The sequence below is a fragment of the Amblyomma americanum genome, chromosome 3 (assembly GCF_052857255.1).
Source record: "Amblyomma americanum isolate KBUSLIRL-KWMA chromosome 3, ASM5285725v1, whole genome shotgun sequence".
NCBI classification, from domain to species: Eukaryota; Metazoa; Arthropoda; class Arachnida; order Ixodida; family Ixodidae; genus Amblyomma; species Amblyomma americanum.
In genome coordinates, this window is record NC_135499.1 from 62,483,747 (window position 1) to 62,627,925 (window position 144,179).

General features: G+C 46.1%; 2 protein-coding genes and 1 pseudogene across 3 annotated transcripts in view; all 3 read right to left on the minus strand.

The window, feature by feature from the left end:
* Positions 1–15,692: 15,692 nt before the first annotated feature.
* LOC144123773 (uncharacterized) lies at positions 15,693–23,503 on the minus strand. Its single transcript, XM_077656530.1, has 4 exons — positions 23,419–23,503; positions 21,154–21,260; positions 20,079–20,144; positions 15,693–15,800 (listed from the first exon to the last, which is right to left on the minus strand). Exons 1-4 carry the CDS (start codon positions 23,501–23,503, stop codon positions 15,693–15,695), a joined length of 366 nt encoding a protein of 121 aa, XP_077512656.1.
* A 30,444-nt stretch (positions 23,504–53,947) lies between these two features.
* LOC144123775 (neprilysin-1-like) lies at positions 53,948–114,392 on the minus strand (annotated as a pseudogene). Its single transcript, XR_013313138.1, has 9 exons — positions 114,195–114,392; positions 112,386–112,706; positions 104,341–104,519; positions 102,116–102,344; positions 88,930–89,240; positions 84,527–84,766; positions 82,272–82,457; positions 74,665–74,955; positions 53,948–54,495 (listed from the first exon to the last, which is right to left on the minus strand). The product of XR_013313138.1 is annotated as a neprilysin-1-like (transcript).
* A 16,613-nt stretch (positions 114,393–131,005) lies between these two features.
* The window catches only part of LOC144123776 (uncharacterized), a 71,004-nt gene continuing 57,830 nt past the window's right edge, over positions 131,006–144,179 (minus strand). The window contains exon 3 of the mRNA XM_077656531.1: positions 131,006–131,248. Coding sequence (XP_077512657.1) covers positions 131,006–131,248 — 243 coding nt within the window. The remainder of the gene's footprint in view (positions 131,249–144,179) is intronic.

The window sequence follows — 144,179 nt, forward strand, 5'->3', positions numbered from 1 at the left end:
AACTATATCAGGCCCGGAAGGTGCCATGGTGTCATAGATACAGATCATTGTAAAATGTGGCTAATTTTATTTACTGGCACGTCAAACATGCTGTTTTGTAGTACGGAGCGTCTGGGCACACGATGGTGAAAGATGCTAGGTGCATTCATGCCGATGGGGCTCTCAGGAAGATGCAGCGCCCAGCACATATCCAAAATGTTTCACGCCGCGCACGGAGCTGAATCTTCGCCACTTCATGTAGGCGTGCACAGGAACACCGGACTCAAGAAGAAGACGGCTACTGGGCGCAGATTTTGCAATAAAGATACGCAGCTTTTGTCCACCGTAGCCCACGCAGCTTTGTCTTCTTTACAGGTAGCTAGCAGACCAGCTTCAATAGGACATAGATAGACCATTGAACTATTTTTTACAAGAAGGATGCAGTCGTCTACTACATTAAAGGCCTAGCTGCAATCAGAATAAACAGCTCAAACTGCTCTTGTCAAGAGACTGAAGGAGCAAAACTAATAAAGCTGACAAAGCTAGTTTCAACACAACTACCTTTAGAATGCCATGCTGATGGTCAGGTGGGTGGTTTTTGGAAATAAATGACAGTTTTTAGCTATTGCAAACACCTTAGCAGCGGTAGGCAGAAGAGAGATGGGCCTGTAGTGGCCGGGACTGTGCGCACTCCGCCCTTGAAAACTGGGACGACCGCTTCTTTGCAAGTGGTGGTGAAAGTTCACGTGCTAAGACAAGACTTGAATATTTCCAGTAGAGGCGGGGCAATGACGCCTCAACGACCCTTAACGATGAAAGGAGGGGCGCCATTGGCGTCTGATTTGCGGCTAAATAAAAAGAAACGGGATGTGTTTCTGCGTTTGTCTTATTGAGCCGCGAGTACTGTGAGAGCTGCTGTGCGGTCTGCCATACGGTCCCTTGCCCTCATTCTCAAGTTTGTTTAGAGGGTGGGGATTATACCTCATAGCTCATTCTCTGTCTTTATAGTGAGAGAACTGAATCATTGTAAACCCGCCCTTGTAAAGAAATCCATCTAAAAAAGTGTTGGTGAAATAAACCTTAAAAACGAATAGCCACATTTTCGGCAACGCTATGCTTACTTATGCGACAGATCAATTAATAAATGTTCGCGAAAGATTCCTCGAAAACAGCAAACTGGGTCTTACAAGCCCCACCGATGGCAACACCTGCCATTACAGGGCAGTGGTGCATCACGTAACCAAAGCACTACTGTGTCAGGAGTGGTATGAGGGCTCTCAGGGATCTGTAAATTTAATCCATGCATGTAATGCAATTTCGTACCAAAGGGCACTCACCCATTATTGCTATTCAAACAACTTGCGTCCGTAAACATTGGATCGACCACCGGAACGGAAGTGAAAACGGAACTGCTAGCGCGCCTAATTCGCGTCTGGCTTAAATACACAAATCGACCGCCAGTTTTTCTGCTCAAATCGACCCCGAGCATATTGGATTGTGTGAAAAACCAAATCCGCAATTCAAGAACACTGTATTTTTCTCATTTGCATTATTTTGTTACCAGTCAGAATGAGAGGATTTTTAACAGTGGATTGAGTAGGTTGTGATGAGGCTGAAGGGAATTTAATTGATATTGACTCTTCACAGCGGTTTATCCCCTTCTAGGGAACAGATATCAACTCCCTCTCCTCATAAGTTGTGTGCTGCGAGAGTGTCAGCCATTGAGGGCAATCAACTTGTCACCATAGGCACCCATATAGACCAATAGCAACGTCTCGTAGGTGTCACTTGTACTTCAACAGCGCGATGCCGCTGTTCTGCACACACCAACTAAGCTTCGCATGTGCACACCAATCAGCGCATTTCTGCCATACGGGCTTTCCACTGGAGGTTGTAGTGTGCGCCGCGTGAGCACTTTGACAAACATTTCGACCCACGCAAGGAGGGCCCAGTGAGCGTCGACAAATTGCTCACTGAACTGCTCTTTCTTTATGCGGAAAGCAGAGGATAATCTTCAGTGCTCTCAACGTGTTCGCAGTAGGCGAAAGAGCATGCGCTTTATCTTCTCGAGGTACCCGCCATGGCAGCACGGGGTTGATGATGTCCGGGTGCTGAGCGCGATGATGCGGTATTTAATGCCATCCGAAGCGCTCGCATTACAGTGAAATGCAAAATATGCCCGTGATCTGTGCGCTTTCAGTGCGCAAAAAAGTTAACAACTGATTTACTTCGTTAAAGTAAAGGCGACGTAGTGGCGGTAGCATAATAAGTATGGACCCTTCTTATATGTCACGGATGACGCTTTTACACGAAATGAAAGAGGCAGCAGGATTGACACGGTTTCTGCCTTCTCACTTGGCTGTAGCTTACTGTTATACATACAGTGAGGTGGCGCAGTCAATCTTGCGCATTGTTGTGCTCGCGCTTACTTCCTGCTGTGGAATTCGGCGAAGTTGGGCATGGGGAGGTTTCCGTGAAGACCACCGCGAGGGTGGGTGAGCCCTCTTGGGGAGACGTGACTGCAGGACTGCCGGAGGCAACGACGACAATTGCGTCCCCATCTGTTCGAACAGGAATGCCGGAAGCAGCGACGCCAATAGCGTCCCCATGTTTTCAACAGAAATGCCAGGGACTACCATAAACGTATTCGTTCCGGTCCTCGCCACGACGAAGTGCGGGATCAGTGTGGTCCCCTTCAGTCACGCTGGATTTGAACAATTGCCCGAGTGCCGCACCTTCGACAGAGCTTCCGCGTTCCGGTCACCAGTACCAGATCTTTCGACACCTGCTGGGAGACAGCCTGCATTCCTGTGTCATGCAGGTGCCCTCCGGGTCAACATGGGCGCGGTCCGGACGCACGTGCGCGGCCACCTGGAGGCCGCGGGGACGACAACATGACCGGGTCCTGTTCCCTTTCCCTCGACTGAGCTGCGAAGAAACATCAAGACCACCCTGCCGTGGGCGGTACCATCAGTGCCATCGTGTGATTGAACATCATTATTCGAACTTTCTTCCCCAGCTAGAGATCTACGGAATATGAAGAGTATTTAAGGAGCTGCTGGTTTGATACCAGAGAAGAGCCCCCTTATTGAGAGGTATCAGAGACTTCCGACTCCTAAGAAGCTCTTTTTACTGAGAAGCACTCTCTGCTGCCCGTATTTGTACATAATGTAAATAGTCCTTTTCTAAAGTTTTCCAAGTTTTCTTCCTCCGATCGTCCTCGTCTCTTCGGCACAGTCACGCTACCTGAATCCCAACAACTGGATGGCAGCTGTGGGACGTCCGCGTGAAGTTACCGGCTCCAACGGACCTCGGCAGCTACGGGACTGACAGGCGTCAGCTATACCTTGGCAGGGTGAGTGCTGAATGTTTTCCGTTCATTTCGCCGGACCGTACTAGCACAGGCAGATGCTAGGTGCGGATTCCTGTTTTCTAGGAAATTGATTTATGAAAACTATTTTTTCCACTTCAAGCTAGGGCTTTTGTTTTAGTGGGCTTGCTAACGCATGTTGGAACTCATGATGGAGAAGTTAAAAGTGCAGGACCTGCTCGAAATTTGCCAGGAGATGGGGATTTCGCTACATTCTGCAAAAAGAAAAAAGATATTGTCGAGGTTATGCGGCAGGAGGAGGTGACTACTGAGGATGTCGACGAGGCTTTGGAAACGATTGTTGGACGCAAGAAAGAAAAAGAAGAGCATCGGTTGGCTCAAGGAAGACGGGAATTGTGCGAGCAGAAAGAAAAAGAAGAGCTTCGGTTCGCTCAAGAAGACGGGAGGTCCGTGAGGCAGAGGAAAAAGCGAGAGAACATGCTCGAAAAATGAAGGAGCTTGAAATCGCGTCGAACAGATGGAATATGGCGCGTCTTAGCCCTGTAGCTTCGGTAGAGGAGCAAGGAAGGCAGATATTGCAGGATCTCGTCTCACCATACCGCGTGGGAGGCGATATTGCACTCTTTTTTGTAAATTTCGAACGCACATGCGGGAAGGTGCACATCGACAAGCGCGCTTGGTCTGAGAAGTTACTTCCTGTCCTTCCGTGCGAGGCGGCCGAAGTGGTGGCTCGCTTCTCACGGGAAGAGTGTGATGACTACAAGAAGGTAAAGAGCGCACTGCTTAGAAAGTACCGGCTTTCTGCTGAAGCCTTTAGGCAGCAATTCAGGCAGGCAAAGAAAGGCGGAGAGTCGCATACTGATTTCGCGTAGCGGCTTAAAGTCAACTTAAACGAGTGGCTTAAGACCGCTGAGGTGCACGGAAGTCGTGACAAGGTACTGGAGTGCCTCGCACTAGAGCAGTACTATAGCGTGATTCCAGAAGATCTGAGGATGTGGCTGCAAGACAGGCTAACAGATACAGACCTAGACAAAGCAGCACAGCTCGCAGACGAGTATTACGTTCGCTGAAACCTCCAAAGCAAGGCAGAGTACGATAACAGGTTAGGAATGGGAGAAACCTATTTAAAGAGAATCCCCGACCGAAGGGTGCCACCAGCACGCTGAGATCGCCGAACAGAGGAAGCGGGATCAAAAGGAGGAGGTAGCGAAAACAAGATGGAGTCACCGAAATCTGCCGATTCGCCGAAACAGTAGGCACCTGGAGCTCGCGCGTTTGAAGCGCGAAACTCCATTGTCTGCTATAATTGCAAAAAGGAGGGTCACATCTCAGTGAACTGCAAACAGCAAAATATGGCGTTCGCGTGCATGCGAGGGTCGGAGGAAAACCTTAAATTGCTGGAGCCATACATGCGGGACGTGGTTATAAATGGCAAAAAATTCAGGGCACTGCGGGATTCAGCGGCTACCTTGGATGTTGCTCACCCGTCCTGTGTTTCCTTCAAAGACTACACCGGCGAATGCGCATATATTAAGCAGGTCGCCGAAGAACAAATTGCATGCTTGCCTATAGCGAAGGTGACCCTAGAGGGGACTTTTGGCAGGCTAGACACAGAAGCGGCAGTTAGCGCAAACTTGCCGACACACTTGCCCTACCTGTTTTCGAAACAATCCGAGCAGCTGCTGAAAGAGAAAGGTCTCTTTTTCACCTCGGGCTTGGCTTGCATGGCGCTAACATGTTCTCGAGCGCGAAAGCTCGCAAAGAAACTCGACTGCGTTCCGACAAAAGAGCAGGCACGGAACCATTCTCCCGACCAGCCGGGGGATTCTTGCAGGAAAACAGATCCGTCTAAACCGCATGAGCATGGCCATGAAGGTGTTCCCCAACCAGCGATAGCTTATGAAATCCAAGGAATTGCCGATTCCGTACAGAATGGAGCAACAGGAACCAACGCGAAGGGTTCGACATTAACACCTGCTTCGACTTGTTGGGAGGAGTTGACTAAGGTTGATAGGAAAGCACTTATTGCAGAGCAGAAAAACAAAGCATAGTTAAGAGCTCTAAGCAATAAGGTGAGCGATAGAGTCACCAGAAAGAACATCAGCTTTAATGAGAAATCAGGCCTTCAGTACCGGAAATACTGCGACTCAAAGCGACGCGCATATGAGCAACTCCTAGTGCCTGAGAAGCACCGGCGGACGCTTCTAGAGCTCGCACACGGAAATGCATGGGCGGGCCACCTGGGCATAAAGAAAACAAAGGCTAGATTAGCCCTCGAATATTACTGGCCTCGCTGCTGGAAAGATGTGGAACCGCTTGTTATATCTTGCGACACCTGCCAGCGGGTTGGCAAGTCGACGGATAAATGGAAAGCACCCATGACATTAGTTCCCATAATTGCAGAGCCCTTTCGGCGTCTTGTAATAGATACTCTCGGCCCACTGCCAGCGTCCAACTCCGGCTTTCGCTACATTCTGACCGAACTATGCGTGGCAACCAAATTTCCCGAGGCCATTCCCTTGAAGGAGCAATGTTCCGCATGTGTTGTAGACGCCATTTTGTCAATTTTCTCTCGCGTGGGGTTCCATTCAGAGCTGCAAAGCGATAACGGGAGCGTGTTCACAAGCTGCTTGACAACAACGTTCCTTGAACGGTGTGGGATTAAAATAATCCGCAGTTCCATTCACCACCCTCAGTCAAATCCAGTCGAGCGTATGCACTCAGTGCTAAAGCGGATACTTAGGTCTCTGTGTTTTGAGCATAAGGGAGATTGGGAAGGCTGCATTCCAGCAGCACTCTTTGCAATGTTATCCGTCCCCCACGCAAGCACAGGATTTAGCCCCACTCAACTAGTCTACGGGAGTGACTTGAGGGCCCCATTGCGCATGCTAAGGGAGTCATGGGGGGGTTAAGGAGATAATCCTTGTGTAGTGGAATACGTCCTGAAACTACTGGACAGACTTGCGAAAACAAGAGACCTCGTGGAAGCAAATGTCAGAGCAGCGCAGTCACTGTCTAAAGTGTACTACGACAAATCGGCACGCAAGCGCACCTTTCGACCTGGTGACCAGGTGATGTTGCTGCGTCCATCAAAGAGGAACAAACTTGGGGTGCAATAGGAAGGGCCAGCTAAAGCGGTGTCCAAGCTTTCGGACACCAACTATGAGGTCAAGTTTAAGAACAAGCACAATCGAATAATCCGCAGTAATTTGATGAAGCCTTATGTGCAGCGTCAGGCCATGGTTAACATGGCGCTGAACATGCCAGAGGAAGAGATCTCAGAAATAACTTACGTCCCTCGTGAGGACGGGCAAGCAGTGAATGAGCTGCGAAATTCAATCACCAGAGAGCCACGTTTGTCGGAATATCAACGAGGAGACATGAAAAACGTCGTCCGCGACTTTGAGGCGGTGTTTTCAAACAAGCGATGAAAAATAACCCTCCTCGAACACGACATTCAGCAGTCCAGCGAAGAGCCAATCAGGAGCAAACCGTACCGTGTCTCTCCAAGATAAAAAGAAATCATTGAGACGGAGATCCGACGTCTGTGCGAAGTTAGCGTCATAGTGTCCTGTGAAAGCGATTATACGTCACCAATCACCGAGGAACGAGAGGTTCCTTGCCTGGAACCTCTACAATAATGTAGAGGTTCCAGGCAAGGATCCGAGACCTTGCGTGGACTACCGGAGACTGAATTCAATCACAGTGGACCAGACCTACCCCATTCCGAACATCGAGGAGAGGGTTGAAACAGTCGCTAAATCAGAATATACATCTACACTGGATTTAGTTCGTTATTACTGGAAGGTGCCACTCACTTAGCGCGCCAACAGGTACACAGCATTCGTGTCCCCCGCGGGCACGTTTCGCCCTGTAATGTTGAGCTTCGGCTTGAAAAATGTTTCGTACTGTTTTTCAAAGTTAATGGACCAAGTGCTGCGGGGACTTGCCGATTTCGCTCTCCCCTACCTTGACGACGTGGGCATTTTCTCACAAAACTGGGAGGAGCACATTGAACACCTGCGCATTGTGTTGAGCCGACTGCTTGAGGCTGGTTTAACGATAAGGGCGAGAAAATGCCACCTGGGGTGCGCCGAAGTGAACTATCTTGGGCACGTGGTTGGACGAGGCCAACGCAGACCTGCAGAAATTAAAGTGGCTGCCGTGGTGGAGTACTGTCGCCCAACCACAAATTCGGAACTCAAGGCTTTTCTTGGTCTAACAGGCTATTATCAGCATTACCTAAAGGGCTACTCTGATTTAGCCTGCAGTCTAACCGACGCGCTGAGAAAAAGTGAGCCTGCCAATCTTTCTTGGGACCAAAAGAAAGAGAAGGCATTTAAGAGTCTGAAAACGGCCCTAAGCGAGCGCCCAGTACTGGCCGCGCCAGATTTCTCTAAACCCTTTATCATACAATGTGATGCTAGCGACCGCGGGTTAGGCGCTATTCTTTGCTAGGAAAGCGATGGGAGGCACACACGGCCTGTTCTTTACTTGAGCCGCAAGCTCAGCACGCGGGAAGAGGCGTATAGTACGTCTGAAAAAGAATGCGCATGCCTCGTTTGGTCGATAGACAATCTGGCATGCTACGTCTCCGGGTCCCGTTTCACAGTAGAAACGGACCATTGCCCTTTGACTTGGCTGCACAATATGTCGCCCAAAAATGGTCGTCTACTGAGGTGGAGCCTGGCACTCCAGCACCAGAGCTTCGGGGTTCGCTACATGAAACGCAAGCTCCACACAAATGCCGACGAGCTAAGCCGAGCATTTTAGCTAGTAAAGATTTTACAAAAGGGGATGTACCCCAAATTTGTAGTTTTGGATGTTTGTTTCATATTCTCTTGCTAATGGAGAGCGCATATCTCCCACTTTCTTCGCAGTAATGTCGTACATATTCAGGTAACATACCTAGGAGTACGTTTCCTTATTTCGGCCAAGGATAAGTAAGAGCGAGTGGTGTAACGTACCTTGACTCTAGCTATTGGGGCGTGCAAAATTGAACGCCACGTCGGCCAAATCAAGTCACCTATTCCCGTACCGCGTGCACTCTAAGCTCTAACCTGATTTCATTTAGCGAATTTTTTTTACTATCCAAGTTCGCCTCGAGCGGGAGCACCCGCCTTGGACAGATGCCCTGTCAATACTACTCATCGGCAGACACCATGTGTTCATTCAGGCAAAACATTTGATCTCATCAAGTTTTAGTGGAAGTTTTTTGCTAAGTGCAGTTTTTGCCCTGAGTTTTGGTCTGGCGGGATGAGTGGGTTCTGAGGGCACGTGCTTTTGTCGGGTGTGGTTTGGCGTCTGTGAACCCTTTTGGCTAGCATTGCAGAGAATTTCCCCAAACGGCCATCTGACGAGGGGATGCGATGCCGAGCTTCGGCACTGAAGGTCATCCGAAGACTCCCAAAGAGTATCTGGTTCCTGGCATGCCCCGTCAGCCGAGCTACGTGCGAGCAGTTCATCTTCCGGGCGCAATATCTGGCAGCGGGGGTGCTGTTGTGCTCGCGCTTCCTTCCTGCTGTGGAATTCGGCGAAGTTGGGCATGGGAAGGATTACCTGAAGACCTCCGCGAGGGTGGGTGAGCCCTTTGGGGGAGACATGACTGCAGGACTGCCGGAGGCAACGACGACAATAGCGTGACCACGTGTTCGAACAGGAATGCCAGCGACGATTATAAGCGTATTCGTTCCGGTCCTCGCCACGACGAGGTGCGGTATCAGTGTGGTCCCCTTCAGTCACGCTGGATTTGAACAATTGCCTGAGTGCCGCACCTTCGACAGAGCTTCCGCGTTCCGGTCACCAGTACAAGATCTTTCGAGACCTGCTGGGAGACAGCCTGCATTCCTGTGTCATGCAGGTGCCCTCCGGGTCAACATAGGCGTGGTCCGGACGCACGTGCGCTGCCATCTGGAAGCCGCGGGGACGACAACGTGACCGGGTTCTGTTCCCTTTCTCTCGACCGAGCTGCGAAGAAACATCAGGACCGCCCTGCCTTGGGTGGTACCATCAGTGCCATCGTGTGATTGGACATCATTCTTCAAACTGTATTCCCCAGCTAGGGATCTGCGGAATACGAAGAGTATTTAGGGAGCTGCTGGTTTGATACCAGAGAAGAGCCCCCTTCTTTAGAGGTATCAGACTCTCCCGACTCCTAAGAAGCTGTCTTTACTGAGAAGCACTCTCAGTTGCCCGTACTTGTACATAATGTAAATAGTCCTTGTATAATGTTTTCCAAGTTTTCTCCCTCCGATCGTCCTCGTCTCTTCTCCGGCCAAGTCACGCTACCTGAACCCCAACAGCATCCATACCTGCTTATAAGCAGAGTATGTGCGCAGTCGATACAAGAAAGTAGCTCTGTCGTGCGACAAGCATCGCGGCATTCAAGAGAAGTGGAGAGGCGGCCGAAGGAAAAAAAGTGTTGCCCCACTACCTGCCTTGCGAAATTCCGGTCCTTTGGTAGAGCCGCTAAAGACGGATAAAACAGCGCTTTTGAGCAAGAAGGTCTGCTGCCGTGTTAACAGCGACTCCAACATGAGATGGTAGCCACTGGATGAAAACTGGCCATCCTTTAAACTGCAGCTTCCTCAGCCAGGTGAGAAACCAGAGGCAAAATTTACCATTGGGAGTCCCTCGTTGCAGGCGCTTTAGTACAGGCTCTCAGTGAGACAGAATGACGACTCTCTGCTGTTTTATAAAAAAGCAGAAGTTTAAGCGGCCTTGCAATGGTCAATGATTCAGCCTAATTGAACGACGTCACTCTTTGCAGGCGCACAACGATAATTCAATGTCAACCATACAAGTGCTGCTGAGCAGCACTACCAATTCTTGTTCATAGAGCCATCAGTGTACTTGCAGATGGCCCACGTAGCCGCTGTGCAGATGTTCAAGAAAAAGGGTGTTACTTTCACCAGAGGTTTCGATCTTTCTGTGCGTAAGCCAGGGATATCGAGGCGGCAATGTATGTATTCTTAAAACCATCGCGGGTTTTGCTGACACTTGTTCACCGTGTGTGATATACTAGGGTGTAAAGGGTGCAAAGAATAGGGTGTGAAGAAGTGAGCTTGCGTTTTAGGTTGTAGTCGACAAAGCAGGACCCTCCATCTCCGCATGACTCCAAGGCGAGTTAATTGTGGAAGCAGTTTTATAGAGGCCTGCAGACATAACGGAAAGAAAAGGGCTTATAGAAAGACGTTCCTAGAAGAAGCCTGTAGTGGAACTCCCAGCGCAGTCTTCAGGCCTTTCCTGTTGGTGATCTCAAGGCGCTTATATTGGCTGATGGCGACAGAACAGTCAGTGAGTAAAGAATGCTGCTGTCCCAATACCCCAGTGCAGGTTTAACACTGTTGAAGGACAACTGTCCGACGTCACGCCTGCTGAACTTTTCAGTACGTTTAGCCTCAGCCATGGCAGCGAGGAGCATTCGAGACGTCAGTTTCGAATGACACACATGAACCTCACGTGAAATGCTTGACGATCTAGATACGTTGAATTCCTATGTCTAAGCGTATGCATCCAATTCTTGCGCTTGGGAACAGAAGAACATCCGATTTCTCTGCGGGTAGACAGAGACCCAACGTGGCCAAATGTGTGTATCGCAGAATGAGCCCACTTCGCTACAATTTTTAGACGCTTATATCCAAGTACCCACACGCAGAGTTCATCAGCGTAAATCGACATTCGCAGTGGTGTACAGCCGCATGGTAGGGGATCTGGCGGAGCTGACGTAACAATGTTAAACAGCAACGGTGAAAGCGCACTTCTTGGAGCATTCCTCGAGACATGAAAGCACGAACTGTTGGGCGAATTGGTTTTGGATGATGGACGGGAAATAATGCAACGGCATACGGCCCAGGAATATATAAGAGGGAAGAGAATAAATTGACACAATGCTGTGCTGTGTCCGTTTAACGTCTTCCGTCTGCTTTACTCCTGGGCTGTGTGCCATTGCGCAGTTGCACTTGCGTCCCCGAGACAGTGTCCTCATGCAGTTAAATGTCTTTCTAAGGCACTTTTGCATCCTATGGTCGCTGAGAAATTTTGAACAAAGCTTAGAACGCGCGCTGTCTCCTTCATGCAACGTAGCTGAAATGAAGAGGGAGAAAAAATGTGTTCTAGGCCAGCAGTGCTTTATATTAACAATATTCAATGTTATTAAACTTACCATCAAGGTTTTGCTTAGAACTTTATTTAACGCGAAGCATTTATTAAGTAACACTACGGGCCAGTAACAGGCTACGGCCGCTGATCATCTGCCGAGCCCCAGTGAAGCAAAGCACTCCAAGGAGGGATACGGTAAGGGAAAGAAGGATAAGTAATGGCAGTGCTGCATAAGTACAGAATGTGTTCTGTGTCTGCCCTGATCTATGGAAAGTTGAGAGAGTGAGCTGTGACGATCTGAAGTTGTAGAGCATTAGTGGTGTTATACATGTCCTGTCTCTGCGGCGATGATTTGCATGTCCTTGATGTCCATCTTTATAGAGGTGCGGCAACATGTTTTTTGGTATGCTTGGAAGTGCGATGTTGCGCGGTAGTTGAGTGCCTTGGTTAACTGTTGTCAGGTCGATCGCGGTGTTTGCAGCTCGGTTAAGGATGTCGCATCTCTGCTCCGTACAAGGCAAGCGCGCTCCATGCTGTGTTAACTGGGTGCGAGTCAGAAAGAGGACAGTGTGTTGAAGTCGCTGATTTGAGGGGGAGATAGGTAGACCCAGAGCGGCCTTCTAAAAAGTGTTGAGTGAAGATTAGAGTGTTGTAGTTTTCGTTTGTGCTACCGTTATTTATGGGTCTGTGTACAGGACTCTGCTTTGCACGAGTGCAGTGACGAGCTGCGTTGCTTGTTCTTCTCTAAGCACGTGTTTTTGCTAAGGATCCGTCGGATTGGGTGTGTGATATTGGGTCCTGTTTTTAAATTGTACAGCGTTAGAGTTCGCGGTTTTGAGAGAATGGCTTCGCGTAGGACAGAGTCAAAAGCACAGTCAACAGGCTGCGCAGGACGCACAACGACTTTTTCGCTAAAGGAAAGGGGGACTTTTCCTCTGTCAGCTTTGCCACCTGTAACTAGTCACGTGTCTCTCTCTCCGTCTTCATTCTCTCACTTTAATTTTCCTCTACTCTGAAAGTGGAAGGGGGTTTTACCTTTCTACTTCGCCACCTGGCGACCGCAGCAGGTGCAGGTGGCTCCTGCCACCTTCAATTTTTCCACGGCTCAGTGGTTAGGGCGCTCGGCTACTGATCCGGAGTACTCGGGTTCGAGCCCGACTGCGGCGGCCGCTTTTCAGGGGAGGCGAAACGCAAAGGCGCCCGCGTGCTGTGCGATGTCAGTGCACGTTAAAGATTCCCAGGTGGTCGAAATTATTCCGGAGCCCTCCACTACGGCAACTCTTTCTTCATTCCTCCTCTCAGTTCCTCCTTTATCTGTATACCCTTGCGGCGCGGTACAGGTGTCCGCCGAGATGTGAGACAGATAATGCGCCATTTTCTTTCCCCAACAACCAACCAGCCAACTATTTTAGCTTCCATGCATAACCGTGTCATACCAAAGTCATTATACCAAGCCGGAGACCGCACTCGACATGTGCATCTGATTCTACTTGGCCTTTTATTGACTTTCTTGTGGAAAACATAGCTTAACTCACATGATGAATTAGATCACTAATTTGTATTTTTGGCAAGAAGATTTCGGACTTTGTTGTAGACGAAGACCCTTTTTATCCAGTTTTCTATCGGTGGACCAACCATCCGGAAAGGAAATGTTCTGCCTTAATCGTGAAAGGCTCACTTGCTGGCTATCGTTTCCTTCAGCTGATGCGTTTTTTTGTGTGCAGCTTAGCAGAGAAATGTGCCCGGTGTTTGATAATGGCAGAAACTTGGCTTACCCTTCCGTCAATGAGAAAACCGGTTGCATCCTGAAGATCCTTTGCTTCATAACCCTGAATAAAACGGCAAAGTTAATCTAGTATAAACTCTTTGTAGTAAAATACACAGTGGATAAGTGAATATAATCATTCACAAAGTTTGTCAGGAGATATCAGGCCGCAGGTTCTGCTTTTAGGCCATCTAGCGGGCTTTTACTACACCTGAGAAGTTCAGTATATCCGCACCGGGTAGGAGGATCTGTATTCTGACGTTTTTGAAGCATTTTTAGATTCACAGAATGGTCGAGCATAATGCCCCGAAGCAAACCCTGTGGCCCAGGAACTTTTGACCACCTTTGTATGTGATGACTGTGTCCGTGTCAAATCTCTCACAAAGATTGAGGTGAATTTGGTAATACGCGTTCTCGCAGCGCCACAAACATATTTCAGGGTATATAATGCCTCTTCACTTCTGCTGAGTGCAAAAATGCTGCGTTTTGGCCTTTCACTCTATTCTACACGTCTTTTACATGACGCCCGAAGATGAGTCATTTTACTTTCGTGGAAACACTGGGAACGCAAACTGTGTTCCAGCGTAGTTGCACGTTTCATTAGATAGACGAAGTATTGCGTTGAACTTATAGCACCGAAAGTGCATGTTGTAATTACCCATAGCTGGGCTAAGTGGATTTCAGCACTGTCTAGAGCTCTCAAGTCGCACAGAGAGAGCTCCTGACGTGTCTAATGCCTTGAGTTTACTTCCAAACTCAGAATAAACTTTGAAGCTCTCGCTCTCGAGTTGAGAAGCCTATTGAATATTACAACGCCGCGGTGGCTCAGTGGTTAGGGCGCTCGACTACTGATCCGGAGTTCCCGGTTTCGAACCCGACCGCGGCGGCTGCGTTTTTATGGAGGAAAAACGCTAAGGCGCCCGTGTGCTGTGCGATATCAGTGCTTGTTAAAGATCCCCAGGTGGTCGACATTATTCCGGAGCCCTCCACTACGGCGCCCCTTTCTTCCTTTCTTCTTTCACTCCCTCCTTTATCCCTTCCCTTACGGCGCGGTTCAGGTGTCCAACGATATATATGAGACAGATACTGCGCCATTTTTTCCCCCAAAACCAATTATTATTATTATTATTATTATTAATATTACAAGCTGGCACGAAACTTTGAGGGCAATGTGAACACGAGCCGAGCAATAACTTTAGCGGGTGTCCGTTCTAGGCAGCTTTTTAAGTGATAACCATCATTCAACCCAAACGGTTCAAAAATATGCATCACAAGCAAGGAATTTCAAAGCAAACTCGCAAACACGTGGCGCTGAGGTCCCGTCGCCCACCAGTCGCTCTTATAACGACTGAAGGCATGCCGCACCCTGCTTATATTGGGCCGTACCTGCAATTTTAAGAACATTAGTGAAAAAACACGGACGCTTCTGTTTGCTGTAAAAAATGAGAGGACGATCATGACACCTGACGCAAAAATCTGTGAGAGTGGCTGGATTTAAGCTCGGTGATTACTTTGATGCTTTCCTTTAACTCTCCTTTAAGGCTTCACACAAGTGACGGAATTTTTCTGGGTGGGGGGAGAAGATGTTGGAGGGAGGGGCTTCTGGTGGACAGTCAGTTTTGCCACTTAGTCTTCAAATTCGATTTTGCCATAGATTTTTACTTCCCCTGCTGCCTGGACTTGTAGTGAGTGAAAACCTTGCGCAGGGTTTCTCTCCTGGCTGTAGACATGACGGGGGCTGGATGGCATTCTGAAGGGTGAAAGTGGGCGGGGTGCGGAGGTCGACCGAAGGTGGTGATAGTTGGGTGGGAAGCCTCCTTGGAAGGACGTATGGTAGACAGGTGGCTGGTGCTTCTGGTGGATGTGGGCTTCGATCACTGAGGCTTCACAAAGACAACGTCGGCACTTTCGGCAAGTACCGCTTGTACTGCTCTCGCACTGAACATCCGTACGCATAGAACAAGTTCTTCAGCGTCTGCTTCCGTCCTTCCCAAAGATGCATCACGAAAGCGCGACATGGCGATTCTTAATCTGAGAACAACAACAGACGTGCAAACTACCTGCGAAGATACAACTGCAGCGCAATTTCAACTGTATTGCAGCCGCTGCAGGCAGGTTTCGTTTTATATGCAAATGTTGCCTTGCTGGGCGTCTGTTTTTTTGGATATGAGGTAAGCAGAATAAGGACACAGAAGCAGTTTAAGCAGCATTCTCGTTTAATCTGCCATCAGACGTCTTCTTTGAGCAAGACTACGCAAAAAAATTGCGATAAAAGCAAATCTCAGGCAAGTTTTACGGTGGATTGCTTGAACTTTCTTGCTCTACTTGACAGTATTTGGAGACATAGTAGCTGCTTGAACACTCTTCTAAGTAATGAACGAGAAACACGAGCTTATGAGACATTCTCTGGTGCATGCATTATGGCATCGCAACAAAATATTATTTGCTTTTTTGCGGCTCTTGAGCTTATCAAAAGTTATTGGCTTTTTATTTCGTCATCACAATGCTCTCCGCGCTCTAGAAGTAAGAGTCATGGAGCGGACTACTTACAATGAAACGGCTTAGTGCCATGACAGTGTTCTTCACAACGCATTCGGTCATTGTTGCCTCGTATTGTTTTCTGTCCTGCGGAAATGAAGCAGATGTAGACTCTAAGTGAACTGCATGCGTGCACCGTGAGGTGTACACAAGATAGAAAAAAGATGCGGTTTCCACATACCGTTTCAGTGACTCCTTGAAGAGAGAAAAAAGAAAAGGAAATGCGGTCACTGAACAAGTCATGAAGTTCGAGACGTTTCGGAACTTCGTACGGGTTCCTTGATCACTGAGCAGGAGAAGAAATAGTCGCGACTTATAGACGGAACACGTGGCGTAAAGAGCGTGAGTAGATGAGTGGCATGGTTCCTTAAACCCGGTTCATGGTAGCTGGAGTCGATTGTATGGTTAGAGATTCCATCAGACGCCGAGATGACACGTTCTTTTTCATCGCGCTGACATTGGCGTGGTCCCAGTCAATCCTGTGAGCATGCTGCTGCACATGCTGTGCAATGGAGTTCGTCGTGTGATTATTATTTCTTACGTCGCGTTTGTGGTCGTTAAGCCTTCTAGGGAACTTTCTTGTTTCGCCAATATAAACCTAGGGGCAATCAGCACATGGGAGCTGGTAGATGACACCTAGAAATAATTCAATCGGCAGTTTGTCTTTCACGCTCACGAGCTGGTTACGGAGCTTGCTCGTCGTTATGTGGGCAACGAGCATGTCATATTTTGAAAACAAGCGCGATAGTGCCTCGCTGATTCCCTGCACGTAAGGAATGGCAGCACGTGTCTGGAATGTCTTGTAGCTTTGTGTTTCCGGCTTTAATATCCGCTTCTCAATATTGTAGGCTATTCGACATGGATAGCTGTTATTACTCAGCTCTCAGTGAATTCTCCTCAGCTCGTTTTCGAATGAATTTTCATTTGAGCAGATGCGTACTGCACATGCTATTTAGGACGATACCACCGACGTCTTGTGGCCAGCCGGATGACAAGACATAAAATTGAGGTAGCGACCTGTACGCGTAGGCTTCCTATAGACCGAGAAGGTGAGGGCATCTTTATCCCTGCGAACCAGTACATCCAGGAATCACAAAGAGCCGTATTTATCAAGTTCAAGGGTGAACTGTATATGCGCATTCTTGGCGTTTAGGCGGTCCAGGAAGCGCGAGATGTCTTGCTTCTTCAAAATGCCTAAGCAGTCGTCTACGTGGCTGTAGAAGACTTTCTGTGCAGGATTGGAGGTGGCTAGTACCTTTTCTTCCAGGGATTCCACTATTAAATTGGCCGTTGTAACTAAAACTGACGCCCCTTTGCCGTTGTGCTACTGTTAGAAACGGCCGCCGTAGGAAAAATACGTGTTGCCAAGGCAATATCTCAGCAGCTCGCTAAGTTCCGCAATGTCGAAAGGTGTGCAGCCAGGGAGACCAGGGTCAGCTTCCAGGGCTTTTTCACACGCAGCTACTCCTAAATACACTGGTACGCTATTAAAAAGCTATGTCACGTCAAACGAAACCATTATGTCGTCTTCACTCAGCGAGATGCCATGCAACTTAGATTCAAACGTGAACGAATTTCCCACATGCGTTGATGTCTTACCGGTGTCGAGATTCAGGTAGCAGCATTCCACCGCTGCCGCCAGTTGTTGGGATTCAGGTAGCAGCATCTCACCGTTGCCACCAGTTGTTGGGATTCAGGTAGCGTAACTGAGCCGGAGGAGAGACGAGGACGATCGGAGGAAGAAAGCTTTGAAAACTTTATACAGAGACTATTTACATAATTTACAAGTACGGGCAACTGAGAGTGCTTCTCAGTAATGAGAGCTTCTTAGCAGTCGGGAGTCTCTGGTATCTCTCAAGAAGGGGGCTCTCTCAAGGTACCAAACCAGCAGCTCCGTAAATACTCTTCGTATTCTCCAGATCCCTAGCTGGGGAATACAGTTCGAATAATGATATCCAATGACACGATGGCACTGATGGTGCCACCCACGGCAGGGAGCTCCTGATGTTCTCCCGCAGCTCGGTCGAGGGAAAGGGAACAGGACCCGGTCACGTTGTCGTCCACGCTGCCTCCATGTGGGCGCGCACGAGTGTCCGGACCGCGCCCATGTGGACCCGGAAAGCGCCTGCGTGACACAGAAATGCAGGCTGCCTCCCAGCAGGGGTTGAAAGACCTTGTACTGATGACCGGAACGCGGAACCTCTGTCGAAGGTGCGGCACTCGGGCAATTGTTCAACCCCGGCGTAACTGAAGAGGGTAACACCGATCTTGTACTTCGTCGTCTGAGGACTGGAACGAATCCGTGGGGACGCTATGGTCGTTGCTGCTTCCGGCATTCCTGTTCGAACACGTGGGGACGCTATTATCGTCGCTGCTTCCGGCATTCCTGCAGCCACGTCTCCCCCTGAGGGCTCACCCACCCTCGCGGTGGTCCTCAGGGAATCCTCCTCATGTCCAAATTCACCGAACTCGACAGCAGGAAGGAAGCGCGAGCACAACACCGGCAAGAGGACACACCACCTGGTGAAGAAAGCATGACATTCGATAAAGTCGCAATCTGGTGATGTCGACAATAAGTCGAAGTGGTACCCCAGGCTTGTTGATTTTAGGCAGGCCGTAATTTGCAGGAGCTGAACCGTTTGCGCATTGCAGCCGGTAATAAAGGCCCTTTTGGTGTAGAGGGACCAAATAAACACTTCGGCCAGCAGTTGTTGCAGCTTTGTTTGTAGTCTGCTTGTTGAGTCACGGGCTAGAGGAGTGAAAGTCCGATGGTTCGATGGTCGCCACTTTATCGACTGTCAGCATATCTTCACCAGGCGTTGAGTCCTCTAGCTGGTTAGACACCAACGCATGTTGGAAATTCGTCCACGTTTGCACCTAAGTTGCATGGCATCTCGCTGGGTGAAGACGACATTATGATTTCGTTTGACGTGACGTCGCATTTTACTAGCGTACCAGTGGATTTAGCAGAATCTACGCGTGAAAAAGCCCTGGAAGCTACTACTGGTCTCCCTGGCCACACACCCTTCGACTTTCCGGAGCTTTACGAGCTGCTGAGATTTTGCCTTTGCAACACTTATTTTTCTTACGGGGGCAGCTTCTATCAGCAGACACAAAGCACGGCAATGGGGGCGTCAGTTTCAGTTACAACAGCCAATTCAGTAGTGGAAGCCCTGGAAGAAAAGGTACCAGCCACCTTAAAACCTGCACCGAAAGTCCTCTGCCACTAAGTAGACGACTGGTTCTGCTTTTTGAAGAAGCAAAACGTCTCGCGCTTCTTGAACAGCATAAACTCTCAGAATACACATATACAGTTCACCCTTGAACTTGACAAATACGCTTCTTTGCCATTCCTGGATGTACTGGTTCGCAGGGATAAGGGCGCCCTCACCTTCTTGGCCTCTAGGAAGCCTACGCATACAGGTTGCTACCTCAATTTTATGTCTTATCTTCCGGCTGGCCACAAGACGTCGGTGGTATCGCCCTTAACACGTGCCGTACCCATCTGCTGAGATGAAAATTTATTGGAAAGCGAGCTGAGGACGATTTACCGAGAGCTGAATAATAACGGCTAGCCTAGTCGCTTTGTCTACAATATTCAGAAGCGGATCTTACAGCCTGAAACACAAAGCAACAAGTCATTCCAGGCACGTGCTGCCCTTCTTTACGTGCAGAGAATCAGAGGCGCCCTTTCGCGCGTGTTTTCAAAATATGGCATGCGCATTGCCCACATAGCGACGAGCAAGCTCCGTAACCTGCTCGTGAACGTGAAAGACAAACTGCCGATTGAAGCATTTCAATTTGTCATCTACCAGATCCAATGAGCTGATTGCCCTCAGGTTTACATTGGCAAAGCAGGAAAGTTCCCCAGAAGGCTTAACGACCCCAAACATGGCGTAATAAATAATCACACGACGAACGCCATTGCCTAGCATGTGCAAGAGAACGCTCACAAGAGTGACGGGACCACGCACTGTAATAGCGAGGGAAAGCAACGTATCATCTCGGCGGCAGATGGAATCTCTAATCATCTAGTCGACACCAACTACCATGAACCGGGTGCATGGAACCATGTCACCCATCTTCGCACGCTCTTTATGCCACGTGTTGCGTATATAAGTCGCAACGATTTCTTGTCCCGCTCAGTGATCAAGGAACCCGTGCGAGGTTCCGAATCGTCTTGAATTTCATGACTTGGTCAGTGACCGCAACCCCTTTTCTTTGATCCAATGCCTGAGCATGCGAATTTTCATCGAACCATTGAGTGTCCTTCAAGAGAGCTAGGCGGCTAGCGCGCAAATTTCTGCCGCTGCGCCGGGAAGCAGCGTGTGCTGATCCCGTGTAGGGTAAAAATCAATCGCTTACCTTCAACTTTAGGTCTCTATGCTTGTGAAAGCACAGACGTATGTATACGCATATCGTTTTGAAACCCTGTAATGCAACGCAGAAACACCACTAGTGATTAATTGCGTGAACAATTTTCTGAACAATCTAAATTTGTCCACGCAACTGTTCCACAAAAAACTGTAATACTATATAATATAAAACTGAAACGACAAATTAAAAATAATGTCTCTGTGAGTATCAGTAGGCAAGCTTGCGTTTCAGAAAGTCCGTTTTTCTTTTTTTTAGTGATTCCGTTTTTTAATAATCGTATTGTAGTAACCCTTTTTGGCGATAAAGATTCTATTCAGTTGTCTTCTAAATGAATATCTTAAGGTGGGAATAATTTATGATCAAAATAAAATGCAAACGAACGTCTTGTAGTATGAATCGAATGGAAATGTATCTTTTCTTTTGTTTTCAACCAAGGGAACGAAAACTTGTCACGCATGGCGTACATCTCGGCACTCGATGGCACACCTATCAGTTATGACAAATTGCACCAGGTTTCGCGTTGGTTTTGGTTTTTTTTTTTGGTGGAAAGGAAATGGCGCAGTATCTGTCTCATATATCGTTGGACACCTGCACCGCGCCGTAAGGGAAGGAATAAAGGAGGGAGTGAAAGAAGAGAGGAACAAATAGGTCCGTAGTGGAGGGCTCCGGAATAATTTCGACCACCTGGGGATCTTTGACGTGCACTGACATCGCACAGCACACGGGCGCCTTAGCGTTTTTCCTCCATAAAAACGCAGCCGCCGCGGTCGGGTTCGAACCCGGGAACTCCGGATCAGTAGTCGAGCGCCCTAACCACTGAGCCACCGCGGCGGGGCAAGTTTCGCGTTCTCCAAATTTTGCTTTCATTGAACGTAAGTTATACCATTTGAACACTTAATTTTAGAAGTTCGTCATCAGAGGGACTGTAGTTTACCAAGGCTCAGATTGTTACATGGCGAAGAGAGGGTAATATCCTCTTTCAACTGACATAACCTGGCTCATTATATTCTTGTTTAGGGGCAATGAAATGATGGAAGGCGCTGGTCACCATCACAGCCAATACCCTTTGACACACGCTGGTTGGCAGGCCGTAGCGCATCACAGTGTAGGCCATACAATGCTGCAGGATACGAGATCCGCACTTTGCTGCTTTCCCCGCAGTAATAACACCTGTAGAAAAATAATGAAAATTGACGTAAATACAGCAATTAAGACAATAAATATACGATGCTTTGAATTTGCCCGCGACTGTCACGCTTTATGCTTAGCAGAAATTTAAAATACACAAAGGCTTCAACCAACACTACCATACATGGTCACGTTGTCAAGGTCTTGGCATTACTATTCTCCATTATCTTCATCGTTCCACTCCGCATCATATAGTGCAAAATATCTGCCCCACGATGACCACATTTCGCTTATCATGTGTTGGAAACACCGCGGTTTGCCGCTCAAAGGCGGCAAGATGCGGCGGAGGAATTGCTCCTTAAAAAACGCGGTACTCGGCGAAAGTAATAAAAGTGCCCTTCGTAGGAAAATAAAATGTGCAGGAGGAATGCTTCTCACCTCGTCAGCAATTTATTCAGTAAAACGTTTTGCTTCATGACAAAACTGTCTAATTTTGGTACTTCTGCTGTATAACATAGTACTACTGCTTCATAAAGATAAGATTTAGAAGAGCGTTTTTGGCGCTTGTATGGTTTCTGTTGCAAGCAGTGTCAAATGGTTAATGAGGCGTGTGGTGTGCCTGTACTGTAATGTCCTTGATTTTTTTTTTATTGAGCAGCGATAATTCAAACTCAAGAAGTCTCAAGGTGTGCTGCGACATATCTCCGGGCATGTGTTGTTTTTCATTGTAATCTCCGGCCACTGATGCGCCTTTGCGCCCACGAGAAAGATAGGCATGCAATGGTTCCTTGATTCCTTGTACCATACCGCAGCGTAGGCCAAGTGGTTAGCATCCACCTCGCATGCGGGAGGTGTAGGGTTCGATCCCCAGTGCCGCCGGGTACCCACCGGTGATACAATTGGTACAAGGTTTCCCCTGGTCTGATGCCCGGCTTCTTTAGGGTGAAATGCTTGGGAAATGGGCCTTCGACCCCACTTCGAGAATTTGAAAATACCTTGCGTCATGGCGCTCTTTTGCCACAGATGTCCTTGCGCCATAAAAATCAATCATCATCATCATCACTTCCTTGTACCAGGTTGTTTTCAGAGGTGGCCAATTTTTCATACACGAATGATGACTTTATCCTTTTCAAATTTTCGTCTGCTGAGTTCATACCTTAGTGACTTGGAAAAACGTGAATGCGAGCGTGCTAACCAAAGAATGTAAGGTACACAGGGAAGTACAGCCAAATAAAGTTCTCAATCACCACCTCTGTTTTTGGGCTGGGGCGATGGCGGGCGTTGTCGTGATGGAGAAACATATACAGTGGTTGGGTTTTTCCGGCCTTTGAGATGTTCATTCTTATCATGTCTTTTCTAACAGTGCAGCCTTTTGTTTTATTCGTGCCACCGTATCATTAGCGCTCCTTTAAGTTTCAAACTTTATTTATACACAGTGCTCAAACGTTCATTATTGGTCCACACAGCTTCTCTTTCTATCATCAGCAATTCAATCACATTCTTTTGTTTATAACGCGCATAAGACACAAGCGTAGATAGGAAGTTTGCTGAGATAGCGTGTCCGCAGTTGGAAAAGCTGAGAGCTAATTGGAGAAATATAGGAGAGGCAGTTGTCCTGCAGTGGGCGTAATCAGGCTGATGATAATGATGAATAAAGAAGTAAAATTTTGGGAACTGTTATAATGACGCCATCTTTCTGACTACGGCAAATATGTACTCACATAAATGGGAATCAACATTTTGCGAAAGGGTGAGATTTTTTAACATTATTGTTTCCTCGCAGGAGAAAACTATGAAGGGGCATTACTTTCCATGCTTGCTTCGTATGAACAATGACTTTGGAGAATGTAAGGAAGAAGTAAGATTGGGCTAAGTTTTATGTGGGTCCCGAACCGAGGCGTGTTGAAATATAGGGATGCCATAATGAAATGGTAAGCATTATTTTGAATAGCAGTGGCTCTAAGTTGTGCTGAGATTGCACAGCACGGGGCCGGAATGGCGGGGATTCAATCTCGCTACCTTAGGCTTATCAGCGGATAGCCAAAGCCAAAAACTTACCATATGATGTGGTGACCTTTCTTATTACACGCATTATAAACGTGAAGTGCGGTAGACTGCCAAGTTCTTACTAACCTTCCCCTTCGTCAACGTTCCAGTTCATGTCACCACTTCGATCATTCATGAAAAACCAGTTACTTACTGTATTCTCCTTCGCACACCTGGAATTTTCCTTTCTCTACGAGTTTCGGCAATGCACCGCACATTTGCAGCAGAACGAAAAGCATTGCGACCTTCATCATTTCCGTGGTCGACTACCGACGCAGGAAGAAAATCCGAGAATTCCTCCGCTCAAAGAAGTCAAAGGAATAATAGCATAGCATAACGAGGGAGAATTAAAATTCTACAAAAGCAAAATAAAAGCGAGGACAACTTGCTGTACGTCCTATATCGCAGCACACACTTGAGCGATGCCTAGCCTTGGGAGCATGCGAAAACATCCGGCAAAGTCTATCCATTTTCTGAAGCCTAACATGCCTTCTACAGCAACTGAAAATATGCCTAGGAGAGCAATCAAAATGAGGAGTGATGGAAATGAATTGTTTGACATGCAGGGTTAGCTATCTCTTTCCACCAAGTGAAATACATGGCTCCGATGGTAACGCTTGCTCCTTCTACGTAGTTCAAAATATTCTAATTTTCCGAATACGCAGGAACAGCAGCCTATAGATAATTTTTTTTCACATTTTGATATGCGAAATAGATTTGTTTTGAGGCGCCGCACTGCCATCCTCTATTGCTAAAACGACATTTCTTGCGATTGCTAGGCCAAGTAACCGGCTATGGAAATTAATTTGTTTTTATGAGTGCGGTCTCCGGCGAAGGGATGCGTCTGCAGCTAACTAGACATCTTCCTGGACAGAAGTATGAAACAGCTTATAACCGAGAGCGTGTATTCGAGAGTTCCTCTCAGTAGTCTACCATGTACTCTTGTATCTGAGTGGTCGTTCGTCATTGTGCGGTGCATTTACGGTCGAACCATTTTACATATTAGTAGAAAATTACTATGAAGACGAACGAATGGGGGGCAGTTGAGGGGCTCGCTAAAATATGTTCACAATGAGCCGACAGTCTTTGAGGCTACTACAGGCATGCTGGAAGGTTTTGTATATTATAATTTACGGCTAATTTTAAGGAGGCGAAATAAATTGATAACTTGTTTCAGATGGAAGATATTTCTCGGTAAAAAAGAAAAAACGACCACCGCATTCTGCCACAGGTTGAATCCGAATCAACAACTTGTGCACGTCCCCTACGGCACTCTGCATAGTGAGCTGCGGAGTCGGATGTTTAGCTTTCCAGAAGTTTTCCCCCTCAGTTTAACACAAGTGGCAGCAAAAATATTCTGAACAGCGGCAATCAATATACTCTGCACGTGATGCAAGTTCTTTCGAGTGCCAAAGACTTCATGTAAGTGCCAAAAAATTTATTCAAAACGCCAACTCTTATATTACCAGCACCAGCCAACTTAATCTGAATGACAGCACAGTTAACACAAGCGCGAGCTTTTCTAATCTGGATGCCAACTAATTAAATTTCTGATTTCTGCATGTGGTTTCTCTGAGATTTTTCAGAACGATCAATCCAAGATAACTGGTTCATTTTGAGAAACAAGATGTATCAAATAATGCATAAACACGTCCCAACTATCACTGTCACGGAAAAGCCATCGTCGCCTTGGTTCAACAAAGAGCTGAAACGCCTCAGAAACAAAGAGAAAAGACTGTTTCGATCCGCAAAACGCTTTGACACCACATTTGCATGGGAAAGATATTATTCTCTAGAAAAAAGCATACTTATCCTGATCAGGCAAAACAAAACGTACATTTTTCTCGCCTGTCCTACCTTCAATGCTGACTGTACCCCCGCAAGCTCTTGAAAACTATAAACCGAGCAAATTCTAAGCCTTTAAAGTTAGATGACGACGACCACAACCTTATCCCGGAACACGAATCTAGCCACGCTCTTAATAACTTTTTTCTTCAGTTTTGACAAGCGAAACCGATGGTGACTTATTGGAGTTCCCAGCTCTCGGCCACCCAGTTATGCCAAAGATTACATTTGATGCTAATGGCGTCATGAAAATCATTGAATTGTTGAAACTTACATCTTCATCTGGCATAGATGGCATAAATTCTAAAATTCTAAAAAATACATAAACCATTGTAAGCATAATGTTGTGCCACCTTTTTCAGCAGTCCATATCAAAATGTGTCGTTCCAAACTATTGGAAAGTTGGTGCGATCATTCCAGTCCCTAAAAAGGGCTCACCAGTTTCATGCAAAAGTTACCGCCGCATTTCCCACACAAGCGTATGTTCAAAACGAATGGAACGTAATATTTATTCGCACATAGTCATATTTCTTGTCTCTGTAAATTTTTTCATACTAACCAACACGGATATTGTAACCACGTTCATGTTACTCCCAATTGGCTCTCTTTATTAACGACCTAAGCTCCAATCTTGACCGAAACGTTCCTACTGGCACTCTCTTCCTTGATTTCGAATGTCTTTCAATAAAGTACCGCATGAAAGGCTGCTACTAAAGCTATCGTGCCTAAATCTTAATCCGTTAGTATTGGAATTGCTTTCTAACCTTTTGACTAACACAGTGCAGCTTGTCTATGGTTGCAATTCTTCTCGTAGCTCGGTCATTTCAGGTGTTTACCAAGGTACAGTCCTAGGACCCTTTCTTTTCCTCAGATACATTGACGCTCTTCCTTCCAATAATTTCTCTACTATTCGCTTATTTGCTGAGCATTGTGTAATTTGCCGCCCGATCACTAACAGTACTGACGTTGGAATTCTTCGACAAGAACTTAACCGAATCGAAACTTGATGCAAATGTTTGTTAATGTCTCTTAATATTTCCAAAACATGTTTGATTTCGTTTCATCATCGGCAGATGCATACTCCTTTTTAATACGCTCTTTTTGGTTCGGAAGCGTCGCCCTTCTCTTCATGTAAGTACTTTCTATTACTATAACGCAAAACCTAATGCAGCCATCTCATATCATGAACATAGCTAACGAGGCTAATCTTACCCTTGGTTTCATACGGCACAATCTACGAGTTCCTACCTCATCCATCAAATCTTTATCATACCTTACTTTTGTCCGTCCTAAACCTAGAATACGCTTTAGCAATTTCGGATACTCACCTGTCTAACCTCTCTTTGATCTTAGAAAAAATACAAAATCGTGTTATACGCGTTGTGTATTCTGATTATTCGCCTACACTAGTGTGTCTCCTTTAAAATCTAGAGCCAACTTACCCAGCGTTGAAACGCCACTAAACATTTCTCGATTGTGCGGCCTTTTTTACAATTATCATTCATCTCTAGGAGAATAAGCCATATCACCTCCTTATCGCCTCTCAAGCCGTATTAGTCATCATAATGCCGTCTACGTCCCACCGCAAGAACTACCGCTCATTCTCGATCTTTTTTCGTCACGTCATCCCGACACTGCACTGATCTACCACAGGACGCCGTGAATCATATTAACGCCATCTCTTTTAATACCACTATCAAGGTCATTGTTGTTTAACTGCCATGCCCATCCCTCATGTAATGTCCCATGCCAGGGGCCTTTGAGGTATGGAATAAAAAAACTCCGAGCCAAAGCAATTAATACAAGCGCAAGTGCATTTATTCCGACAGCCAATCAATTTAGTCCACGTGCCAACCAAATTAATACAAGCGCCAGGGTTTCTATTCCTGTTGTAAACGAATTCACTTCACGTGAGTACAAATGAAGGCGACAGACGACATCAAAGACGCAACACCACTGCCATGGATTAACAGAAGTTCAGATAATTCTCAGCACCCTCTGCTGCCCTTGTGAGAGGAATGCATGCAATATTTCTCTTTCGTGACATTGTAACCAACTGTTTCTAAAGTCGATCACAGATCAAGAAGGAAGCGGTGGATTCCTCTCAAAGAATCCCCCTACAACTAATGGCGTTGGCGTACTGCCATTACCATGCGATTGACCGCATTGCACCTAAGAGCACATGAAGCATCGCACATGGAGCGCTCCCGCTCGAAGTGCACCAGTTCGCGAAAACGGTCCGTATAGGCGATGTTATTTGCATCAAGCATAAATGGTTTGGTGACCGTATGACGCGTCTGCTTGAGTTCAACATAAAATGGAGTGAATTATTTTCTAAAAGACTTGGCCTGTTAATAAAGAAAAAGTAATGCCAGTGTGAACGAATGCATAATGTTGCGGCAATTAATCTTGTGGCAGCATAAGGCATTTCATGTTATGCTAAAATAAAAAAAAGATGATGGTAAAGTTGCTAAGTGTCGCGCATTTATTGCGTGGAGTTAATTCGCGTGTCAGCAGAAAGAAAAACTAAGGGGGGCGAGAGACTGCTTCGAGGAGTGCGCTTTTGCAATGTCACCTCTCTCGACGTCCTGAAGCTTTGCGGCTGGGTGCCAGTTTCGGGGAACATCTGCGGCGAGTGGCGTGCTTCAAGCATTTACAAGGAATAAGGCCGGTTAATTGCATGATGCTCTAACTCGTGACTTCGTATAGCGATAGATCTGTTGAGGGGCTCCTTCACTGCATCTCTGACGCACGCACTGCGGCCGCTGTTAGCATTCCACCGTGCAGCAGTTTATTGCAAATCACAGAGTTGGCAAGGCGAGCGTCATATATCGATGATCCATCCACTTTGCATGAAGTGGGTATCTATGAGTGGGCTCAAGTTGCGATACCATACGCTACTTTTGTCAATGTTGAGGTTGTAAATTACCGCAAATTAAAATGCTCCTGCTTGCGCTCCCGTTAAGCTTTTGCTTTTTCGGTACTCAGGGTCAAGAACTGTTCCCACACGGAGTGCTGAAGCTAACTCCAGGGCTAGGGGCTGTTTTTTTTTTCTGAGAACAGTGGCGTACATTTACACAAAACATGTCCAGCTTTCTCGGGCAAATATTTCTAAAATTGCAAAATTGTAAATCACTGTTATGAAAATATTTAAGGAAATGGTCCAATATTCTGATTTGTAGCAAAATTTTTCTTTTAAAGTATTTCCATCGATCGCATCTAACAGTTATGAGTGCCATAGAAAAGCAATGAGGAGCGCTTTTGACGATAGCAAACGTGTGAATAGAAAAAAAATAGAAGACTGCCGTCAACTGATCTGCGGGTATATTGATTGTTATAGCAAAATCTTATATTATATGAAATAATTGCGCCCATTAACGGTTTCCCGCTCAAAAATGCTTTTGTCCAGAATTACTGGATATGGGTGCAGCGAAGTGCTTACGTTAAAAAATAACGGCCACACGGCTCGGCGCTTTGAACCATGTTACCTTGCGAAATATACGTGCATTCATCTCAGCTTTTATGGCGAGAGGCAGTCTTGCAGCTTCTTGTGCCAAGTTTTCTTGCATTCTGCGTTTTTTTCTCCACTAAGATTGTGGAGGGCCCCATGACAATTTCATTTAAAGCCGGCCTGCACTATAACTTCTACGTTGTTTGATGCATGTTTCACGTAAAATCTAGAAGCTGAATCTGCCCATGCAAGCTTTTTAGTTGTTTCTCAACCTTGTGTATCAAGGAAGGCCTCGGGATACCACTGCTGAGCATAAGATGTATGATTTCTTTCCTTGAAGTTTGTCACACAGTGGGCACACTATTGAGTAGCATTGTTTTTGGTGAAATTTCTTGACTTTCTTTCACTGCCTCCAGAGTCTGTTTTATCAAAACTATGTGATATGATCTTCTTCCATGCTCCACAATGGCTGTTGATGTTCTATAAATGTCAGAATTGCGCAGCCCTAATGTGAAAATCAAAAACTTTGTTGCTGTCTTATTGCAGTTCAGTTGGTGGTGGCTCATTGTTAGCCAGGGCTACTCATGTCTTGGATGCCCAAACTGAAAACCGCTCTGTTATGTACTGTGAACGTGCCGTAAAATCACACATTGGGAAGGGACTGCCTCCCCTCTGGAGACACACATCAAGGTCACAGCTCCAATAGCCGCTTCTGGAAGGTAGAATCCACTTGCCTGCTTTTCAATATATAGATGTCATGACCTTCTACAGGAGGATTGCCTGTGTGTCGATTAGAAACTAATTTTAATTGCCTACAAGAGAAAGCTTCACATCTACACTTGAAATACAAAATGAATGCTTAGGGTGGCAGCATTTTTGTGCTTTTTTGATGACAGGGTAGGGTAGTAGTTTGAGTTCCTCGTTTATCATGGTGCATTTTCCCTCAAAATATCCTTTTTTCCCCATTTCACAAGGGTATCCGAGGATGTCGGGCTCCAGTTATTTTGTGACTTATTTTACGCGACTGCTTGTGATTCACCCACTTCACAAAAATTCAATCGCTGTTACAGGAAAACAATTAAGATTGGAAGGCAATTTTTCGCCTTCAAATAGGAAAAGTGTTAAAAAATTGACGGACAGGTAATCTGACTGCCTAGTTGGTAGCGGTGTAAAAATTATATTTGATGCGTAATCTTGCAATTAAAATCTCATAGCACAGATGCTGAAGGTGTAAACAGGTGCATAAAAGCATAATCTTCTTTCTCAGTGTGTAGCGGTGTACGATTTTGCTGGATGAAAATGAAAGGTTGGAGCATCAGTTTGAAGAAATCATGCCCGAAAATCCTGGACAAAAGCATTTTTGAACAGAATTGAGTTTATGCAGGCAATTTTTCACATATTGCAAGATTTCACTGTAACAATCCATATACTCCCAGATCTCCCATCGGCAGACTTGCATTTTTGGGCTATTACCGGTTTTTGCTATCCCAAAAAGCGTTCCCTATTGCTTTTCTACGGCATTCTAAACTGCTCGATACGAGCGATGGAAAAACGGTAAAAACAAAATTTTGTTACACATCGGAAGAAACTTCAATATTTCTTTAACACTACCTTACAATTTTCCAAAATTCACAATTTTTGACCGAGAATATTGCACATGAGGTGCTGCGGTTAATTATGCAGTTCTTAGGTTTTAGTGAGAACTCGTGCCTTAAATGCACGCGTCAGGTCTAACACCAAGAAATACACAAGAATGAGCAATAGTGTTCAGTTTTACTTTAGAAGAAAGCTTTGCAACATCTTTTGCGTGCTTCTCACAAAAGCGCGGGCTGCAATCATCATTCACGTTTCCGACAATCAGGATACCAACCTTCGCTCGTCGACAAGCAAACGACTTCATCAAATGCAATCAAATGGGTCATTCGACTTCCATTCGAAGACAGCAGCGGCGCAGCATCTAAGGTTTTAAACGCAAAGACGAATTCTAAATGCAAGAAGTGTGGTGCCAATCGAATTATAATCAGCCAAAAGCTGGTTCCGGTCCTTTTACACACAACACTCTGGTTCTTAGCGTGCAATCGAGGTGGAAACAATCACTATGTACAAAGCAATAAACTTCGGGTGGATATTAAGTGCTTATTTGATGGTAACTTCAATCACCACGTGTCTTATTAATAGGGCTAGAAGCAAATATGAATATCCATGGGACCGTCATGTAACATCATGTTGTGACGGCCGGCACAGATGGCATTTCAAATGAGGCGAGGATGAGGCACTGCTTTGGTAATAAGAAGTGCTAGAGTAAAAGGCTAATACCTGGAAAAAATACCATGGACGTGTGCCGTCTGGACGGGTTCTATCTGAAGTGTCCGCTGCCACCGGCCCACTTTACATTATTGCAGGAGACAAAGTCCATCTCCATCCATCAAAGTGGATGGAGATCCAAGTGTCCGTCCAAGTCCATCAAAGTGGTTTTATGCCGTCTGCGAATAGGCCACACGCACCTCACGCACAACTTCCTGCTAACAAAACAAGATAAACCTGGTTGCGAGGAATGCGGAGAAGAACTTACTGTTAACCACATTCTATTCTCATGTGTGAAACTAGAAAAACTAAGAAAAAAGTACTTCACTCAATTTTGTCATGAATACATTCCTTTTCACCCAACATTGCTCTTAGCTGATAATGCCATTGTTAACATACCCTCCGTTTTTAGCTTTTTAAAAGCAGCGGGCGTCCTCGAAAAACTAATTTTTGAACCACTGGTTCCCTTTATTACATGATACACCTCATCCACTTTCTCATTCCTGAGAAGTAGGCTGAGGCTTTTTATTTGATTGGTTGGGAACCTCAGGATCCTTGCCTAGCCAAGGATAGCCGCTAAGGCTGCCTGACCTTCTTTAAGGCTTTTACCATTAGCGATTTCCAAATTTCTTCTCTTCTTTTACTAGGCAGCACAATGTTTTTAGGTCATCTACGCCATCGGCATTTTTTGATATTCGTAAACATTCTACAGAAAGCCAATTCTACACCTTGAGTTTGGCGCATGATGGCCTTAGCTGCCTATGTGCCATAAAACCCAACACACAACACACAACAAATTATTGCTGGTGCGGTGGGAGGATGGATACCTACCGGGAAGTCTGTAAATAGAGCTCGGCCAAATTTCTACAAAAATCTCAAACGCATTTTGTTCCTAAACGAAGCTGGAAATGCGAAGGATTTCATCATAACTAAAGCAAAGTACATAGTAGTACACGTAAGGGCTATTTAAAAACGAGGAATGAAATAGCTAGAGGTTTAGCCTCGCTAAGCATAAAATACTGTTCGAAAGCACAGTTTTTTTAGGCGGAGACAACAGCCACATACCTCAAAGCGCGTCTGAGGTATCCACTGACCCAGGCAGCCAGTTATGCGCATCTTAAACTGTCATCAATGCAAATTTACAAAATGTACGCCGGCAGCCTAGGCTGCAGTGCCGCATTTCTGCCGCAATGTTGTCAAAGCAAACGCTTATTGCTCTAGTCTCTTGTTTCTGCCACAATGTTGTCCACGCCAACGCATGCAACTCGCATCTTTCTGCCACTGCCACCACGTAGCTCAAAGCTTGAATATAAGTTTGACAGTAGATTTAGTTGGTGAAGGCGATGTGCAATCTACCGTGCGAGTGTGCGTTTCAGTTTAACACGAGGCGTTTTCGGCTGCAGCGATAGCGTAGTGCTCACCCACATTACCAGGCGAAGCTGTTTGGGCCGCCACGTGTTGAAATCCCAGTCGCGAATGTTTGATCTATTTTTATTGTTTTCATTTGCCACAGACCCACAAACATCGCAAAATCTCGCTCGGGGTTTACCCACTGGAATAGCGCTTTCATATTAATATTCGCTTATACAACTGAGTCGGTTCCTCGCAGCATCCGTAGTCTGTGAACAGAAGCGGAAGCAGCCGTGGTTGATACTAATTGTAGATCTTTATTGTGCGCTCTAGGATAAGCCGTTTACTCCCATGAAGTAAATTCTGTTTAATGTGTGCAGTTCCAAAACATCAGACATCTGCATCCAACAGAGGCTCCCAGTGTTCGGTCCCGAAAATAGGGTGCTGGGACTGCTTATGTCGAGTTAATAGCACCCGTACAAAGAAAGTCGTCATTCCTACTGACATCGTTGAAATGGACTCAGAACAGTTTTTGCATGCCCCTCACTCCCAACACCACAATCCGCCGCTCTACATATTATTCGGATTTTGTCTGTGTGTTACATCGATACACACGGTATACTAATCTTGACGGCTTGATGCTGAGGCAAACGACCGCGCTTAATGAATTACGCACAGATGCCGCCCACTGAATCTTCTTTCGTGAACAATGCGTCACCATGCAGTCATGGCATGGCTTAGTCGTTCGGCTGGTTGCATTTTATTTTGTGTGCGTAGGGAGCCATGCTAGTGAGTGTGATTTTACCACCCTGAAGTTTGTTTATATGCCACCAGGGGGAGTTTTGTTCGAGACGAGGGCGTTACTTGCTTGCTATGGAATCCTTCCGTTGTCTGTCGAAAGCTGCCTTTGGTAAAGCGGTGCTTATCTCATATAAGGAAATTAGGCGAGGAGCCTTGAATTAATATGACAAGTTTGGTCGGAGCTAACTAACGTTAGGCTTTTGTGAATTTTAATCTTTAGCCAATGTGTGCAGCTCAATAATTGAATGACTTGTAGAAAATTTGATAAGGAAAATCTTTGTGCGCTTCTATTTGTACAGTAATGCCGCGACACCAAACAGAAAAAGATAATTTCGCTCCAAAAAATAGCTCGCATCTCAAATATGCAGCTGGTTTTGGCACCGAATCACGCCACTGCGCCAAGAGTAATGTCAGATATGCTTGTTAAGTTAAAATACCTCTATTGTCCTTACATAAGAGATTAGCAAAATGCGCATAGCCGACCGTGCCGTAGCGTGCGGTGGAAACGAACGTGCCGTAGGAAGTAAGCGCTGTATCTCTGTTTTGAGCAGTTTCAGCACACTGATCTATATTCGTCACATCACAATACACACACTGCACAACGCTTAACGAATACACAGCGCGCGCTACTGTTCCTTTGGGCTGCTCGGTAGGATGGAGGTGCTGTTGGTGTTGCATTTCATTCCGAACACTAACATGCGTTTTTAAAAGTTTCGAATGGCTTGTTGCACAAATTTTTACGTCGTTTACCACTTCGCTTAGTAAAAATTATTGAATCTATCTCTACTCATGGAACTCTACGACACATTCTGAAGCAGAATGTTATCGTTACTACGGCGTTACTTTCAAAAACAAGATAGTCTGGTCAAAAGACAAACTTTTTGCAGACTCTTCCATGTCGCTTGGTTACACTAGAAGGTACCTGTCCTTTTAACCTCCATAAATTTGTAAACTCGGCTGTGAAACTTTTATCCGCACTCACCTCTAATACACCTCGGCTAATACACCTCAATAAGGATTATCTAATACTCTCGAACTCATTCAGAATCGTGCGCCCCACTTCATCTGATCCCATTACGACAGTCGCCTAAGCGTAAACAGTATCAAGGCCTCCTTGCACCTTCAGCCACTGGATTTCCTACGCAAAGTAGCAAAGCTGTGTTTATTTCACAAACTGCACTATCAGTCTCCACAACGGCTAAGCTCCTTCTTAAGGCCGCCATTTCGATCTCCAAGGGGCTTTTCTAAATCAATTAGTATACAGCGCCTGCACGAAAGCACTAACGTTTTCAACAAGCCCTTTTTCCCACAGAAATTGTAGCGTGGAAGAAATTACCCGAATCAAGATTCACTGAGCGCGAGACTTAAATTTAGGCTGTTGTTGTTGTGTTGGGTTTAATGGCACATAGGCAGCTAAGGCCATCATGCGCCAAGCATAGGGTATATAAAGGTTTTCTGAAAAATTGTATTAAAATGTGAAAAGTGATCAGTGATGTAGACGGCCTAAAATGCAGGTTTTACTAAGTAGTGTTGCCGAACACAAGACATTTTAAAAATGGACATTAGTGAAAGCTGTACAGAAAGTCGGGTAACCTCTCCAGCCATCCATGCCTCCGCAAGTATGTCGAGGATCCCAACCAATCGAATAAATCAGCGGTCTTCTCAGCAATAAGAAGTTGGTGAGGTGTGGTTAAAAGGTCTCGTGTTATAAAATGACTATATATTATCACATCCACAATTTCTTTAACCTCGCAGGGGCGCGTCTGCAGATTGCAGGCGTCGGTGAGTGGCGAGACCGCGTGTTCCCGAGCATCCGCAGAACATCACCGCAGGGGGATGATGGTGAACCGTGCATCACCACGGACCCGAGCACCCGCGCTTCACCGAGCGTGGCATCGCTGTGTCCGGGGAAAAGGGGATCCTGGTGGTTGAGCCGATGCCGAGCGTTTGGACCTTTAAGGCCCCTCGGCGGAGGCAACACACCACTTTGGCCCAAGCTTCCTGTAGACGGCACCCCCGGCCTGACCCGACCGGGGGAAATCAGCAGTCGCCTTTTCCTGTCCTGCCCTCCATCTTTCACTTTCCTATCTCTTTCTTACAACTTTCCTGTCCCCTCCTCCTTTCTCGGTTTTTTCACTTTTCATAGGCGGCGAGGGTTAACCATGTGTGGCTGACAACCCTGTGTTATGCCGTATTAGGTTATAGTGGCAGTGTATAGCTGTTGTGTGCAGGGCTTGTTTTAAAGTTCCTGTCCCGCCCCCTTGTTGGGCTCCACAGTGGGTGGCTGGCACCATGGCCGAAGAACAAAATTCTTTATGGCTTCCTCACTGCTTACTAATGATCGCCCTCTGAAAAGGCGGCGGACCGATGTCACATCCCAGTTTTTCAACAAAAAGAAGACAACTTTCCCTAAGTACCACATAGTCCACAGTAAAGAAACAGAAAAACCAGCCAGACAAATATCCCCGTTCCTTGTTTCAAAAGTTCATAGAGATTCCTTGGGCCCTCAGTACAAAGTCACAAAGTTGGCTATTGGTGACCTCCTGCTCGAACTGCTTGACATTACTCAAATATCAAAACTTGCAAACATTGAAACTTTTGGCGATATTCCTGTCTCTGTCACACCACACAGATCATTGAACACAGTACGTGGTTTTATCTCAGACAATGACTTTCTGCACCTAACAGAGGAAGAGATGCTTGAAGGACTTTCCCCGCAAAATGTAACCAACGTCCATAGAATTACAATCCGCAAAGACAACAAAGAAATTCCAACAAAACACGTGGTCCTGACGTTAGCCTCTTACACCCTGCCTGAGTCAATCGAGGTAGGGTATGCAAAAATCTGCGTTCGCCCATATATACCCAACCCTAGACGCTGTTTCAAATGCCAGAAGTTCGGTCACGGCTCACAAAGCTGCCGCGGCCGCAACACCTGTGCTAAATGTGCCTCAAATGACCGCCAATCAGACTACTGCGATGCCGCGCCACGCTGTGCAAACTGCGAAGGCGACCACGCTGCTTATTCAAGGTCTTGTCCTGCCTTGAAGAAAGAAAAGGAAATAATTACAATAAAGACAAAGGTTAATATCACACTTAAAGAGGCAAGAAGGCGTTATGCAATGTCACAAGGCACTTTCTCCTTCACACCCCACACAAACTTTGCCGATGTGGTGCGTGGGCGCGGCACACCACAGCGGCCTTCGGCACCTGCCCAGCTCACAATAAGTGAGGTTGAGGCAGGGCCATCCGCGCCCCTGGCAGATGCAGCGAAAGCTGCTATGCCACCCCCGCAAACGGGCCCGCCGGCCATTAAGTCGGCAGCCCGCAAGGCTTCCCCCGTGCGGGAGAAGTCCACCACCCCCCTGCCCGTGGGTTTCCCGCGGAACTCCAGCGCCTCCACTGAGGCGATGGATACAACTCAGGGCTCGCCTCGGCCGCAACGACGGCGGAGCTTCCTTGACCGAAAAAAAGAAAAAATCATGATAACAGGCCCTCAAAAAGGAGGGACCTGATGTTCAGAAAACATCCCCTTAAAAATTTATAATGGCATTTCTTATCCACTGGAACTGCCGTGGAATTTAAAAAAAAAACTATGGTGATGCAACAGATCTCTTAGATTTTCTGTCTCCTGTGGCACTGTGCCTTCAGGAGACCAATTTGGGACCTTTACACAGAACTATTTTTAAAAAGTATAAAGTCTTTTGCCATGACCGTGATCAGGCGAATAGGCTCTCTGGAGGCGTTGCTCTCGTAGTTCAGAGCTGTGTGCAACACATGAAATCAAGCTCCAGACGAATTATGAAGCCGTTGCAGTCACTCTCATTAACTTTAATACAATTACCATATGTACAGTGTATCTTCAACCACACCTCACAGTAACACTCCATGACCTACAAGCACTTTTTAACCAGTTACCGGAGCCATATCTGGTAGTCGGAGATTTTAATGCGCACTCCCCATTTTGGGGAAGTGAACAGACAGACACTAGAGGTCGGGTTTTAGAAGATTTTATTCTGTGCAACAACGTCTGCTTGCTCAATACAGGCAAACCCACATATTACTCTTCATCCTCAAGTAAAATGAGTTGCACAGACTTGTCTTTTAGCTCTCCATCCATTTTTACCGATTTTAAGTGGGATATTCTTAATAACCTGTACGGAAGTGATCACTTCCCAGTGATAACTTTACATCACCACCACCAATAATTCCAACTAAACCACGCGGTTGGAAACTGCACTTAGCAGACTGGCCACTATTTCAAGAAAAGGCCTGTCTGGAGAAAGTATTTTCAGATGATCTTAGCATTGACGAAATAAATGAAACTTTTACAACATGTATAATTTCGGCTGCACGTCTAGCTATTTCGAAGTCGTCAGGAGTAGTACGCCGAAACCACAAGGTTTGGTATAACCAAGGTTGCAGAGAAGCAAAAAAGAATCAAAACAAAGCCTGGGGAACTTTCCGAAGATACCCCACACACGACAACCTATTAAATTTTAAAAAGGCGAAAGCAAAAGCACGACATATCCGTCGCAGTGCTGAAAAAACTTCGTGGCAAAACTACGTATCGTCAATAAATAGTTCAATTACATCGAAACAAATGTGGGAACAAGTCCGCGAACTTAATGGCAGCTTTTCCCCCTTCACAATTCCTTTCCTAACATCTCCGGATAGACAAACAAGCATTAGCGAACAGGCCGACAAACTAGGGGAACACTTCGACACAGTTTCGAGCTCCTCACACTACACACAATCATTATTAAAATACAAGAACACAACTGAAAAACAACGACTGCCGACCTGTGGCAGTGCAAATGAACATTACAATAAATTAATTACACTAGAAGAAATCCGTACAGTACTTTCGGCCTGCAAACAGACAGCACAAGGCCCAGATGAAATCTATTATGAAATGCTTGCACACCTCTCTGAAGATGCTGTAGAGGCTCTTCTGAAATTTTTCAATAAAATATGGCAGTCTGAAAAAATGCCAGAGGCGAGGAAAAACGCCGTGGTTGTGCCATTCCTTAAATCAGGAAAACCGCCAACCTCGGCTGGAAGTTACAGGCCAAAAGCGCTTACGAGTTGTGTTACTAAATGTTTTGAAAGTGTGTTTAAATATTAGGTTAATGTTCACCCTAGAATCGCGAAAAACTTCTTGATATACACCAATGTGGATTTATAAAAGCATGCTGTACAATCGACCATCTCGTCCCCCTTGAAAACACAGTCCGTGAAGCATTCATACACAAACAGCATTGTCTGGCAATATTTTTTACTTGGAAAAAGCTTATGATACCACCTGGAAGTTTAGGAATCTTTGTGACCTCGCGGATCTAGGTATCCGTGGCAGGATGCTAAACTGTCTGAAAGACTTCCTCTCTGGCCGTTCCTTTCGTGTACATCTAGGCTGCACGCTTTCGAAAAAATTCATCCAAGTAAACGGCGTACCGCAGGGGTGTATTATAAGTCTTTATTGTAAAAATGAACTCAATATCGCGAATAATTCCAAAGACCATCATGTATCCCGTATATGTTGACGACCTTCATATTTCATGCACATCTTCCAGTTTATCAACATGCGAAAGACAGATACAGCTTACACTGAACAAACTAGCGACTTGGGCAGACCAAAATGGATTTACGTTCTCTCCACAAAAAACAGTTGCCGTCCTTTTCTCACTGAAAAGGGGCGTGCAGATTGCTCCCACCCTGTACATGAATGAAACTGTTCTACAAGTAATACAAGAGCATAAATTCCTAGGCATAACATTTTATAGAAAGCTCACATTCCTACCTCACATAAACACCCTCAAAAAGAAAGCTTCCCGATCGCTAAATATACTGCGGATACTCTCACGAAAACATTGGGTGTCAGATAGGTTGTGCCTTTTACAGATCTACCGCTCCGTAGTACGGTCCACTTTAGACTATTGATGCATTGTGTATGGGCCTTCAAGACCATCATACCTCAAAAAACTGAATCCTATACAAAACCTGGGTCTCCGTTTATCAACTGGTGCATACAGAACATCCCCCATAGGCAGTCTATATGTAGAAAGAAATGAAGCATCTCTTGCAAACAGAAGAGCAATGCTAACCTGTGCGTATGTACTAAAAATAAGATCCGTACCAAAACACCTCTGTTACCCCATAGTTACCAAGTGCACATCTAGAAGACTGTTCAATAATAAACCACGATCAATCATACCTTTGCTATTATGCTTTGAAGACGCATGTCATGAACTGGGAATACTAGATGCTCTACCTAAAATGGCCCCGAGACGCGATCCATTGCCACCATGGCACTGCCCTCACACTGTATGTGACTTCACGCTTACACAGTTTTTTTTTAAAAGCAAACACCACATAAACACCTACTACAAGAATACTTGGCTTTGAAAGAGAAATATTCAAGCTACATGGAGTTTTACACAGATGGCTCCAAAACAGCGATGCGTGTTGGAAGTGCCGTAGTACAGGGGAAATGGGAAAAAATAGTAAGATTACCAATTTATGTATCAATTTTTACTGCGGAATACTATGCAGTCTGTATGGCTGTGGACAAAATAATACATGAGAACATCAAAAACAGTATAATATGCACCGATTCCCTGGGCCTACTCACAGCGCTGCAGTCAAGAAATACAATTGAACCCTTAGTGGGCAGCATCATTCATAAAATAGAAAATTTCACAACACAAGGACATACGATAAGATTCTGCTGGTTCCCGAGCCACGTCGGCATAGAGGGTAACGAGAGAGCAGTCGCAGCAGCCATACGAGCTCAAATTGGTGAAATAAAAAATGTGGACATACCTTTTAAAGACTGCATGAAGTTGATACATAACACATTAAAGAACAAATGGCAGAAAGAGTGGGATAATTAACTCAACAACAAACTACACTTCATAAAGCCACTCTTGGGGGAATGGTAGTCATGTAGACACCGGGAACGTTTCACTGAAGTAATCTTATGTCGTCTTCGCATAGGACACACACACTTGACACAACTACTTGCTTACAAAAGAAGACAAACCCGTTTGTGAAAGATGCGGAGACGAGCTCACACTAAGCTATATTTTATTCGTGTGTTCAAACCTAGAAAACTAGGGAAAAAGTATTTTAATCAATTTTATAATCAATGCATTCCATTTCACCCAGCCCTTTTCTTAAGCGATAATGCAATTGTTGACATTTCTTATGTTTTTAACTTTTTAGGAGAGGTTGGTTGTCTTAAAAAACTTTAAATGCCTCATATTTATGTGATGCATTTCAGCCACTTTCTCATACCTGAGAAGATGCTCAGGTGTGCATTTCATTGGTTGGGGGCCTCGACATCCTTCCTCTGCAAAGGATGGCCGCTGAGGTTACCTGAACTTTTTAAAGCTTTTACCATTGGCATTTCAAAAAATTCTGCCTTTTACCTTCACTAGATGGTGAGAAATATCATTTTAGGGCCTTTACACCACCGCTTCATTTCTGTCATATAAAATCCGGCACAAGACAATTTTCTATACCTTACGTTTGGCGCATGATGGCCTTAGCCGCCTATGTGCCATAAAACAGTACACAACACACAGCACAACACAATTTCTTTAAAACACCTGCTCTCTTTAAAAACATAAAAACCTGTGAAATGTCAACAAGCGCGTCTGCACCTAAGACAAAAATGTGGGGTGGAATGGTATGTGTTCTCTGTAAAAAACTGCAAAATGCTTTTTCTGAAGTGCTTCGAGCTTTCTTCATGAAAATAAAACGTTGTTTATTGCACCTCATCGTCGCATAATTCGCATTGGGGCTTCTCTTGTTTTGTGAATAGGAAGTTATGTGTGAGGCTTGTATGTCCTATACGAAGACGGCAGATAAGAACATCCTTGAAACGTTCTTGGTGAGTGCAGGACTTCCATTCTCCTAAAACTGGTTTTACAAGTGTAGTCTGTTGTTTGCTTCATTGTCCCAAGAGGACTGCTTTTTGCCTTATTTCACAATGTACCAATTTCATGCGATCTTTAAATGGAATCTTAACTTGTTTATTTGCTTGCCACGAGCCTGTGCAGCGCAGAGGTCTGCTCTCTCGTTGCCGCTAATTCCGACATGACTCTCCACACAGAAAAGTTTTATAATTTTTCCGTGAGCAATGAATTTTTTTTATGTTTTGCATATGTCACCGAGTATCGGACTGATTCCATTTCTAGAGTGTAGAACTGTAAGTAAAATGAGGGAGTCTCTGTAAATAATACTGTTTTTGAGGCTCTCATTTAATATTTCGCTTATGGTTAGGCATGCAGCGTAACACTCGGCTGTGAAAATAGACGCACACTGCGGAAGTCTGAATAATTCCGTTTCATGTCCGCGTACTACGGCGCTTCCTGCCTAGGCATCCGTTTTTGAACCATCAGTGTAAAAGTCCGTGAAACCATTGTATTTTGCCTCGAGTGCTAGAAATTCTTGCAGTATATGTTGATGCGGAGTATGCCTTTTGTGAAACTGTGTAAGAGTGAAATCGCATATCACAGGAAAATTGTACCATGGAGGCACTGGATCTATTCTATGTGCAATTCTCAGTAATGTATCTAGTACGCCGAGATTGTGGCACATCTCTTCAAAACGCAAGAGCCGTGGCCTGGTAGTTTGGTTTGTTGTTAAAGAGTGTTCTCAATGGGCACTTTTTAACTATTTCGTACAAAATTTATTTCGTTTGGGAAGAAGTTTTTAGAATGTATGAGCATGCAAGCATGCTTCTTCTATCTTTAAGTGATAGTTCGTTACTTCCAACATAAAGACTGTTTATGGGCGACGTCCTGTTTGCGCCAGTGAAAAGACGCAAACCCAAATTATGCACTGGATCTAGTCGTTTCAAGTAGGACGGCCTTGGTAATTGATACGCCATGCAAGCATAGTCGAAGCAGGATCGTACCACAGAGCGATAAATTTGTTGAAGGCATACCAGATCGGAACCCTAGGGTTTGCGTGAAAGGACTTTCAGTATGTTCAATGATTGTTACGCTTTTTTTTTTCAGTGCGTTTATGTGAGGCGGGAAAGTAATTATTCTGTCGAAAATTACGCCTAGGAATTTTTCTTCATTTCTTACAGGTAGTTCAGCATCGTTTAGGTTAACTGTAGGATCTGTTTGTAGGCCCCGTTTTAGAGAGAAAAGTAAGGCCGCTGTTTTCTGTGGAGAAAAACGGAAGCCATTTAGGTCTGCCCATTTTTCCAGTCGATATATTGTTGACTGTATTTGTCTTTCGTATGTACATATATTGAAGGATGCGCATGAAATCTGAAGATCGACAACTTAAGACCGAATACATAATGGACCTTGGAATTACTTTTCTTATAGAATTCATTTTTACAACGAACAGTGTTTTCATGCCCAGCTTTCTGGGACATCTACTACTTGCGCCATCTACCGGCAGTGGCGGCGACAGGGAGCGTAACTGAATGGGAAGGGGTACAAAAAAAATCGTAAAACATGAACAAAAGCACCTACAAAAATGCTTCGGGGATTTGTGTAAAATACTCTTAGCTGAGGAATGTGCCGAAGTTTCAGTCCTGTGCTATTAATACACGAGCTTCCCAGCGCGTTTGAATATTATACGATGCTGCCTACGGGAGAGGACCAAAGTTTTGGCATTTTTCTAGACTTTGAAACTGTATAGCACCGTAACATAGATAGATATCGAAAATGCTTCCCGGTTTTAGGTACCCAAATATATGGTGTTTAAAATGGTGTGCAACAATCTGGCATAGCTTTGATCAAGAAGCTTCCTGAGGCCTTTTAATTGAAACCTGATATTGCCTAAAATATGAAAGATGGCGTCCGGTAGCGAGCTACGCTGCAGAAATGGTTCGGACTGCTGAAGTTGCGTCCATTTCGACGCTTACCTTTTTATCGGGTGACTTTTGCCTTGCAGACAAAAACGCATGTCAGAGCTCGAACCCAGTGTCTCGACCGGAGCTTTAAATAAAGAACGTTGTTACGATGACCATGCATTAACGCAGCTACATAAAGTATTCGCGGCTGTTCAAATATGCTTGTCGTGGAGCCACTTTGCAAATTGTCAGCCCTTTGCTATTATCTAAAAGGTTTATTGGGGCGTGTGATCATGATATATTAGGGTATGAGAGCTAGCTCGCCTGAATTTTAGCTATTCTTGTTACTTTTAAAGAGCGTAACGGCATTCAAACGGCCGACATCAAAAAGTATTCGCAGATATCAATGTTTAAGTTTATTCTTTTATTACTTATTTAGAAAAATTTGATATAGCTTTACTCAGAAACATTCTGAAGCTTTTCAGCTGTTGTCGGGCAGAACACAGAATTTGGAGTCTAGAAGCAAATAGCGTCTAGATAGACGTTCAGGTTGTTACTGTCACGTTCACCTGTAATGCTTTCAAATTAGTGACTCTAGCGTTGTCCGAATATGGTGACTTGAGTTGGCACTTAGAGTTCTAACCTGGGTTCAGAATCTTTTATTTTGGTCAACTAATTTTAATAAATGTGCTCGTTTGTATAGAAAATATAATGGTATGAATGTGATCATATGATCTACGCCCGATACGCCCAATCAGTTTTCTTAAATTCGCTGCAAAATTTTTTCCTGCTGCCCCGCAGAACTTAAAGGCGTGTGTGCATGCTCATTTTCAAAGCACCCCCCCCCCCCCCCCCCCAAGTACTTTTTTCTAGCTGTACTGATTGCGTTATAAATCGGTTATTCATGGTTTGTGTACATAAAAGAATTTTATTACGCAAAAGACAAGCCAAAAGATCATTTTAAAAGTGACAACGGCAATACTTACAAAGCACACATATCACATTTCTATTACACCAAAAAATTGCTCAGGGCATATATGGCAGGTAAACAGTCACATAATACAAATACACTATTTTTAGTACACACTGAGCACACCTTTAGGGGCAGGTTGCATAAGGAATCAGGAACAGTACTCTTCATATTCAAGCAGTGATGCACTTTCTAAACTAGAGGTACAACACAGCACTATAAATATAGAAGGAAACACGCAAAACTAAAAGGCACATCTCACCACATAACTGTTATCTCCTCCTATGGCTACAATCATTGCTTTTCTCTTTCTTTCCTTACAAGGTTGCGAAGTTTTTCTATTGATTTGACTTTCGTCGACATTACCATAGCCTGAAGCTCCGTGCGCAATTCTCCTGCATCCATGTCGTCCACATTTTGTAGACAGTTTCCTTCGCTCACTTTTTATTCTGCACAGCGTAGCCTCTTCGCCCGTGTCGCTTGAATAAGTCCCTCAGACCAATACTCTTGGTCCCGCTTTTTATATGCACGGCTTAGTCTGATATTCTCACTCACTTCAAGCCTTTTCGCCAGCTTGAGAGCGTCAGCGGCTGCATTCCACTCGTTAGACTTCCCATGGTGTAGATGCTTTAGCTCGTCGTTTTTTTTCTCTAACCCTTGGCTTGAAAACCAACCAAGGCACTTGAACCTTTCGTGCTTTGCGGAAGCGTGGTGCGCGAGAATATGAATGTACGGCGTAACTCTATCGCCACCATAGCCTTTGCAACCTTGGGCTCCTAATTCTAAGAACGTGTGAAAGAATTCTGAGGTTTCTCTTTCTATGCTGCTACCTTTAACATCATTTTCCAGGTGGTACAAAATTTTCCGCATAAGCTTCCAAAGGAGCAAAGTTTCTTCCTCTGTTTGAGGGTGCAATTTCCCGGCCAGTTTTTCAGGCAAAGCCTTCAGCAGGCGCTCACAATCGCCCCCCGATACCGACGTGAATGTTTTTCCCTTGTTTCCTTCATTGGCTTCCCAGACGTGAAATTTAATCCCACAGTTATTTATGGCGTCAACGATGTCCTGAACGTGTATGGTCATACAACGTGGGCTGCGGACTTTTTCACGGTAATCTCTGTCTTCTGCTTCTGAAAGCAATCCATCTACAAGGCGGTTAACTATTCTTAACTTCATGGGCAATTCATCAGGAATTTTTAAATCACAGTCGAAGTTAAACAATGGCACGTTTTTCATCCCGTTCGGCTCTGCGCAGCAATCAGCTTTCATGTTCTCAAGAGTGCGGATCAAAGGAGGCTCATTAAAGCTCCTGTTACTTGTCAGAACTGAGCACCTTGTCTGTGGGTTTGCTCGACAAAATGGACAAGGATAGTGTGATGCAGCAGACTGGAGACCCGGAACAACAAGCAAAAATTTCAAATCTGACCCTAGACAGATGCGAATAGGAATCTCGTGGTCCCCTACAGATATTCTACCCTTCGTGAGACAACATTAATTTCTTTTATCAAATCATGAAAAGCCTCTCTTATTTCAAAATAGCCCTCCGAGATCTCCGCCACACCGAGAAGGCGATGAAGGTTATGGCTTTGTAGCTGCCGCGTTTTGCAAATGATGACGAATGATAATGTTGTCCAGGTCGTGCCTCTACTCACAACGCAGCCATAACCCTCTATTTTTACAAGGAGTGCCTCGGTGGAGATCTCTGTCACACTTATGCCTACATCATTAGGTAGCTATTGCGCAGCTAACGCCAAGTCTTCCTCAAATGAAACCTGAGCGCCAGGTGAGGTACCTGGTGTCTTGAAGACAGTTATCCTGCTATCTAGGTGCTCTCTGTAAGAATTTATTAGCCTTATGGTAGGCAGATTAGGGACGCTCGCGGAGAGGTGCTCCCAGAAAACGTTACTGACAAAATGTACGTCCAAGAGGGCTGCAACTTCTCGCAAGCTTTGTTTGTTTGGAGAAGAAAGGGCATTATAGTTAACTTGACCATTGCTGCAGAAACCTCTTTTTACACCGCAATTGCAAATAATTTCTCCATTTTCCTTGAATGTTACTTTATGCAGAAGGCTTTTTAAGTCAGTTACGAGAAGCTGGCCTACATCTAAGCCATAGCTCTCCAGTACAGCGTCAAGTGCTTGCGCGATGGAATATCCAGCGGCATTAAGCTTCATTCGGTCTGTTTTTTTGCACCCCTCGCCGACCATTATTCTTTGTTCAGTAGCATTGCAGTTTTTTCGGATTTCAGCTTTTCATTCTCCTGCTCTAGGTTAAAAAGCTTAGCCTTATAGGCAGAGACGGTGTCTCTGAGCTCATTTATGGCCTTTTCTGAGAGTGTTCCTACTCTTTCGAGTTCTTTTTGCAGAGCACAAATTAGGATGTTCTCTATGAATTCTCCGGTATTCGTTTCAGGTGGGCTAGATTGAGACTCGAAGTGAATCTTTATGAACCTTTTATTTTTTAAGAAGGACGCTTTCGCACGGCCTGTCAAATTCCTGTAGCACCTATCCGCAATATTGCACAGTGACGTAAACCGGTCTTCAAAATATTTACCCATAATCGTAAGCCTTACATTCGGGGGCAAAAATGATTGCACAGTTTCAAAGTATGTCTTTTGAAGAAGGTCCTTCTCGTGTCTTGTCTTTATAGCTGTCTCATTGGTCAGCGTGAATGTGACACTGCAACTGTCAAAGGTAGCAGACAAGATTATATGGTTATCTGACGTGGCCATTTCGTGGAGCTGTAAACAACAAACTAAATAAAAACTAGAAAATTTGAGGAACAAGAAGTCATAGCAGTGCAATAGAGACAGTAACACTCAGTGAGCTAAACAGGTGACACGTTGTACAAAACAAGCCAAAATAATGCGAAAACAAAACAAATAGAACAAAAGTAGAACTCCATGGGAATAAACACTTATCACTGTATAACGATGCGCCAGCAGTGATCTTTGTCACGATAAAAACCTGCAAGGTCTCACGAGGAAATCCGCAAGGAAACCTCTTGCAGGACTTCTTAAGTGATACCCCACCCTTAATTCTGATTGGAAACTCAATCGCCACCGTGTTCCCGAGTTTCGTTTCCCGTACCGACCATGTAGACGGAAGTTGGAGCCTGGAGAAGTCTTGTTCCTCACAGAGTAACCATTTTTTTGTAATGATTGGCCTTTCCCGTGAAAAGCCCATCGATAAATGTCCTGTTCAAGTTTCACCTTCAGGAGACCGCTTGATCGACGGCAGTTCGACAGCTTCTTTTGAATTTCGTACATGATCTCTTCAGAGGCAGACTGGAGGCGTACACGGCATTACGCCGATAAAAGTGCTGGTTCACTGATCCGCCACAAAATAGGCGACAGCAATTACACAACCAAGACGGCATCTTGCAACTAACTTCACAAATGATTGTTGAGATTGGCCTTTTGGACGCTTCCATTGCGTTCGCCCAAAAAATCCTTCTACAAGCATCTGACATCCCTGCATTCGGCATCCTTGATTTTTTTATTTTTATACATATTAATTTGGCTTCTAATCACGAGCCTAAATCCAGGAGTTAACTAAGGTGGCACTTTGGGCTAGTTGTAATGCAGCGAAAAGATACGGCGCCGGTGAGACATGACACTAGTGTATCACTGCGTCCTGCTTCTGCTGGGATGTATCTCTTCTCTACCTTACAACTCGTCAAAAAGAACCACGCGTTTTCACTCCACACAACGTCCCTATCGAACGGCCTCAACAAGCCCATCAGCCATCTTGCCTTTTCCGTCCCCTCTTTCTCTTCTAACTGGGCGCCTTTCTCAATATCCTGCTACTGAACATGCGTTCCTCAGGCGCAGCGAAGGCTTTACGCCGCATTGATAGTTTTTTTTTCGCCCACAAAGCCCTACTTGCTCCTTCCTCCTCCTACAGTGTGGAATCCGAACAATGGTTAACCGCCCAACCCAACCACGCAGCTGTGCGCCCTCCTGTCTGCCTGCGTGCGGCTATGCGAAGCAGGAAAGGGGAAAAGAAAAGAGAAAGAAGGAGTTCAGGGTGAAGCAGCCCGTGGTGGCAGTTTGCCGAACTAAACGGCCATGTCCCTGAAAGCTGGGCTTGATTTAAAATATATCCTTGCGGTACTCCATTCTCCTGAATAAAAGTTCTTGAAACATCTGAGCTCAGGCGTACCTGAAACGAGCGCTTAGACAAGAAGTCTTTTATGAAGTTCAGCATCCTGCCACAGATCCCAAGCTCGGCAAGGTCTTGAAGAATCCCGAACGTCTATGTTGTGTCATAGGACTTTTCTAAATCGAAAAAGACTGCAAGACAGTGTTGTTTGTGTAAAAAAGCTTCTCTAATAGTATTTTCTAGACGAACTAAGTGACCTATAATGGAGCATCCCTTTTTAGAACCACACTAGTTGATATCAAGAAGTTCACAAGATTGGAGGACAAAAGTTAATCTTATATTGAGGATGCAATAAAAAAATTTGGCGAGGCAACTGGCAAGAGCTATGGGCCTGTAACTGCTGGGGGAGATAGGTTCTTTCCCAGATTAAAGAAACTTTTTTCCAGGCTTCAGGTATTTTTCCTGATATCCAATCTGTGTTAGAGATATAGAATGTTAAAAGTGCTTCTACGGCAGGCTCTAAAAGATGGGCAAGCATTTCGTAGTGTATTTGGTCGGGTCCTGGAGCAGTTTCTTTTTTTCTGGCAGAGAGTACTCTACTTATTTCTTGCACAGTAATAAAATCGTTGCGTTGTTCTTTTTCACCTCCGCTCTATGGAAGCCTTTGTTTTTCGGTTATATTTTTGTTTTATAAATGACTCTGTATATTGCGGTGAAATGAAAACTGCAGCGAAGGGTTCACCGAAAAACGTCTGCCTGTTCTCTTTTGCTTGTTTCTGTGCCAGGTGTTGTCAGAAGAGGAATTGTGTACGACGAAAATCTGCTTTTGAATTTTCTAACCTGCTCCCAAGTTTTCTTTAGCTGTGATTTGACTGTTTATAGGTGCAACATAACTCTTCCATGAGGCTTTCTCGGCACTGCGTTGGACGTACCGAGCTTTAGCTTTCGCCTTTTTAAATTTCACGAGATTTCATGTGTCGGATACCTGAAAAATTTACCCCAAGTCCTATTTTGTTCTTTTTTTGCTGCCTTGCAATCTTTTGTCCACCACACTTTGTGGTTTTGTCGCACAATTCCAGAAGACTGCGGAATAGCTAACTCTGCAGCAGTTACGATGCAATTGAACTTTTCGTCTATCTCGTCGATGCTCAGATTTTCTAAATCTATATTTTGTAAAGTGGCTATTGCTCCAAAAAGTTGCCAGTCTGCTAGACGCAGCTTCCAGCGTCACGGTTTTCTTGGTATTTCCGGTGGAGATGTTAAAGTGATTAGTATAGGGAGGTGATCGCCATCATATGGGTTGCCAATCACATTCCATTTAAAATCGTTAAAAACAAAAGGAGAAGTAAACGACAAATCTAAACAGGTCATTTTCCCCGAGGTAGGGGAGCAGTATATGGCATTTTCCGTATTTAAAGACATACATTATTTGCGAGGATAAAATCTTCAATTATTTGGCCCCTAGAGTCACAGCGCTCGCTTCCTCAAAAAGGGGAGTGAGCGTTAAAATCCCCAACTACTAAATATGGTTCTGGAAGCTCATGGATGAGTTCTTGTAGGTCATGAACTGTGAATGCGAATTGTGGAGGAATATATCCAGTACAGATAGTAATTGTTTTATAGCTGACGACGCTGACCGCAACGGCTTCATGTTTTGTTTTGATTTTGATTTCTCGAGCAGGGACGCCGCTTTGAACGACAATCGCGACGCCTCCCGAGAGTCTATATCCCTGCTCGCGATCGCGTCAAAAACTTTTATATTGTTTCAGGATATTCATTAGTTGTGGACCTAGATTAGTTTGCTGAAGACATAAGGCTACGGGCAACATTGACCTAAAATATCTGTAATGTCACTGTAATTTCTCAACAGGCCTCTACTTTTCCACCGAACTAAAAAAGCTATGTTTATGTTTTGGGGTAGGAACGATATGGGGTTTACTTATTTTCTGGACCTGTTATGAGGGGTCTGACTTTTTTTCGCTCGAGAGAGCTGTTCCGCCGCTGTAAAGCAGGCGTAGTGGCAGTTGTATACACCACCTCAACGGAGGTGCAGGAAGACCGCGGAGTAGCCGCGGTTGTGTTAGTTTCACGCCTCCCCCGACGGGGGGAAGTCCTGCGGGATGCCGACCCATGGAACGGCACTCCCTGCTTTGAGGATAGCAGAGCAGACTTCGCTGTCCCTGCCTGGGGCGTGGATGGCCCTGCCATCGGCTCGGTGGAAATACCATCGGCAGGTGCCGCAGTGCTGTGTGGTGCTACGGCCCTGAGGACCACATCAGCGAAGTTTGGTTTTGCAGTGAAGGAGAAAGTGTTGGTAAGCGCAAAACGCCTCCTCGCTTCTCTCAATGAAAAGCTTTCTTTGATCTTTATGGTGATGATTCCTTTCTCCTTTTTCCACGACGGACACGCCCTGGAGTACGCAGCGTGGTCTCCTCCGCAGTTTGTGGGGCGCAGTGCTGCGTCACATTCCTCAAAATGGCGGTCCTTCGAAGCGCATTTCGCACGGGTATTGCAGCCGCGGCAATACTGTGAGCCGTGGAAAAACTTCTGACAATTGAAAAGTTGGCGGGAATTTGGTATATATTGTCTGACGTTGACTTTCAAGTATCCAAATTCGATTGTTTCGGGCAATGTGCTGGTGTTAAATGTGAGGACCATGTATTTGCCATCTATTTCTTTGGTAACCTTGCGGATTTTGATGCGGTGAACGTCAATTACTTTCTGATCAGAGAGTCCTTGAAGCATTTCGGCTTCTGTTATATGGATAATGTCAGCTTCTGACATAGCATTTTTGACTGTGTTAAGAGATCGGTGGGGAGTCACGGCGACAGAGATGTCCCCTATAGAAGCGACATTGGAGAGTTTTCAGCACTGGATGCTCTCGCGCAGTTCAAGAAGTACGTCGCAGCTGGCCATTTTTGATACCTAGTAGCCAGGGCCTGAGGTATCTGTTAAGCATTTGGAGACAAGAAATGGGGATGTTTTACGAGCTTGCTTTTTTTCGCATTGACTGTGTATTACGTGAAACTTTGAGAATGTGGGTTTCTTTTTTGGGAAGAATTCGTCCTCTTCGTTCCGCCCTCTTTTAAGAGAGCGATCAGGTGTGGAAAGGGAGGGAGCCATGAAAAAATTATTTTTCAGTCACGGTTCCAGCCACCCACCATGAAGCGCAACTAGGGGACGGGACAGGAACTTGAGAGCTAGTTCTGCCCACGCCAGCTGTACGCCCTAACTAAAACCAAATATGAAGCAACTAAGGGCAGTTGGCGACACAAGGTTAACATTCGCCGCCAGGAATGAAGTAAAAACCAAGAAGTGAGTACGAGATAAGCGAGTAGTGAGAAAGAAGATGGGAAAGCGAAAGATAGAGTGGAGGATAGGAAAAGGCGACTGCCGATTTCCCCCGCCAGGGTCAGACCGGAGGTTCCATCTACAGGAAGCTGGGGCCAAAGTGGTGCGTTGCCTCCGCCGAGAGGCCTTAAAGGTCCAAACGCTGAGCATCAGCTCAACCACCAGCATCCCCTTTTCCCCGGACACGGCGATGCCACGCACGGCTAAGCGCGGGTGCTCGGGTCCGTGGTGATGCACCGTTCACCATCATCCCCCTGCCGGGATGTCCCTGCGGATGCTCGAGAGCCCCTGGTGTTAGCACTCACCAACGTCTGCAAAGTTGCAGACGCCTCCCTGCGGGTTTTGAATTTAGTAATATAATAATTACGCCAATGAAAAATTAAAACGTTTTCCTTTTTCGTGTATCTAGTTATCTTGCGTTTATAAAAGTGTGGTTTGTGCTTTCTGGAATTATCCTTGATATGTTGTGCTGAAATGGATTTCTTAGAGATTTACGTCCTTTTTCTCTGTGACAAGTAATCGTTTTGCATGATCACAATACACCGTTCTTTTGATTTAGTTTTATCTCATTGTATTCTCCCGATTGTAACTGCTCCTACCTGTTACTGGTTAAGCATATATATTTACCACGGGCACATGTCATCAATCTTTCAGCCCTCCTTGCGAATTGCGGCAAGTTAGTGCCTTCAAGGGTTAATAAATGATAGTTTTCTCACATTCTGCTTCAGATTATTTTGAATGAAGGATTATAATTCGTGTCTCCAGGATCCAGCATCTTCCTTGTTTTTATTTTATTTCTGTTTGTAAGCAGTCGCATATTTTCTACACATTTGAACTCAATTATGCTGTTCTCGGGAAAACGTGTTTCGAGCAGTTGTGGCCAAAACTATGCCCGTCACTGCAGCGCCTGGCACTTACTCTTAATAATAATAATAATTGGTTTTGGGGGAAAGGAAATGGCGCAGTATCTGTCTCATATATCGTTGGACACCTGAACCGCGCCGTAAGGGAAGGGATAAAGGAGGAAGTGAAAGAAGAAAGGATGAAGAGGTGCCGCAGTGGAGGGCTCCGGAATAATTTTGACCACCTGGGGATCTTTAACGTGCACTGACATCGCGCAGAACACTGGCGCCTTAGCTTGTTTCCTCCATAAAAACGCAAGCGCCGCGGTCGGGTTCGAACCCGGAAACTCCGGATCAGTAGTCGAGCGCCCTAACCACTGAGCCACCGCGGCGGGGCGCACTTACACTTTGAACTGCGGATTTCAACGAAGTGGCTCTTGGTAACAAGTATAGATCCACCAGGAAAGGCAGACAGGAAAATGCCACAAAAGTACTCATAGCACTTAAATGGTAAATCGATATATTTGATATCAAGTATCCGCCATTGACACCACACATGTGCAAACACCGTCATAACCATCACCCGAAATAAAGGCAACACTATGGCTTGAAGTTATATTCATCCTAACACGGTATGTGATACGTAGTCAGAATCTCGTAAGAACCAAAACTTCTAATGTGAGAGGCTGGCAGGACTTGCACAGACACACGCAAATACCTGCGTCCTGAAGCTGGAAAAATTTTGTCACGGGATTTGCCTTTAAAAACCGCAGAGCTACAGTCTAATGCCGAGCGACTCTGATATGGGGCTTAGGAAAGAATGGAGAATAATTAACTTATTTGGGGGGGGGGAGTTCTTGTTAGGCTGCGTTTGTATATAGAGGTGCGAAATAAGCTGTGCACCATCTTAGAAGGACTTATAGTATGCTTTCTCGAAGTGAACATTTTTCATACTCATGCGCACGGATAAAGAACATTAAGTACAGTGCGTTTCCAAAACATTCCGTGGTTTTCATTCGCAGCAACCAAAACTGCTCAGGCATTGCCCATGGAAGGAGTACGGAACAAGTGCATATCGGAGGACTGAGTAGTCTAGGATCAGATGTTTTTCTTTTCTTGCACTACAGTGGGCCCAGTGGGTAAGCGGCGAACGCATTTTGTATCCGGCGGTTATCTACATTCCGAGAATTTTATTTTGGCAGAAGCAGGACTGTACGCTTCCCGAAATTACGTTGGCCGACACAATACGCTAGAACTGAATGCTGCAATTTTTCTCGCGACGCTTGTTGCAATGACGAAGGCACTACAGTTTTTTTTATTTTTAAGTGAGTGTCTAAACAGGAGACAGTCTGATCGGTTTAAAGTTTTGCGACTTCATACAAGAGGAGTTATTTTGCCCACCGTTAAGTGTAGGGTCCGAAGTTTCATAATATAACTCACAGGATACCTGTTCGTGGCCGTCACCGACTGCATGCTATAGGTATCAGTCATTTCAGCGTGAACCGAAAAGTGCGAGGCAGTTACGAAGCTGCAGAGAGAAACACGATTATTATAATAATCATGAAAGCCACAATCTTTTTTGAATGATAAGCTGAAGAGGATGGTGTTCCTTTTATATGTGCAGCATGATTCACTAGTGGCATTGGCTGTGTACAGTCAGTACCACTCTTTAATTTCGTGCGTCTGTAGCAGTCAGAATGTGAGGCGGTCACACCACATGTCTACCAGCAGCTTCGGAAGCGCATTTGTGCAAAACATGCGCCCATTTGTGCAAAACATGCAGAGAGAAGCTATCTGCGCGTAGCAGTCATGCGCCAACGCGCCGGCAATGTCCCACAAGCTTCTTTTCAGTCCGATGAAGGCGAGAGCATTGATTACACCAATCCGAGGCAGCCTGCAATCCTAAAGGCAGTGGCTCTGCTAGAGAGTGCTATAGCCTGTTGTCCTTGGAGTTGAACAATAAAGTTCACAAACGCGCGTTAAAGGGGGTGACAGTGCGCAATCAACGAAAAAACACATATCGAAGTACGGATAGGCATCTTCAAGAGGAATCGGATGATGACACCAAAAACGTCCAGACAGTCAACACAAAAATCAGAGTGAAATATGCGAGAAACTTAAGAAATCAATAAGTAAATATTTGCTTCCTAAACAACTAAACGTGATAGCAGGAAAACAATAATAATATCGAATGTGATCATAAAACAAAGTGTGCAGCGCAAATAAAAAAATTATAGATGTCTCATCAAGCAAGTTCATCGAGCGAGCCCACGACGAACTCCGTCACCAGATGGAGCACTTCCCCGGCGGATTCATTGGCGTTCCGAGCGGGCACCTGAACACGGTGGAGAACTGGGCCAGGTTGCGCAGAGGAATGTTGCACCGGTCTCTCGCCGCCTGCGTAGTCAAGTGACAAAGCGCGATTTTAGAGTGCAGCTCTTCGGCGCCCTTTCCTGCGTTGAGTGCGTGCCTCGGCGTAACCGGGCGAAAAAGCGCATCCAAGGATAAAAGAGCGCGAAGGTAGAGCGCAGCGGAGGACAAAAGACGTCTTTAACCAAGACTGCCGGCGTATGAAAGTGGTAGCCTGAATGCAGGTGGCGCCATGAATCGCGGCAAAAAATGGGGGAAGATTTTTCTGGAGCACGTTTGAAGGCTCGGGCTCCCAGTAGCACGTCTCAGGTCAGAGTCTTGGTCCTCCTCTCCCCGCGACCTAGGCGAAGCATCGCGCGCGGACTTAAGCTCGAGCCTGACACGAGCTGTGGCGCCTACTCTCTTTCTCGGCTCCGCGGCTCACTTCCAGTAGTTCTGTGCTTAGTTTTTCGACTGCGCTATATGGATCGGACCGACGCTTCGACGGCTGGCTTAATGTGCTACCGCTTCCGTTGTGCGGTGATCGTCTCTCCCCTCTTCTCCTCAAACTGTCTGAACGGACTCATCAAAATTACGCGGAAGGGCAGCTGTGGAGGCCGTTGCTCGGGGCATTTTGCCGCGCAGCTTTAAATAGCAAGTGCCGAGTCATCCTTCTCCCGTTTAGGACCGTTTCCATTCGAACAGTAATAGGCGTTATTTGGAGCTAAATAGTGTAGCGTAAGGAGCAAATACGTTACGTGAGCAGCTACTCTCGCGACTGATGATCAGTGCGCCGATATTTAGACAATCTGGAAAAGAGGCGAGAGTGCGAACAAGGCACTTAATTGCGCTTCAGAATCCACTGAATTGCAAGGATCTGCAATACCCGCCTGTCGGGTGGCGATTTTAATGCCATTTTCGACGTACGGCATTCGCCTGCTTCGACATCCTTGCTTGCGTCGTTCCAGCGTGACTTATGCTGCAATGCCATTTGCAGATGTTTACACTGAAGATTCCGCGAGTACAGGCTTAGCTGTTAGCGGCGGCTGCTCGCTGTGCGCGCTGCAGAAACCTAAACCAATGTCCGCCTCCGTTGGGCACTGTGTGTTTCGTCTGCGGTGCCGTATGTTTGAAATAACGCACCAGCTGCTGTCAAAAATCGCATTATCGAGAAGCGTAATCGTTTTCCATTTTTTTTTTGCTGGCAGGCTAAATTAAGCTCCTGTGGCCTATATGAGGCTTATCTTTTGAGGAATGCTTGAAACATAAAAACTGCTTTCGAGTCCGGCTCTTGCCCTCGAAATATTGTCTCCTTCGCCAAAGTTGGTTGTTCTGAGAGTTGAAAACCTCCAGAGGCATAATATCTCGGTGCAGTAAATGCTTCGGCTCACACAAATACAGAACTTTTCAGGTTGTCCATGGAGTGCCTGCTGTTGATTACCTCCCTTGCACACACACGTGATACAGGTTTGCCTTACCCATAAGCTTTTCTAAGCAGACGACTGGAACCTCTAAGTGCAAATGGGCGTGGATGTGCTGCTGTTGTGGTGAAGGGCGTTTTTTTTCATTTGGGTGAAGTGTGCAGTTCTCCGTCAAGAATGTCTATGAACCCATCTCCCGCCCCCCCCCCCCCCCCCCCAAAATAAAAAGAATTAAAAGTACGCATGTACAGGTGCGCGCATATAAGTCAATGAAGCACGCTATTCAGTTGCAATTGTAAAAATGTGTTTCTTATGATAGGTAAATGAGCACTGTTTTCTTATCAGCGAGCACACAAATTAACTAACAATTTCATTTAGGCAAGGCGTGAAATTTATTAGAAGCCAATAGCTTGCTCAGTTTAATTTTGTCCGTGACTGTACGTGTGTTTTGTTGCACATACAGCAGAAAGTGAGACGACTGTCCTTACTGGTTGTCAAAAACAAAGACGCAAGAAGCCATGAAAAAAAAAATTAGCTAAGATGCAACGACAATTCGTAGTACATAAAAGAAAGTGCCAAACAACTACGCTGAAGTCCGCACACTTTATTCTCGTGTATTCCTTCCGAGCCCGACAATTCATAATTTATCGACTTATCGGCCGAAAATATTCTTAAGACTCATCCAAGATACCACCCATAACCATTCCCACTGTACATTGTAGACAAAAACGTTACAATTGTAATGGGACCGACAGGCGCAGCGCAGCGAAGAAGCGGACGAGTTCAAGCGGGACAACGAAGAAGCAGACGAAGTGCAGCTGGGTTTTTCGAACGACGCCTGTGAGTGTGCCCGTCGTGTCGCCGGTCAACCAAGACCAACCGACCTGTGCTTCAAATAAACACCTTGACACTTGGTGGAGGTGCCTCGGTTCCCGTCCCGGTCCTCATCCTGGAACTTCAAAGTGGAACGCTCCTCGTCTCCGCCACCATGCCGGAAGGTCCGAGTGAACCATCGCAGCCCATCCCTGCCACCGTACTCTGTCACGGGGTGCAGCGCCAGCGTGACCCTTCTCCATTTAGTGGCACCGATGACCAAGACGTCGACGATTGGCTGGCCTCCTATGAGCGCATCAGCAGTTACAATCGGTGGGACGATTCCGTGAAACTTAGCAACGTCCTCTTCTACCTAACGGACGTTGCCAACCTATGGTTTCGCAACCATGAGGCCGATCTTCCCACCTGGTCGTCCTTTAAAACGAGCTTCGCCGACGTTTTCGGCCGCCCCGCCGTCCGGAAGCTTCGCGCCGAGCAACGTCTTCGTGCTCGATCTCAGCTCCCTTCCGAGACGTTCACAAGCTACATCGAGGACATCGTTGACCTGTGCAAGCGTGTCAACCCCTCCATGTCCGAAGGGAATAAAGTCAACCACATACTTAAAGGCATAGCCGATGACGCTTTCCAGATGCTGCTGGCGAAGAACCCCACCTCCGTCGCTATCGTCATCCAGCTGTGCCAAAGCTTCGACGAACTCCGCAAGCAACGCGCATCTACGCGGCTGTCCGGCGCGCCTACGGGGGGTCTTGCTGGCTTGGCCCTTGGTGGCTCGTCTGCCGAGCAGTCCCTGTTCATGCAGCAGGTTAAAGACTTCATCCGCGAAGAGATCGCTCGCCAGCTTTCTCTGCTGCATCACATTCCCGACCCCGTCTGCCCTCCGCACGACCTGGCGCCATCTCTCACGCCCACTATCCGTCGTGCTATTCAGGAGCAGGTCGCTGCAGTTCTGTCATCCAGTCCCCCACCTCCTCCTGTGGCAGCGCAGCTCACCTATGCTGAAGCAGTCGCCGGTACACGGCGCTCGCCCACCTCTGCCGCCTACCCTAGCAGCCCGGCCTTTTATGCTCCACCGCCGTCTATACCCCCGCCGCAGGTCCCGGTTCGTCGACCCCGCCGAAACCCTACGAACCCCTGGCGTACCGAGAACAATCGACCGATATGCTATTCCTGCGGTCTTCCGGGCCATGTCGCACGCTTTTGCCGTCAGCGATCTCCTCGTTCTGGCGATTTCATGCGAAATTTCCGCTACGATTCCGGGCCGCCCTTGCCTAATGTCTCTTCTGCCTCCTCTACACATCGCTCCCAGTACCCTACTCGCCGCTCGCTTTCCCCTCGTCGACGTTCCATTTCTCCGATGCTCCGCCGCCCGGACCCTCTCCCAGAGGAAAACTGACTGCCGCAGTTCAGGAGGCAAGAACTGCGTGTTTTGCCAACTTTTTAAGTCCTCCGTGTTCTCCTGCTAACGTGATTGAGGTGTCTGTTGAAGGCGTCCCCGTTCTCGCGCTCGTCGACACGGGTGCTGCAGTGTCAGTAATTAGTGATGCTCTTCGCCGCAAACTTCGTAAGGTGACAACGCCGCTGTGTGACTTTTCACTACGTACGGCCACCTCTCAGCGCATCCACCCCATCGCAGCCTGCACGGTCCGCGTTTCTATCAACGACGTCACCTATACCATCGAGTTTGTTGTGCTGACCGCCTGCTCTCACGATGTCATCCTCGGCTGCGATTTCGTCTCGACCCACCGTGCGGTGATTGATTGTGCCCGTGCGGAACTTGAGCTTTCTCCCCTGTGTGATGTTTCGTTGTGTGACCTACCTGTGCGCTCCGCTAAGCTTCTTGTAGCTGCCGACACCGACATACCTCCCTCCTCTTCAGCCATCGTTCCGCTCCGCCCCGACTCTTTCCTCAGTGGCCCTGTTCTTTTCACACCAACCGCAGCAGCCACTCGCCATCAGCGCCTCCCCATTCCATTCGCCGTTGTCTCGATTTCCAATGGCCACTGCGCCATCTATGTCACCAACCCATTTTCTTGCCCGTCGTTTGTTCTTCGCGGCGAATGCCTCGGCTCTATTGAAGAACTGGACCCTGCTCTTGCTTCCGAGTTCTCCGATACCCGTGCCTGTTCCCCAGTTACTGCCTTAGCCTATTGTGCGACAGCGCCCGATCCGATTTCCATCGACGTCTTTCGTCGTAACATCCCTCCCGACCTTCCGTCCGCTTACCGTGACCAAATCTTGGAACTTCTCTGCCGCTTCCGCAACTCTTTCGACCTTTCCCAGCCCTCCTTGGGGCGCGCATTGGCCGTCTCTCACACAATTGACACTGGTACCCACGCTCCCTTGCGTCAGCGACCGTACCGAGTCTCGCCGAGCGAGCGCCGCGTCATCCGTGACAATGTTGACGACATGCTTCGGCGCGGCATAATACAGCCTTCTCACAGCCCTTGGGCCTCTCCTGTTGTCTTGGTGAAGAAAAAAGATGGCTCCATCAGGTTCTGTGTGGACTACCGCCGTCTCAACAAGATCACACGCAAGGATGTTTATCCTCTACCCCGAATCGACGACGCACAGGATTTCTTGCAGGGAGCGGAGTATTTTTCATCCCTCGACTTACGCTCCGGCTACTGGCAGGTCCCGATGGCAGCGAACGACAGGCCGAAAACCGCTTTCATCACCCCAGACGGCTTGTATGAGTTCAATGTGATGCCATTCGGCCTCTGCAATGCTCCAGCCACATTCGAAAGGATGATGGACAATATTCTCAGTGGCCTCAAATGGGAAACATGTCTGTGTTACCTAGATGACATTGTCGTTTTTTCCAAAGATATTCCTTCCCATCTGCACCGCCTTCAGCGCGTACGCACTAGCCTTACTGACGCCGGCCTCCAACTAAACTTGAAGAAATGTTACTTCGGTGCAACGCAGCTCACAATATTAGGCCATGTCATCTCCAAAGAGGGCGTTTTTCCTGACCCTGCCAAACTTCGCGCCGTCGCTGACTTCCCCAAACCAACCACCTTAAAAGAACTTCGCAGTTATATAGGCTTATGCTCATATTTTCGCCGCTTCATCCGAAATTTCGCCAGTATCATCGCCCCTTTAACGCAGCTTCTTGCCGGCAGCCCGAACCTTTCGTCTTGGTCCCCCGCCTGCGATACCGCGTTCAGCACTTTACGCCGCCTGCTGGTCTCTCCCCCCATCCTTCGCCATTTTGATCCCGCCTGTCCGACAGAAGTTCACACTGACGCGAGCGGTGTGGGCTTGGGCGCAGTTCTTGCCCAGCGAAGGCCTGGGTATCCGGAATACGTCGTCGCTTACGCCAGCCGCGCCCTCACCAGGGCGGAATCAAACTATTCTGTCACAGAAAAAGAATGTCTCGCCATCATTTGGGCAATTGCCAAGTTCCGCCCTTACATTTACGGCCGGCCCTTCTATGTCGTCACAAACCACCACGCCCTATGCTGGCTATCCTCCCTCAAAGATCCTTCTGGCCGACTCGCCCGCTGGGCTTTACGTCTCCAGGAGTTTGATATACACGTCATTTATCGCTCCGGCCGCAAGCACTCGGACGCCGACGCCCTTTCTCGTTCACCACTCCCATGCGAGTCAACCTTTGCCCTCGTCTGTGCCTACGAATTCTCTTCGTTCAACATCCCTGATAGGCTCTCCGAACAACTGAAGGATCCTTGGATCACCTCGCTGCTAAACTTCCTGAACACTCCCTCGCCGCATCATTCGACCCGGACCCTTCGCCGCCAAGCCCACCACTTCGCCGTTCGTGATGGCCTCTTATACCGCCGTAATTACCTCCCCGACGGCCGGAAGTGGCTGTTGGTCATCCCTCGACACCTCCGTGCTACAATCTGTGCCTCTTTTCACGCCGCTCCACAATGCGGCCACGCCGGTGTACTGAAAACATATGCTCTCCTTCGTCAGCGATTCTACTGGCGAGGTATGTACCGCTACATACGTCAGCACATTCGGTCATGCACCGCCTGCCAACGTCGCAAGAAACCTCCCCACTCCGCCTCCGCTCCTTTGCAGCCGTTACCTTGCCCTGGCCGTCCCTTTGACCGCGTCGGCATTGATCTTTATGGCCCGCTTCCAACCACTTCGGCTAATAATCGGTGGATCATCGTTGCAGTTGACCATCTCACCCGTTACGTCGAAACGTCGGCTCTCGAATCTGCTACCGCAAACGATGTCGCTCACTTCATTCTACACAGTCTTATTCTTCGTCACGGCGCCCCGAAAGAACTTCTAAGTGACCGCGGCCGTGTTTTTCTCGCGGACGCCGTCGAGGCCCTGCTCAAGCAATGCCAAATCGTTCATCGCTACACCAGCGCCTATCACCCCCAGACCAACGGCATGACTGAGCGGTTCAACCGCACTCTGAGTGACATGCTCGCCATGTACGTTGACATCGCCCACTCCAACTGGGATCAAGTGCTCCCGTTCGTCACGTACGCGTATAACACAGCTACTCAGACAACAACGGGGTTTTCTCCTTTCTTCCTCTTATATGGCCGGGAGCCTACATCCACCATGGACACCATCCTTCCTTATCACCCTGACCCTTCCGAGACCACCTTACTCTCCGAAGCTCACCTGTATGCCGAAGAATGCCGGCAACTTGCCCGCTCTTTCACCACACAGCAACAATGGCATCAGAAGCACCGTCGGGATTCCCCGGACCCTCCAGCGTCATACCCATCTGGCGCCCTCGTTTGGCTCTGGGTGCCTTCCTCCACTCCCGGCCTCGCCACGAAACTACTGTCTCGCTTTCACGGACCTTACCGGGTTGTCCACCAAACTTCTCCGGTGACTTATATTGTTGAGCCGCTCGTTCCCTCTTCGGACCACCGTCGCCGGGGGCGCGAAACTGTGCACGTTGAGCGCCTCAAGCCTTACTATGACCCGCCCATCCTCTCCTCTCCGTAAGTCGCCAGGATGGCTCCTTTTTCAGAGGGAGAGTAATTGTAATGGGACCGACAGGCGCAGCGCAGCGAAGAAGCGGACGAGTTCAAGCGGGACAACGAAGAAGCAGACGAAGTGCAGCTGGGTTTTTCGAACGACGCCTGTGAGTGTGCCCGTCGTGTCGCCGGTCAACCAAGACCAACCAACCTGTGCTTCAAATAAACGCCTTGACACAATATGCATTTCTTTAAAAATATCTTCTGAACGTCAAGCAGTCTGTATGTCAAAACACCTTTTCAGAACAGCCTCATATGTGTCGTTAGTGCTTTTGCAGTCTACCGTTGTTGCAGAGTCATGAGCGAGTACCGTTTATCTTGTCATGCACTCTTCGGTTTCAGCGAAAAACAGCGATAAAGATGCACTGGTATAAGAAAAAATATGCAATCGGTTCAAAACCAAAAGCACAAGTATATAGGTATGTTAACGCTTGAAGACTTCTGTTTTCACCGAGAACCTTACTTACTTTTTTTGTTTTCAAACCACAGAAATATTGAGAATGTACTGCGAAAAGTACTGCCGACTTTTTAAACCCACGTCGGCGAGAATGTCTTTTCAAGGCTTTGTTTCCTCCTTAGAGGTGCGGAATGGGCATATCCTGGAACCTCATCCCAGGCAGCCGACTCGATTCTGGAAGCAGTTTGTCACTAGTAGGGAATTTTGCTGGTCGCTGCTGGGAACCATCTTTTTTTTTCGTCTACAGGAAGTAAGCTTGTGTTCGACCAAGAAGATAGGCAAGATTAGTTTTCTCAGCGGGGAGAGCGGCATCAAGGTTTTCACGAAGAGCTGCCAGGAACTGTGGCGTAAGCTCAACGACACCGATCACATAGGGAACCTGCGCTGAAGTTTCCCTGCGCCTTAATACAAAGGGAATATTTGATGTTCCAGTCTCGGACTACTTGCTGAGAGGTCTCGGCTTCCGCTCTGACAGGAAACACCGTCATGGTCACAAGTCCCACTTGCCAGGGGCTGCTTGTGGACTCGCCGCCGGAGCTGGGCTCCCCCTGGGTTATCGTACCAGGACATCGTCGTCTGCTAGCAGAGGACGCAAGCCATGCCCATCACGATGCACAAGCGAACGCACGTTGCGCGTATGTTAGTCTCCCGACTTCTATGTGATATTTAATCTTGGCAGCTGAGCCGCGAATTACTCGCTCCTTCTCGCTAACGGAGCGTGGAATTCTTGCATGCCAAGCGTATCGACAGCGCGTGGCGCACCATTACTGAATATATAAGGTTTTAAGCAGAAAATCCTCTCCAGTGTAAGCCCACGTGTGGTTCTCTACGAGGCCCCTTGCCGCTTGACGACGTCATATACGGTTTCTCTTCCTGTTCGATGACGCCACTTTCAGTTTCGATTTTGTAGACGTACCTTCCTCTCTGATTACCTCAATTCTGGTTCCGGGTTCATGGGGAAGACCCACTGTTTTCTTTGCTGCTGACCTCATTAGAGATGTTGCCGCCGGGGTTCGTTGCTAACTATAGCAATACAAGGATTCTGCTTGTAAATGCTCGTTGGATTGCTCACCTCACAATATATCATACGAAGGCAACAATTTGGCTTTCAGAAAATAATCGCTTGAGGCAGGACTACTTGGAATTGAAGAAGAAATTCTGATCAACATCGAAAATAGATCATTTACAATAGGTATATTCCTAGGTTTTAGAAAAGCGTTCAGTAGAACACAGCATGGCCTACTCTCAAGAAAACATCCGCAATATGGTATCCAAGGTATAGCTTGCAAGCTCCTCGGGATTTATTTAGCTTACCGATCATAATATACTGTAATAAATGGCGTATCGTGCTCTCAGACAAACAATGCGTCAAACCCAGTACAACAAGGGTTCATCGTCGAGCCACTCTTATTTATGCTATTCATTTATTTCTGAATTATTGCAGGCCAAAAAAGACAGGTAGAATTGGGACACACATTGTAGAAAAAACAAACAGTAAACGGAAATGATACTGTAACATTAATGAAATGCAAACATTTCGAGTGCTCCAAATGTGGTTTTGTGAGCGAACGACACGAGTACATTTTTTTTAACGAATTTAGATACACTGTATAAAGAGGCGAACAAATGGATGTAGGCTTAGCTTCATGGCAAGACAGTAACTACAACACCCTGAACATACCGCCCTAAGGGTACGACAATCTATACAGTTTCATTTTTAGAAATTCAAGAAGCGGACATAAACCACTCTGCGGCTACCAGATTCCTCGGTGTTACACTGCATGAAAATCGCTTATGAAATGCGCACGTGAAAACACTTAGAGGAGACCTATCTCGCACATTAGGCACCTTAAATGGACTAAGATCTTATCTACCAACTACTCTAAAACGACAGGTATACTACTCCTGTATACATTGAAGCGTTAACTGTTGGTTCCTTGTGTGGCTAACCACGACGAAAGTAAATTTAGGTTCCTTACTGCCAATCCGAAAAAGAGCAACACGTGCTGTCGGTAACCTGGAGCGGTCCGATCATTGCGCGTCCTTCTTTAAATCGTATGGAATACACGAAATACGTAAACCACATATACAGACTAAGGATACGTTCAAACTTGTCCAAAAATCCGGCGAGCAAAGCGGATTCGCTTCGCCGGAAAAACTAGGACCTGTTCTCCTCTGCTAACGCCCGCGCGAGACGGAACCGCAACGCTGCTGCCGCTTCGCGCTTTTCCGCAACTTTCCGGCCACTATGGCAACGCTCGCGGCATAGCATAATTCGACGCTGTCTGTGTATCATAACCATACGCACGCTGACGTACGTTAAACGCACGCCCATTCCCACATTTAATTCGGTGTGTGCAAACATATTCGTGACGACAAGCCAAGCCTAGTGGCGCCATCTGCTTGTCAGCATGGGGACCATTACTGTCAACAAACCGATGCGCCTGTTAAGTTGGTATCGGCAGAATAGTCACTCTAAATAAAAAATAAAGCAAAATTATTCCTTATACGTTTTCTTACAGGTGAAATGAGACTAAGCGAAAGACCGGTTTCCCATTTAGGGCCAGTGAACACGCTGAAAAAGGCAGCAACTACGGCGAGTTCATTCCGAGGCGAGAGGTCCTGCTTCGAAGGGCGCTGCCGTAATAGTCGCCGCGGAATTTTTCCGGCGGCGGCAATCGGTCCCAGTCCGATCGGCCTGGCCGCAGCGCTTTCCGCCCTGGTCGGCGTCAAAAACAGCCGAATCAGCTTCACTCACCGGATTTTTGGACAAGTGTGAACATACCCTAAGGATTGGAGTTTATCGCCAATACTCGTCCGATAATACTTCTTTTAAAACAGCATACCTGAAAAACAGAAGCGCCTACGATTTAAAATTATACTGTAATTAAGGCTCATGCCGGAACCAACTACGGATATCAGATATCAAGTTATCAGTTGCAGGAGGAAATATACAGCTATCTATTCATTCAGGACCTGTTAACAAATGCTTGCTCATTAAATGAAGTAGCACGATATTCCAGGAATTATTCTTAGAGGAAGCTTAGCGCTCTAGAATAAACAAAAATTTCTTTGAATGTGTCAAGTGTAATCATATATATGCACTTATTTTAAATATGTTCTGTAACCATGCGTTGCAAGTAGAATTTAACAGAAATTTTTTTTTTCTGTGCCTGTTGTAATTTTCCACTCTAAAAAAGGAAAAGGAAAACACGTTTCTTTACTGCTTTTCTCAGTTTGTAAAAGATATTCACAAAGTTTTAATCTGTGCTTGAGTGCCGACTGCTGCTTGCACCAAGGTGACGTGACCTCGTCAGGCAGCATCCTTCCTTTAGTCACGTCCGCCAAGGCAATAGTTCTGTATTATTGTCTTGAAAAAAATTATTAAAAAGATAACGCTTAACGCCTATTTGATCAATGTCTAGAAAATTGCCTACATGTAGCTCAAAATGAATAGATATGCATTCCATAATTTGTGCCTCCTATCACAAAATGAAGCGCACCTGATTTAAATTTCTGCATCTTGAAGACTCATCAATGTAATTAAGTATATAAAAAAACAAATATTTCCCACTCGCCGCGCTGCCGCAGTGGCTGTGGCATTCATCTAATGATTCTAAGGTTACGGGTTCGATCCCGGCACGGAGGCCGTATTTCGATTGAGGCGAAATACAAAAACGCGCACTTGGGCGTACGTTAAAGGACCCCAGGTTGTCTAAACTAATCAAGAGCCCTCCATTACGGCATCCTTCACAGTGGAGTCGCTTTGCGAACACTATCATTCACAATTCCCTAACTATTTCGTACCATGTGCGATACATCTTCCTGCTCTTGTCGAGTCGGGCTAGTATGCATTGTTTCAGCAGCATTTTACGGTGCATGACTGGGTTATATGTAGTGTCTTGAAATACGTTGTTTAACGCTGCCGATTCAAGTCGTGACAGATATTCAGTTATATTTGGGGCACCGCATACGTAAACAGGTATAGTTAACCCTACCTTTATCAGCATCAAATGCCAAGAAATAAAGAGAAGCTTGGAGGTCATCGTCGATGTTATCGAGGCTGAATCGTGGCGCTACCTTCGGAGCAGCGCGCCAGGGTATCGACACCATATCGAAGACAGCCCATAGAAACGCTGTTGCTTTCCAATGAATGCGTGCTTAATACATCAAAAAGTTGTTTTCAATAAAAACAACTCTCTCAAAATTCTGGATTCTACTGAAGAGAATACATGGCATTAGGGCTGCGAAAATGCCACAGCATTTTGGAAGGAAATCAGAATGTTAGTCTCAAACAAACTGCCACTCGAAGCACTCATAGATTTGGCCCGTTCTCTCATCAGGGCTGTCTCCCGTTAATCAAAAAGTTCAATATACATTCTCGAATCGCGGAGCCTTAATGTACAGAGCTGCAAAAGGTGACAAACGTGATTTCGCGTAAGCGAGAATTTTTTTTTCCGAGTAGCGCGTTCATTCCGAAATGGATTTCGTAATGAACGCTTTCCGATTAATGGATTTCGAAATACAGAAGACCAGGATTACAGTTTTCTTAAAAAATGATTCACATTTTTGCGGTGTAGTGTAGTAACCGACGCGGCCATTCTCCCTTTGAGCATTAATTTCTACAAGACTTTGTAGTGGAATTTAATCGAGGGTTAGGCGGAATACCAGCTGGGGAAGCGCGAACATCGCTGAAATGGTAAGCGGGCGCTAGCGACCATTTCAGTAAATTTCAGTAAATTTTCGACCCCGTAAGGATTACACGCTCAAATTGAGCGCTAGATGGAAGAGGATTTATTTAGAAGCGAAATTTCATAATTATCGAGAGTCGAGTTGCAGAACGGTTCCACATGTCCTACTAAGAGCATACTTCATGGTTTCTATCTGCAATGATTCTAATAGACCGTGGGATAACTTTTCTTTTATATAAGATTTCATGTATTAGATTCCTTGTCAAGGCTAGCGCTGGCCATGTCGGCAAAACTGGAAACTTCAGAAGATGTGTCAAAAAGTATCTCAATGACATCATGAAAGCCACTATAAGCCCGATCATTTGGCTGAACACAACAATGAGCAGGACACACAACAATTTGAAACAAAGTATCTATCCTCGCTACAGCGGAAAAAAAATGGTGGTGGTTTAACTATGGTTAAACTTGGAGTGACGAGCTAGCTACAGCTTGCCGAGTGGAACTTGCCGGGTTGAATTCTAAAGTCAGTCTTTCACCTCACTTTCTCGCTGGATGTTAATTCTTTATCTTCCTCCGACTTGACACGGCGCATGCGCACAGCTGTGGCAGCTCGGTTTCGCCGGCGCCCCGCGCCGCCAGCAGCAGCAGCTGCTCCGCACCACGTGACCAACCACGGGATAGTGGGGCGGCGCAACCACAGGTGGCGGCACCGCCACGCTGAAGGCTCGAAATGCTAGCGTGATGTAGCTATCGCTACAAATCTGGTAGGGTTCTAACGCAGCTAAACCGAGTATACATGCGAAAAGATGCGTTTAGCCGAGTTTTTCATGGTCTTGCTTTGCTAGGTAGTCGGCAAACCTGGCGACTAAATTAGTTCTATAGTCGTATTAGTTGATGAAGACGACTATGTGTAATCCACAGAGCGACAGTGTGTAGAAGACAGCGCCGTGCAACGCATAGCTCGAGAGCATTGCAGTTAAACAAGAGTCGTGATCTGCTGCGGTGATGGCGCCGTGCTCCCGTGCTGTGGCCAGCGAAGCTCATCTGTTCGCGCCGCCGCGAGTGTGAATCCCAGTAGGGGCAATATTCATTTTTTATTTATTCATGATTTTACCAAAGTCAACTTCAAGGGCAAGTTTAACACAAACCCGGTGCGCCAGTTAGACCTCGTGAAGTAGTGCTTTTGCACGAAAACTTATCGCCGCACACTTCATAGAATCATGAACCTCTAAAACACCAAGCATGCTTCTAAGAGCACACGTGGAACCCTTCAGTAAATCTACGCGCATTTACTGCTCTAATTTTTCCTGTAAACAAATCGCCATTCCATTCAACGCTTGTTGTGAGCAAGGTACTCAAACGGGCCCAAAACGTTGTAGTCTTTCGTGTGAAAGCAGCACTTATCCGGAGGTTCAGAGCCAAGCAAAACGGAATCACATCAGTATCCGTGACTGAGATTCGCACCCTCGGCGGCGCGAACAGATGAGTTTCAAAGCCCGTTGCGAGAGACTACTAGGCTATCGCCATCGCCCACACGCCTCGCATTAGTTTGCACCACACTCTCGTGGTGTGCATTTCGGCGTGTCGTGTTCGTCAATATCAATCTACTCCGACTGGCGGCACTACCGGCTCATCTCCTTATACATCGCACAAATCCGTGCTTTCGCACTGAATCTAATGTAGTGGACATTCTCTGTGGATTTTTATACTTCAAATGTCACCGACTATACGCGTACCATTTATTGCAGACGAAATGCCAACCTAACCTAACCTAACCTGTCGGATTTAGCTTCTGGGTGTGCCTCTCCAAAAATAGCACTCACAGCCGACTGCGGTTTATTATTCTTGCCGCACAATAAAGGAAAGATCCTATGTTAAACGTATAGACCATAACATTCAATTTTGTGCGCAATGTCTGCGCCCAATACTTTAGTAGTTTACACAGATGAAATTTTTGAAGCCCAAGAGTACACGCTACGTGCACAGCGTTTCGCATAACTTGAGCCAAAATTAAAGAAAATGAAGTGGTACACGGCAAACCAGTGACGATAACCAAGTATTGCTTGCCACGGTGTAGCGCAACTCAGAATTTGTTTCGCGTATTGGATAATTCGCAGAGATGCGCGATTTGTAGTTTATCCCAGTCCCAGCTGCAAATAGTTTGTTGTCGAGGTGCATTTAATTCAAAGCCGATTAATAATATTAAAGCAATGTTCGCCGTTCGCGGTCCTTTTCGTGGCATATAATAAAAACCTGCCAAATATGAAAAACGCGCGCTGCAGTCTTGTGCAATGGTATTATAGAGCTCTCCAGCGTGTTCATAATGAACTACATTGCTAGAAGTGGAGGAGTGCTGAGAACGCCTTTCAATGGAGTATACGCTTGCGCAATCCTTTATCCTGAATCCCCACACTCCTGCCAAACCGAAGTGCAGCGCATGCATTCTGCAGGGCTTCTGGAAAAAAAAAATTCGCTGTGTTTTTGCTGTGGTTAACCATAGTTGAATTGCGAAAGCTTCGTTTCCTCGGCACGTCGTCAACGCAGCGTCTCCTTCCGACGCTCTCGAGAACTCAAACCGGTCTCTTGAGTTGAATAGTCATTTCGGGACGTGGCACGACTTCTAACCGCATCTTCGTTACGACGCTTCTCGATTCGTGCGGCGCGTTCTTCTGGCGTCTCTTGAGCGCGTTCTCTTCCTGTCTTCATTGTGTCGTTGTTGTGTCTCTTTAGCGCTCCCCATAATGACTAGAATCCACTGAGGCAAAGCGCATATATATATTCACCTCGCGAGGCGACACATCCTCTCCCTATACCCGGCGGAGCACATCTGGTGGAGCGAGGGGCGACGGCAGCGGCGTCGACGGCGCCGCCATCTGTTGGAGCGCGGCTGTGGTGTTATTAGGCAACACCACAGCATACGGCTGAAGTGCGACCACGGTGGTGTCCGCCAACGCCATTATTGCTACACCGCAAGAATCTTCTCTGTAGCTGTCACAAAATTTGACGCATATTCGAAAGTAACGTAGCTGCGCGTGAACATTCGCGCCCGCGTGCGGTAAAATAAAACAAAAAAACAGCGGGGAAGGATCCCCGGAGAGCGCGTAACTTCGCGTGTGCTGCTGGCCTTTCCACTCAGCTCGCCGGCGCGGCGCCAAAGGAAACATAGCCACGCGCGGCGTCGATTTCTGTAGAATGTCTGAGTAGTTTCTACTCATCGTCGACGAAAAGGGCGTGTCCTTGACGGCGCTCAAGTGATAGCCTCTCCCCTTCGCTCTCGCGCCGGCGTCTTCGCATCGCAAGAAGGACCCAGAAATTTCTCGAAGGCTGTCTTCGCGCGGTCTTCGCGCGCGACCAATGGGGTCGCGCGCCCAGCACGAAAAGGAGAAGGAGCTTGTGCAGTTGAATCTGCGTGCATGTGCGCGCCTGCCTTGGCGCGAAGAACAAACAGACGCGGACTGCGCCTATAAATAAGGGGCTGCAACCGCTGTCTGTTAGCCCGAGGCGCCGTTTAAGCTTCCGAGAAGCGGGCCCACTCGACTCCCGGGAGAACACCACTCGACCAGCCACAGACCAGCGAGGCAACGTGCGCCAAGCTGCGGATCGGCCCCGTCGTGCTCCTGAAGTCGTCGGACTGTCGCAGTGCCAGGTGAACAAATTGTGTTTGCTTGTCTCTCTCTGCGTTAGTGCACTTTAGGTGCAAATATTTTGTTGAATTGTTATCTCTCTATTGTTACTTTGCACGAGTTGAATTGTATTTGTAAATCACTTCGTATCTGCTCGTACGAGTGATTGTGATATCCTCTGTATCGTCTCTTCGCTGTATAAACTTTGTTTAGTTTTGTGAACCCTTGGCTCCGACCCATTCTCTGGCTTGCGACCAGCGAAAGCTGGGCACCAAAGGACCAACCCCTTTGTCTCTTGGTAACTGGTCTCCGGCTGAGCTTGCCACGCTGAGTCGAGGGCATCTCCTCTGTTACCAAGACCGCTACCCCCCCGCCCCCCACGCCTAAAGGGTGTCTGGCAGCGCACACAAAAGTGCCCGAAGTGGCGACGCTAGCTCCAAAAACATGTGTTGAAACATGGCTGCACAAGGCGCTGGTTGAGGCCTCACCTGCTGAGCCGGGCCGTTGGCCGACACATACGCAGCATTTTCAGCGGCGGACCTGTTGGTCCTATACCACGCCATCAAATTGCCTTACCGACTCGAAAGACTCCTGTTTCCATTGGGTGACGAATCTGTTACAAAATCTCAAACGGTCCTTTGGAAACAGCTTCGAACACTGTTTCTCCCTTCGCTGGCGCTGCTATGTTTCCCGGTAGCATGTACCCGGACTGCGTCCTCTGCATTTAACACGCCGATAAAGCGCACATCCTATGGGACTAGCCCGCTGATCTCCCTAAGCTATATCTGCAACACAGTACTTCTGAGCACTCGGAGGCCGTGCTGCTCTTCTCAGTCCTGGCTATCCAACGCCGAGCCATTCAGCGAGCCACCGGGGTCGTCAAGAAGCAATATCTTCCCATCACCTAGCGTTGACCTGAAGTTCAGTTTCTCTTTGTTGGAACTAAAAAAAACTTTTCATCCTCGGTTCCCTCAAAGAGATAGTATATTTTTGATGTTCATCCTAGCGGTTGTTTCCTGGATACGTTTGCGAACTCCGATGGTTGAACTGGCCAGTAATTCATACATCGTTGCAGCGTTACATAGAGATGGTACAGCTTAGCCAACGATGAAAGAGGACAGGCAACAGCTGCGCACCACTGAAAGTCTTCACTCGGAAGCGATTTAATAGCGCATGGTATGTTGAAGACTCGCCCTTCGCGAAGAAGGGTAACTGGAACCCTGTTTCATTGTTTTTTTAATTAAAAACCAAGCATAGCTTCACATGCGCTCACATTCAGCATTCACTCCGCAGTAGCACTGCGGTACGTAGTAGTATTTATACTACATGCTTCGCAGCGAACCGGGAAGATTTACAGGATTTGTCGCAAATAGCTTCCTGAAATCTAAGCATCGTTCCTTTTCTGCGAAGAGCTTTTCATGAAAACGTCGCTGTTTTATATCAGATGTATGAAAACGTGAACGGCAGCTCCAACGGGCCTAAAATATTTTTACGCTGCGTTAGAGCTTTGTTTCGTAGAAATTGCGACATTTGCAAGACAGTCTGTTCTAATGCTTGCGTAGTCAAGCACATAACCTCGCTTGGTACTTTTTCAGAGCTTTTGCTCAGGTATACCACTTTTTTGCGGCCGCTTTAACGGAGATCGCTTCATTCACGTTCACCAGAATGAGCGACGGACCTAGTTAGCGCGAGAGATGGGTCACAGGCGACCATAAAGTACAACTGCATTAAGCAAGCGATGAAGCTAAATGTCCACCACCTCCATTTTGGTAATACGGGGAGTGCACTGGCAGATACACACTTTGCCGAAGGAGTGGTTTGAATGCTTGGCAATTTGGGAGGAGAGAGCGAAGCATATATTTTCCGACCCTGGATTTATTCGGGGAAGAGTAAACAGCTGACAAAGTACAGCAGCTGGCACGCTCTGCTGTCTAATAGAATAGCAGTTCGTAGAGTGTAAGCATGCAAGGCGACCTTCTCGAAACGCCCACCGCTACCAGCAACAGTCTCAAACAGGGACAGTACCTTCCTCTGGTACATACAAAGGCCCCGCCGGCGTCTCTGATAAGTGATGGATGCACTCGCAACCGCAAGCCGCGTTAGCCGAAGCCTTTTATTCAGTCACAGCCGAAACAAAACTAATGTGAAAGGGAAAGCGATGAAGTAAACTATTTGAGGACAGCATCACCGTTTGTTTTCTTCTATTCTATGAAGGTTTAGCCGTCGACCCCAGCAGAGGCCACAAATTTCGCGATGGTCAACATGCATACCTCGCTTGTTGAAGAGATTTTTGTGTGTGGTCGAATATTCTAGCGTAAAAAGGCTGTTATGTTTGGGAATGTTAACATATTTCGCGGTATATTTTAAGTAGAAAAAAGGAGCATGTGGGTAGTAAACTGCTACAAAGGTACTTAGCGAGCTTTCTCTGAGCCCAGTTCGGAACACTGCAAATTGAACAGGTGGCATAAAATGAACTAAAAAAATTTATATGAATATTCCTAATTAAATATTTTGACGAGTTTACGAAACACTTTTAATTGAGCAACTCGACTACAAACAATACGTTGTTAGTTGAACACATTTGTGGTGCACCGTATTTCTTTCAGCCTTAATTGGCTCAAGTTACATTCTACAACCGCCGCGACTAGGTATTCCCGTGTGCGCTATAACAGCGTATGTTTCATACCTAGATCGTCCACAAAAAACTGAGGCGATAAATTATGCTCCGGCTCAATGAGAAGAATAACTGGCTTTGCGCGTAGAGACCGTGAATTGATTAACACATCCAATTAAAACATGAAAAAATGTTCGGTTATTCAGCTATAATAAAAGTATAGTTCTCATGTCTTGGGATTCCCATGAGCGCATATGAATACTTTGGAGCCATATATAGTACAGTTCTTCCGCTAAGACCTTAGACCGTCCTCTTTCCTACGCGGATATATTCCTTCAGAAAGAAGTAACATTTTATGAATATTTTTTTAATAATGTAGTTGGTAGATTGCACATTTCAATCAAAATTACGAGTAATTACACGGCGCCTGCTCAAAAACTATTCATTTAGTCGTCCCCAACAGGACACTATGTAGATTAAGAAGGCAACTTACAGACCCGATGGGTATTTAGTGCGAAAGCCCTACTTCACTAGCAATCCTGGAAAAGTCGAGGTTGGTCTGAAGCCTCTCAGATTCTTGCAGCAATAAAATAAATACTGCCGCGACTGGGTTTCGAACCCACGGCGGCGTGAACAGATCAGCTCCGCTGACCACTGGCTACATACCACGCCTTGTGTTAAACTGCCACAGTTTCACGCTTCTTGTTCTTCTTCCTCTGAAAAGATAGCACATACCCACATGCGGGGGATTGGCCAAGGTGTAGTGGCATAATAAAGGAAATTTCCATGGGAGATTACGACAAAATATTAGTTGTGCATTGCACGTCGTCGTCTTCATCAAATTTTATCTGTGCGCAAAAAGCACTATGAGCCAAATACACCGGGATATCCGCAGGCTGACGTGAAGCCTCTGAGACAGTAACGAAAGGGAAGGAAATGCCCATAACTATCGCCAAGGTCAGTGGGCTTCTCATTCGTGCTTTGAGAAAAGTGGCAGTAGTGCATGCGTTCGGAGAAACGCGGCACTGCAGCAAAACGCGTTGGCGTTGACAGCATTGTTACAGAAAAGCGACACTTGAGCAATAGCCCGATGGCCTACTTTGGGTAAATTGGCAACTACGATGAAAAAGGTACTCAGCTGATTTAGAAGAGGCAAGTACCTTAGCTCATCTTTAAAACGACCGTAACAAGCCCGGGGTGACTCAGTCTGCTCCGAGACAGATAGCGCACCTAGGCATTCGCGGCAGCAACAGATGCTCGCGGCGTACACCTGCAAAACCCTTCTTTCGCACAATTTTTCCTACTAAGCAATGAAAAAGCGCCAAAAATATTTTTTGTAAGTCGTAAAAGTGAGATGTGCATTAACATGTTCCTCGGGACTGATGAGGATGACAATAATGTTTACGTTATTTCACGCATATATCTTAGGCAGAGCTAAATGGAGAAAAGCCAACTATCACAAAAGCTAACAAGCATTGACTTGCCATTGCGCAGAAGCGGATGCCAAATAAACATCTAAACTGGACCTATGGTAAGAGAGCATAACACTGAAACTGCTCTGCTGCTTTCGTGCTGTTTTGTAGCCGAATAAAGCCTGCACTGACCTGGTCGCTCCGGTCGGCGACGCAGTGTGCGTGGCAGAAGGCAATGAAAAACGTCTGCTGCGGGTTGTACTCGCGCAAGTCGGCCAGCTGCCGGTCCTTGGTCGGCGAGGGCCGGAAGGCGCGGTAGAGCGATCTTATGGGCGCCAGGTCGCTGAACTGCCGCCGGTACATGGAGGGCGACCACGAGCGGCCGTACGCCGTGCTTACGCAGGCGTGCACCTCGGCGTACTTGAGGCGCGACTCCGCCGACCACTTCTTCAAGGCTTCGTGCGCCTGGTAGGGGTCGAAGATCTGCGACGCCGCCAGCTTTGACAAGGTCACTAAACTAACAAAACCGATTAGACTTCACTATCTTAAGGCGCAACTGTCCAGAGTTCATTATAAATAAGGTGAGGAACCTCAGGCACTTTGCTTTACAATACAGCTTGAACGACCAAGACATTGTGGTATTTACACGCCTTTTTTTTTGCCGCCTATGAGTGAATACTGCCCCTTTGCCTAATTTTTGTGCATAATGTTTTGTTCCTCCTGTCTCTTTCTGGGAGGTTGGAGACAATGCGAAGACCACAGTAAAGAAGTAAAACACTACCAGTTCCTAAAACCACAATGGTCCAGCCAGCGCGGGCGGCTAGGCTGTAAAACACCGCTACCTTCTGTGCGGATAGTGCAAGCGGCGAAGGCAGCTTTCGGTGTCACCACGCACACTACACATGGGCAGTATTTGGAAGTTCGGAAATGGAGGTCAGGATAAGGGGGAGCTGGCAAAGGAAATGAAGCCTTTGTGACCATTTTGTATGTCACATGCCTGCTATTCGCTGACGATGCCGTTGCATTCCGCAAGTGATGAGCTCAGTCACTATAAACTTTATATTAAGTTCGAAGGACGTGACGTAGAAAAATATGATTTAAATAGATGAAAGTTGGAAGCATTGCAACTTAGAGATGTGAGCTACTGCGGCACGCTTTATTCCATCTCGAAGGCATTGAGAACAGCCCAACCAACTGCGTACCGGATGTTTCATATAACATGTTTTGCAGTTTTTAAAAATAGGCTTTTTTTCCCTTCCCTAACGGCGCGGTTCAGGTGTTCAACGATATACGAGAAAGATACAGCGCCATTTCCTTCCCCCCAAAAGCAATTTTTTTTTCTGTCAGAAGAGTGCTTTGGTCGGCATAATACTGTCAGGGTTGTAGACCATCAGATTACAGCGAAGACGTCCAAACTAGTAGGCTGGTTATCTAAATTTCAACAGTTAATTTTTCAACTATTACTGTTAGCATCCTTATTTATTGAGGGACGTTTAGCGCAATGTGAGTATTGTGCATATCAGTTCTTTTTTTAATTTTCAAAACGCAGTTACCTTCACCGCTGTGGCCCAAGAAATTATGGCTACATCGCGCCATAATACAGGTGTTTTCAAAAAGCCTGCAGGCAAAGCAACCCCTCCAGTGCACTTAACTCGTCGAAATAAATGCGACACCCGGTGTACATTAACTGATACATGCCCAGTTGCTGTGATCCTTAAAGACACTCGGCTCTCTGCGAAATTCCGTAATAAAGGAATCTTCAATTAGGTAATAAAATACAAATTTTACAGGTGTGATCGAGGAACACAACTTGGTTGGCGTTTTGATAGCAGTCAATAACGACTTAGTTTCCTTCCACATTTCTTGTGTGAACATTAATTTATTTGTGTGAACATTTGTCTCAAATTGAAAGATATTGCATTTGTCGCATGTTATCGCCCTTCAGTTTGATACAATGGTGGTTCGTCGGGCCTGCACGACAAATAAAGTAAATTGCCCGCTAGGTTTCCTTCATCAACCCCATCCGTTCTAGATGATTTTAACATTACTAACATTACATGCGACGTGAATATTCCACTGGCAAATGGGAGCTCATCCGTGTGCATGTGCTTTCATGGCACGTGCTGCGAATTAAACTTGTGTCATCCAGGTAACAGGCTTTTCAGCGATTTCTGGAAAATAGACGTGCTTGCTAACCAATTTATTCAAACCCACAGAATAAAGAGCATGTATAGTACACCTGAAGAAAAAGAAAAGCTCGTCTGAAAAGCGTGACTTACGTGAAGATCTGGCGCAATACGGATCTGTGTTCGATTTTGCCCCCCCCCCCCCCCCCCCCTAAAAAAATGATTTTTCTGTGCCGCCAGCTTCACGTTTGTCACATCAGACCAACACTGGCGGCTCGACTCCGACCAGGCAGTGCCTTATTCAGTGCCCTCGGCCGAGTGGCTGGTAATCAACGGAAAGGCCCTGGACATGTTAAAAAAGTGGTTATACCGGTGTCCTCAAGTCACTGGGGCTGCCCCCATCATGTTGGTGACGAAGGAGTACAACTCGTGGAGATTTTATGTAGATCGACGAAGAAGTAAATTTACTCTCTTCCGTGTATTGATGATTCCGTGGATTGTTCTCAGTGCGCTTCTTTATTCTCGTCTGTCCACCTGCGGCATGACTATTGTCAGATCCCGATAAATCTGTCGGACCGAGAAAATACAGCGTTTGTCACCTCTGATTGAATTTAGGAATTTAATGTGATGCCGATCGGGCTGTGCGATGACCTCAGCGACGTTAGAAAAATTTCTGGACACCATCCTGCGTGGCTTAATTTGGGAGGTACGCATGTGCTACCTGAATGATGTACTAATTTTTGGGAGACATTTCATGGGCATAATGAGCAGCTTAGCCTTGTGTTGGACTGCATCGAACAGGCAGATAGAAATTTAAGCTCTAAGAAGTGCCCCATCGATGAGCGACAGACCCTCGTGCTTGAATTTCTAGTCGATAAGAATGGTATCCGCAAAATATCGCTGCAGTGCGCGACTTTCCAGAACCTCAAAATGTAAAGAATTTAAGGAGCTTTATCGACCTAAGTTCACATTTCCGCCGTTTCATCCGAGGATTCGTCCACGTGGATCATACGCTCACTTCCCTGTTGCAATATACGCTCCGTTTGCGTGGTTCCCGGCGTGTGACTCATCCTTTCGACTACTGAAGTTTCTTCTCACCTCTGGACCTGTTTTACGCCATTTCAATCTAGTTGCTAACACCCAAGTTCATACCGACGCCAGCTGCGTCGTGTTGTGCTCGCGCCCCCTTCCTGCTGTTGAGTTCGGCGAATTTGGACATGGGGAGGATTCCTTGAAAACCACCGCGACGGTGAAAGAGCTCTCTGGAAGAAACGTGGCTGCAGAAACGTCGGTTGCACCGACGATAATAGCGTCCCCACGACTTCGAACATGCCATCGGGTCGACGAAGTACAAGATCAGTGTTGGCCTCTTCGGTCACGCTGGGGTTGAACAATTGCCCGAGAGCTGCGGCTTCGACAGAGGTTCCACGTTCCGGTCACCAGACGACGAAGTACAAGATCAGTGTTGCCCTCTTCAGTCACGTTGGGGTTGAACAATTGCCCGAGAGCTGCGCCTTCGACAGAGGTTCTACGTTCCGGTCCTCAGCACAAGATCTTTCAACCCCTGCTGGGAGACAGCCCGCATTCCTGTGTCACGCAGGCGCCTTCCTGTTCCACATGGGCGCAGTCCGGACCCACGTCCGCGCCCACCTGGAGGCCGCGTGGACGACAACGTGACCGGGTCCTGTTCCCTTTCCCTCGACCGAGCTGCGAAGAAGCATCAGGACCCCCCCGCCGTGGGTGGTGCCATCAGTGCCATCGTGTGATTGGACATCATTCTTCGAACTGTATTCCCCAGCTAGGGATCTGGGGAACACGAACGAGCTGCTGGTTTGGTATCAGAAGAGAGCCCCCCTCTTGAGAGATACCCTTTGCTGGGAGAGACTCCCGACTGCTAAGAAGCTCTGTTTACTGAGAAGCACTATCAGTTGCCCTTACTTGCACATTATATAAATAGTCCTTGTGTAAAGTTTTCCAAGTTTTCTTCCTCCGATCGTCCTCGTCTCTTCTCCGGCCCAGTCACGCTACCTGAACCCCAACAGTGGGCATAGGCGCGGTGCTCCTCCAGCTTCAGAACGACGCCAGGCATGTTATCGCTAACTCTACCTACGGGTTAAGGAAAGCCGAACGCAATTACACGGCGCAAAAGTTCAATGTCTCTCCGTCGTCATCGCTGTTAACAAGTTTCGGCCCTACTTATACAGCTGCCACTTCAAAGTAATCACCGACCGTCACTCCGTGTGTGCTGGTTGGCCTGCGCGACCCTTCCGGTCGACTGGCTTGTTGGGCATTACGGCTCTAATAATACGGCTTTTCTGTGTCCTATAAGAGCGATCGCCGCCACGCTGACGCTGACTGCTTGCCCCAAAATCCTCTCCCTTGCACGAGCCGCCACGATGGCTGAATGGTTATGGCGCTCGGTTGATGGCCCGAAAGACGAGGGTTCGATCCCGGCAGCGGCGGTCGAATTTCGATGGAGGCGAAATTCTAGAGGCCCGTGTACTGTGCGATGTCAGTGCGCGTTAAAGAACCCGAGGTGGTCAAAATATCCTGAGCCCTTCACTACGGTGCCTCTCATACCTCGAGTTTCTTTGGGACGTTAAACCTTCACAAACCAAGCTAATCTTTCTTGCACGGCAGCAGGTGAAGACGACCTAGACGACTGCCTCGCACCTCTGACCGAGATATTGCCAGACCACGTAACGTTCCAGCACGAACATTTCCAAGATTCCCCTGTGGCTTCATTGATTGATAAGGCCCAAAACTCTGCACCTACAACATCCTTCGTTATTCGGGACGGTCTGCTGTTCGAGAACTACTACTCAGCTACCGATGCCCATCTGCAGCGCGTTGTCGCAGCTTCTCGCCGCTGCAGCGTCCTACATATTATGCATGACGACATCATCTCAGGGCATCTTGGCTTTGACCGTACTCACTCGAGAGTTCGACAACGTTGTTATTACTGCGAAAGCATTACTAGGTTATGTCGACAGCGAACCTGTCACCAAAACATGTCCGAAGCGATTGTCGAGAACTACAAAGAGATATCAAAACAGTGGTTATAATCGAAAGAGGATGATGTGAGGATGCAGTGCGAAAAATTCGGTGACGATCGGAATGATGAATAATTAGAGGCAAAAATATGCAAAAAATGGGCGTGGCAACAGGAAAAGTAGCGCCAAATTTTAAACGCCGAAAGTGTAATACCACGTGACCGGATGTATCGGAGGAATCAATGCGCGGCGCCAATTTTAAAAGTTTACAACAAAGCTTGGTGGGACATAGACAAATTGCACAAATTCTCTATTCAGATGATTATGTGATCGAAAAGGAACTGATTAGTGATCGATTTGTGACGCTGTTAGAAACAAATAGTGTAAATAGAGGCAAAGAGTAGCAAATACAGGGGACGAGTGCAGAGGAGGCGTCAACGCTTTCGCATTACTCCCATGCGGGTAGCCGCAGTGACCTCTAAACGTTTTTGGCCCAGGTTTTATACGAGCACAAAGCGTTACGCCGCAATTTGTGCTCCCTGCCAACGCATGAAACGACGCATACCCCTACGACCGGCCTTCTTCAACCGGTCAAGTCCCCTGCATCACCTTTTGACAAAATGGGAATCAACTTGAAAGCTCCTTTCCCGAAGACGTCGGACGGCCGCCGCTGTATTATTGTGGCTGTTGACTACTTGACTCGGTATGTGGAAACGGCTGAGCTTGCATCTGCCAAAGCGACCGACTTATCCCACTTCTTGCTCGCCCGAATCGTTCTTCGGCACGGCGCGCACCCACTGATCATTATTTGCCGCGTTCTAGTTTACTGCTGACGTTGTGGAAGAGCTGCTCGGGCTCTGTTGTTCAGAATTTCCCCCATTCTACTCCCTACCATCCACAGAAAAATGGCCTTAAACACAGCTCCTCAGAATGATGCCGATGTATGTAGCGTCCGACCATAAGAACTGGGACGCCGTTTTGCCGTTTTTGACGTACGCCTAAAACACCGCTACGTGGGAAGTAAGCGAGTAATTTTAGTAACCGGGTCCTTTCTTCCTTCTCTACGCACGCTTACTGTAAACCTTGCTGAACGCCGTTCTTCCATTTTCTATATACGATTGCCCTTCCGTCTCGCAACATCTCTGCCCCGCTGAAGAAGCCCGTGGAATTGCTAGTCTGCGCACCACCTCATCTCAGGCCCGTTCCAAGGTTCGATGCGACGGAGCTCATGTTACAGTCACCTATGAACCGGCAGATCTCGTTTGGCTTTTGGCGCTGTTACTAAGCCGAGGCCTGCATCAGAAGTTCTTGTGCCGATACGCCGGGCCCTCTGTCCTCATTAGTTGGCTGAGCGACGTCGCCTATTTCATTGCAAAGGTGACACCGGCTAATCACTGCTCAAAGACGACGCAGCTCGCTCACGTGGCTCGATTGAAACGCTGCAATCCTCGGCCTTCTTGACTCGCTCGAGGACGAGCTTTGTCTGTCCGGAGACATGTGTTACTCCGATTACGCTGCGTGGCACGGTGCTGCGCGACGCGTGGAGGAGAACGAGGTTGAATCGCGAGGACTCGGTCTATGGTTAGTGTGACGCTGGCCGTTCGTTGCTTTCTCCCATTTTCCGGCTAATCTTGTAAATAAACCCACCTCCGTAATAATATCTTCCGGAGAGCCAATTTATCTATGCGCAAAGAGATGTGGGAGGCTTATTGTTACGCGGCACCCACCGGCGTACACGAGCGCACTTTCAATCACCAGACACTCCTTGAACGAACGTTGTCGTCGATTCTTGCATAACACCCGCGCGAATTTTGAAATCTCGTTCACAGTGAGTACACGAAGCAGATGTAATCGCTCGCTGCTGTCAGAACTTTCGACCCAAAGGAAAGCTGCTGTAATTTGTTGTACGATGTATTTTCATTATCCTTGATGAAAAATAACTTGCTCACCCATTCTACTGTTTCCCAACGTGCTTACCCATCTAGGGGTACGAATTTTAAACTGAACTGGAATGCAAGTTAGCACACGAAATTGGGCTCTCTTATTCACCAGACGATGACGGAATTCGTCCAATATTTTTGAAAAACACTGAAATGTATTCCTCGATATTGCTGTAAATGTTTTTACGCTCCTTGGTTAGTGGTGAACTCCCGGATGACTGAAAGGTTTGGAAGGCGGTCCCTCTTTTCAAGTCAGGCGACACTCAATCTCCTACCAGCGACAGACCTATATCATTGCCAATGATATCTTGCAAAATGCTGGAGCATGTAATCTACAGGCATATACAACTTTTTTTAAAACTATCTTTTATCTTTGCTATTCTGCAACAAGGTTTCGGAAGCACCAATCCTGTGAAACTCACCTTTTAACTTTCACATATGATTTCTTTTCTGCTATTGATTCTTCAATTATTATTGACCATCATTATTTCATTGAATTCGCCAAGGCCTTTGAGATTGTTTACACAGACTACTGATTCTGAAAGTAACCAAGCTTAATAGGGACCGGAATGTTATTGAACAGGTGAATGTGTAGCGACCCGCGCGGCTGGCAGTGCGTGTGATGCCGAAAAGGACGAAATGTCCGCTGCACGCGCTGAATAGAACGCTCGGGACAGCTTCCGGCATTCCGGCCTCAAGGCGTCGGCGGGTGGTTCGCTCAGTTCGAGGCTGCGCTCTACCTGAAAGGCCTCACCATCCAACAGTTTGGACAGGCAGTCCTCTGCGATATCCTCCCACCGGACCTGCTGCGCCGACTCGCCCGCCCTGTCTTGGGCAGCCGGCCGTACGACGCGTTGCGCGCTGCCATTCAGGCGGACTTCGGTGTCTCCTACTGCCCGGTGCCGCTCTGCGACGCCGCAGACCCACTTTCGCCGCCGCAAGCAGCTGGCCCAGCACCGGTCTCGCTCTCGCTCACGCAGCCTTCGTCAGAACCCTGCTCGCCTCAGCAGCCCCTTGCCGCCTCCTCGCCACTCCTGCCCAGCATCTCCGGCAGCACTCAATAAATGTGTCCGCGGTCGGCTTCCCGGGCGACCTCCAAATTGTGGTCATCCGGACGTGATTCGAACACGCAACCTTGTGATCTGTAGCGCTGAGGAGCTGCTGGAGTTTGGTGCGCTCAGACGCGGACTTGCGGTCGATGAGAGCCGCCTTCAACGTGTCGAAGGGTCGAGCCGTGCCCGACAAGCTGATGACGTCGCTGAGGAGTTAGTGGACGTCATCAGCTAGCCTTAGAACCGCTCCGACAAATGCTTCTTGCGCACACAATTGCTAACTGCTAACGACCATAGCTCCCATTCTAGCGGTGTAACCTCTGGCGTTCCGCAGGAGTCGCCGCTAGGGCCTTTGCTCTTTTTTATATACATTAACGGTTTTTCTAATGAAGTATCCTTTTAGATTAATGCTATTCTGGCAGTTGCGCTATAGTTACCGTCAAGTAACAAGCCCAGCAGACCCTCTTACCGTTCAGTTAAACCTAAGAAAGATTCCTGCAAGGTATAATACTTGGCTAATGAAGTATATCTTTACTGAAAGCAAGTCATTGATTTCAATATTATTTCGCATCATGCATCTATTGAAGTACCTTGTTATTATTTGTTTAGTGATTATCCACTAAACGAGTTTCTCTCATACAAATATGTTGATATGTATATCTGTGGTAAACTTTGGCAGTCCATGCTTACAAGGACGGCATAAGAAGTGACGTACGAATACAGAACACACGATTAATCGACAATATAGGTATTTCGATGTCGCGCACTGACTTGAAACTTTTACAGTACAAAACACTAGTAAGGCCAAAACTCGAAAACTCATCGTCAGCATGGGGCGCTCACCTTAGCTCGATAATTCCAAACCTCAAATCTCTCCAAAGATGTGCCATAGATTCAATTCTTTTCAATTATTCTCAAGCTGCGAGGTTACCTCAATCATGTCAAACCTAAACATGCCTGATCTTTCAGTAATAATAATAATTGGCTTTGGCGAAAGGAAATGGCGCAGTATCTTACTCATATATCGTTGGGCACCTGAACCGCGCCGTAAAGGAAGAGATAAAGGAGGGACTGAAAGAAGAAGTGAAGAAAGAGATGCCGTAGTGGAGGGATCCCGAATAATTTCGACCACCTGGGGATCTTTAACGTGCACTTAAATCGCACAGCACACGGGCGCCTTAGCGTTTTGCCTCCATAAAAACCAAGCCGCCGCGGTCGGGTTCGAACCCGGGAACTCCGGATCAGTAGTCGAGCGCCCTTACAGTCCGCCGTAAAATTTTGCGTATATGTCTGTTAAACAAGATCTATGATTTTAACCCTCATTTCAAAAATTCACTACTTGCTCCGCCGTCCTAAATTTTATTTTTTTATTTATTTAAATACCCTAAGGGCCACAAGGCGTTAAACAAGGGAGTGGGGAAGGCACACATTGAGTAAGATACAGCGCAGCAGAAAAACAAATAGAAGAAAAGACAACGTGGCGTAAAATGCTAGCAGCGTCTAGAAGTTGCAGACTGATGTGTCCTGCAATCGCACAAACTTAAGTTTTGGTTCAGTCATCCCCAGGAGCTCCACTGAATGGAGCGACCTCCGCGCCTCCATCGGCTTCATTACCAATGCCGACATGTTTAAAAATGCTGCTTTTCCTCATATATTGTAGCACTGCTACACTAATTGTGTTCGTTCTGCGCTTTATTATTCTTAGTCTCACCTCTTTTTAATGTGTCGGCTTTGAGAGGAAACAAATTAACGAACATGACAACTTTGTGAGCTTAAACTGCACTTTCATATTACTGCCGACTTCACTGCATTATTGTTCTGCTGGAGACACTTCTTCTACAGGTGCAACTTCCACCTTCACTTCATCTCTCTTTTGCGGCCCGTCACTATGGGCAAGCTCTTTTCCTCGCAGTTATGTCTATTAGTCAAGCCTCTGTCCAAACCTGCGCAAATCCTCGGGCGATGAGTGCCCCAAGGCCGGCGAAGTTGACCGCTCCAGGCGCCGACGTGTGGAAGTTGGGCATGAACATGTCGCGCACCGGTATAAGCAGCGTGTCAGTGTCGTCATTGAAGCGGACGCCGTGCCAAAGCGGGTTGTAGCAGTAGACGTCCGCGTAGCCCTCGGGGTACACGAGGCGGTCACGCATTGCCTCCAGGGTGGCCTGCCACGAGGAGAGGAAGTCCTGCGGGGGCCCGGATAGAGATCGACGGGATGATTTATCGCAAGAGGTCAAAAATAGAGAACTGCGATGCCTATAGTGTTCGCCGCATTCAGCCTTTTTTCTCATAACGCGGTAAGGATACGTATACGAAAAAGAATGTGAAATCTTCTGCACATATAGTTCAATAAATTACTCCAAATCTGAAAACTGCACAAAGTGAAAAGAAATCTTCCACTGATCAGCAATGATTGTCAGAAAATATTTTAACGAAGAGGCAAAATGCTCCTTGTGTAAAACCAGCAATAAATTTAAAAGCTCCGAAAGCTGAGGTACTGTTATGCATGGAGCAAGCACGTACTGGTTTGGTGAAGCCAGGTGAGCGTCGCTTTCTGCAAAAACAAACTCGATGTCCGTATTGCGCTCATACAGCGGTGCATAAGTGTGTCGAGAAAGGATGGAACGCCAGAAGTGCCTTTCCTTGTTACTGCTCTCATTTTCTCGTGACAGCTCTCAGCTTCTAAAGTAGCATGCGTTTTATTATGCTTTAGAAAAGTGCAGTCGACCGATACTCTTACACGCTGCATTAGAATCTTCACGCAACCGCCGTCAAAAGACGATCAGCGTGCTTCCAGTGCCGCAGCAGCGCAATGTTCATCTGACCCGGACGGCTGGCATTTGCCCCTTAGACAGCTGCTGGTACCACTGCCTGACCTGCAATGGAAAGCTGTGGCGTTTCATTCGCCCTTCAGCGAGAAAATGTTGCTAGGTATTCCCACAGGCGCCGTTTTGTACTTAGGAAAGTAGATATTCGCAAACCAAGACACGAACCAAGACAGACGACGGACGCTGAGCGCTTCTCGCGTCCTCAAGTATCCACTAACAATCCTAGCAGCAAGCTCTGCTCAGTTTTGTAAGTACTCCAAGGGCCGTTCGCATAAATTCCTAAGTGTTTACCGCAGGCTTCACCGCGACCACACTTATCATTAAATTGCCATAAATTTGAAGCGGCCTCAGATCACCACATCATACCTCTCGGAATTGCAGAAGCAATGACTTCAAGACGAGCAATTTCTCTGTCAATTCTTCGTAAAGATATTGTTGAAGCAAAAAACGTTTTTAGTTGCAGGTATTTTTCTGTATGGAAGGGCAGTGAAACTACAAAGGAAAATAGCGAAATTTAAGTAATGTCACCAGATGCGACCGACTCAGTGATGGTGAGTAATAAAATGAAAACAAAATTGGTTTTTGAGGACAGGAAGTGACGCAGTAACTATCTCTCGTACCTCGGTGGACAACCGAACCACGCCGTAAGGGAAGGGATATAGGAGGGAGTGAAAGAAGAAAGGGAGAAAGTTGTGCCGTAGTGGAGGACTCTGGAATAATTTTGAGCACCTGGGGATATTTACCTTGCACTGACATCGCACAGAAACAGAAATTGAGAATTGGTTCTAGGGGAAAGGAAATGAACCCCGACCCGCCGCGGTTGCTCAGTGGTTAGGACGCTCGGCTACTGATCCGGAACACCCGGGTTCCAACCCGACCGCGGAGGCCGCGTTCCGATGGGGGCGAAACGTGTGGTGCGCTATGCCAGTGCACGTAAAGAACAACAGGTGGTCGAATTTTCACTACGGCACCCCTCCCTTTCTTCTCTTAGTCCCACCTTTATCCTTTCTATTACGGTGCGGTTGAGGTGTCCGTCGGTATCTGAGACAAATACTGCGCCATTTCATTTCCCCAAAACAAATTTCCAATTTCCTTTCCAAGGAAATGGCGCAGTATCTGTCGCACATCTCGGCGGTCAACTGAACGGCGCGTAAGGGAAGAAATAAAGGAGGGACAGAGAGAAGAAAGGAAGAAAGATTTGATAGGTGGAGGGCTCCGGAACAAATTCGACCAGGTAGAGATCTTTAACCTGCATTGAAATCGCACAGCACACGGCCGCCTTTGCGTTTCGCCTCCATGAAAACGCTTTCGCCGTGGTCGGGTTCGAACCCGCGTACTCCGGATCAGTAGTCGAGCGCCCGAACCACTGAGCCACCGCGGCGGGTAGACACGGGCGCCTTTTGATGGATACGAAACACAAAAAGCACACGGGCGTCTTTTGTGTTTCGCCTCCATCGAAACGCGGCCGCCGGGGCCGGGTTCGCGCCCGGCTACTAGGGCTCAGTAGACGAGCAGCCCAAATAATTGTTGATGTAACTTAAGTAGCTCTGGCACGAAGTTCTATTCTTCTTTTCAGCGAAAATTTTCCATGTTATAATCGACTAATGCAGGATGTAAACTCGGACAAGATTGGGGGCGTCTAGATAATGTACTAAGATATAAGTAATGACAGGTGAAGAAGTTGATTATATGGAGTCTCTGAGGGGATTTCTTTCTATTATGCAAATACTTGATTGCGCATTTTTTGCCTGCTCCCAACAACTGCAAAAAAAAATGATAAACTACTTGGAGTTTTGGACACTTTCTTTTTTATGAAGAGTTCGAGTAACGGGCAGCTATAGTGGTTCCCTGTGACATGGCAGATCACACTAAATTAATTATATTTTGCACATATAGGCCACACGCAAATTTTAACGGTGTGTCCATTGCGCTCACATTGCCTGAAGTTTTCTTTGTGCAACGCGTAAGGCAGCTATCCCAGACTAAATACAAAATGAAGGCAAAAATTCAGCATATAGCTGATGAAGCCACAACTGCCCAGATCCAACAGGACAGCTATGACTGTTCTCTATATCCTCCTTGCTAGCTTAATATCAGAATGATAGGATGAGCATTTGAGTAACGCAGGCGTAACTTAGCGGAGCAGAATCACGAATGAAATATAGAGAACGGTCTAACAAACACTTTTTCCATCTTGAATCATGACTGATAGCTGTGGGGTTGACATGAATGTACCTCCAAGCAACTGCAAAGAAAAAAACCAAGATGCCACAGTAAGTCATGAACGATCGGCGGCTGGCAACCAGAGGTAACACATACGTAACAGACTGAAAAGCATTCTCAGTGAAGAAGTGCCACAATCTTCTGTATGAAATTCAAAATCACCATCAAGCAGAATCAACCTCATTCGCTGGACACTGAACTACCAAACGAACCGCATTCCGAAAACATAGAATTAATAGTAGAGTTAATTCGACATGCTTATAGAGGGTGCCTCTACATTAGATCCCAAACGGATAAATCATTACATCTTGTGTTTGCCGCAGGTTGACCTGAGTTGCCTATGTGCCATAAAACATATCAACTGGGTAAATAAAAACGAATTTACTCTATCAATGAACAGAGTTACGGGAACACTACAACTGCCCAACACAAGTATGGAATACAGTATCTAGATTTGCATCCAGGACAGACGGCTGCAGAGCGAAACACTTGCAGGGCGATATCAAAAGCCGAAAGGTTAGAACCTTTGACGTGGCCATCCGGCAGCAGCTGATCGCCTCAGAAGCCACCTGTGTCAAACTGCAGAATTCAGGAATGAAATTTAAACCACACGCTTTTGCTTATACTTTCTAACGGGCGTAAGGAATGAACGTAAACTATACAAATGCAAATTTGGAAGCCAAAAATGGAATCCGAACGTCTTCAGATGTGGCTAATCCCTGGGAAAATTCACAGTCTAGAGGTCATAAGGATGACAGCCAGCTATAAAGGGCGCACATAGCTATTGATATTGCCTGCAGATCTCTTCAAGCTTTAAGGTATCTTCAAGTATTCGGGTGAACGTTGTGAGTGGTGTAACATTAAGGTGACTTTCGGGTTTCGTATCGAGGGCAGAGAATCTATCGAACATATGCCTCATGAGCACAGGTTTTTTTTTTTCTTTTCTTAGGAGGATATATGAGCGATTGTCTCTTGGGTAACGCATGGATTCCAAGAGGGTACGGCTGAGAGGCGGGCGCACGAGACTAGGAAGTTTGCGAAGACAGGGTGGCGTGTGATAGAGTGAATTGCAGGGATATGGGAGGCATTTTTCTTTCAGTGGGTGGGGTTAGGCAGATGGTCATGATGCCCCAAGGGAAATTGCCTGAGTCCTGCACTGAATTTCTTTCGGCTGACGATGATGATGGGCCACTGTCAGCTGTAAAAATGGTACAATCAAGCCGTTATTTTTAAAAAAAAAACGTGCAGCAACCCAAATACAGCAGGCTCTGGAAGCAGTAAACGGCCTCTGTACGCACCGGCGTTGTTTCGGGCACGTGCTCGTAGAGCGTTGACAGGATCCTCACGGTATCAGCCTCGAGCGGTGCCCCCAGCATCATTTTGATCCCGCTGAGCTGGCGCACTGCCACGTGCGCAGTCTGGGCGTCCATCCATTTGCCGGCCATAACGGTGTGCTCAATAGCCTTGGAGACGCGTGACAGCACCCGGTCGGCCATCTCGCGAGTGTTCGCGGCCATTCGCTGGTTGATCAGGGGCCACATGGGCACTATGCCCATGAGGCTAACGACGAGCTCCATGCAGCGTCCGGCGGTGACTGACCACGCCGCACCTGGGCGGATTTAGGGAGAAAGACGGGCATCTCGGCAGGTTTGTGCTAGGATTCTGAAATGCAACAAGTACACAGATCGCGGGTCACAGCCCAAAATGCTTGCAGTGGGACACCGAAACAGGGAACTCATTCAGGTAAGTCATCTTCAGACATGACCAAAAGTTCAGCTTTACAGCTTCAAATAATTTCTCAAGTTGGTTGCTCCCATCAGCACAGAAGGCGGGTAGTTGGGCTAAGACTTTTTCCTGTACGACAATTTTTGATGCTGTATGCAAAGGGTCTCTGTGTAGTCAGAAACATAGCAACAACCACCATATTTCGCTTTGTACACCAGTGACTTATGAATCATTGAAAACACATGGGAAGATGACCAAGCTGTCTTTCTCGTTGTTGCTGTTGCGCTTCAAAACCCCTGAATGAATCCGGAGCCTCATTATCATTCATTCTACAGTAGGCTTTGAAAAAGGAATATGAAGGAATGTAATCATGAAACTGAACATAAACTGGATGCACAGCTCAGTTGATGATCACATGGACAAGCGTAGAAACAGTCTCTGTTCTCGACCATGTCATACAAGCCACGCTTGCACTGAGATGCATTCCTGCCATCAGGCCAAAGTGAACGCCTTCCCACTGTATGTGACTTCACGTTAGTACAGCTCCGAAAAAAACAAACACAACATGAGCACATATTGCAGGAATACGGAGCACTGCAAGAAAAATACGCGAACTACACTGATTTTTACACTGAAGGCTCAGACACAGCAGAGTATGTTGGAAGCGCAGTCGTAAAAGGAGACTGGCAAAAAAAGGTTAGGGTGCCAAACTGTGCATCCGTTTTTACAGCGGAATGTTACGCAGTCTCTGTAGCTGTTGGCAGAATAATAAAGAATAACATTCAGAACAGCATAACCTACACAGATTCACTTAGCATGCTCACGGCATTACACTGCATATATGCAGTCGAACCATTTACATGGTGCATATTACACAAAATAGAAAACGTCAGAACACAGGGACATATAAATAAATGTCTGTTGGTTACTGAGCCAGGTTGGAATATATGGCAATGAAAAAGCCGACAAATGCGCTGCACAGGCTCGCAGTCGTGCAATCGAGAAAGTCAGCGTGCCTTGTAGAGACGGCATGAAATTAATACACAGTAATCTCAAGGCTAAATGGCAAGAAATCTGGGACAGAGCAGTAAATAAAAAACTGCTTTTGGTAAGGCCCGTATTGGGCGAATGGACAATCTGTAGTCAACAGGAACGTTTCGTAGAAGTAACTGTATGCCGTCTCCGTATTGGACACACGCACCTTACACACAACTTCCTACTCACAAAAGAAGACAAACCTGTTTGCGAAAAATGCAGAGATGAAATTAAGAGTACACCATATCCTATTCTCATGCACAGACCATGAGCCACTATGGAAAAACTATTTCACTCGATTGTTCAAAGAACACATTCCCCTTCACCCAGCAGTGATTTTAGCTTAAGCACCATTTATTGATATCATAAATATCCTTAGCTTTTTAAGGGAAGCAGGTTTTCTTGAAAAAAAAGTAAATACCGACCCTGCACCTTCCTACATATGGTGGTACACCTCAACAACTTTCTCATTCCTGAGAAGAGTGCTGAGGTTTTTTTTTTATGTTGATGGATTGGGCGCCTCGAGATCTTTGCCGAGGCAAGGGTGGTTGCTGAGGACACCCGGCTTTGTTTAAAGCTTCCACTAATAATCATTTTTAAAGTTTCTTTACTTTCGCATTACTAACAAACACGAACTAAAGTTCTAGACTATCTACACCACTGATACGTTTTCACGTTTGTAAAATTCAGCAGAAAACAATTTCCCTACACCTTGAGTTTGGTGTATGACAGCCTTAGATGCTTATGCGCCATTAAACCCAAAACAACATAACACAATATCATTCATTCTACAGTAGGCTTCTGAGAATGAATATGGATGAATGTTGTCATGAAATTGAACATAGTGATCTGGATGTGCGCTCAGTTGATGATCACACGGACATGGGTAGAAACAGTCTCTGTTCTCGACCTTATCATGCAAGCCACGCATGCACTAAGATGCATTCCTGCTATCAGGTCAAGGTGAACGCTTTTCTTTAATCTGCAAGACGCCCCGATCTTACCTGCCACCTTAACAACTGAGCACTCGAAATGCACTTAGAACGTTAGACTTACAAGGCTACCGTTAGAAAGCCATCGGGATGAAATGAATGTGTTTCCAATTGCAACGTAGGCTGTAAGCGACGAATGTCGTGCGATTTAAATTCTACTAAATGTATTCCAAGTTCTCGCGTTAGACCACACGCGTACTCTCTTGAAATGTAGACCAGGTGGTTATGTTGTAGAGGCGCTTTAATTTTCCATTTCAAAGACCACGATTACGACTGATCTTGGAAAACACCTGCCGCTGAACTATTCTGTTGGAGCTAGTGCAAAAGGAAGAGAGGACGTTTGGAGGGTCAACAGTTTAACCCAATAGTTTGGCAGGATAATTACTTGTGAAAAATACAAGTGCGATACTGAACCTACACAGCTGAATTATCTAATCACAGAGCTGTTTTATTTCCAGTGCCCGTTAGGGGGGCTAGATCACGCGACGTTATGCCCGTAGTATGACACGCAACGGCTTTATACCGCCTGTCTCCGCATTTAAGTAAATACTTGCTGTACGTAACAGGAGGCATAAATAGCTGTTCGAGTTCATTTATTTACTGAAAGTACCTCTACACGCCCTTTTGCTTGGTTACTGTACAGGAAGGGCTGGGTGTGAGGACACAAACACATACAAAAGGGGGTATTAATTGAGCACAAATAAAACCTACGTAAAAAAAACCAGACCAAACACACCAGGAACACAAATATTAGAGATGAGTGCAAATAAACATAAAATGTCTCCCAAAGATTACGTAGGGTAAATAAAGCCGTAGCAGATGCATACTTCAACAAATATTAGCTCATTTGACACCTAGAATATCATACTGCCCAAACGCAACGAGTAATTCGACATCGATTTACTTGCACCATTTGTAGTGAGAAACTTTCAATAGATTGTAAGTTTACTTCGGGAGCAGAATGTGGTGGCTGCCTGTTCCACTCTATTATTGTACGAAGAATTGTACGAAGCCTTGCGCTCACTTGAAGGTCAACCGGCAACACGCGGCGAAATCGGCTTTACCTAGCGTAGTGAAGCTGTCGCTTCAAAATCGTTGTGGTGCCTAAATAATCTACAGGGGTCAACAATCTGTAACGAACGAAGCACTGATAAAGAGGTATTATGCTACCTCAGCAGGCCATCAGGGTACCTTTTCGCGGCCTGATTTTGGTGTGTAACGAGCCCAAAACAATGGCGACAAAAAAACTTGTTTTTTTTTGTTCGACAAATTTCATTTCACTTCATTTTTTTATTCATTCACAACCAAAACTAACACATACAACATGGCTACAAACATCTGAAAACCTAGCTCGCAGGCTAGTTGGGATCCATGCACAGAATTTCAGAAAACTAAATCAGCAGACAGCCCAGACATGGGGCACACTTTCAAAGGAGCAAAAAAAGGTCACAATATATTGCAATAGTACGACTTAAGCCGTGCAGAGAATTTAGTATTTTGCTTTATTTCTATTGGGATTTCATTCCCCATTCTAGATTCTACAAACACAACAGCTCTTTTGCCATACACATTTTTGATAATTGGAGTTAGAAAGTTATTTACCGCAACGCTTCGTGATCTATATTGCGAGGAGACAAAGATGGGGTTAAAGGATAGTTGCTGGAGATCGAACGGTGCACCATTATTGCAGCTTTACGTTGAATTATTACATGAAGGGAAAGTATCTCTACAGTTCTGAAAAGATTCGACCTATGAGCCTGCTAACTAGCATATGATATGAACCTAATTGTTCTTTATTGAATTTTGAAAAGTGGTTCTAAATATGTCGGATAGGTATGGCCCTAATATTCAACACAATACGACTGGTGACAGTGGAATAAAGTGAAGTATATCGTTCTTCAAGTGACTGTATAAAAATACTGTTCACAGTATGAAGCAGATACTGCATAAATTCTTGCATAGAGATTCAATATGTGGCCGCCGATGAAACTGCTCATCTACTATAACTCCTAAGTATTTGATTTGAGCAACTTGTTTAATAACTGAACTTTGAACGTGAATATCGAGGTATTTATCTGGTGTGGACCGGCGTGGGGAGCTGAATAAAACGTACTTTGTTTTAGCATAATTAAGCACTAGCTTATTACTAACAAACCAATCAGATCAGAGACATATTTAACTTCTAGCGCTTTTGACCACATCTTCACATGATTCACTAGCACAAATCAAGGCAGTGCCGTCAGCATACATGAACGCTGTAAATTTATTTATTTCTTACGGGAGGTATTTTATGTATACAGAGAACTCTGCTGTTTAAATGCGTGACATTATATTGAGCAACACTTCTTTTCGGCCTTTTTGAAAAATTGCTGCTTATGTTTTTGCGTGGTATACTTGTCTACTTTTATTGTTTGCTCATAATTTTGTTCTAATAGCTGTTAATTTTTCCAATGCATTGCGGTTACCTATTGACTTGCGCGAGCATATTTTTGTTCACATCTTGTATTAATAGTGACTGCTGTTCTTTCATTCATATTTTGTCTATTGTACACTCCACTCCTCTCTGTAGTGCCCTCAGAACCTTAGGGTACAAAAAAAAAAGTAAATAAAAAATCGAGATCTGTCCGTGAACCCGCATTGCAGTAAAGCGAAAGCTTTGACGCCTCCTAGGCACTCGTCGCCTCTATTTGCTCCTCTTTGCCTATATTGCCCCTATTTGCCTGAGAATTTGTGCAATTTTTCTAATCCCACCAAGCTTCGTTCCAAATTTTCAAATTTTGCGCCACGCGTTGGCTCCGCTCGCACATTCGGTCATGTGGTACTACACTTTCGGTGTTTCAAAATTGGCGTCATTTTGCGCTGGCTATGGCCACGTTTTGCACATTTTTGGCTCTAGTTATTTAACTATCTATCCGATCGTCACCAAATTTTTTCGTCGCATCTTCACATCATTCTCCTTCAATCATAACTACTTTTTATACGTTCCCTCTTCCTAGTTTCCCACAATGCCTGCGGACATATTTTGATGACACCAAACCGCCAACAAAGCCAAGTAAAGATTTCGCTTCAGTAAATAAAACACGTACCATCCAGAGACAGGACCGGAGACAAATTAGGCTCAATTAAATCCGTTCCACTGGAAATCGGCAACAAGTAAACTATCGCAAAGACCCAATAAACAAAATAAGACTACTGTTTCACGGAGCAGTTGAATGGACGCGAGTGACGTTTGTCATCTGATCTCTTTTTAACAATTGCAAATAAGCCCTTAAGCTTTAAGAATGTTTTAAAAAATGTCTACGTCGTGTTGTGTAGCTGCTTCATAAATATTTTGGTTAAGTTGAAGCACATATGGCCAAACCTCGAGCCTGTCATCCACAGTAGCCTAGGCACCCTGTATACGCTCGGACTTCATATATTTGAGATATTTTTCGCAGGCTCGTGCCCATGTGCCTAGTTACTGCACATGCATAGTGTGACCCATACATACCTACATCTGAGAGCCTATCCAAATGTTTCTGAACACATTCCCCGTGAAACAGTGAAGAATAAAACAAAAGAAACCGATTCCAGTTTTTATCTGTTTTGAAACTTCTTGGTCAAAACATCGAAGGGTTCTAATCTGCATGGGCGATCGAACGAACCGGCATGACCAAACACAGAAAAAGGCGATATTTTAAAACAGAACACGTCTTAGTTGGTCAAATGTTTAGGTTTGGTTTCTTTCATCGGGGTTTAACGTACCAAAGCAACTCAGGCTATGAGCAATGCCGTAGCCAAGGGCTCCGTAAATTTCGACCATCTGGGATTCTTAATCGTGCACTGTCAAATGTTTCGGGGAATCCCCTAAGGTGGAGTAAAGTTGAAAGAAGGGATTAAGGGAAATTTTATTTAACAATGAGGATTCTGTTGTAGCTGTGTAGCTTTCAATTTCTGTCTGTCAGAAGCGTTTGAAAAGGAGATGAAAAAAAAGGCAGGCAATTTCAAGAAACTCGTGACAATAATGATAGAAAAGCAAAAAGTCACGGCCAATCTATACTGCCGCGCTCTGCCCCACAATCTCAAAAAGATTATGAATCGTGCAAAAGCAAAGGTAGTGTTTTCAGGACCTGAAAATTTGGCGAACATCTCCAATCGTGTTAACTCTTCTCTCAAGACAGCAAGAATATTCAGAACCAGTCATCAAAAACGATTCGTCCTATGCGAAAAGGATATTCAATCCCCTTAACAAGGATATTGATTTCAAGGATATTCAAGCATATTCAAGGATATTCAATCCATTTAACATGCGGTGAAAAATACAATGAACAGAAGGGCAGATAGATGGCTTAATGACCGTTTGCGTGAACATATGAAAAGATCTGCATAAGAGTTATAAAGGTTATATAGTAGCCCATGTAAGAAACTGCAGCGCCCGTAAAACATAATTTGAACAATACAGAGGCATGGGATGCCACAGTAATCAACTAACTAGGGAAGTGATTGAAGCCTTTAGCATATAGTCAAATAAATACACGTGTATCAGAGTGCCGTCAGTGCTTTTATCAGACAAAGAAATGACGTTCCATTAAGCAAAAAGATGATACCTTAGTGACGATATGTGTTCTTTGATTACCCAATCCCCTTTGTGTAAGTGTATAAGTAACACGTCACAACCGTTCGACGGGAGTGAACTTGCTTTCTTATATGCGTAATGTTAAATTTGTTGATCACGCATGCCAAATGGATGTCAGGTGATATCATCGATTTATTCATTTTAATGTTGTGTTTATCGCAGTTGTCAGCAAAACATTGTCCCCTTTATCTGCTCTTAACTTTCTACATTCTATCTGTTTTTATTTGTTTTAGATGTATTTTATCGTTTTCATGGCGCTTTACACCACGTGTCTATGTCACATATAATAGGGAGTCGAAAATAAAATTATGAAGAAAAAGGTGTGAAGAAGACGTGAATTAACCGAAAACTAAATAACATGAAGAAGAAGCATTCTGTGAGGTGGAGAGAGATGATTGCTGGGGAAGAGGAGAAGGAGAAGACGACAACAAGGCTTACGTGGACTAACGCTAAGGCTTTAAAAGGGCGAGTGAGAGCGAGGCACAGGGGGGAAGAACAGAGAAGCGGAGGCTCCGGTAGGTCAGGGACGCTTCGGCTGGAAGAGAGCGACGCCGGCTGCTGTTATGGTGGACTCGCGCTCGACGTCTTCGCTTCGTGGACTTCCTGCCGTTCCTGAGCCCGTTCCGGGGAGTTTACCGAGGACGCTATCGCCTGCTACAACCAGGGGAGTCTCCAGCGCTGTTGCCATCCATCCGGGTGGTGCCCCCAACGCCAACAACACCGGCATCACCTGCACGGGCAGTTGGACCTGGAGCTTGTACGACGCAGCCAACGACGCCGCCAGCGAGGCCAGCCCAAGCACGTCGATCCACGTTTCGAAGCCGGCTACTGGACCCATGCAACGCCGCAGCCGCACCGAACCAACCGTGAGCACAAACACCGACCACTAACAGTAGAACGCTAGTAGCAGACGCTGGTAGCAGTGTTCCCACGTCGTGTGTATTTAGAGTCTGTGTTTTTTGATAGTTTTGTTAGTTTTGTGTGCTAGTGTGTGTGTCACGTAGGGTCTATTAAATGTGCGTCTGTGTGGGTACACCTGTCACCTAGTCCATTCTTTCGGTTTGAGTGGTCTACGGGGAGATCCATGACAAAGATAACATTAGCTGTTGGACCTGCCTTCTTGATCTAAATATTCATTCCCTGTACAGAAGACCATTTACCAATTGATATTCGAATGGCGTATGACTCCTCTTTCTTTTCACTTTTCCCCTACTCTTTCTAGGCAGGCCTTCAAGCTTGGGTGTTCTTTGCCGAATTGAAATTTCGCCCGGTGTTATCCTTAGGCACATCGTAACGAGAGTAGAGAGCGGACGCTACGTTGCTCGGGCTGTCGCTTGAGCCCTTGTCTCCACGGCCGACTAGAAACTGACTGCACCCGTCTGAGCTGTCGCGGGGCTTTCCTCTTTTTGGTGTTCTTCATCGTCAATCATCCTCCAGTCGGGATAGGGGTACTCGACACTTCTTGCACCCGTAATGTTTCCCAAGATGAGATTGTAGATGGGTTGCCCTACGCATTTTGCCACTACCTGTCCCGTATAATATGGCGTGGACAGTAGGATCCTGGCTTCGGGAAGGTATCTTATTGTGCTATCCACAAGAGCGACGGCCGACGCTTCCGCTGTAAGATCCTCGTCCTTCACCAGGCTTCTTTCTCCGAACCAAAACTGCGTTAGCTCCGCTGTCTCTAAGAACCAATATGGGACGGTCCCCTGTTTGCCCATCCACCACCGGCACTGCAGCTTTCGACTTGGGTGTTCCACTCACCGCCTCATTTCCCAGCGGCGTTTGCTCTTCCACAGCTAAAAGGAACAGCTAAATCGAACGGTGCACCATTATCGCAGCTTTACGTTGAATTATTAGATGAACGGGAAGTATCTATAAAGATCTGAAAAGATTCAACGTATGAAACTGCTAACATATGATACGTACCTAATTGGTCTTTTTTTAATTTCGAAAAGTGGCTCTAATATCTCGGTAGGTAGTCGACAACGCTTGTAGCTCTGTCCTGTGTTCTGTATCGGCACTCATCCAGAGTATGACCCCTCCTCTTACAATCTTGACACATAACCTTGTCTTTTGGGCAACGCTACTAGTCCGACAGTCAACTGCTCAGAGTCCCTCCTTGCCTCAGAGAAAACACCTTACTGGCGCCTTAGATGCACCTCCATATGCTCTTGGTTTTGTCGCATCTGTCTCTAGGATCTTTTGGGTGTCCTCCTTTGCCTTACTCAAATTTCTTAGCCCTTGAGCCTCGAGGAATTGGTCTACAGTGTCGGCGAACTCTTCCAATGAACACAACTTTCTTTCAGGAATAGCGCTAGCTTTGAGCTGCAACACCCTACAAATTGCTCTGTGACCAGCTTGTCGCGCACCCCTTCAAAACTGTTTTCTGTGTTTGACATATCAAGCCACCTGTCAAAATAGTTGGTCAGCCTGCAGGAAAAATGCTTAGCGGTTTCAGAATCCTCAGTTTTCGCGGTGCGAAATCTCTCACGAGAACCCTCTGCCTTATGCCTGAATCTTTGGAGGAGTGCCTTTTTGACTTTCTCGTTGTCCATGGAACCAGCAGCAGGCATCCTTCCATACACATTCAGCGCCTCTCCGACTAAAGACATGCTCAGTGCCGTGGCCCATTCAGTGCACTCCCAGCCTTGCCCCAAAGCTATCCGCTCGAATCGTTGCAGATATGCGCCCAAATCAGCTCTCTTGTCATCAAAAGGAGCCATCAGCTTTCTTGGACAAACTCTAGCCGTTCTAGGAGATTCTGTACCCGCTGTGGAAGGTTGATCATTGTCCGTGATCTCCTGATATAGTCTCGCGACATACGCCTGTTTCCACAAAATGAAATGCTTCTCCCGTTCTATCCTTCTTTTCTCCTTATAATGAACTGAACATCTCCAACCAAAAATATTAACTTAACCCAACGTTTCGAAGCCGACTCGGCTCCTTCATCAGGGGTGACTGAGGGCAGTAGCTAGGATCTTTTAAATATGGAGGGGGGGGGGGGGGGGCTCAAAGGAATGACAACTGTGACGCGAAAGGCGCGAGGGAGGAGGAGGGGAGGTTTAGGCTGCTAGTCACGCTGTCGCACTGCAGGGAGGTAGAGAATGGACTTTTTTTCGTTTAGTTGAAGAGCGAAGTCCCTGGGCATATACTGGGGGCAGGTTTCCTTTTGCGTGGTTGATATTGTTCGGGGTAGTTTGGATATGCCAGGATTCCAGAAGGAGCCTTTTGTGGTAATTTGTTTCGGCTCCGAGGATGCGGGTTTATTCGAAGTTGATTCTATGGTCCGAGTCCTCGGAATGTTAGGCTACTGGACTGCGCTCTCTTGAGAAGTTGCGGACGTCGTTTTTATGTTGCCGAATTCTTTCTTTGAATTTTTTGGTTTCGTCGATGTAGCTTGCGTCGCAGTCGGCGCATGGAATTTTGTAGACAATGCCTTGAGCTCTTTCTCTCGGCAGCCGGTCTTTGGGAACAGGTGGGCAAAATTGAATGCGCCGACTGGGCCGCAAGCTACATCGACGAAACCAAACATTTCAAAGAAAGAATTCGGCAACATAAAACGACGTCCGCAAAGACCGGCCGCCGAGAGAAAGAGCCCAAGGCATTGTCTACAAAATTCCATGCGCCGACTGCGACGCAAGCTACATCGGCGAAACCAAAAATTTCAAAGAATGAATTCGGCAACATAAAAACGGCGTCCGGAAATTCGCAAGAGAGCGCAATCCAGTAGCCGAACATTCCGAGGACTCCGACCATAGAATCAATATCGAAGAAACCCGTATCCTCGGAATCGAAACAAATTACCACAAAAGGCTCCTTCTGGAATCCTGGCATATCCAAAACACCCCGAAAAATATCAACCGCACAAAAGGAAACCTGCCCCCAGTATAAGCCCAGGGACTTCGCTCTTCAACTCAACGAAAAAAAGTCGCCATTCACCACCTCCCTGCAGTGCGCTAGCGTGACTAACAGCCTAAACCCCCCTCCCCCTCCCTCACGCCTTTCGCGTCACAGCTGTCATTACTGTGACCCCCCCCCCCCCTCAATTCTTAAAAGGCGCTAGCTACTGCCCTAAGTCACCCCTGATGAAGGAGCCGAGTCGGCTTCAAAACGTTTGCTTAAGTTAAAAAGTTTGGTTGGAGACGTGCACTTCCTTATAAGTCTTCAAACCCAACCAGAGAGGCAAATCTGTCAAAATGTTTAGTTTTCATTCTTTTCTCCTATTCTTCTGCCTCGCGAGCTCTTTTCTCTCCTCGCTCTTCTGCCTCGCGAGCTCTTTTCTCTTCTCGTTCTTCTGCCTCGCGAGCTCTTTTCGCCTCTCGCTCTTCTGCCTCGCGAGCTCTTTTACCCTCGCGCTCTTCTGCTTCGCGAGCGTCTGCGCTTGCTTGCGCCTTTTCCTATCTCTGCCTATCTGCCTGCTCTTTCTTCCTCTTTCTCTCCTCGTCATACAGACGCATCCCCTCTTCCTTGCTTAAACCTAGCTTGAGCGCCAATTCTAACGTTTTTGCCAAATCCATACTTTCTGCCGTCGAGAGATCGAAAAACCCGAGACAAACCAGAAAGAAAAAGGGAAATGAATCCTTTCAGGCTCGCCACTTATCTTTTCACGAATCTCCCCGGAGCACACTCGGACCGAAAGAATGGACTAGGCGACAGGCGTGCCCGCACAAACGCACATTTAATACGACCTACGTGACATACACACTAGCACACAAAACTAACACAAAACACAAAGGTTTTATACACACGACCCGGGCACACTACTACCAGCGTCTACTACTAGCGTTCGACTGTTAGTGGTCGGCGTTCGTGCTCATGGATGGTTCGGTGCGGCTGCGGCGTTGTATGGGTCCAGTAGCCGGCGACGAGGTGGCGTTCGACGTGCTTGGGCTGGCGTTACTGGCGGCGTCGTTGGCTGTGTCGTACAAGCTCCCGGTCCAAGCGCCCGTGGACCTGTTGCCGGTGTAGTTGGCGTTAGGGGCACCACCCGGATGGGTGGCAACAGCGCTGGAGACACCCCTAACCGTAGCAGGTGGTAGCGTCCTCAGTTAACTCCCCGGAACGGGTTCAGGAACGGCAGGAAGTGCACGATGTGAAGCCGTAGAACGCGATCTCACCGGAGCAGTAGCTGGCGTCGCTCTCTTCCAGCCGATGTGTCCCTGACCCGCCGGAGCCTCCGCTTCTATCCTGTGCCCCCCGTGCCTCGCTCTCCCTCACCCTTTTATAGCCTTGGCGTTAGTCCACGTAAGCCTTGTTGTCGTTTTCTCCTTATTATCTTCTCCGCCAATCATATCTCTCCACCTCACCGCGTGCTTCTTCTTCTTTAGTCTTCGCTTAATCCACGTCGTCTTCACCCCTCTTTCCTTCATAATTTTACTTTACACCCCCTATTATATGTGACAGTCTAAATTCGGTTGTAGTAACCCAATGTGCTCTTTTGAGATTTAATCGTGTTTAGCCTTACTACCCTCTTACGCATTTATCGCTTTTATGGGCCTTTACACCTTATGACGTCGACTGCTTCTGATCACATCTGCCACTTTCTTCCTATACATTGTGCACGTTTCGCTCAATAAAGTACAGTTGTAATTCAGCGCTCGTGTTGTACGTTTCTTTCGTCCTTGTCTTGTTTGCGCTGTTTGTTTGTCCTTGTCTTGTTCGCGCATTGCTCCTCTTGAGGAGAATTCAGCATCCTTTAACCTCTTCATAAGGTGTTTGTGCATGCTAACTTGCTAATGGCGTAAATAACGTTTCTAAAAGGACAGAACAGCGTAGACGCCTGCCATCATTCTTATATAAAACAATTTGCTACTAATAATAACACTATCATAATCTTTCTTAATTTCCACAGTCCTGCGGATCACCGAACCAAAATTACTGGCACAGTGCTTGTGGTGTTTGTTCAAAATTTCTGTTATTTCTTTGATTTAGTTTAAAACAATTGCTATGCTTTGTACTCTAACCTGCACATGCGGCTAATTCGTTAACCGCTGGTACCTTGCGTGAAAAACTGAAGATTTTCTCTATTTAGGCCTTCGTATATTATTTAAGCGGAACTAGTTTGTTTTCATTGAAGTAACAAGCAGCGCAAGGACAGGTTAAGCGCCTACTCACCACTGTCGTTCAAGAACACAGGCAGAAGGAGATCGCGCAAGGACGGACTAGCTGCGGGAGCAATCCTCTGTATCACGTGCCACTCAATTAGTAGGTTGGACTCTGCCCACGTGAAGTTTGAGAGGAAGTGGTCGACGGCAACGCCGTCGGGTTGATGCTGTACACCGTTGTCTTGGGCGTTACATGAAGGACCTGGGTTGCAAATATTGGTGGCGTTGTGGGGAAGAGACTTGGGCACGGAGAAATTAGAAACTTCATATAACCTTCTTGTATATACGCTGGGCGCTATATAGACTGAAATTTCAATGGCTTTGCTTACTGTCTGTCTCTTCTCATTTTCTTAATTTTTGTTCCCCCTGAGTCGACCTCATCTTACCCAAAGGCTGTGTAGAATTCTTTCTGGGTGTTGATTTAACGCTATGATGCAGCGGTGTCTGTGGTTCATATTCTATTGACTTAGTTGCCTTACATTTGCCAGCAATTCGCGCTTCACCACTGAGCGCCTTCTGCCCCTTTGGGATTGTTCTGACCTTACAGAGAGCTGCACGTATCATGTTGCTTCTTTCTTCTTTTGGTTTCTTATCCTCCTTTATTTCTTTCATCAGTGGCCACTGATGTTCTCGCGCATTATCAATCACAGCATGCTGCAACATGTCTGTCTCCCTAACAGCGCTCTTTTCTTGTGTCGGTTCTATCATCAATTTTTTTTTTAATTATCAAAGTTCTTAAAATAGGGCACATCTATCTTTTCAGTGCTCGTACGCGTTTCCACCCAATGGTCCTCATCAGGAGTGGTTCTTCAAGATTAGAACCGGCGCCTATATTATTACCTCGTCGCAGCTCGAAGCTGACTCAGTGGTGTGTATGGAACGCTGCAAAAGAAATCATAGGAGCAAAACGTCACACTGACAGCTTTCGACGCACCGACAAAACTTCAGTAAAGGAAATTCTTCCTGAATTCATTGAACGGATCACCACCAACTCCACCCAATCCTCAGTTATTCTTAATACCGTAGTATGACGCAGAACGGACAAATGAAAAAGACAACATTCAATGCGGCGCAAAACATCAAGTAATGGGCGTGTTCGTCAGATATATTTTTAGTGAACTAGAGCAATGACACGAGGCCAGAAAGGAGAGGATAGTACAAGGCGCAGCGTTGATAACGGTAACAGATATGAACCGAGACGGTTCGACGACACAAGAGGAAGAAATATCGCCCCTTGCACAAGAAATAAAAGGTGTACGACATGAATGAATGGACGAGTTGGTCAGACTTATTTTTTAGTCAACCAGTGCAACGGCCTGCGGCCAGGAAGGCGAGGACGGGACAATGCGCTGCAGCCGGACAGCACTACTCGCACTACTACAAAAGTCTCAATTATTTGTGGACGCATCGACAAAGAGTAGGAGAAAAAAGTAACAGAGAAGAAAATGACTCTTCGGTGCGTTTGGCACATTCAGAACCTAAAGCGCACGAGCTATGTCATTGTCGCGTTTAAGTGCAAAGCGAGAAAAACCGTGGTACAAAAGACATTTCCGTAATGTGCATTTCCTGCCAACATACGAAAGGGGAGCGACATCGCGGGCAAGGTCTGTTACCAGCCTCTTTGTTTGAAGCCATGGCCTCATCACATGTTTGAACACCTTCGAAGATACCCTATTATTGTAGTATTACCCATCGTGTCGCTTAAGTAGTGTTTATTATTCGTCAGCCTTTCTGCTCGTAGGGATGCCATATTGAGTGCTCTATTTCTCTATGTGGTGTGCGTTCAAGTTGCACAGTAGTCATGTATTTTTGTATTCCTCGTATTCCTGGAACCGGCTCTCTGAAGAGGTGGTATTAATTACGTCAGGTGATTTATTCTCTTCATCTATGTGAATGCTTTTTTAGGCTGTATTACTGTTGCATCATGGTTGCATTGTATGTGCTGCACTTTTTACCTTTCTTTTCGTTTGTATGATGTGTTATTCCCCCCCCCCCCCCACACTGTAATGCCACTTGTGGCGCTGTGGGTATTACAATAAACAATAAACAAATAAACAAATAAACAAAGCGCAACCGGCTTGACGAGGATTCGATCACAGGACCTGAGGTTCCGCAACAACTAACAATGCCACCATGGCTAGTTCATCTTTTGTCTTAGCACATAGAGTAAAAATGGGCTGTGTCGAAATGCTTCTCAAATCCCTACTTCACCATATACCCTTGAAAGCAGCATACCATCGGAGGTTAAGTGCGTTGACTAGTCGGTCGATGCTGGTGGTTCGCATGTGCTTGCTCTGAAGTTCTTCGAGCTCGAATTTGTCCAGGAGTCCTTCGTGGTATGTCTGCGAACCACGTTTGTTCTCCAGAAGGAACGTGTCGCAGCGCGTCAAAGTATCCGTCACTCGATCCAACGTCTGCGTGCAGCACACATATTCGCTTTAGAAAAATAAAGGAGCACAAATGTTCGCTACCTACGACAAGAATTAAAAAGATCATGCAATGAGTGTCGTGCGTTGCTCGGCATAAGTGTTGAAAAAATACAAGGCGCACGTTTATTAGGAACAACGCACATTAAAACCTGTCATTTCCACAACTAATACTGCCAAAGTTCGCTTACGTTTGTCACCTTTTATCTACGTACTGCAGCATTATTAGTGCACGGATTTGTCTTATCACGAGTAACCATTTTAATTTCTTCAGTTCCATTCCTTGCGCAAAGTACGAAAAATTACATTCATTCAGTAGCACACTGATTATAGGCGAAACTCAGAATGCACATAGATATCCATGCACCGAGGCTTTCAAATAGAGAAACAGAAACGACTACGGTTGTTTTGATATAAGACGACACTAAACTTGTCCGCGAAGCAGCATGCAGTCAACTTGTAAAAATTACAATATTCTCCAGTCATAATTTTTTGCGACTTCGCGTCTCTAAAATTCTGTTATCGCTTTTGGCAGGCGAGCTCCACACGCACACCTCCAGTGCAATTATGAGGAACTTATTCCATTTCATACCATCGTGGTACCTGTTCGCAAACCAACTGTACTCCAGCTCGTCAGAAGAAATACGTGAGAAGTTTTATGCCGTAGACTTCGAGTGGGCCGGTGTCGCACCGTAATTACCGTCATCTTCGAACACCAAAGTGGGGTGCACATCCTAAATGTCCTTCCTATTTCATCTAGTATGTGCCCTGTTTAGCCCCAGGTGTAGGCGAGATATCTCCGCAAATTTTCTGGTCTCCTTCCTGACGCGCTGCCGCCCGTTATACATATGCGCCAATTTGTCTGCGCTATGCTAAAACACTCTTGCATTATCATACAGTGCATGAAGAAGTACACGAACTCCATACCCTCTCAATGATAGCACTAGATATCACGTGGCAGGGCATTTGTGATCGCATTCACTGCGACCACACTAATTGGTTGATTTCCCGGTCTTGTGCATGTCACAAGCATGAACGAACCCTCTCCTAAGTAGCGCAGCGCAAATATTTATGGGTGGTGGTACGCTAAAACAGGGTGACCCTTTCGAGACAACATTTGTGCGCACGTTCCAAGAAAATATGTAAAATTATCCAGGTTTCTCGTGAAGCTCGTCCTCATTTATCGCGCGAAGTTTTATTAAATAAACCTCAAGCATGCATGTGGTAAAAAAAAAAATTACTCCCTCGGTTTTGTTAAGGAACTCTTTGCGAGCTGTATTGAGAGTAGAGGAACGGAGCTTTTTGAACTTCTTTCCCACGACAGAGGTTTCCTTATGAACAAAGATAATTATCATCAGCGTAACCAAGCCCAGTGCAGGGCAAAGGGCTCCCCAGTATCCCTCCAAATTACACTGCCCTGTGCCAGCTACAGCCACCATACGTCCATAAACTTCCTAATCTCATCTTCCCGCTCACCTTTCCGCCGCCATCATATGAGCTTTCCTTCTCTTAGAATCCACATGTTAAATACTATCGGTAATCTGGCCTTCTTGATTTTGAATGGAATATCTTTAAAGCACGTTTTTTCCAGTAACCACTCTGCTCTGTAGCTGCCTTTTAGCGTTCGACATGTCATTTTCCTTTCCATAACTCCCTGCACTGTCATTAATTTTTAAGTTCAACCGTTTTCGTTAGCCTCCGTGTTCCTGTACCATAGTTGAGTACCGGAAGATACAGCTGTTACAACTTTCCTCTTGGTTGATATTGGTTACCTTCTATTCATCACGTGACAGTGCTTGCCAAATGCACCTTGCCTCCCCGAGTTGACTAATTATCCCACTCTCGTGGTCCGGATCTGCGGTCAACACCTACCCAACTAAATATATTCGCTTACCACTTCCAGTGCTTCGATGCCTATCGTAAACTGTTGTTCTCTTCCGAGAAGGTCAAATATTGCTTTGGTTTCCTCCATAACAGTTCTTCCGCCCACCGTTCCACTTTATATTTCCAGGTCCTCGATCATACTTTGCAATTGGTCCTCTGCGTTACTCAGTAGGACGATGTCATCATCAGCCTACTGCAGATCACTAAGGTGCCCTCAATGATCTTTTTCACCCATTTGTTCGAAATGAAGTTTTCTGACTTGCGGCGGTAAATGAGAGCTTAAAAATGCCAGAGAAATTGCGCCTGCTTTCCCCGCACTCACCTGGCACTCAGTGGCCAGAAAAAAGCAAGTCCTCTTCTAGAAACTTTAGCCAAGCTAGTTAAGGCTCCCCTTCAAAACTTGATCACTTTGCTTTGTACTCTCAAGAACCTCATCTCCCTGCTTAATTTCCGAAATGTACTCTTCCTACGAAAATTTTGTCACTTTTCCTTTTAGAGACAACGGTCGCTGTTCAACCGCTATGTATATTTTCCAGAACCTTCATAATCCCTACACCAAATTTTAGTCCCATTCTACTGTGGTTGTACGTTTGGGCTTCCACATTGTATAAGTAGCGCTTTCGCAGCCACCAATAAAGAGTTGGCAGTCTGTACCACTGGCGTTGCATTCGTTTCTTTGCCTCTTGCACTCGCCCTTTTTGCGCAGCTGTAACGTTCCGCGATATGAACCAACAAGCGCAAGAGCTTTAAACTTATAGAATAATGTTTGTAAAAGAAATGAAACATGTCACTTTGCACTATATTCCTTTTTGTGCTTTGAGGCATGCATGAATCTGGTCTCTGTTTAACCCTCTTATAAATCCTGAGTACAGGATGCGTGAATGAGTGCTGAGGTTTAAGACTGACTGAAATACATCTTCGTACGCTATGGAAGCTGCAAAATAACAGAGGATGGTTATATTCTGTGCCTTTATCCTTCCCATCATCGACGGTGTAAGTGTGATCCACTGTCGCGCGACCTTTCCGAAAGCCATCCTGGTGATTTGGCTCACCAAAGCATAACGTTGATCTAATTCGATTTGCGAATAACGTAGCAAACACCTTGCGCACAATGGACAGTAAGCTGATCGGGGCCGTAATTTTTCAAGTCCTCGACATCGCCTTTACTATGACTTAAGATCATGGTAGTGTTTTTTTCAAGATTAGAGTATGATCGAGGTCATGAGGTACAGCTTGAACACAGCAGCAGGTCTTTCTATCACAATGTCATCAGCGTCGTTAAACAAATCTGAAGTTTCCCGATCCTACTCTCTCACTTTGCGCCTTTGGATTGCGTGCAAAGGTTTCTCTTCTTCCTCTTTCTTTACAGGGCTGTCGAGTTCTTCCACTCTCCTCACTTCATTATTAGCTTTCTGGTCATTCAGGCTACTGTAGCGATCTGAGTAGAAGGCCTCGGCAATTTAAAAATGCTTAATGGCATCCCCCGCCTTCTCTTTTGAGAGCGTACATCTGACTTTTCCAAGAGACTAAGTTCCTCTTTACTAATTCATGCTGCCTCCCTTCGTTACACCCTGCTCGATATACACCCTTTGTCCGTAAAGTTTTGAGACTAATTTATTTTCTTCTCTAGAAATGATTCCCCAAATCAAAGATTGGTGCATGTGTGTAGCGGCGTCTTTTCGGGCTAAATTGAGCTATTTATGTTTATTGCTTTGGCAGCCGCTAGATGACACTACATGTAAAAAATACGTTGTAACTGGTTTTCTGCGCATTCTACTGTGAGTGAATGTGGAGGGATGGACGTGCACCTCGAACAGCGTGAAAACATAAAATACTGTGTGAAGCTTGGCAAGACAGGCATACAGACGTATGAGCTCCTTCGTGACGATTGCGGCAATGAGACATTATCGCGGGCGCGAGTTTTCGAGTGACACAAGAGGTTCGCCTCGGGGAGAACGTCGGTGTAAGACGACACAAGGGAGGGGCGCCGTTCAACCTCACGGAATGAAAACGACGTGGCTCGGATCAGGAAAATCATCCAGCAAGACCGCAACATTACAGTCCGCATGCTATCAGATGCTCTGGACATTAGTAACACAACATGCCACTAAATTTTACGTGAGAACTTGGGGAAACGAAAGCTGAATGGCAGACTTGTGCCGCACTTCCTCACAGAGGACCAGAAGGACACGCGTGCAACAGTGAGCGCTGATTTGCTCTCCGAGGCAGAGAAAGATGCTGCATTCGTCGACAGCATCATTGCAGAAGAAGAAACATGGTGGTTTCAATACGATCCTCAAACAGAGGCAGAGCGCCGAATGGCGATCCACCAGCTCTCCGGCGTCGAGAAAGGTGCGGCGACCGAAGACCAAAACAAAGACGATGCTGATGACTTTGTCGATTCCAGAGGTGTCATACACCATGAGTTCGTCCCACAAGGGCTGACAGTGAATCAGGAGTTTTATAACCGCGTGCTCCAACACATGCGTGATGCACTGCGACGCCGTCGGTGTGACTTATGGGCATCTGGACAATGGAGCCTTCTCCACGATAACGCAAGCCCGCACACTGCTCTCAGCGTGACAAAATTTCTGGCCAAGCACAGCATTACTCTTCTCCATCCGCCATACTCGCCTGACCTCTTGTTATAAGATTTCCTGTTTCCTCGTGTGAAGAGTGGCCTAAATTATTGCTGGATGGTGAGCGTGGAGGCCATTCAAAACGCCACGACAAAGGAGCTGATAGTCCTGCCATAAGAAATGTTTCTCAACTGTTTCCAAGACCTTAAGAAGTGTTGGAAGCTGTGTATAGACTGCAAGAGAGACTACTTCGAAGGGGTGCTCCACTAATGGTTTCAATGTTAAACATATTTTTTTATAGACTCAGTCTCGGAACTTTACGGACAAAAGTTGTACTTATTAGTCGTTCTTATGTCCTTAACCTTATGCATATTCATCACCTTTGACAGTTCGGCTAGCTTAATCGTATCGTTGAGAATAAGGCCTTTCATAGCATTTCTTAATCATGTCTTTCTTCATCCGAGTGAGCTTGATGCTATCATATTTAGTTGCTGGCTAGCTATTCCGATTGCGCCCTCGTTAATGATATCTGAGATTATCATTCATCTCAAGACCGCGGTCATCATCCTCCATTAAAGAAAAATGTATGTTTTCCAGCCAGATCTAGAATTCCCCTACTTTCTTTCTATACGCTAGCTCCCTGGTGGGCGCGTTTCCTACTATAGTCCTCAGTTTTCTATTCAAATTTAGGCTAATTCAAGATATCACCACCATATGGTCTATAAAATCTCTACATCCTGCACTTTGCCAAGATGCGCGCACAATAGGAAGTCTATTTCATTCTAGTCTCGTCGACAGGGATCTTCCAAGCTCACTTCCGATACTAACGTTTTCGGCAGAAAGTATTCATTATCGGTGAATTATTTCAGTCACGAGACTGTAATAACCCCCCCCCCCTTCTTTTCCTAAAACGTATGCCGTAGCTTCAGGTCGCCTGCGTGCTTCTTGCCTGCCTTGCCATTGAAGCCTTCCATGAAGACAATGCACTGCATCCCCAGTCTACTCTTTGCCAATTCCACGTTTTCACAGAACCTCTCGACTGCCTCGTCATTTTGACTGGATGCAGGTGCAGGGTGGTACAACCTTAAATTTATGCCTATAAGCTTTTTTGCTTCATATGTCCTCCTATTCATTAAAAAAACTAGTGCTTGGGTCGAAAAATAGAAAAAGACAATACATCTCCAACTGCTAGTCCTTTTAATAATGAACGATCAACTAGCACAGCTTTCGGCCTTGACTGTCCCCTAACATCACTAAGCCCTATGACATCCGCTTTCAATAGCGCTGCCAGGCTTGCGTCAGTATGTACGGCTGTAGCGTTATCTTGCCAGGTTCACTTTAGAATGACGGCATTGCCGTAGCTAGATATTCTGAGCACCCTGCGCCACGTCACCCGTCTGACTACTGCGATGATCAGTTGCTCCGCAGCCGTTGGATTGAAGATCGAGGTTTAATATGCGTATTCATAAAAACTGATTAGTGACCGTTTTACCGTTGTTTCAAGAGTAATTTATTGACACCGCTTATGCAGTATTGTGCTTCCTCCAACCCGAAATATACATGTATTCTAAAGTAAAAAAGTTCGGCAAATGCAGCTTATTTAATTCAGTGGATGACGTAGGCAAGTGATAAAATCTGAGATATAGTCGTGATGAGGCGTTTATTATATGTGGAGAATATGGGTCTGAGTGCACTATATTCGTTGTTTGTAGAGTTGTAATTTGGAGCGAAAATTTGTCTTAATGCACGAAATTTGTGCTTTGTAGCGTTATATTTTGATGTTTTGTCTCACACCAATAATCCTAACATGAGTCTGGACCATTGCCTTCAGTATCGTATTCTTCAAACTGCGTTATCCACAATTTTTCAGATCGCTTTATCTTATTTTTATTTGTGCTCTATAACTATTGGCTGCTAAACAGACAAACTGAGCCTTGTGCCTAAACTAAACTATTGAAAATAAGAGCGTTTTTCTTCAATACCTTCCATATAACTAACCAAACATCAATATTATTCTCATGACATTATGTAGGCGCCAAAAACCGCAGGGTAAATGATGCTTGAATGAATTTATTCGTATTTGAAAAAGTGGATTGGCATGGTTTGCACTATTTTTGAATAGCTACCATTGCTCATATCGGCACGGCACTCCTAGTATATGTTCTTCAAAACTCGCAGTATGTTTTAAGGGCAACAAGCAAAATTAACTTTTTAAGACCCGTTCACTGAAAGCTTGTATGATCACTAAGGTACCTTGAGGCGGTGGATATTTACTGCAGAAACCGAGAACCAGGTTCACTATCTTCGACAGTACGGTACTCAACCTCTACGCCATCACTGGTTTCAGCCTTGTAGCAAATTGCGCCTAAACATTTTCCCTCTCAACTTCTTGCCAGTAAGTCTGTTTCTATAATAAAAATGACGAATATGGGCGTTGTTGATAATATGGCATGCAAGATTTAGTGGGCTGGTACTGTCGGTGTTGTGCCACGCTTCCAACTTGCCAACCAGACTGCGGGCAGCCTGGCAGGCATATATACAGCAAGTTCCGGAAGTCACATTGAAAAACTTAACGGACTTATTCAACGTTTCGACAAGGGAGCGGTCTTTGTCCAGAATCATCATACAGTGCATGAACGCCTCTTCTTATAGTGTTGAACTTTGCACACAGAGGGCTTAAGAAAGAAACGAAAAAATTGAACAGAGAAAAAGGAGAGAGAGGATTACAGCAGAGGCCATGACGCCAAAATGGCGGAGCAAATGCGCCGCGGTGCTTACGCAGGAACTGACTACACAAACACATGTGAAAGAGGAAGGCCGGGCTGGGCGGGTACGCGGCTGCGTGCTGTGGGATTAACAAAAGGAGAGACATGTCCGCCAACAGCTTAGTTTGGTTTACGGGGTTTACGTCCCAAAGCGGCTCAGGCTACGAGGGACGCCATATTGAAAGGCTCCGGAAATTTCGACCAACTGGGGCTCTTTTACGTACTCTGACATCGCACAGCACGCGGGCGTTAAGAATTTCACCTCCATCAAAATTCGACCGCCGCGGCCAGGATGGAACCCCCGTGTTTCGGGTCAGCAGCCGAGCGCCATAAACACCGGGAAACCGCGGTGCGCCCATTTGGTCAAGCATCACTATCATAGATCCCGCTGGGGCTAGCGCAGACGCATGATGGGGACCTGTATCACAGGCGGAAATGAAGTATCTTGAATGACGGCACCTGTTCGCGCACAAAAACATTCGCAGTGTTCGCGACAACCAGAACACAAATCAGTCGCCTTTCCGATTATCATATGTGGCCAGCATCGTCGGCTTTTCGACATGTCGAGGATGCGTTAGAGCCGTACCATGGGCGTATCCTTCTTGTCTACTGAAGCGGGACCTTACCGCCTGGTCGCTGTCGGTTGTGAGCGCGTCGTAGAAGGCGCGCACGTAGCTGTTGTATTCGCCGTGGTCACGCATTACCCGGAACATCGCCGGCCACCATTCCATGGATACTGTGTCGAATACAGGGCTGCGATGCTGTGACAGCTGCACAAAATCGTCGGTGCGCACGGCGAACAACGTCGGCATCTGCCAATGGATGCTCAGCTCGACGAGGATCTGCAAGGGGTCCGTGTTACCCCTTGTCCGGGGCCATTGGATGCCCATCTCGGGCAGCAGCTGGTCCCGCAGCTTCGGCAGTTGGTCATCGCCATCCACGCAGCTCTGCGTCATCCCACATACTCCATGAGCGCCGAAGAGCCGGTCATTTCAGAATGACCACACTGCACTCCTCGGTTAAGTAACTGTAAAGAATGGAAGCACTTGTAATCGATGGTACTACTTTGTGAAGGTACGCAGTATCCATACGTTAAAACTAGCAGGGAATCCTGTCTCCTGCTTACTTGTCTCTTTTTTGTGTCATTCTCTTTTTCATTTTAGTGCATCAGAACAGCGCGCCTGATGTCTTGATAATGATGTGTAAGTAATTCAAGACATCAGTATCTACACACAATTGACATTGTCACGCGTTCCAAAACTCAGTGAGCAGTAGGCCGAGAATGTCCGTTTCTATTGAGAATTCACCATTAAGCTTGCGCCAATTCCTGATTGCCCGTTGTACATCTGTCGCTTAAGCAAGGTTCGTAAGAACTAATTGCGAAGGAAACAGTATTTCAGGGAAAAAAACGTATCAAACGGACTCTGAATGGCGCTCTTTCAGTTGCTATCTTGGCCTCAGCTGACTTCATTTGCTCTATTTCTCTGATGGAATACAACCTAGCTCAACAAAAGACTGTCCTGTTGGACATTTTCGTGAGAACTCAGTAGGGCTTCTTTCAATGTACACTACTTAGATGTCGCAGTCTCAGGGTGGACAACTGAAAACTCCATCGTTTGGGAGGCGGCCGATAAGAAAATGCAGATGTGCGGGACCTTGAGCGTCTAAGAAGCATGGAAGTTAGCGCCCTTCAGAATGCCTCGGTCCTTGAATTTGAGACAGCTCTGTATTAGGCCTGTGTTGGCAGAAGGAAGAGGTGGGGAGGTGCGGAGGAGGACGGGAGACGGTGCAACTGTCGCTGTTGCATCACAATGCAGGAGAACAAGCCAAGCTTTTTCGTTTCGGTAGCGTTGGAACCCGCACTTCGGAAAAAGAGTATCAGTCGTTCTCTGAAGCCGCCACCTGCCGCGGTTGACAGACAGAAGAGTTGAGCCGTGGACGTAGGATGCTCTGACGCGGGCGAGGGGATGAGCAACGTGAGGGTGGTTACAACAAGACGAAGCCGGCGGGTGGCAAACGTGAGGGGTGGAGGGAACGGAGAAAAATCAGCTGAGAATAGGAGCGAATATAGCACAACGCGCCGGATACTCGCTTTCCGTGGAAGCGGTTGTGTGGAAGCGAGCCACCTCCATAACCGATTGTCAATTGCTACTGAAGATCGCACATGGACTAGATGACGAAGTCTACAAGAGAGTCAATCTTAGAGACGTATTAAGAATAAGAAGTATGAAATAAAGTTCGCTGTAAAGAAACGTGTGTGATCTTTCGTGTCATTACAAGCGGGAATGAAACTCTAATGCTACGCATTTCCGTCGGATCGGCCCATCGATATCTGCCCAACTTTTTCTTCTGAATGCATGTCAAGGATAACTTATTACAGCGTTGGTAGTCATTGCACTACCACATTGAGTATGACCACGTGCCGTCTCACTCACCGAGAAGAGGATGGCCGCCTTGTCTACAGCTGTCTGGTTTCCCTCGGTGTACTTGCTCCGCACAAGCAATGCCCCGGCTTCCGCGATCAGCTCAGCCGTGCTCCGCGACAACTCAGATGAGTGGCCAGGGTTGGCTTCAGCCCAGTTGCCGCACGCAAACTCGTAGAAGTCTTGACACGGGGAGGTTGACCGGTTCATTCCCGTAGACAGCTGCTCGAAAGGAACGGGTGTGCCAGCGAGGCAGTGAGCCGCAGTCCAGCAAAGTCAATTCTTGAGCTCGTAACATCTTTAAATGAGCACATGAAAAGACACATTACAAGTAATATTGAGATGGCAGATTTTTGCCACTCTTCGTCTGCTTTCTATCATATTGAACACATAATCTGCATCTTCTGTATCTGAAGTGTACTGACATGCGACGGATCCCGGAGCACTCAGACGTTTTTGTCAGAAATGTACTGCTGAGCAGCCGCATAACAAAGGTAAATTTCTTTCAAGTTCCGAGTACGCTTCTACACAGTAAGACAGTCATGCATTCTAACCGAAGAGTTTTGTTTTGTTGTTTTTTTTTGGCACATAGGCAGCTAAGGCGATCATGCACCAAGCTTAAGGTATAGAGTAACTTTCCTGTTGATTGTTTATAAATGTTAAATATTTTCGTTGGTGCAGATGGCCTAAAAGATTTCACTGTCTTGTGGTAACAGAGGGGAAGAAATTTGGAGATGGTTAATTGTAAAAGCCTTAGAGAAAGTCATGTCTCAGCGGCTATCCTTGGCTGGGCAGGCATCCTGAGGCTCCGAACCTATCAAATAAAAACCTCAGATTTTTACTCAGGAATCAGAAAGTGGGTGAAGTCTACTAAAAAACTAGAAAAGCAGCTGGTCAGAATTTAAAATCTTTCGAGAAATCCTGCGTCTCCTAATAAATTAAAAACGCAAGAATTGTCAACGATTACATTGTCTGCTGAAAGCATTATTGGATGAAATGGAATGTATTCGTCAGATAATTTAATAAGGTAGTATTTTCTTAGTCTTTCCAGTTTCACACAAGATAATAAGATGTGGTTAATAGAAAGTTCACCTCCGCATTTTTCGCAAGCAGGTTTTTCTTCTTTTCTTAGGAGAAAATTGTGCGTAAGGTGTGTGCGGCCTATACTGATACGGCGGAAAATCACATCTTTCAAAACGTTCCTGGTACACACACGACTTCCATTCGCCTAAAACTGGCTTTAACAAGCGTAGTTTGTTGTTTACCTCGTTGTTCCAACAGAACTGCCATTTTACTCTTAATTTACGGTGTACTAAGTTTATGCAATTCTTAAACAGTATATTTACTTTCTTTATTTTCCTGCCACGAGCTTTAACAGCGCAGAAATCTGCCCTCTCGTTGCCTTTTATTCTGACATGACTCGGAACCCAGCAGAGTTTATGTTTTGTCCTCGAGCTGTGGCTGTTACTGTCTTGTGTATGAAGTCACCAAGAATCGCAGTGATTGCCTTTCTAGAGTGCAGAGCAGTAATTATACTGAGGTTGTCTGTGCAAATATTTCTGTTGGCGAGGTTTTCGTTTACTACTTTTTCTACAGCCACACAGACTGCGTAACATTCTGCACTGAAGATGGATGCGTACTGTGGAAGTCCTACTGTTTTATCCGACTTCCCTCGGACCACTACGCTTCCTACGTAAACGTCCGTTTTTGAACCATCTGCATAATTTTGCGTAAAACTACAGTATTCTTCTTCGAATGCAAGGAATTCTTGTACTGAATGTTGTTGTGGAGTTTGTGTTTTATGAATCTGTGTAATAGTGAGATCGCAGATTGCAGGAAAATTGTACCGTGGAGGCAGTGGATCTCGTCTCCGTGCAATGTCAGTTAATGTATCTAGCACGCCGACGTTTTGGCAAATCTCTTAAAAAGGCAGGAGAATTGACCTGATAGCTAGTGATTTGTTGTTAGTGTTCTATATGGGCACTTTGTAACTATGGGGTAACATAGGTGTTTAGGCAGCGAACAGATTTTTAAAATTTATGAGCTTTTGAGCAAGGTTCTTCTGTCTCTAAGTGACGTTTCGTTGATTTCTACATAAAGAGTAATTATGGGCGACAAACTAAAAGTACCAGTGGAAAGGCGCAAACCTAAATTATGTATTGGATCTAGTCGTTTCAGGTACCAAGGTCTGTGTGACCCGTAAACTCTACATCTGTAATCTATAGTAGACTGTACAACGGAGCGATAAATTTGTAGAAGAAATGTCCTGTCAGCACCTTAGCGTTTACGTGAAAGCAGTTTTAGTATATTAAGGGATACAGAGGCTTTTTCAGTGCCTTATATGAGGCAGGAAAGTGAGCTTTTTGTCAAAGGTTGAGCTCATTTTTGACGGGTGTCTGTGTTCCGTTCAGGTCTATGAATGGGTCGGTTGCATGCCTCGTTTCGGCGAGAAAAGAATGGCTACTCTTTTCTGTGCGGAAAACTGGTTAACCGCTCTGTTATGCCCATGTCACTACCTTATTCATTTTCAACTTTATTTCTCTCGCATGTTGATACGTTTGAGGATGTGCAGGCTATTTGAAGACCATCAACGTACACTGAATACGGGATGGACTTCAGAATTATTTAAATTATGGAATTAATTTTTATAATAAGCAATGTCGTGCTTAAAATACACCTCTGAGGAACCCCCTTCTCTTGAACGAAGCTCCTGGACTGGGTTGATCCAAGGCGTACTTGAAATGAGCGGTCGGAAAGAAAGTCATTCAGGCAGTTCAACTTCCTGCTGCGGATACCTAGGTCCATTAGGTCGCGGTGGATACCAAGCTTCCAGGTTGTATCATACTCTTTCTCTATATTGAAGTAAACGGCAAGACAGGGTTTTCTCTTATTGTGTTCTCGAGGAGCACTAGATGGTCAGTTGTTGAGCATGCCTTTTTAAAATCACATTTATGGGTATCGAAAAGTTCATGGGATTTAAGGACAAATGTTAGTCTTATATTAAGGACACTTTCAAAATATTTGGCGAGACAGATTGTGAGGAATATCGGCCTATAGCTACAAGGGGAAGTTGGCGGTTTTCCAGGTTTAAGGAATGGCATTATGACGTCTTTTTTTCATTCCTTAGGTATTTTCCCTTCTATGAATATTTTGTTAAAGAAATTCAAGAGTGCCTCTATGGCAGGCTCGGAACGATGGGCAAGCATTTGATTGCGTATCTGGTCGGGTCCTGGAGCAGTTTTTTTTTGTCGGCAGACAGTACAGTATTGATTTCTAGGAGAGTGATTAAATTGTTGTATTGTTGGTTTGCACCTCCACTTGGATGTCTTTGTTTTTCGGCAATAGTTTAGTATTTCCGCAAGGACTGCGTATAGTGAGATGAACTAGAATCTGCAGGAAAGTGTTCCCCCAAAATGTCTGTGTCTTCGGCTTGTTTGTGCCTTATGCTTTTTTGTGTGCAAGGTGTTGTCAAAAGAGGGATCGTGAATGGTGAGAAGTTTCCATTTAATTTTCGAACCTGTTCCTGCGTTTTTAAAATGTTGTTTGACAGCTTATATATGAAATATAAGTTTGCCGCGAGGCTTTCTTGGCATTGCGACGGACGTACCGAGCTTTTGCTATAATCTTTTTAAACTGTACGAGGTTCTCTTATGTAGGGTACCTGCGAAATTTACTCCAAGCTTTATTATGTTGCTTTCTTGCCTCCTTGCGATCTTGTGTCCACAACACATTGTAGTTCTGTCGAACCACTCCATACGACTGAGGAAGAGATAAGTGTGCGGCATTTATGGTATAATTCGTGAACATTTCATTTGTCTGATTAATGTTCAAATATTCTAAAACTATTTTTTCTAATGTGGCTTGTGCTTTTAAAAGTTGCCAGTCTGCTAAATGAAGTTTCCACGGTTTTGTTGAGATTACCTCTGGGGAAGATGATAAACTGATTAGTACAGGGGAGCGATCGCTTTCATATGGGTTCTCAATGACATCCCATTTAAAATCATTAAAAACACAAGGCGATCTAAAAGATAAATCTAGACAGCTCATTTTACCACTGCTTGGAGAAGAGTAGGTGCGTTTTCCCGTGTTAAGAAGGGGAAAATTGTTGCAGAGAAAAAACTCTCGTAGAATCCGGCCTCTGGCGTCCGTTTGTTTACTTCCCATAACGTAGAGCGAGCACGACAATCCCAAACTAAAATATATGGCCCCTGTAGCTGCATAAAAAGTCTTTCTTAATCGTGAAGTGTGACGGTTAGGTGAGGTTCAACGTATATGTAACATATTGTTATGGTTTAAAGATGAAGTGCGGTTACTGCAACTGCCTCATATGAGGTTTTTAAGTCGATATTTCGAGTTGCAACACCCCCTAGACCATATAGCAGCCCCTCCCGAGAGCCTGCTTGAGTTCTCTCGGTCACACCGAAAGAGTTGATACTTTTTAAGAATATTTTTCTTGGTCCTAGGTTAGTCTCATGAAGACATAGTGCTACCGGAGAAAATGATTTTAAAAGATCTTTTACGTCTGTGTAGTTGCGTAGAAGTCCACGGCAGATCCAGTGAACTAGAAATGCCATGATTGTAGACTAGATAGGGATAAGGTTTAAAACCTAGGTTGGCGGGTTTTCTGGACCAGTTTTTGGGACTTTATCCCTTTTTTTCGCTCGATAGAGCTTTGCCGCCGCTGCAGTGGGGGCGAGGGAGGAGCTGTGCCCATCGCATCCTCGGATACGCGGGACGAACGTGCTGAACGCACAGCTGTTTTCATGCTGGACCTCTTCTTGTGAGGAGGGGCCTTGGGGCCGGCAGACCTGGCGGTCCGCGCAGCCTATTTTGAGGCTTATGGCGCAGAACTAGCTGTGGCCTCCAGGGGCACAGGTGGCCCTGCTACAAGCTCATTGTGTGTGAGCTGTGCAGGTGCCGATGGCCGTTGTGATGCTGTTGCCTGTTGCACCACAGCAGAGTAAGTTGGGTTCTGCCCCAATGAGAGTCATTTCCGCGCTTCTCTAAATAACATGTTTTCCTTTACTTTGAGTGTAATAATTTCTTTTTACTTTTCCATGCTGGTCATGACCATGAATAAGCCGGGTGGCTGCCCTCACAGTTTACGCAAAGGTGGGGTTCGACATCACTGTTTTCAGTGGGATGGTCGTGAGAAGAGCATATAGCGATAGTCTGTTTGTTCCGGCAGGTCTGCGAACCATGGCCATACTTCTGACATTTGTAGCACCGACGTGGGTTTGGAATGTGTGGTCTCAGCTTGATATTGGTGTATCCGCCCTCTACAGAAATTGAAAGTGTGTTTCAAGCGAAGGTGAGGACAATGTGTTTTTTGGGTTTATTTATTTATTTATTTATTTATAAACAAAACCCTCAATCGCCGAAGCATTGCAGAGGGGAGTGAGGTGAACATCTGCAGAGAAGATTTGTGAGGAATCTTGGTTGAAGGGGAGCAAGTTGTGTGTAGAGGCTTTTAGGAAAAAAAGAGTATTAAAAACCGGATTGCAAAAGCATTAGAGTAAACAGTAAAATACCATAAAAAGCCCGACATAATATTAGCAAAAGTACCTAAGAAAGAAAAAAATGTAGATAACAGAACGTACAGCTCAAATTTGTTCTTCCACTAGTACGGAAACATAAGTAAACACAGCCATAAAAAAAGAAAAAAAAACAAAGCGAACTACTTAAGCATATCATTTTTATGACGTAATAGGATTGCAAACAAGTTCAAAACGTCATGGCTTCGTTTGAGCAATGTAAATGAAAAGTTGGTACAACACTTCAGCCACGTCATCAACAAACATAAAAGCAGGTAAAGCTTTTCTGAAAAGGGGATAATCATTGACGCGTGCGATATCAGCCGGGAGGCGGTTCCAGTCGCCGAATGTGCGTGATAAAGATGAGTAAGAGAGTTTGTATGTGTTACAACGAATATATCCAACCTTGCGTTTGTGGTCAACTCATGACGGTTTCTAGAATGAGCTGCTTTCTTAAAGTTGAATTATGGTATATTTTGAAAACAGTCATAAACGAAAAAAATCATCCGGTTTGATTTTCGTCTTGTACATGTTCGTGACATTGTGTTCCTTTAGACCTTCCAAAAGTTCCTCCTCACTCAAGTATCTTGGGTCATCGTCTGCTATGATTCCACGAAGTGTATTTAATGATCGGTGTGGGCTGACTAGTAGAGGAATGTCTCCGAGATAAATGATTTCTTGCAGTTTTTCATGCTGGTGGTTATCGAGAACTTCCCGTAGAAGGTCCCCATTAGCTAATTTTTTTACTGTGTACCCCTGACCTATCAAATAACCTTGCTGTCCAGTCGGTGGGCCCTCTTTTCAGAGGGCGATGAGAAGAAACGAATGCAGTTGGAATTAAATGCATTTGTTGTTCTGTCATTTTGCCAGCCACCCAACGAGGAGCCCAACAATGGGACCGGGCAGGTACTTGCAAGCATGTCCTGCCCACGCCTGCTGTACACCCCAACTATAGCCAAATATGACACAAATCAGGGTGGTTGGCCGCACAAGGTTAACCCTAGCTGCCAATGAAAAGTGAAAAAACCGAGAAGAGAGGAGAAGACAGTAGAGTTGTAAGAAAGAGAGGAAAGGGAAAGGTGGACGGAAAGATAGGAAGAGGCGACTGCCGATTTCCCCCCGTCGGTTCAGGCCGGAGGTGCCGTCTACAGGAAACTGGGGCCAAAGTGGTGTGTTGCCTCCGCCGAGGGGCCTTAACGGTCCAAACGCTCGGCATCAGCTCAACCACCAGGAACCCCTTTTCCCTGGACACGGCAATGCCAAGCACGGCTAAGCGCGGGTGCTCGGGTCCGTGGTAATGCACCGTTCACCATCATCGCCGTGCGGGGATGTCGCTGCGGACGTTCAGGAACTCGTGGTGTCGCCACTCACCAACTTCTGCACGCTGCAGACACCCCCTTGCGAGGGCGAACAGCTCTTTCCTGTTTTTGTGCTCTTGTCGAGACCTTCTAGCGCATCGTGGCAACCGTAGAGACGCAGTTGCCATCAATGGCTGTCGCTCAAAGGGCACATTACTCGTTAACCGCTATATGCGTGCCCACACGCAGTTAACACCAAAAATAACGACAAGTGCGCAGCCATATTCAGACACCCTGTTTTAGATCCTAAGATATGCTTCCTAATTGGTCGATCACGGCGAGAGGTGCTCATCATTCGTAAAGATTTTCTCATGAGAACATCTCAAAGCTGCTAACTACAAATTAGGCATACTGGTTACTGATTTTTGCAGCCATAGCGTGCATTTTCTGAAGCCGAAAGATTTCATGAAGGCCAGACGTGGGGACAAAGAAAAATCTTAAAAATACCTCTGGTGTATTCCATATTTTACCTTACCGCTGTAAAAATTACACCGATAGTGTATAAGTTAAACATAGAGTGTATAGGTTAAAGGAACAAAGCTTGGCCGGGCCTCCAGTTACATTCAAAGTTGCTTGCATTACAAAATTCGAGGACGTCAACCACGCTGTGTTGAAATATGTCTTATGATATTCCGAATAGCGGGTGTTCATTTTCGCGAACCGTCCTAAACACCCAAGAACTGGCCGTCAATGATAGCGATTATTGCAACGCGATCTGTCGGCGTCTGGCTGGCGTAAGAAACAAATGTCCCACGTCGAAAATCCGACAATAACAAACACGTGCTCGGGCGGCTATAATGGACACATACTAGAGCATAAATTAAACGCAGAGATTCGAGGGAGTAATTTCACTGGAACACTAGCCCAACAAACGCTCGAAACGATCATCGCATTATATGACGCAGATTTTTTGTACCATGCACGGATATCATCGCGCCTGCCAGAGTGATACTGCGACATTGACGACAGAACGGCAAGAAGTTTGCATGTCGGCAACACGCAGATTACAATTTATTTTATTTTTATTTATTTACAAACATTGTTAGCCCTTGCGAGCTGTTACAAGGTGGGAATAGGATAATCAGTCAATACAACACAGTTCCAGCAGTTTTACAAAGGTTTCAAGTGAATATGTTTTGTCAAATACGCGTAGATGAAGGTTATTCCATTCTATACATGTTTTAGGTAGAAACGAATACTTATACATACCCATCAACTCTCGGCATGTACGGCATAACTGCAAAAAGATGGTAAGTACGCGATGACAATCTTCCGAGTGGCCGCAAGTACAAGCTGGAATCAAGATTGAACATTTTGTGAAAAAGCTGATAAAAAAAACTTTAGCCTAGCAATTTTTCAGCGAAGAGCCAATGTTGGTAACCGCGCTCGTAAAAGAAGTTCAGATACGGACTGCGTTCTTTGGTAAGACGAAAATATAAACCCTACTGCAAATCTTTGAACATGTTCAATTTTGTCTACAAGATATTGCTGATTCGGATCCCAAATTATACTTGCGTATTCCAGGGTTGGTCTTACTATTGGTTTATAGGCTTGTAGTTTGACATCCGATGGTGCATCTTTTAGCTTCCGCCTTAGGAATCCAAAGTTTCGTTTAGCTGCTCCACAAATGTTTTGTACGCGATCACTCCATTTTAAGTCATGACTAATCGTGATACCTAAATAATTTAATTTATTAGTATGCTTTAGTGCTCTGTCATTATATATGTACGGGAACGCTAATGGCTTCTTCTTGTTCGGCACAATCATAGAAGTTTACTTTTGATTGGTTTGGTTTTATAGGGGTTTAACGTCCCAAAGCAACTTAGGCTATGAGAGACGCCGTAGTGAAGGGCTCCGGAAATTTCGACCACCTGGGGTTCTTTAACGTGCGCTGACATCGCACAGTACACGGGCCTCTAGAATTTCGCCTTCATCGAAATTCGACCGCCGCGGCCGGGATCGAACCCGCGTCTTTCGGGCCGGCAGCCGAGCGCCATAACCACTCAGCCACCGCGGCGGCCTCAAGTTTACTTTTGATAATTTTCATGTCCCACTTTACACACCAATCATACACAAGCTTCAAAGAGTCATTCAAGAGAAACTGGTCTTGCAGGCATTTTATGCGACAAAATAACACAATATCATCAGCAAACAAGCGCGCTTTGACGAGAGGGTGTACATTTTTTGCAATATCATTAATATATAATAAAAACAATATCGGACCCAGAACGGACCCTTGCGGAACACCAGATGAAATTGGTAAATTCGATGAGCGTTCTTCGTCTATTTATAGAAATTGTTCTCTGTTAATTAAGTAAGCCTGAATCCAATTAATTATTTGTACATCAATACCCATCTGATGCAACTTGTGTAAAAGCTTGCAATGACACACTCTGTCCAATGCTTTGGAGAGATCTATCGCAATGACACCAATTTGCTCTTTTGAGTTTATAGCTGTAGCCAAAGCATGAGTAATTTCAAAGAGTTGTGTTATTGTCGAGAGACGGCTACGGACGCCATCCTGTTTACTATAAAAAGGGTGATTACTTTCAATGTATTCTAAAAAGTATTAGATATTATATGCTGTAACGTTTTGCACACAGAATATGAGGTAGATATAGGACGGTAATTTGAAACATCAAATTTGTCACGAGATTTAAAAACTGGCACAGCTCTTGCTAACAGCCAGTCACCCGGTACAGTGCTGTCACGTAATGATGCTATAAATATTATCTCTAAAAAATAGGAAACCCATTCGCAGTACGCTTCAAAAATTCGTTACCTATGTTATCAGGACCAGGTCACTTCTTGGAATCCAGTTTTAAGAGTTATGAAAGAATACCTTCTCGTGATATGACTATGCAATCAAGCTGCTGGGTGCTTGGCGATTTCTTTGGATGTAAATGCTGTTTAGGAGTAAATACCGACACAAAGGATCTATTAAAGGCTTCAGCGACTAGTTTCGGTTCGTAGCATAACTTACCATTTAATACTAATCCGTTTATCGTTGAGTAGCAACCAGAGAGATACCTCCAAAATTTTTGGGGAGCGATGTGCATATAGTCTGCCAGTGTTGTAGAAAGGAAGAGCATTTTGGCTTCTTTCAATTGTTTTCGTACTTGCGCCCTGAGAGTGGCAATTACATTGCTTTGCTTAGGCTTTTTTTTCCGCGCACGTTGTGGACGGCGTTTTAAATGGATAATATTTCGGGTAATCCAAGGATTCGGTTTTCGTGACCGCATTTTATTCAGCGGTATAAACCGCCTCAAACAATGCCTCACAGTTGAGATGAAGTAATGCAACAGGTTTTCAACGCTATCATTTTGTGGCATCATATCAAAGGAAGCTTCCAAGTAGTCAATAACTGAAGTGTCATCTGCTGCGTGGAAATTGTAAACGTTCACCGTCTTCTGTTTAGAGGCGAAATTCTTGCTAACATTAATGGTAGCAAGTACACTTCTATGGTCGGAAATACTATCTTCAATATCTATCGTACAATAAAAAGCCTCTGCAGACAGAAATAATAAATCCAACAGCGAATGAGAGTTTCCTTGAGTTCGCGTGGGCTTATCAACCATTTGAATAAGACAATATTTCGTCATAATCTCTAACATAATGTCAGCGTGAGACCTATATGTAGGCCGGGGAACTCGTTCTGCCCAATTTACACCTGGTAAATTAAAGTCTCCTAAAAGTATAATTCTGCTTCTATTGTTAGTAACAGCGCTTAAATGTCCATCAATCTTCTGGAGATACTCAACAGGGCTGGCTGGTGGCCTATAAATGGCCCCAATTACTAAATCAAATCGTTTAAAATTAGTTTACACCATACGCTTTCATGATAACTAATAAAGGGCAAAAGTTCAGACTGCAGCGGGTTCTTGATTAACAGTGCCACTCCTCCGCCTCTGTTTGATCTATCAGTGGGGAGCACATTATACTAAGTAAAGAAAACTTCTTCATTCTGAACATAGTCGTGCAGCCACGTCTCAGTCACGACAATTACATGAAGATTGTGCAGCATCGTTAAACATTCGAGGGGCCCTGATTTATTTACGATATTTCCCGCATTGATGTTTAGTATTCTTAGTTGATGTTTTTGCTTCTGTCAGTCATTGGAAGGGGGGGCTTTCGCTTGGGTGGCTAGCAGCTTTACACGGGTATTTGTTCTCAGGTCCCAGACATAGGCAGTGCTATTGGTAAGCAGTTTATCATGCACGAGCTTAACTTTCGCCTCTGCATCCTTAACGGCCTGAGCGGATTCCCAAAGAAGTTTTCTTTTGCGCAAAGTTATCTGTGAATAGTCGTCGCAAACACTTACACTACTACTTTTCAGCTTGCTGCAATTCTTAAATATAGGTACTTTTTCATTGAAATCATACAGCTTCATGATAACGGGCCTGTTTCGGCCAACCTTTCTTTGCCCAAGTCTGTGTATTCTTTCCAGTGATGTCACAGAAACGCCCAGATGCTCCGAAAAAATTTCTTTTATAAGTTTAGTTTCAATATCTGCTTTTGTTTCATTCGCGTCCTCTGACACACCAAATGCAATGATATTATTGCGTCTTGCTCTCTCTTCCATGTCACTTAACTTTTGTTGCTGGAGTTGCGCAGTGCGCTCAAGGTCACAAACAGCACTTTCAAGTGTTAGCAATTTAAAGCACTGGTCTCTAAAGGACTCTAACTTGTTATCAATATCAGCCAGCCGAGCTTCATGCTATACCTTTCAACACGTGCTATACCTTTCTATATCGTTCGGCGCGACCTTCTTTTGTATAAAAATAATCTTTTGAAAAAGAAATGTAGCCGCCAAACCAATCTGCTGGGTTGGGAAAGTTGGTATGACACAGCGATAAGATACAGCGAGAAAGAATGAGAAGGAGAATCAGGTGGACGGGAGGAGCGCGGAGGGCATTTGGGCATTCCCTGTTGTAGTGGAAGAGGATGTGTGAAGTTGCGGTGCATATGTTGCTATGGGGTGAAAAGTGTGTTGGGTGGAAGCAAATGGGTGACGTGAAGGGACGGGAAGGAGTGTGTCTGGAGTTGTCGTCAGCACGTGCTTTGGATGTGAATGAGCAAGTGATGGGCGGCAACTACCTGGAGCGGGAATGGCGGTGGTCGTGTAGAATTGTGGTGTATTCGATAAGTTCGATGAAGGTCTGTGTTGGGGGAATTTCGAGGACACAGACGGGTACAAGAAGCTCAGTTCTGGGGCAAACACACTAGAGCACTCATTTCCGGGGATGCAACCTCGTGGCCAGGAGGAACAATGTCGGAGAGTCCACCGGAGTAGATGTCGGTACGCTGAATGGAAGTCTTACATAACATTGTGGTGTGCTGAGTCTATTAAACTAATTTGTGTGATGGCCAGGCATTACGCCTCAGCGATGCTGGTCGATTGGACATAGACGGCATGTATGATTAGCGATGGATGTCGCTCAACACGGTGGTAGTGATGAGCGGATGAGTGATAATGTCTCAGGCATCCATGTAGGGGATGTTCTGGAGGCAGCGGTACTGTTTACAGAGATCGTGGCCCGGGTTGCGTGGCGCTCTTTCTGGAGTTTCTGGAGTTACAGATCCATTTTCCAAGAGAGAGGTTTGGGTTCCGGGCTGCTTTCGGGGTAGCCGGGGTTTGAGGGGGGGGGGGGGAAGGGAACGGCTCAGTGTTGTGGCAGCCGCTTGAGTGGAGATGATTACCTGTAGGTGTTGTGCGTGGTGTTCGCTGTTGCTTGAAGAGCTTTGATACACGACTGCCTCGACATTCATGTGTGTGCCTAGTTTGGTAAAGCCAGATTGTACCGGTGTAGGAGTGGGAGGCCGGAATAAAAGTGCAGCTTTACCATTTTAGTTTGATGAATTAGGTTTTTGTGAGGAAATGATATGGAAGATGGTCGGTTAGATGGCTGAAAATGAGGGTGTATAAAAGTCTCTGGGAGCCATTTTCTTTACTAACGTGGTAGCAGGTAACAGTGTAGCGGATGATGTATGGGATTTGGTTGACCTAGCTCTGTGTGGGTGGCTCTCGTGTCCTGTTGAATGTGGCGATCCAGAAGCCGAAGTCGGATTACTGCAGCGATGGGAAAGTTGTCGAGGAGAACAATGATGGTTGGGGCGCGTGGGTAGCGCTTAATGACGAATAGTCGGCCTGTGTGCATGTGTGGATGGTGTCCGCAGCGATTTTTATGGTATGGTGAAGGTGCCCGAGGGAGCCATTGGCTCATAGTGTAGTAACATGAATTGGAGTTCTGGTATGTTTTCCAGTATTCGTGCTAGGCGGGGGAAAGCGATGTTAAAGACGAGGGCTGAGAGGAACGAGGTGGATGATAGCGGAAGTGTATCCGCATATTATATTTTCCATGCGTTTGTAGGAGGAGGCCTGGACGTACCGCTATGTGCGCGGTATGCATTTGGTAGTGGCTACAGGTTCGTGGCTGATGTTAGTGGAATGAATTTTGCATATCAAGGGCAAGTAAGTCCTCGGGTGGCATGTCTGCGTAAAGTGTTGTTGAGGGCGGTCTCTCTGAGGTGTGGTAGAGTGTGTGGGGTAGATAGATGTGAGCGGAAGCCGATTGGTCGTTTGTGAAGAAGCCGTTAGATTCTAACAAAGGGTAAAGTCGTCTAAAGATGACGCAGTGCCTCTCACTTTATTTTCAGAGCTGTACTATCAGCAACGAATTAAATTCGAACAAGAGAACTGAACATCTTTGGTTACAGGTGTTAAGACAGACAGAACACAAGGCATATAGACAGGACGGAGCGCCACTCACAACTGATTTATTCGAAGGCAACACGCAGAAATATATAAATCTTATACGCAAGGAATTCTATCATCTTCAAAGTTAATATGATAGCGAACGAGTGATAAAATTGTTCTCATATTTGCTCTATATATTCTATATATTTGTGCATGTTGCCTTCGAATAAATCAGTTGTGAGTGGCGCTCCGTCCCGTCTTTTGCCTTGTGTTCTGTCTGTTTTCGCGCCTGTAACCAAAGATGCACAGTTACCAACTTGCCCAGAAAGACGTTTATTTCATAGAACTGAAGTGCCACCACAAAAGCACCAACATATTAGCTCCTAGAGAAGGAATACAAGTGAGGTTGATCAGCATTTCTAAAGGGCAGTGTTCGCGCCTTCGAACTGAAATTACTCTCCACTAGTATCGAGGTTCTTCCGGCTAAGAGCTTGCCATTTTGCTGCCCGTTGTTCAGTTATCTTGTTCGCGTTTCGTTTGTTGCTGATTGTAGCTGGCTGCTCGATCAACAGCCACAAAAATAGAACTAGCTGTCCTTCTAGTTGGAGCTGTCTCGTTTTCTGCACCGCATGACAGCACAAGGACAGAGCACAGAAGAACACGTAGATAACCAGCACTTGTTTGTCTTAGTGTCTTTGTGTGCTCTGCACTCATGCTGCTACGCGCTGCTGAAAACAGATATAGAGTAGCCTTTTAACAAAAATTCAATATCATTCGAATAACATGCGGGTTAAGGATTCCCTGTTCATGTTCCCCAATAGTGAACTCATACGCTTTTGAATATATACTGTATTTCTATTAATATGAAGGAAGGTAATAATAATTAGGACTAAGGAAATAGTATTTTTTAATTTGTGGTGGTCATAAATGATAACATAACATAATACATATTATTACCTGAGAGGTCAGTATCATCATCATCATCAGTCTTAATAAGCTGACTTCAAGGCAGATACCTGTCCCATATTTCTCTTTTCTTATAAAGTAGAAATATATACTACCATTTTTCGCCGCCCGGATCCAAAGCCACTAAGTCCACATCGCGTCCGGTGCTCCGTCAACTGAGTTACTGAGCCGCTTTCGAATCCTATAGTTTAGGGAGCATTTATATGTGTCATGCAGTCTAACCTGGAGAGTTATAACAGGGATGTCGCAAAGGAGGCGCCCTCACTCATCAAGCTCCACGTGCTCCTCGTGGTATTACAGGGCGTTACGCGCCTGGCACTAGAGTCCAGGGCGTGCTGGATACCATTTCCATGGCTAGGCAACAGGAAACATAAATACACGAAAAAATAGACAATTTTACCACCGCTACAGTAGCGTAGATTTTAAAGTACTGTTGTGGGAATGCCACAGGCGGCATCTGCTTGTCTTTCTTCAGTGTGCAATCAAATATGCTGCATGTAAATCAATAAATAATTTTTTTAAATTCTTGTTCAGCAACAGCACAAATATAAAAAAACGTTCCCTTTTTTGCCTTCATTGTCTCTAGGCTTCCTTTAGATGTATGACGTAACGAGCCCCTCATTTGCCTATTCTTTATGATCTATGACAAGTTGTAAATAAGAATCTGTAGGACAACTCAGTGGCAGGTTTAGCTTTTAGTGAATATGTGCGTGTCTTTAAAATGAAAGCGGCCCAAGTGTGTTCGAACCGTGAGGTGCCTCCTGGCTGATTAGGTGGGGCTGAGGATGTAAACGAAGGCTCAATTCAGTGGAAGATGCAACCGGTCGCGGGTAAAATTTATATATTTACAAATTTTGAGCAGGTGATAACAGACTGGGTTTCGCCATGTGCCTTGTGCTGGCGCCATCTGCGCACGGCACCTCTGACACCAACAGCCAGCTAACATGTGCACCCGATGGCCTTGAAGAGATTTAAGACGCGGAGTCAAGTAGTAACCAGGCGCATATGTTTAGAGTAACCAGGCACAGTCAATGCTCGTAACAATCTCTAACTACTACTCGGCAACCAAGGTTTTTCCTGCCCACGAGTGATTCACGCCGTGCCGCCCCTGAGGCTCGTAAATGAGTTTCGGTGCAAAAATGGAAGGTGAGTACTAACACCCACCGAGAGGAGCCCCATTTGAAGGAGGCAGGAAAAGCAAGGAGGGCGATGCCCAGTGCGCGGAAGCGCTCTATTCCTAGAATTCTTTTCAGTCGAAATGCTTTTTGAGAGGAATTTGTAAATTATCGGGGTAACTGGCTCCAGACAGGAGGAACCGGTGGCCACGGTGAGCCGAAAACTTCTTTGGCGTAGTGCTGAACGACCACATAAGGATTTTTACACTCTGAATGAAAAATGAATAAAACGAAATTGTTGATTTCACCTTTTGCTAAGTATTACAGCCACACTAAAATGGCGGTATCAAAATTTTGTTAGCAGCCATAAAATCAGAAAAATCGCATATCAGTAATTAGCAACAATTTCAAGCATTTGGTTTGTTTTTCGCGAGCTGTGTTCAATATCAAATCGACGGCCTCGAACCACCCGAAGGCGCAGAGGCAGTAAACTATTTTTTGCTTAAAAAATGCCTTCCTTAATGGTGCCTGCAGCATTTGTCAGAAAAGTAGAGACGAGGAATTGTTGGACACTGGTTGGAAGTAACACGTTCTTTTCCATTTTGTTTAAGCAGATTGCTCACAGTCGTTCCCCTTCTTTTTACTAGAAAGAGCTGGCTACTGAGTACATGTTCACATGATAAATTGTGCTCAAGCTCGATGCAGTAACAAATTTATAATGTGCAAACCTTTGTCGCGAAATCGCCGTACCGGGGAATTATATGGTTAGGTGACAATGGAGGCATACTGTGCTGTCATTCTTTGTAGTGCGTAGCCTAGGCAACTTGAAACACCATTCCAAAGACTGGTGCTTCGATCGGTGTCACCATCCCTTCCATTATACTAATATAAAATGTATGCAATCATATTTATGCTGCGCACATTTGCTTGAGCAACTGTAGAAAGCGTGGCAAATGCAAATATGAAGAAACCACATGCCACCAGCGCTGCCCTAGCAGATCACGATACTTATATTTAGGAACCAGTGGAACAAGCCACTCGTGATGCTGGTACCAAAGCCACCCATGTAAAATCAGGTCATTCCAGATAAAACCTGTAAGGTTCTTCAAGTACAGTCAGAACAGAAGTGCATCTACTCCCATATACTTTTTTTTCACCCGCAGCCCAGTTGATTCTCTATGGATACCTGTCGGGCGAATATCTTGCACTCGTTGGTGATGCACAGGGAGTGGGTCTCCACGCCTACGTCGGTCTGGTACACGATGAGGAACACGATGGCCACCAGCACAGATAAACTCGTGACGCCACACACCAAGTAGCCCACCACCTCTTTCCTGACGGTATGCCTCTCCGGCTTGGCAGCGGCAGCGTGCGACGCTGATATCTCCGAAGTCAGCTGCGAGAGTCGTGAAAATGTTTAGCAAGTTTCAACACTGCGTGCATTTTCACTTGCAACACACTCTTTCCCAAAATTAATCGCATGTGCCTCATTGGCTTCTTTATACTACGCCACTGGCCCCTCTGTTTAGGTTTTTTTCAAATTGTCAATGTTGTTAGTAGATATGATTCCTTGTTGCGCCATCTGTAACGTTCATAGCACAAAATTCTAAGAGCTATATGTAGTCCTCAGCGTCATCATCATCATCAGCCTAACTAGGCCCACTGCAGGACAAAGGCCTCTCCCATATCTCTTAAATTAGCCCTGTCCTGAGCCGCCAGCGGCCATATTATCCCCGCATGCTTCCTAATCTCATCTGCCCATCAAACTTTCTGCCCCGTGCTACGCTTGCCTTCGCTTGGAATTGAGTTTGTTGCCATTAACGACCACCGGTTATCGTATCTCCCTTTCTCATTACATGCCACGCCTATCCCATTCCTTCTTAATTTCCGCTAGGACGACAGTACTCTGCACGAACACTTAAACAGTGCGGGCACATGCTCTAATCTAGCGGCCACAGTACGAGACTTTACCTGCTAGGATCCGCAGTACTTCCGCTGTTCGATGCTGGCGCCATTTCAGTCGTGAATCTGAGCATAGTAGTAGGTCAGCAACAAAGAATTCGACATGCTGTTGACTTTTTGCAGATCTGAGTACAAGTGCTGACCAACCACATGGAACATAGGGCACAATAACCGCAGCGCGAGTCATCAGGTCTATCGCACGTTTTGTTTCGATGCCCTGCACTGCGTCTAGAACCAGTATTGAAAGCTTGCCTTTCAAAGAGATTTCAATATTTTGGTTGCGCAGGTGCGAGCAGCAAGAGAGATTACCACAAGTGACGTGACTTTAAAACGGCAGATGACTTTGAGTTAGAAAACCGATATTCTTGCGCTTATAAAGGTTTCCAGCCTGGACGGATATGTCGGATTTCGAAGGATTCGCACAAAGAGGTTTTAAGCATGCAGTTAAAAGGCTGAAAGGAAGGCAACGGCGTATACATATGTACTTAGCTTATGCGCGGCAGGATTAACACCAAAACGTTGGCAGGCGTCTGGCCTTGTCTCCTTGCTACAAAGGCGTCTGGTCGTGCTGTGGAGACAACTGGTAATGCAAGAGTCAAGGTTCGTTTCTTCTTCTGGCTCCACAACAGGTGCCCCACCGTCTGAGAGGGTATCACAGACGAGATCTGGCAACACTTGAGTGAAGGAAGGAAACTGAAACCTTATACAGCAATTAACATATTTACAACTGAATAAACGGCAAGCATGACTACATGGAACTGGCTAAGGGAAAATCTTCCCTACTTGGCATCGCCGAATATGCAAGGGGTCTAAACTTAGCTCAAAACCCTTTTTCCAGGCTCCGGGGCCTTTTTTTTAAGACCTAGAAGCCTGACCCATCCCTTGCATCCACCAATCACAACAAACTAACACAATAATGGTTCACAAACTGCATGGCACGCCTTCCAGTTTCGGCAATGTTCTAAACCCTCTCCCTAAAACACACAGCACGAAAATATCATCAAAATTGCTATAAAAAGTGGAATTTTGCCAATGGAACCTGGAAATGATTGGCCCACCAGGCTGCCGTGCCACGCCCCATACTTCCACACTATTACTCAAGCTCTCTCCCGCAGAAGAAGAAAAGCAAAAACATGCACACAACCGTGCCCGCGCGTGCAATCGGTTTCGTCGAAGCTCGTCAAACCTGCGCCGTTCCGCAATTAGAGCTGTCATCGGACTTGGCGGGGTGCTTCCGATGCGTGCGACTGTCCGCTCGGTCCCGACTTTCCCAGGGGATTAGCGTTCTCTTGTGCATACGCGGCTCAGGTTCAGCACCGATACTCGCTCGTTGGGGTTGTTTCAATTCTGGCCGCCGCGGTCCATCCGTCATTCCATTTGCTCCCCTCCTTGACATTTTCAAGTTCTTCCCACGAGATGCCCTTCGCAAGGTCGCGTCACGTCCGGTGTCTGTCAAGACGAGGGGGCTTCCAGCGTGAAACAGTGCGAGGACAAAAGCGCGCGGCCGTCGCTGTCAGGGAAGTTTGACTCCAAGACGGGCGCTCCTTTTCAGCGCGCTCTGCCTCCGCCCGTCACCGAAGGGGGGGGGGGGGGGGGGGGGTTCAAACGGGGGAGCTGCCGTGGGGAGGCGCCGAGACCGGGAAACTGGTCCCAATGACCACGCGGATCATCCGATCCCTTACAGTAAGTGGAAAAGAAGTGCGAAAAACAGTGCACAACGCCGTGCGTTCAGATGGCCACTGCAGACAGTATCGGTTGCCAAGCCCGAAACCTTGTGGCAGTGACCTGCTGAAGAAATTTGGTGACAGGAGCGAGAAATTTTCCGGTGGTTACGAGGGCAGTCACGTTGTCAGCTGACTCATCATTACATCAATCCGTGTGTACGATTTTGTGAAGCCCTAACTCTAGGAACCCTAAAGTAACAAACCCAGATCCGCCGGGAACCATATCTCCTTCCACTTGTCTTCTCCCTTCCCCGGACCTAAATCTGCCTTCGTTTTCTTCCTTTGCGAAGAAGTCGCACCTCAGCTATAGAAAACTATAGTGATACCATCAACAGGTTTCTGAGTTGAGCAAGCGACGGAGGGGGTTAACGTTGTTTGTAGTATTGAGCAATCCCGGCAGATGCCGCCGCTCGTCCACCGTAATCGCCTACTTTTCCCATGTACCAGCTGAGCTGCGTCGCCACTAGAGGCAGAGAGCAGAGAGCCCGGGTGCAGGACTCAGGTGCGCTCACGACGCGCGAAATGCACTGAGGTTTGGAAACGTTTAAGCGTCAGAAAAACATCTATGCCACCTGTGGAATCCGAACTCACTACCTCCGAACTTCGCGTTTGGTGCTCTACCAACTGGGCTACCGAGAAGGCTGTCCAACCTGCTGCGCTCTAGGGTATTTATGTTTTTGCGTGTCAGCGAACAAGCGTTTGCGGGTCGGTAGGCTGGAAACGCTGATTGGTAAAAAAATTGTGACGTCACGCTTGTAACGTCATGCTCACGTGATTTTTAATGACGTCATGTCCGGTTGGGGACAGACACATTTTCCTTAGGTTTTTCTCGGAATTCCCCACGTTTCTTCAACGCGCGCCGAATAAAAAAAAAAAGCGCATCTTGCACGTGTGCACGTGTCTCTAGTTAAGCTAACTGCGCCGCTGATTCCGCATTGACTATTCCTGCCGAAGAGGCTCCAGGGAAGTCTGCACTGTGTGCGTTTGATTCTGTTTATTTGTTTACTCGTTTTGGCCAGCGGCACGCGAGTACATGCATCTATAATTCTTATCTGTTCCGCGAATCTGCCACCGTCTGTTTCTGTACTAGCCGCCGCTCTGCCTTGAGGGCGCCTATTCTCCCCTCCTGCTCCTCGTTTTCCTTTCTTTTTTATTTCTCTTTTTTCTACCCGCTCCGCGCGGCTGCTCGGTGGACAGGTGGCGACAGCGCGTGTTTCTTTTCCTCTTTATTTCCCTTTCACCTTTGAAAAACGCTCTCCTTCGAGCAAACAAACAGAACACACAAGAGACAAACAGCGAGCGACCAGACTCCTCTTCGACTGAGGGAAAAGAGTAGGATGGTCAAAGGAACAGACGAAAAAAAAAAGGGGGGGGGGGAGGGAATAGAAAGCAGAGGTTAGAGACCGCGGGGGCGGAGAGGGGTGAATTGTCCGCAAGGAAAATAGGGGGGGGGGGGGGGGGCGCCAAAAAATATTATGGGGGGAAGCTTCCTTCGGCGGAAGCGAGAGGGTCGAACACGAGGAAAGAAAATATCATAAAAAAGAAAACAGCAAGAAAAGAACAAAGGAACTGAAAACAACACTGAGCGCATATGCCTCAGAGCGCGATGCGCTCCCGCGGGTGCGGCTGTTAACAGTTAAAATGTAACTTACGGCGGCGTTGCGGCCGGCCAAACGCACCGCAGAAACCTGATCCCGCAGCCGGGCGCCGCAAAGCGCTAATTTCTCCGCGCTGCCTCGCGTCAGAAGGGCGCCTCCGCCCTGCGTTTCCGTCGCGGAGACAAAAAGAGGGCTCCTTCCTAGAAACTGAGAGAGAGAGGAGTAACAGAAAGAAAATGGAGAGCGAAGGCGCGAAATCGCCCAAGTGTCCGTTATTGTAATGGGTTACTGTCCTATATGGAGCATCGCGCTCTACTATCTGCAAAATAGGAAAAAAGAAATAAAGGAAAATAAAATATACAAAAATATAAAAAGTTGAGGGGGGAATAGGCAATATGCTTTGCTCTCAGAACTGTTTTCTCTGGTCATGAGCAAGAAGGAATGGCAGGGGGAGGAGAAGGGCGGCATGTGGAAGCAAGCACGCAAATTGGCATGACCTCAGGCGATGCAGTCGGGGTGCTGTGAATTTCAGTAGGGCTAGGACTATGATCTCTGAAGTGTGGAGAGAGTACCAGGGTTTTCATTTATACCGGCCTGCACAGTATTAAACTTATATATAAAGTATGATTCTCGTTGCTCACGCTCACGGGTATTTTGAAAGCCGCTCTGTAGCAGCGTAACTTTTAGTTTGTGAAACTCGTGACCTTCCTGGGAAAGATGTTTCGACAGGGGGAGGAGAGGAAGAGATCTGGTGTTCGCGCGGTGGTTGTTGAATCTAATTCGGAAGGAACTCTCGGTTCGGCCAATGTATTGCATCTGACAATCGCCGCACTCGAGCATACCACGTTACTACTGTTACAATTCAAGTTTTCACGGATGAAGTGCTTGAAGTTAGAGTGTGTGCTTTGAGCTAGTGTTGTTGTCCGCATATGCTGGCAAACTTGACATTGATTCTTCCTGCAAGGTTGGCAACCAACAGGCTTTACTTTATAGACAGTAGAGTGAACTACATAATCATGTATGTTTTTTTTGGTACCTGTAGGTAACGTGTGGAACTGTTGGAAAAATTTTTGACAGTCTATCGTTTTGTTCGATTATGTTGATTGACATAAGGTGGGTTTCTTGCGAAGGTTAAGATGAGATTAGCGCGGTGTCATTTGCGGTTGCTGATGGGGTATCCCCAAACATTTCGTTACGTCTTTTTGCTTCCGCTTTCCTAAAGGCATCATCAAAAATAGAGGCCGCGGATAGCATTGGTCCCTCAGAACCTCCCGCATACGGTTAGAATTTTCTTTGAAGTCTTCTGGTTGTGAGCAGATCCGTTTGAATCTGATGGCTTGGGAATATGGAATTGAACTTTTGCAGTGGCGTGGGTGGCAGCTCTTGTAATGAAGGTACTGTTGCCTATCCGTGGGCTTTCTATAGACAGTGGTGATTAAGCTACCCTTCTCCACTCGAACTGAGACGTCCAAGAGCTTAATTTGACTGGTGGAGTAATTGTGTGTGAAACAGAGGTTTGGATGTATGTCGTTAAATGCTGAAATAAACTGGATGAATTAGTCCTCGGTTTTCTTCCATACCATGAATATGTCGTCTGGGAAGCGTTTGTAAAAAGCCGGTTTTGTTGGGTATGAGCGGATGAACTCCGATTCAATGCTATGCATATATATGTTGGCACAGTTTGACGCCATTTTCGTTCCCATAGTGTTACCACTCGTTTTGTAGGTAAAAGGAGTTGTAGAACTTTCGAAAGAGTTGAGTTTGAGGACCAGATTAGTAAGTGCAGCGATGGTACTTTGTCTAGGAGCATCAGCGCTTGTGTGTTTTCCATAGGATGCGACCAGAGCTCGGATGCCATCATCATGCGGTATGTTCGTGTACAGAGACACTACATCAAGGGTAACTAATATATATATATATATATATATATATATATATATATATATATATATATATATATATATATATATATATATATATATATGTGTGTGTGTGTGTGTGTGTGTGTGTGTGTGTGTGTGTGTGTGTGTGTGTGTGTGTGTGTGTGTGTGTGTGTGTGTGTGTGTGTGTGTGTGTGTGTGTGTGTGTGTGTGTGTGTGTGTGTGTGTGTGTGTGTGTGTGTGTGTGTGTGTGTGTGTGTGTGTGTGTGTGTGTGTGTGTGTGTGTGTTAGACAGATTTATTTTGATTCGACGTTTCGGACAGAGCCTCTCCTTTCTCAAGACAGAAGTTACAGCGATCTTCCTCCCCTTCTTAAGGAGTTGGAATTGGCACACATGTCCGCCACATGAACAGAGCAACAAACAATCAGATGCTGAAAAGAAGATGGGCACAAAAGAGGAATACTAGAAAAGGAAGAAAGAGAAATAAAGAGAGAGAGAAAAACGCGCTGTCGCCCCCTGTTCCCCGAGCAGTCACGGGGAGCGGCAGGAATTGTCGAAGTCGCAATTCTTCGCAAGTTCAATATAAACCTCTGACAGGCTCACCAGGGTTCTGTAAACATATCTTGAACCGCGGTGGCGTTCTGTCTTGGCTGAGAACAGACGGTCGCAAGTGCTGAGCGCGGTTTGAAACGCATCTTCGCCTTTCGTCACTTCACTTAATTGAGGCCTCCTTCGTTTTAAAATTGCGCTCGTGGTGGAAGGCGTTCCGGAACGGCGCTGACCTTCGACGCCGCGCGAATGCAGAAGCATAGCTTTGCGCCGGGATGTACCAAACTCAGGCGCCAGACGCCTCTAAGTAAGTAGACAACAGTGCCTTTCACTGGTTCCATAGTATTGGTGGCTGGCCCGGAGTTCCCAGGAATGTACGAGGGAGAGTAAGATCCCGTGAAACTCATAGTAAAGGTTTACCTCGTCGGCACATTGTTGTATTGTAGATGCAAGATCGAACGACACACCAGAGCGAACGATGCCATGCTGACGCCAAGTTTCCGCCAACCCCCCCCCCCCCCCCCCCCCCCCTCTCTACTTTTCCTGCGTCACGTGTACGTGGTGTCAAACAATATGCATGTGACTGAAACTGAAACTCTGAAGAAGAGAAACTGAAAGTAAGAGAACTGAAACTGAAAATAAGAGAAGAGAAACTGAAACTGCCGCACAGTTCATTACCTGATCGACACAACGGTATCACGTATTACTTAACGTCTTCATAAAGCCGCTGTTTGTTCTTCTATAGGATTAGCAGCATTAGTATATGTTTGCTATTATTGACACCCAGGTAATGAACATGATTTACCAACTTAAGTAGTGTTGGTTCTGGTGTAAAACACGAATAATCTATAGGCGTTCCTTTGTGTATACGTCAGAAATCAAATTGTGAAGCAAGCCTTGAAACTGCCTGTGCATTTCTCATAAAAAAAACGAAAAAATAATCGTGTTTTCATAGCATGCGTGTCATCTATATCAGATCTGATTGTAATCTTGAGCTATAACTTGAAATGACCCGTACTAGCTGCCATCAAAAATCACTTTTTTAATTGTTCAACAAACCTCATAACTCATTTCTTTCACGAAAGGAATGAAATGCTTCACTGATGTCTCATTGCTTTGGTAGTCATGGTTCATTATGCAATGTAAAATCTGATTTAGGAATATTTTTGTTACTTGTTGCACGGTCTGTTCCTGAAATTCAGCACATCCACCAGTGTTGCGTTCTCACGTGGTTTTCTTTTTTGTTAATTGAGTACAGATGAATCGCCACCGGATTCTTGGCCGATCGCCCAGTGTGGGTATGTGCCATCTTTTGATAGGCTAACAATATCAACAACATTCGTCTTTCACTTTCAATCATATATGTGCTGCACTATGCTTTTTCTTCTACTTTATATTGATTCCATCCATAATGATGTCAGAGTTTAAAGACAAATCCTCAATGCTTGCAGATATTTGCTATGTGCCCAATTTTTGTTATTGCGACAATGTTGGCACAATATGTAATGAAGAAGTTAATATATATTTCACCACTTCAGTTCGCAAAAAGACTATGAGAGAGAAAGGGCAAATCACTCACAGCCAAAGTACCTTTCACATACTTCTAAGCGGCGCAGGTAAAACGACTAAAAAGGTAATTTTCCCTAAACTCATTCCATACTACGGCCGGCTTTCAGGCTAATTGTGAGAAATGTCTGTGTAAGCATGGAGAAAGGGTTGAGACGGAATGCTGTCATGATTAATGGAAGAAAAATACAGTGGGCATGGGAGGCAATGGGGAGGAGAAGAAGAAGAAGAAGAAGAAGAAGAAGAAGAAGAAGAAGAAGAAGAAGAAGAAGAAGAAGAAGAAGAAGAAGAAGAAGAAGAAGAAGAAGAAGAAGAAGAAGAAGAAGAAGAAGAGGCACTGACCACGCTGTCAGCTACCGCAAGTTAGGTTCACGCAAGCCGCGATGCAGGTTGATCTGATCTCCTTGCAACGAGTTGCTGATACGCAGGCTGACCCCGTCTTCTATTACGACCATATTTACCCGTCCCGTGCGAAACATATGCCCGCAGATATCATAAATGGTCTTCTTTCTGAACACCTACACAATTTTCCTCATCATACTGTTCTCTCCACTGATGCCTCCGGCAGCTGTGAGAAGGCGGCGATTGGGATATATTCGCAGGATCTGGCTTGGAGGTATTGCGTTCGTATCCCTGATTATACTTCTATATTCTTCGTAGAGTTTTTGGCTATTGGTTTGGTTCTTCTCAAAATTTCCAGACATGTAGTACGGGTTCTTATTCTTGCAGACTGCCTTTCAGTTTTAGACTCTCTCCAAAACTCCGGAAAATCTTTATTGAATCGGCCGCTTAGGCTTTTGTTCCGTGCACAGTGCGTGAGATACGCTTTGTCCGGGTACCTGCAGGCATTCGGGTGTCTATTTTAACGAGGTGGCTGATTTATTGGCAAGGTCAGCTCTCAGCGCTCCTGTAATCTATCCCGTCCCTCACCTCATTCTGTTGGAACCTTCACGTTTCCAGTGGTTCCAACATATTTCAGCCAGCTTGAGTGATCCGTTGCTCAATACCGTGGATTTTCACCACTTAAAGTAACCATGGGATGTCCGGTGGTGTAAATCAAGGCGTTTTGAGGTGTCAACGACGCTTCTGCGATTCAGAATCCCTCACTTAAATTTGTACTTACGCAGATACGGGTTCCCTGCGACAAACCTTTGTGTCTTATGTGGGCAAGTTGAAACATTAGACCATTTTCTCCTCTCTCGCCGGCGGTTGTTCAAGGAAAGCAGTATTTGGAGGTTCCACTTTCGAGGTTAGGACTCCCTCTGTCTCTTACAGTTCTTCTCACGTTCGGTGCGAGCTCAAAGGAATTCCCGTTAAGTAGTGTTTGTGGCTACCTTCATGATTACATAAGTGCGACTGATCGGTTACCTTGTTAGCTGTATACAAAATTCTGTCGCATGTCCAAAATGCTTGATTCTATTCCTGGTAATTCATATTTTTTAAATTTAATTGAATTTTCCTATCTTTATCTTGATTCAGTCTTATACGCCGCCGCCTCACGTCTTTTTTTTCCCGTGCAAATACTTCATTGGCAAATCTTCACTGTACCTTGGCCAATCCCCCCGCGTGGGTATGTGCCATATTTACTGAGGTGAAGAAGAAGAAGAAGAGTGTGGACTACAAACACTATCTGTACTTGTGCTTTGTGCGTTTCGTTTTTTTGTCTGTTTGCAATGTAAGCCATTAATAGGTTGAAAGACATGCACGTGATGGGCATACCCTGTGCACATGAATGCGGAAAGCTGGCCATGGTTGTCCAAGCATTGCCGACAAAGCAACGGGACCTTCAAGAAACAGGATAGAGTAGTGACCCCTCATATGCAATGATTTTCATACAAATTGAAAATGTGGCAAGTTACAGCGGTCCCGTGGTTATATTGTTGCAAAACAAGCCAGCTCATTTAGGTGGAAACATTTTTAAAGGATGCCAAAAAGGAACATGTCAAAAAGTTACACATAGCATCCTGTTTCATTGATGATGTTTATATATGTGGTAAATGATATGAACAAACATCTCTGTGTTAACTGCTCTGCAATCCACGCACTGCCATGCAGTACATACACAGTCACAGTCCAGTGATTGCAGAGCGGTCTGCAACCAGTAACTTGCAACTATACTATGCAGCAAGCTTCTTTGCACGGTATTTGTTACATTTATTGAACGATGAGATGGAATTGGTATGGCTATTTCTACACAGTGCATTTTCTAAAGACTCCTTTCTGCCGTACTGTACTTTTTGCCCAAAAAGCTTCCTACAGACTCATCTAAATTGCTACGTATAAAGATGTGTGCAGCAGGTGTGTGAGCCCGAACAAATAAAAATGTTTTAATTTTTCTTAATTCTTCAGTATTCCTGATTATCACGACATGGCCATTTATATGTTGGTACAACTTTTTTCAGGCATCACAACTGATGCACCGATGTGTTTGGTACTAAATCATCTTCAGACGTTTCCTGTCTGTTGGGTAAAAAAAAAACGAAATAACAGCTGGCTGCATTAGGTTTCACTGAGATAACTAGCATCACACAGCATGGTTTTGAAATTCCTCTAGCTGTCTGTAATTGGCTTCATTGTATAACTTCATACTTGTTTCATTTAAACTCTGCACACTGCTCTTTTCACCGCACATGGCGACATGGCACGCGGAGCCCCGTGGGAATGGGCGAGGAGGATTCAGAGATCGGCTGCTACTTCCCTGGAATCCAAACACAGCTATAGGCACCTGCAAGTCACGGTTAATTTCGGAAAAGCAGCTTTGCCCGCTTCCTTTCGTCGTTCTGTCCATCTTGTGTCGCGTGTCGCGGCGAACCCGACAAAGGGGAGGCCAGCAACCCCCCTTCCATTCCCCCTCCCCTCCTGAAGCAGAGGAAAGATCCCGCAAATAGTTTCCTAGAGACGTCCTTTTTTTTTCGTGGGGTCAACGAGGGGTCAAACGACAGGCCCAAGCAGTGTGAGGCAACGTTCTCTGTTCATTCTAGAGAGCAAGCTTACACTGCAAAATGAAGCCTTGTCTTTGTCTTCCAAATGCAATTTCATTTCATTTTTACAGAATGCAAGTTACATCCTAGAGAGATGCAAGGGCTAAAAGCTGCTAAAAAGCAGCTTGACTGGGCCCAAGTGCCTCTGAAATGGCAGTACACGACAAACGCACTTCAAGCAAAAAAAAAATGTTTACATATTGTTAAGTGGAAGCCCACGGGGCCGATGCCCCCCCCCCCCCCCCCCCCACACCTGTTACCAGGAGCGATCATGCCCGGGGTGGGGGGGGAATCGAGGAATGTACGTCGAGGCGTGACGCCCGCTTAGGGTGGGAGCTGCGCATTCCACTGGGCTCGCGACAGCCCACGGGGCCAATGCTCCCCCCCCCCCCGCACCTGTTACCAGGAGCGATCATGCCCGGCGCGGGCCCTGGGCTCCGCCCACTAGTACATACGATGCATTTGCTTTGCTATTGGTCCAAATTGGGCGAGAGCTAGATTACTCAAGCTCCGCCCAATTATCGAAGGGGTTAAAACCTGCGGGAAACGACGACTTGGGACGAGCGCGCCGAGTCTCAAGCTCGGCCGTTTTTTAACAGCCTTTTGTAAACAGCCTTTTTTTAAACTGCCTTTTTCTCACCTGCCTTTTTATGTCAGTGCCGTCTTTTCTTTAATAAATAAGTTTTGCTTTGAGGAGTTGGAACTGCTGCCCCAACCGCCAACGTGTCGCCGGACGAAGACCTGAAGTACTCTTCGTACTGCTAAAAGCCGTTCCCATCGGTAGGAGGGCGCAAGGAAAGCTTAACTGGTGCCGTGACCAGGATCGTCTGAGCGGCTTCCTGCAGAGCGGTTGGAGGCAGTACCTTCCGGAAGATTGACGGAGCACAAAATCTTGGGGAGAAGCCCCGGGGACCAAAGTCCAGGCGAGGCCTCGGAGTCAAGGCTCCAGGTCAGCGCTGAGGGGCCAGTGAGGCGAGACCGACGGAGCGAAGCGCTGCGACTTCTTCGGCGCCGGCGACTGGCAACTTCTGCGGCACCGGCGGCTGGCGACTTTGGAGGCCGGGAGGACGTGAAGGGCCTGCTGCGAGCTACAGATTCCGGCCACCCTTCTGCGCCTCAGGACGTGACCTGCTGCTGCCACGAAGCAAGTGCCATGACCGACCGCCCGACAACGGAGTGAGTTTCCCCATTTTCACTTTACTTGCCTCGGGAGTGCTTGAGCCGTAGGGTTAGAACTACGCAAGGCACAATGGCTACATTCAGTTGGCAAAGTGAGTATGGCGGTGGCTATGAGTATGAGTATGGCTCTGAGCGCGCAGAAATGTCAGAGGCCGAGCGGGCCATGGAAAAGGAGCGAGGCGACGCTATTATCCAAGAGCTGAAGCGCCAGTTAGCGGTAGCCGAAGAGAAGCTACGGCAGGAGAAGAAAAGGATTGCAGAAGAGCAACGCTCGCGGAGAGCGGCGCGTGTATTGCAGGAGCTGGCACACGCCCAGCCTTGCTGTATCATCGCCAAGGACGCTGATCAAATGCTGATCGATGAGGCGAATAAAGAGGATAGCAGCAGCGTAGTTCAGTCCGTTCCTATTGAGAACAGACAAGAGGAATCACGGGTTCCTGCAAACAGCGGAGCTGTCGTTAGCGTCGAGGAGCCACACATTGTGCAGTCAACCACGGGTGTTGACGCACACAAACACCCCTTGATTCCCAGATCGGAGGTGGGCTCTGCGCATGTGCCTGGGAAAAATTCGACCAGCAATCAGACCATGCAGGCCGAATATTACGAAGCAGCCGAGCATGTGGTTAGTGAGGCTAATGCCGCTGATGAGCGCAACGGCATGAACAGCTCAGCCGATCGGGATGCCCACTCCGACCTTTTGTTACCAACGGAAGCAACAGCATGCCGGACAGGGCTTGGCGAAAGTGGAATGTGCGTTCAGACAGCATGCGCCGCACTCACAGCTGCGTTGGAGAAGCCAGCACCGCAACTGGGTAGCCAGGGCTGTTCGGAGCCAGAAAACCCAGATTGGTGCACCGCCGTGAAAGGCTGGCCTGTATATGAGTGGA

What these genes read in the sequence shown, in the direction of transcription:
- LOC144123773 (XM_077656530.1), bottom strand. Translation starts at nt 23,503, where the DNA reads ATGCTTTTCGTTCTGCTGCAAATGTGCGGTGCATTGCCGAAACTCGTA. An exon ending in CAACCAGCGTGTGTCAAAGG is followed by an intron (nt 20,145 to 21,153) that starts GTATTGGCTGTG and finishes GTTGCATTACAG; the next exon opens with GGTTTCAAAACGATATGCGT. An exon ending in ATAGAGACCTAAAGTTGAAG is followed by an intron (nt 15,801 to 20,078) that starts GTAAGCGATTGA and finishes TCATTTCCGCAG; the next exon opens with GACAGAAAACAATACGAGGC.